The sequence below is a fragment of the Martes martes genome, assembly GCF_963455335.1.
Source record: "Martes martes genome assembly, chromosome: 7".
In the NCBI taxonomy this organism is placed as follows: Eukaryota; Metazoa; Chordata; class Mammalia; order Carnivora; family Mustelidae; genus Martes; species Martes martes.
This window is the reverse complement of record NC_137894.1, coordinates 99,315,284-99,459,462: the sequence shown is the minus strand read 5'-3', so window position 1 is coordinate 99,459,462 and position 144,179 is coordinate 99,315,284. Positions and strand designations below refer to the sequence as shown.

At 39.4% G+C, this 144,179-nt stretch overlaps 1 protein-coding gene and 1 pseudogene across 4 annotated transcripts; one reads left to right on the top strand and one right to left on the bottom strand.

The window, feature by feature from the left end:
* Window positions 1-12,786: 12,786 nt before the first annotated feature.
* Window positions 12,787-13,061, bottom strand: LOC308346512 (large ribosomal subunit protein eL43-like; annotated as a pseudogene). The gene has a single exon. The product of its transcript is annotated as a large ribosomal subunit protein eL43-like (transcript).
* Window positions 13,062-48,530: 35,469 nt separating this feature from the next.
* Window positions 48,531-141,624, top strand: FERMT2 (FERM domain containing kindlin 2). Of its 3 annotated transcripts, XM_080807328.1 has the most exons (18): window positions 48,531-48,961; window positions 49,376-49,541; window positions 83,960-84,193; window positions 113,495-113,629; window positions 119,773-119,805; window positions 120,138-120,363; window positions 120,703-120,805; window positions 122,265-122,372; window positions 125,691-125,825; window positions 126,520-126,569; window positions 127,765-127,889; window positions 134,584-134,690; window positions 134,826-135,047; window positions 137,034-137,057; window positions 137,579-137,599; window positions 138,409-138,533; window positions 138,842-138,983; window positions 140,359-141,624. In XM_080807328.1, exons 2-18 carry the CDS (start codon window positions 49,385-49,387, stop codon window positions 140,530-140,532), a joined length of 2,121 nt encoding a protein of 706 aa, XP_080663454.1. In that variant the 5' UTR covers window positions 48,531-48,961; window positions 49,376-49,384; the 3' UTR covers window positions 140,533-141,624. The 3 variants fall into 3 exon arrangements, with proteins under 3 accessions (XP_080663454.1, XP_080663455.1, XP_080663456.1); XM_080807329.1 differs by lacking the exon at window positions 137,034-137,057; XM_080807330.1 differs by lacking the exons at window positions 119,773-119,805; window positions 137,034-137,057; window positions 137,579-137,599.
* Window positions 141,625-144,179: the final 2,555 nt, after the last annotated feature.

The following is a 144,179-nucleotide window of genomic DNA, read 5'->3' as shown; positions in this document are numbered from 1 at the left end:
TCATACCTGAGATAGTTAATTCAGAATAATCAACATTATTCTCAGGGATACTCTGATGATAGAAGCAGCCTTAGATTTATTATGAAGCTACCAGGAAGGACAGGGCTTGAGACTTTCTACTCATTTGAAGATATTAGAAACCAGAAGGCAGAGCAAGAACAGGATATTATATAATAGGATACCTTTGGAATATTTCAGTACCTTTATTTTTTATTTTATTTATTTTTTTATTTCAGCACATTTAGATCTTGTATTTTTTTATAATGAAAAAGGTGAGTCATCTGGAGTCTCAGAACAATAGTTTAGAAACACTGTTGGAATAAAAAATATCTGTACCCTATGAAACGGGGCCCCCAAAAGGAAAGTGTTAGTCTGATTGGAGCCTGGGAAATGGTCCCTACAAGGCTCATTCTACCAGTGATAGAAATGAGTGTCCAAACAACACTCACTCCTCATCCTTGTTCCATCTGAACACTCGCAGCCCTCACTTTCTCTTGTCTTTGTGATATACACACAGAGCTCAATATTGGTGTGGGGGACATTGTTTTATTTCTAAGGTCATTTTGCATCTGCCTTTGTATCATTACACTTTTATAAAATTATCTCAGTAGTCACATAATTTGAAAGAATCCTAGAACATCCTCCCTATGGCTTTTCTAAGTTAAATTTCTCTAGCTCCTCATACAAAGACTCATCAACTTCCTGGTCACTCTTCCACTGTACATATTTTAATCTGTCCCCATCAGCCTTAGAAAACACTTTGAACAGAAAAATAGACTCTAGTTGTAGTGAACCAGAGCAGAAGATTGAATAAGATGTCCTCTGACCATCTTTGTCCTGCCCGTTGTAGCCCTATGGCAGTCATGCCATTTTATTGACACCCATTGCATCATCGTTCAATATGTCTCTTTCACATGAATTGCCAAGAACCCAGGTCTTCTTAGTTGATTTTTGGATCCTGAACTCAGATATGTTGTATTTGACAAGGTTCTTGATTATAAATAACAGAAAACAACTATGGTTCCTTAAGCAGAAGTGGAATGTATTTTGATTATCGTGGCTCCTAGAATCAAAGAAAGGTAGAAATGAATCAGATAGGCCAAGGGAGGCAAGGCCCAGATGAATTTTCACCACAGGAGCAGGCTTCTCAGGACACGCCAGTTGCTAGTAGGGTATTCACTGCCCAAGACTGGCCTCACCACCACTGGACACCTACCATCCCTGTGCTGCATTCTGCAGGCATTAGACATGTCATCCTTCCAAACTACCCCCACCTTTCCCCCGCAGAACCACCCTGAAGCACACCTAATTGACCTGAGCCTTGTCATTACCCTTTAGTATATAAAGTCCCAGGTGACAGCATTTGATTAACTGTCTTAGATCTTGTCCTTGCTTATGCTCCCAGGGGGATGGCTGCCCTTTTAGTTTCCATGGTGGAAGAGAGGGATGCTTCCTTATCATTATCTTAGGATTCCTCCCAAATAGGAAAAAAGCTTTTAGATGCTGGGCAACCCAAATTATAAATATCTATTATGCATAAATTTTCATTTCATTAATTTGGGTCCATCCTTTGCAAATAATAACTTTCAAGGAATGATTCTGTCATCTAGTTAGTTTTCATTTCCAAGCTGCTGCTGCTTCTACAGACTTTGTAAGCTAGTTTTTTGTATTTCTCCAGATTCAAAGGCTTGCGCAGGATAGCATCAGAAGGAAGTATTGTGGTTTGAAGACCACACATTGATCTCGAGGAAATGGTTGTCTAACCAGCTGTAGTCCTCCCACTTGCCTAATCATCCAGTACATACTCCTCCATCCTGCCACTTTTTTTTTTTAATATTTTACTTATTTATTTGACAAAAACACAGGGAACACAAGCAAGGGGAGTGGGACAGGGAGAACAGGCTTCCAGTAGAGCAGGGATCCCGATGCGGGGCTTGATCCCAAGACCCCAGGATCATGACCCGAGCCAAAGGCAGACACTTAATGAACGAGCCACCCAGGCACCCCCATGCTGGCACTTACATAACGGTTATTTTAAAAGGTTTTATCAGATGCCTTGCTCAAATCTAAACATACTAGATCTCTACCAGCACCCTTATCTACCAATCTATTAAACCTATCAGTTTTGTTAGTTAATGTGTTCTGTCCAGCAGCCACCAGAGGTATGGAGGCAAGAAGGTCAGATGACAAGGTTTTAAAGCATAAAGTTTCCATTCTTCATGTCCCAAAGGTAATAGGCATTAAAGAGTAAACTACTGAATTTTAACTTAACAGTAGTATTTTTTTCTAGTTATGTTTTTTCTTTTTCTTTTACTAATCTCAATGACCAAATATGATTAAAGAAGAAATCAGCTTTCCTATCTCATTGGAAATTATTGTGTTTGGGGCACCTGGGTGGCTCAGAGGGTTAAGCCTCTCCCTTCAGCTCAGGTCATGGTCTCAGGGTTCTGGGATCGAGCCCCACGTCAGGCTCTCTAGTCAGCGGGGAGCCTGCTTCCCTTTCTCTCTCTGCCTGCCTCTCTGCCTACTTGTGATCTCTCTCTCTGTCAAATAAATAAATAAAATCTTCATTTAAAAAAAAAAAGATCGTGTTTAAAGGGGACTCTATTATCAAAGCAGGAAGTAAGCTCCAGGGCACTTTCCTCCCACATGGCTTAAAGGGCTATTCTTATAATATTTCTGTAAACTTGAAATTATTTAATATAGAAATTATTAGCATTAAAAAAAAACCACAGAGGCTATTAGAAAATCCAGGTTAAAAAATGATAACCCAATGCCCAATGAATGAAATGAACACATAGTTTTTTAAAAGAGTAAAACAAATATTTACCTATGATAATCAAACAGGGAGGGGGCTTCACCAAATGCCATGAATTTCCATAACTAATTGTCAAGTAAGGCTCTTGAGCCATCCACATTACTAATAATTTAATCCCAGTTTAAATGACTAATCCAGGTTATTAAATAAAACTAAAGGTATTCCTCCCACCACCCCCCAAGAACAGGGTACAAACTCCAACAGGGTGAAAGAGAACTGATACAGGCTATTTAACAAAATTTTGGAAAAGCAGAGCACAAACCTTCTAAGACTACATATTGTCTAGTTGATGCATATCTCCTCCATCCCCTGCCATCACCTCAAGTCACAGAAAAGTGTGAAGACCCAAAATTTACAGCCCTCAGATTGTGGTATAGAGAGGAAAACAAACTGGTTTTGGATATTTCTAGAGTAGAAAGAATCCTGACTCAAAGCAAATAGAAAGTAGAAAATCTAGATAGAATGTGAGCAGAATGAAAAAAAAAATAGAACTATTTCACAAATATACTTGCTTTTTAACAATTCAAAGGAAAAAACAAACAAAATAACAAACGTAATAGATAACAGGAGGTTCCAAATTAGAAAAACCCTAGAAATAAGGGAATTGCCTGCAAAAGCTTTAAACCACAAAACATTTTAAGAACATGAATTATATAGAACATGAGTTTAAATACCCTGTGATAAAAGAAGAAAAAGTATAAAGAGCTGAAAAAAAAATGACAAAACAACATAATTACAAAACTAGTGAATAAAGTAAAAACAGCAAGGAACAGAGTTAGAACAGCTAAAACTTGAATTACAACGTAGAGCAAAAGTTAGAAAAAAAAAGTTAGATATAACCACAGTAAACACAGGTTTAAAAAAAAGGAACTAAGATTAAAGTTAGTAGAAAGGAGGTAGATAGTGGGGACTGGATAAAAGTGATCTCGTGTCATGAAAAGTGGTGTCCTGAAGTATTAAACCCATCAAATTAAAACTACTCAAGAGAAGGTCCCTGAAATAAAAGCAGATCTGCTGAATTAAAGAACACATTGCATGTCAGAGAACTTCCACAAGGACTGCTCAACCCTGAGGCCCATCTTGCCTATATACTGAAGTTCAAAAGTAAAGAAAGAGTTCTTCATGCCTTCAGACCGATGATATCAAATTATCTGCAGGGGACGTAGTGACCTCAAAATTCAGTGGCAAAAGGCAGGAACAATGACAAAACGTAACCCAAGAATATCTTAAGGAGTTATCACTCAAGGAGATAGACTTTCCAAAACATGAAAAGGAAAGGAAACCCAACACCCATGAGCCTCTCTCAAAAAGAAAAATAAAGAATCATAATGATAGGCTGGCCGTTAAGACAAGAATTTAAGGGGTAAAAAGGGGACAGAGAAGCCATATAAGAGGCTCTGGGTGAACACCAAATCCGTTTAAATATAGACCAGTACAAACCAGTGGACTGTCATAACAATGCTGTCACAAACATGTCAGTATAAAAATACCATAAAAGTCAGAGGAAGGGGATGCAGGGACGGGGGTGAGAACATTATCTTCGCCTTTTACAGAAGAGGTCAATGTCCAAAAAATGCAACGTTCAAAACAGTTCAACCTACAGTAGAGCTTTTTGAGGTTAATATTTCTCAAAGGAAGAAAACTTTATTGAAAATTTAGCAATTCTTTCTGGGCGCCTGGGTGGCTCAGTGGGTTAAGCCTCTGCCTTCAGCTCAGGTCATGATCGAGCCCCACATCGGGCTCTCTGCTCAGCAGACAGCCTGCTTCCCCTTCTCTCTGCCTGCCTCTCTGCCTACTTGTGATGTCTGTCTCTCTGTCTCTCTCTCTCTCTGTCAAATAAATAAAATCTTTTTTAAAAATTAAGCAATTCTTTCATTTGACTTCAGTTTGGTTTAGTGTTAAATCCAAGTGGTTTCCTTCATTGAAAGCCAAGTAGAACTAAATTGAGTATCATTATTTTTTGACAGCAAAGGAAGTATAATGTGATGGTGCATACCTGGGCAGTTAGGACGATATAGTGAAGATTAAATGTCTCCCCCTTAAAAAATGTACATTTATTTCATTATGTTCATAACTACCAAGCCAGTGGTTTCAATTCATGCTTTACATGGATATGGCCAAAATTCATCAAACTGTGTACTTAAAATGGGTGTATTTTGTTGTAAATAAATGTACCTCAATAAAGTTGATACACTTATAAAGATTATTTAAAATTATGCCCCATTAAAGTCCACGTAGAGAAGCAGGGAAGAAATAAAGATGAAAAAAAAAAGTGGAAAAAAATTTTTTTAATTTTTTTTGAAGAAATGAAGGTGGAGGTGAATGGGCAGGGTTTTTCCCTTCCCCAACTCCTACCCATCTCTGTTAAATTAACCTGGGCAGGTTGGCACTTTTTTTCGTTTTCTTTTTTTTTTTCTTTTTCTTTTTCTTTCTCTTTATTTTATTTTATTTTCCTTCTTTCCTTCCTTTCTTTTTTCTTTCTTTCTTTACATAAAGTCTCCAGCATAGAGTTCCAAAGTTTAAGAAAGAGAAAAAGAACACTACCATTTTAAAAATAGATGTCAGTTTGATGAGGGAACAGAAGGCAAGCTGAGGACAAAGCAGAAGCTGACACCCCACAATGCCTCCCTCTATGGGATATATGTGTGTGACATTTCTCATGCACTCCTGGCTGCCCTAAGGCTAAGGAGAGGAACAACAAATAGTTAAACTTACAGAGATCACAATCCTGCAAGACAAGAGTCTTCCTCAGTTTACAAATGTCTTCCTGATCTACAAGAACAAAGCATTTCTATCAATAACCTAGCTTCCAGAAAGAAATGTAGATGCAATTAAATGTCTTATAACCCGCAGCCCATTAACGGACACTTGAAGTGGGCGGAATATAATGTTCCTCCAGGATGCTCCCGACTATTTTCATGTTAATACCTTACTAGAGGGGTAAACCTTAACTTGACCATGACAAGGCCTCAGGTATCTTGTAGGTCCTCTTTAGCTTATAAAAGTTCTTTTGGAAACCTCCCTTTTTCCTTACCTCCCCCAACCCCATAGTATATAATCAGCCACCCCTTACCACCCTGGGACAGCAGCTCTTTCTGCCCTGGGGTCCTGTCCCAGGACTTTAATAAATCACCATTTTGCACTGAAGATGTCTCAGGAATTCTTTCTTGGCCGTCCACTCCGGACTCCGCCCCACCAAACCTCACCCATATTCCAAAACCACATCAAATTGACCTGACCATAAATTGTATACAGCTCTATAGGAGGTGGGGAGGGGAATAAACTAACAAAATAATCCCAGTGAATTAAAGGTAACCTAGTGTTTGAAACAAAGAACAGTTCTGGATGAGACTCATGTTATCTGCTTTCTAGAGTGGCTTCAACCCCGTCCTTCCCAGACAGATAGAGATGGTCACCAGATGGCAGGTAGTGCTTCTGGATGTGTGAATGGGCCTCGCTGGGGCGTGGACCAGCCCCTGAGTCGGCCTCCCCCGCTCTCCCAGTCCCGCTCAAGTTACCAGCAGGCCCAAACAGCTGGCTGCGGTCCTGCCGGCACAAAACCTCTCCAGTTTTCCTAACAATCTCCCCCTCTTTCCTGCAATGTTTTGGCAGCTGCGGGGGCCCCCTTTTCTCCTCCCTTTCAACTTGCCTAATGCTTGGAGCCACAGGGGAGACCCAAACCCTGCAGAACATCCCGGAATGCAAAGCATTTGCAATGAGTCACAGCTGCCGAGGTGCCAGCAAGGGTTGTTCCAGACTTGGAGAGCGGGGTGGGGGGATGGTCAGTCGAAGCAGCTGCACTTGTGTAAAAGGCTGGACCCGGGAAAGAGGAGCGGCAGCACCGGCTGGATTGAGAAAAGACGACAACGAGGGAAAGGGTGCGTGGGGACGGTTCCTCCGCAGCTCCCCCACCTGCTTTATGTGGAGTCACCAGCTCTTCTAAGCCACATTCTCATTGTCCAGACATTTCCACAGGTGGGGGAAGCCTTCTGGAATAGAAAGGACTGCGAGTTAGTTTTTGGAAGATGATCCCCGACCGTCTTCTAACCAACAGTCATAAAAAGCTGAGCCCACTGAGCTTTGCAATACACTATTTAAAGAAATGCAGTGGGCGTTCTCTCCTTTTTGCCAACAGAGGGGGCATTCACTGGCTCCCGTGGACGGAAAGGACTACTCCCTTTTAAATTCTGGACAGAGCACTTGGGTGTCAAAACATTACCTCTTTTAAACTATTTTATTAATAACTGTGAATAGAGGATACATTCATAATATTTATTCAAAATATTTTTAAAGAAATTAAGAACTACATGTCTCTCACTTTGCCCCACCCTGGCCACCTACTTCCCTACTGTGTATTTTTCCAGAAGTGTTCTTTGCATGTACCAACATGTCTGATCTATGTAAATTTCTGTGCAAATAGCATACATTACACAATGTTTCATTCTTTGTTTTTAACAACCTTGGAAACAGTTTCTTATCAGTACAAATAGAACTCCCTTGTTTATTTGTTCATTTAACTATACCCTAAATATTTAGCAGTACCCTGTTAACAAACACCAGTTATTCTCAATCTTTGCCCATACAAACTGTGCTCCAGTGAATATCTTTGAATATATGTGCAGGTCTATATACAGGTCAAATTTCTAAAGCCAGGATTGCTATGTTATGTTTTGACATTTTATTATTGGTTTTTTAAGATTTTATTTTTAACTAATCTCTACACCCGATGTGGGGCTCGAACTTACAACTCCAGCATTGAGAGTCACTCCACCTACTGGGCCATAATACATAATACAGGTCCCCTGTATTATGACATTTTGATATTTTGTCAAGTTGTCCTTCATAGAGATTATACCAGTTTATATTCACATGCATGAGTGTTTCTGCTTCCCTTATTCCTCAGCACAGGATTTTCCAACTTTCTTACCTTTGCCACTTGATAGGTTCAAATACGGCATCTTATCATTATCAAATATGGTTTCTTACTACAAGTGAGGCTGAGAATCTTTATGCATGTTTGAGATGCACTGGTATTTTCTGTTCTGTGGGCTATGTTCTCTGCCCATTCTCTATTGTACTGTTGGTTCTGATTCACTGAACTCTATGTATTAAGGAAAATAGCTCTTTGTCAATATACGTATAGAGAAAATTATTTTCCAGTTCATTTTTCTTCTCCCCATATGTACAATGTTTATTTCATACAGAACTCTTCTTAGTTTTCTGCTAAGTTACCTTTTCACTCCTGGCATCTAGAAAGCTTAGCATTTGATAGTATTTCCCCTGAAATTATGATAATTTCCCCCCATATTTTCTATATAAAATGTATTATTTTGCCCTTAGCCTGTAAATTTGTGATCTAGCAGAATTTTTTGTAGAGGTGGGATCTAGGCTTCATCTGTATCTTTCTCCAGATGGCTATCCAGTTGTTCCAACACTATCTACTGAAAAATCCAATCACACCCTCACTACACTGAAATGCTACCTTTATAAAAAACCTGAATTTTCAAGTTAATTTGTATAGTAATTTATTGCTGCATAACAAATCACCCTAAATTTAGTGACAAAAAATAATACCCCTTTATTACCCTGTAGTTTCTGTGGATCAGGAATCCAGGCCCACGTTAGATGGGTCCTCTGTGTTAGGGCCTTTCACAAACCCACAAAGGGTCAGCTGGGGGCCGAGGTCTCACCTGAGGCTTGGTTGGAGAAGGACATGCTGCCAAGCTCGCATGGCTATTGGCAGGATTCAGTTCCTTGTAGGTTGTCAGACTGGGGGCCTGGCTTCTTGCTTGTATCTGCTGGAGGCCACTCTGATTTCCTTGCCTCTCCTCTCCATATGACAGCTCACTTCAACAAAGCCAGCAAAGAGAGAGTCAATAGAGTCTGCTGGCAAGATGGAAGGTACCATCTTATCTAGTCTTATCTAATGTACAGAAGTGACATTCTGCCATCTATGTCACATTCTATTGGTTAGAATCAAGTCACATATCCCACTCACACTCAAAGGAAGGGAATTACACAGGGGAGTGAGTACTAGGATAGGGCTATTCGCTGGGGGCCATCCTAGAGTCTGTCTGCCCTCTGGCCCCAGTGATTTATGTCTCTCTCACAAGCAAAATGCACCCACCTGTTCTCAAGTTCTCCAAAAGTCTCATCCCCTTACAGCATCACTTGGAAGTCTGGAATCTCATCATCTAAACCAGGCCAGGCGTAGTCAAGGCACCTCCTGGGCAGATCATTAAACCCAGCTCCTGAGGTACTATTCCTCCCCGTCTGTAGACCTGTGAAACTAGTGAGACCTGTCACTTGCCCATGCACCTAACAGACAGTGGTGGGACTGGCAAAGGATAAAGGCTAGAAACACTCCCATTCAAAAAGGAAGAAAATGGGAGGTATAAAAGAGTCATTGTCCATAGCAATTCACAGGTTTAGGTCTGTTCAAAATTTCCATATCATACATATATTGGTATACACACACACACACACACACACACACACACACACTGTGCTTACTAAGTTCCAAGGACTTTTCTATGTGCTTTATATATAAACCTATTTAGCCCTACAACAGCCCTAGGAGGGTAGGTACTATTATTATCCTAGTTTTACGTAAGAGCAAAATGAAGTACAGAGAGGTTAAACAAGTTTCCAAGGTCCTAGTGCCAATAAGTGACAGAGCCAGACATGGGGCAAGTATTCCTGGAACAACAATTTGTAGGAGGCTTGGGTGAAGGAGGAACTAAACTGGTGCTCTCAGCTGGCAAACATTCTTCCTGGTTCCTTATAACACAAAATTGTGTGTGTGCGCGTGTATGAGATGATTTAGCCCTTTCTACTCCCCAGTCAGCAGCGATCAACAAATGTGGAGCTATTCACAATTCATAGGTATTTTTTCCCTACCTTCCCTACTTCACTGACAGCCTCCTGTAAATATGGCAAGAGTATGTGTTTCTTCATTTAACTCCACCTCTCCTGCTGCTTCTCAGTGCCAGCCTAAGCATCCTGTTCCCATCGTTTCTTTCTTCTTTTTCTCTTTCTCCTTCTTCTCCTCCTCCTCCTCCTCCTCCTCCTCCTCCTCTTCCTTCTTCTTCTAAGATTTATTAAGTTTAGAAAGAGAGAGCACATGGGGGAGGGGCAGAGGGAGAGAGAGAGAATCTCAAGCAGACTCTGCACTGACCGATGAACCCCATGCTGGGCTTGATCTCACAACCTGAGTTCATAACCTGAGGCAAAACCAAGAATCAGATGCACAACTGACTGAGTGACCCAGGTGTGCCCTGTTCCCATGATTCCTTACAAGGGAGTGTTGAACTCCCCCTCATGGCATACCATTTGGGGGGTTTGTCTGAGATTCCCCCTGCAGGCATCCCTTCTGGTGTGTTCACCAGCTATCATTGATCCACACTACATCCAGCCACCCTTCCTCTTTACTGTAGATTAGGCCTTGAAGTTGTCGCTTTGGGTTGCCCACTCCACATCCATTCCCCTTCCCCTCCTTCCTAACATAATCCCAACTTCCTTGAGGTATCCAATATCTCGAAAGTCTGGAATCTCAACATCTAAACCAGGCCAGGTGTGGTCAAGGCACCTCCTGTACAGCTCATTAAATCCAGCTCCCGAGGCACTATTCCTCCCCATCTGTAGACCTGTGAAACTAGTGAGACCAGGGGATTCGGGGGAAAACGACTCTATCCCCTCTGTTCTTGCTCAAGGAATGTGCTCTGATTAACCTAAACCTGTTCCAGTAATTCATCCTCCCTGCTTTGGCAAAATTAGAGTTTGGTTCGGGAACCAAGGTTTGAGCCAAACAGCACACGGCAATCCCTTTGGTGACAGCTACTGAACCAATGGGGGGCATATGAACTAAGTTGGTCCATCAAGATTTTTACCTGCTCTCTCCTCTAGTGGATATGAACAAAATAATGTAGCCAAAATCGCTGTGGGGAGCCGTATTAGAAACACTAGAGGAACAAGGCTTCTGATGAATCATATGGGCAACAGTGATGAGAGGCAGAAAAAATCTGGGTGATTGATGGTATTGTTGAGCCTGCCATATCTTTGGAGTTCCTATTATATGAATTAGCCCACTTCCTTATTTTTAAAGCCAGTCTGAGTCAAACTTCTTGTTGCTTGCAATCAAAAGCTTCCTAATTCATACAGAATTAAAGATGGTGCCTAGTTTGGTGGAAGTTATCTCATGTCTTTTTATTTTTTGGGTAATTTCTACATTGAGTCGATAACAATCACTTATTTTTGAGGATGTTCAAAACTGACTGGTAGTGCTAATTACTTTTATGAGCTCTAATAGTTCGGATAGTTAAAATAGGATTTTTAAACTATCCAAAAATATGATTAGCTTCAAAACACAGAACAGCAGCATTGTCCAGGGAAAGCTCAGCCTGCTAATAATTGTTATGCTCAAGGAAGCAGGGGGCATCCCAGAACATCACATTTGTACCACGTCCTGCCGCATTTGTCTCTTCCTCATCAGCCAGCACTGGGGGTTGTGGGATGCTTGAAGCAGGGTCTTGGTTCTCCTTGTCCAACAACTTAATATATGTGCCCTTGCAACTTGTGAGTGCCAGACATTAAACATAGCAGTATTCATTTCCAAACCTCAGAGTAATTCCAAAGGCCCTTAGGATGCATTAAGTATAAAAAGTGAAATCAGAATGGTACCCTAAATAAATAAATGGGGATCTGGATGGAGTAAAGACTTTCCTAAATTTTCAAAACCCATTGTTAATGAGGGAGAGCAGAGGGAAAGGTTACATCAAGGTTGTTTTTTTTTTCCCCCTTAAATTACTCATCGTATTATATGTGCTTAATGTGTTGTGTGTTGGGGGTCCTTATTATTTTTCTCCCAGGGAAAAGGAAAGAGTTTTTGCACTTGAGGCCCAGCATGGAGGGTTGATTCAAGTAAGTCCAAAGGAGGATTGGTTAGAGACCGATCTTGGAACTAAGCATTTCCCTAAGCCTGGGTAGCTGGGAAGGGGTGTGTTGACAGGTTTTCTGGAGGTGACAAAGATGGAATCCCATTTGCACAGTCTCAGGGGAGAGCTTGGTAAGGGCTCTCCTTCATTCCAGGGAGTGAACTTCCCTGTCAGCAGAGTGCACCACTCTGAAAGCTACTGAGTTGGCCCAGACAAAACTGTCTGGACAGGTGACATGGGAGACACTGCACTCCATGGTGGCAGCAGGGGCAGAAAGGGCAACCTCAGTAGGTCAGGCAAATGTTTTCATCTCATTGTGCTTTTGCATTGGGAATAGTCCTTTCCCACACACGGGTCACAATGATTTACATATTTTCTATTAACTTCATGATAGTTTTGAAAATAGATCTTTAACCTGTTTGGAACCAACATCTGTTTATGCAGTCGGTAGGGATTCAGTTTTATTTTTCTCAATATAGAGAGCCAGTTCTCCCATCTGGCAAACATCCTTTCCCACAGTTTTCCCATCGAGCTGCGTCCTTTCCCACATTGACATGTGGGGACCAAGCTCTACTCTAAACACAGCTCTGTCTCTGAGCCATCTATTATTCTGTTCCATTATCCATTTTGTCTGTTCTTGAAGGAGTTTCATGTTTGAATGATCATGGCTTAGGAGTATGCCTTAAATATCACCTCTATGACTTTCTTTTTCAAAGGAAACTTAGCTAAATCATGGACCTGTTTTTCCAAATAAATTTTAGAAGTTTTCAGTATTTCTCAAAAAACAAAAACAAAAATGTGCCAACTTGATAAGATTGACATAATAGGGTAATTTGCGGGGGGAGGGGTTTTGGTGTTTTGTTTTGTTTTTTTAAACTAGAAGGATTTTTAATTTTCAAGTCTTTTGAGAAAGCAAAATTAATACATCACAAATTGGAAGATCTAATTAATAAATTTAACAACAAGCCAAAGTAATTTTGTTACATAAATTAACCCATTTATTATAGGCTAGCAATGTTTCCAATGGTGGAGCTTCTACTGGTCTTTCCACTCCTTCAGTCTTCTGGTGGCAGACTTTTCTGTGATATCATCTGTCAGACGGCAGGTCCAGGTGTCACGGGCGACGGTTTTCATGCGGGAACCACAATACCTGATCCCTGCAGCTCATTTTTTCATCTTGGTTTTGCCACAGAAGGAGCAAGTGTACTTGGAGTGCTGGCTTACTTCAGTCTTCTTCACCATTTTCCTGAGGCACCATAACAGGTCTCATATTTACCCATAATTCCAACCTTCTTGGTGTGTTTAGCCATGTCTGCCCCAAATTCGATGTGAGCCCAGAGAGGAAGAGCCTCAGCGTGCAAGCCTAATAATCTGGAGAGAATCTTCATTTTCATAGTATTAAGCTATTCAGTTCATGAGCCAGGAGTACCTCCCCATTTATTCAGATCTTTTATGTCCTTCTTTTAAAACAAAAGATTTTATTTTTAAGTAATCTCAACACCCAATGTGGGGCTCAAACTCACAACCGTGAGATCAAGAGTCACACTCTCCACTGTCTGAGCCAGCGAGGCACCCCCTTTTATGTCCTTTAACACAGTTTAAAATTTTTCCTTATAGAGCTCAAAGTATAGTCTTTAATTCTTAGAGTCTCTTGTAGTTTTTGTTGCTAGTGTGAAAGATAGCCTATTCTTCTATTACATATTTTCTTGTCGCTTATTGCTAGTGTAAACAAATACTATTGATTTTTATCTCATCAATTATTTATACCTCACTGGGAACCAGTTGCGTAGATTCTTCCCTTGGAGGAGATTTTAATAGATAGAAAGGGGAAGAGGAAAAAGAACATGAAGAAACAGGTGAGGACAAGAGACTCTCTAAGAAGCCCAAAGGCCAGAGAAGAGAGCTGCCAGGTGCTTTGGAAACCAATTTTATATCTTCATCTTTTCCCCTGAAGCTTCATGGAATTATCCTAATTCTCATATACAGGCCCGCCTCTTTAGAAATGTGCCATTCTTTCCTCTGTACGGGGCTCCCACATCAGAGCCTACTGGAGCCCAGTCAGCCCTCAGCACCATCACCACCCCTCACTAACGCAGGCAGTCTCCTGGGACAGCAGCCCCCCCACCGGTCTCCCACATTCCGCACTCTCCAAACATCTGTCCCATCAGGTCCATCCTTTATCACGTCACCCCTCTACTCAAAAGTCTGTAGTCTGCATGGAGCACTGGGTGTGGTGCATAAACAATGAATTTTGTTACACTGAAAAGAAATTAATAAAAATAAAAATAAATTAAAAAACAAAACAAAAAGTCTGTAGTCTGGATCCTCCCCTCCTTCAGATTAGCAGCCAGAGTCGTTCCTGCTGCTCAGGGGACTCTCTGTGATCTGGTCCCCCGTTTGCTCTCTGACCTCGTTACCTACCGTGCCCACTCCTGCTGGCTTTGTTTCACCACCTTAGGTTCCCTGCTGTTTCTCCAACTTGGCAGGCAAGTGGCAGCCTCGGGGCCCAAATAATTATACATTGCTTCATAAAATACACTTGACAGCTCTCAATTACAAAGCTTTATTATTTCTCGTGGTTTTGAGGGTAGAAAGCTGGGAGTGGCTTAGCTGGGTGGTTCCGATTGCCGTCTGGGAGAAGAGAAGCTTGTAGCTGTGGCTGCGGTCTCATCTGAAGACTCAGCTAGGGGACGGTCCCCTTCTCAGCTCGCTCACAGGGCTGTTGGCAGGCCACAGATCCTCATGGATTTTTGGACTGAGGACCTCAGTTCCTTCCTGGATGCTGGCCAGACACTGGCCAGTTCCTCAGCTCCTTCCCACATGGGCTTCTCTATAGAGCACAAAGCGTCTCTCCTGGCAGCTGGCTTCCCCAGGGAGAGTGATATGAGAGAAAATGGGCACCCAGAATAGAAGCTGCAATCTCTTTAAAACCTAATTGCAGAAGTAACATGCCATCAGTTCTTCCATATTCTATTTATTTCAAATTTAGCCCACACCCAAGGGCACAGGAGTTAAGTTCCACTTCTTAAAGTGGACATTCATGTCCATATTCATGGACATCGTTTTTTAAAGATTTTACTTATTCAAGAAAGAGAGCGCATGCACAGAGAAAGAGGGGAAAGCAGATTCCCTGCTGAGCAGAAAGCCTGATGCGGGACCCAATCCCAGGACCCTGAGATCATGACCTGAGCCGAAGGCAGATGTGTAACCGAATGAGCCATCCAGGTGCCCCCATGGTCATACAATTTTTATAATGATCACAAGACCTTTGCACTTGTTCCCTCTGCCAGGGATCCCTGCATGGCTGGCTCCTTCTCTCATTCAAGTCTCTGCTCATCAGAGAGGCTTCTCATGAACTTCTTCTCTGAAAGGGCATCATTCTCTATCCCTTTGTGTTTTTTTCCCCTAGTGCTTATCGTCTGACATACTAGATTGTATTTGTTTATAATTTGTCTTCCCACTAGAATATTGGCTTGGTAAAGGTAGAAACTTTGTTTTACTTACAATTAAATCCCCAATACTCTAGAATTATGACTGGCATATAACAAGCACTCAATAAATACTTGTAGGGAAAGAGGAGAGAGAGGGGGGAGAGAAACCCCAAATATGGGTTCACATCTTTAGTGTCTTCCAGATGGAAGTGTTTCCAGATGGAAACCTGTTTCATGTCTCGAGTATATTTCACCTGGCCTAGCCCCTTGGATATCTGCAGGAATCCCAGGTACCAGATGGCACCTGTGTCTGGCCTTTTATTTTTTAAGATTTTTAAAAATTTATTTGTCAGAGAGAGAGAAAAAACACAAGCAGGGGGAGCAGCAGAGGCAGAGGGAAAAGTGGAACTCAGGTTCTACTGAGCATGGAGCCTGATGTGAGACTCAGTCCCAGGACCGTAGGATCATGACCTGAGCCAAAGGCAGACGTTTAACTGACTGAGCCACCCAGGTGTCCCAGCATCTGTGTCTTTTCTACATATGAGGATTTATAGAGGGTTGAATTGTGTTCCCAAAAAAGATAGGTTCAAGTCCTAATCTCCAGTACCCATGAAAGTGACCTTATTTGAAAATAAGTGACCTTATTTGAAAATCTCAGGGCATCTAGGTGGCTCAGTCATTTGGGCGTCTGACTCTTGATTTCCACTCAAGTCATAATCTCAGGGTTGGAGATCAAGCCCCGAGTCAGGCTCTACACTGGGCGTTCAGCCTGCTTGAGATTCTCTCTCTCCCTCTGCCCCCCCCTTTAAAAAAAAAGGATTATCTCCATGACTTACATAAAAAGTAATGACTTAGATAAATTTTCATAATCTTACATGACAAATAAAAGCCCTTTTAATTCATTTTGTTAATTGCAAATGTAATATTTCAAAAACAACTTTTTTTTCTTTTTTGTTTTTAAGATTTTATTTATTTGAGAGAGAGAGAGTGAGAGAGAGAAAGCACAAGATGGGGGGAGGGTCAGAGGAAGAAGCAGACTCCGCCTGAGCAGACAGCCCAACACTCTCAATCCCGGGACTCCAGAGCCAAAAGCAGATACTTAACTGACTGAGCCACGGGAGCACCCCAACAACTTTCTTGTATATGCTTAGAATTCTGTCTCAACTCAAGATATTCAGGAAATGGTCTCACTTGAAGGGCCCTAGGATGGGGGAACAAAGTAGGAGGAGGATATTTTTAAGTATATACCCCTTTGTGCTACTTGACATTTTATCTTGTGTCATTATTTTCTTGAAAACACACACACATACATTGCCATTGTTTTCTCGAACATACACATACACTTAAGAAAAAAATAGCATGGCATTCCATTTTTTAAAAAAAAAATTTATTTTTTTATTTGACAGAGAGAGAGAGCACAAACAGAGGGAGAAGCAGACAAAGGGAGAGGGAGAAGCAGTCTCCCTGCAGATCAGGGAGCCCAATGTGGGGCCTGATCCCAGGACACCGAGACCATGACCAGAGCCGAAGGTAGACACCCAACTGACCGAGCCACCCAGGTGCCCAGCATGGCATTCCTACTGCTTCGGTAAACTGTGATGTAGTTTCCACAGAAAGATGCATCTTTCTGTGGAAAGAAAAAAGCATCTTTTAGCCAATAATAACTTAATCAAAATCAAACATCTATGAAGCTGTTAACTGAAACTTGTTAGGAGGTAGATCTTATATTAAATGTTTTTATCAAAAAAAGAGAGGCAAACTGAGGGTTGCTGGGGGGTGGGAGGTAGGGAGAGGGTGGTGGGTTATGGACATTGGGGAAGGTATGTGCTATGATGAGTGCTGTGAAGTGTGTAAACCTGGCGATTCACAGACCTGTACCCCTGGGGCAAATAACACATTATATGTTAATAAAAATAATTAAAAGAGAGAGAGAGAGAGGGAGCAAACTTTTAGAGGCGATGGACATTTTCATGGGTGTATGCTTAACCTTCAAATTCACCGAGATGTATACATTAATTATGCACAGCTTTTTCTGTATGTCAATCATACCTCAATTACAAATATTTTCAGAAAAGAACAACAGGATTACTAATAACAGTTTGGCAAACAGTTGTGAGATTTGGGGGCTTGAAATCTATTTGCAAATGAGATTTGTCTCCCTCTACCTGTTTAATTTTTTTTTTTTACAACTTTGGATTGTTAGGGTAGGGTATGTTTGCATCTTCTAAAATAAGTAAATACATATTTTTTTAAAAGACAGTGACCCCTGAACGCTGGTCATTTTTGTTTTTGTTTTTCCAGATAGAAAGGTAAGACAGGCATATGTGTTAATGTTAACTTTAAGGATAACAATTATTATATCCATCAATAAGAAAGTATTTTGGGGTGGGAAGCAAAGAAAAAAAGTATTTTCAGAGGCCTAAAAGAAAACTATACTCGCTGATATTCATTTATTCTCTCTCTCTCTCTCTTTTTTAAAGATTTGTTTATTTATGTGACAGAGAGAGATCACAAGTAGGCAGAGAGAGGGGGAAACAGGCTCCCTGCTGAGCAGAGAGCCTGATGTGGGGCTCAATCCCAGGACCCTGAGATCATGACCTCAGCCAAAGGCAGAGGTTTAACCCACTGAGCCACCCAGGCGCCCCTCATTTATTCTCTCTTTCATTCCAATGTTTTGCCTGCTTGTGCCCCAGGATGCACTCAAGGCTGAGGATAAAAGCAACAAGGCAGGCAATCTACTCTCAAGACAGTGACAGATTGTAACTGAGGATGTATAATTCGCCGTGATGGACACAAAAAATAGCACACAGTAGCCCACAAGAGAGGAGTGGATTGCCATGCAGGGGAACACTGGGGAGCTTCAAGAAGACAGCTTAAAAGTCCTGTAGATGATCAATTTTGTTAAGGGATCCATGACGGACTATAATAACATGACTATAACACCAGCCTGTTAAACAGAATCGTTCTTCCCTCTTACATGATCAGCTTCTGTGATTCTTGGTAGCATATGTTCCCAATGTGCTCTTAGCAACTTTCAAAAACCTGATTGGGCTCATTCACCAATGTTGAAAGAGGATGACGCCATCCAAAAAAGGGTATAAATTGGAAGCAGAGAGGTTTTCCTGTAAGGAAAGTAAAATAAAGGAGCTATAAATTCTGAAATTAAAATGTGACATTCTTGGGACACCTGGGTGGCTCAGTCAGTTAAGCATCTGGTTTCAGCTCCGATCATGATCTCAGGGTAGTGGGATCAAGCCCCACATCAGGCTCCCTGCTCAGTGGGGAGTCTGCTTCTCCCTCTCCCTCTGCAGCTCCCCCTGCTTGTGTGCTCTCTCTCTGTGTCAAATAAATAAATAAAATCTTTTTTTAAAGTGTGACATTCCTGGCTAATTCAGGTCTTTAGTGATTTAGTTCATGCAATGCACTACCCTTTGCAAAATTTCACGTTAAGAGCTGGGCAAATACTTTATAAATCTTATTTGGAGTAGTATGGTTCTATCAAAAGGTTAACCTGTTAGTACAAACCAATTTTTGCTAAAAGGCATTATTTCCGTGCTATGGCCGAGGTGCTGGCTGCTTCTTACCTCTCTCTTCTTAGCTCTCCTCTTCTTGGGCACGTGGCTGTCCATGTGCCCCAGCCCTCCTTGCAGAGAGGAGCAGCCATGTAACTGAGTCCCAGCTGAAGTCTTGTGTGCCACTGCCAGGCCTGGCCCATCAAAACCCCACATGCTTGACCCATCTTGCCCTTTGCTCCTTGCAGCTGGCTGGAAGGCAGATGACCCCCAAGGCAAGCTTGGAAGCCACCAGTTAAAGACAGTGGAGCCTCTGTCAGCTCCAGTGCCAGAGGAGGCACCCCACGACCAGTGGGGAGTCCTGAGCACTGTTACGTGAGCAAGGAATAAGCGGTAATAAGGTATTTGAGCCGTCATACATTTTTAGAACAGTTAGCCTTTCTTAACTCATAGCTAAATTCTTCTCTTTTACTTTTTTGAGGAGGAAGGAGACACACCAAAAAAGGATAAGTGGAGGGAAATCTAATTATAATGTTTGTGCTGGGCCTCTGTCATTTGCCCCTTTAGACTCAGCCTCTATCCTTCTGTATCCTGCTTTTAGCCCATGAAGTCTGACCTACACTGTGGGCCTCTCAGGCCTCTGAGTGTGTGGTGATGATAGGGAGGGAGGAGGGGGAGGTCAGGGTATTTTCTGTGCTGACTCACTCCCTGTGAGGTCCTCACAGGAGTTCATGGCTCCTCTTAATCTGGCCGCTTTACAGGAGGGTCTCAGTCCTTCTGGATTAAAAGAGCAGTTTCCTGGGGTGCCTGGGTGGCTCAGTGGGTTAAAGCCTCTGCCTTTGGCTCAGGTCATGATTCCAGGGTCCTGGGATCGAGTCCTGCATCGGGCTCTCTGCTCGGCAGGGAGCCTGCTTCCTCCTCCTCCTCTCTCTCTCTCTGCCTGCCTCTCTGCCTGCTTGTGATCTCTGTCAAATAAATAAATAAATAAATCTTAAAAAAAAAAAAAAAAAAAAAAAGCCGTTCCCTGCCCTTGCCCCTGCGCCTTTGTCTCAGCCTGGGTGCCCTGACAGAATACCACAAACTGGGTGCTTACACTGCAGAAGTTTCTTTCTCACGGTGCTAGAGGCTGGGAAGTCCGAGATCAGGGTGCCAGCGTGGTCAGGTTCCTGGGAAAGCCCTCTTCCCGGCTTGCAGATGGCTGCCTTCCTGCTGTGTCCTTAGAGAGAGGGAAAGAGGGAGAGAGAGAATGAGGGCCAGAATGTTCTTTGGTTCCTTCTCATAAGCGCACTGATCTCATCATGACAACCCCGGCATGACCTTATCTAAACCCAATTACCTCCCACGTCCTCCTAATACCATCACATTAGGGATTAGACCTTCAATACATGAATTTGGGGGTGGGGGGATGCAGACAGTCTATCACAGACCCAGGCACATGTTGGCAGCCAGGCCTTTACTGAGACTCACGTTACTCCAGCATTCTTCGCAATGACTCCAAGCCCCCAACTTGGGGCCCCCACCTTGTCCATCTGTAAATAAACCCTCTTAGAATCATCTCACTTAGAGTGGTCCATCTGTTCGCTGTTAACACTCTGATTGAGACAATCTTGCTTCGTCTTCACTCTCAAAAGTAATAGTAACAAATACTGTACATATTGCCCAAAACAAGTAAGCAGTTGTGTATTTTAGGGCAATCAGTAACAATCCCAAGCAAGAATTCCCATGCAGATTATAGCATCTCTCTCCTCAGTGGTACCTTGAACTTCGTGGCATCTCCAGATTCACCTCTGTCCACAACCCAAAACTAAAAAGGAAATCTCCTTAAACTTAAGGTCAAAATTTGAGTCCTTAGCCTGGCATTCAAGGGCTATCGTAATCTTGTCTCTCTCTTCTGTCTGGCTTCATCATTGTCATTTCCTTCCCCATTCTCCTTCCCCAACCTACAAGCTGGGAGAAAGGTGACTCTGACCCTGTACATCACAAGCCCTCTCTCTGGATCGCCTCCCTTCTTCCTTCTCATTTAACTCCTGGAAGTCTTTCACCTTTGTCCTCTTTCCCTGACATCCACACCCAAATCCTACCCCACCTACCCATGCACATACACACCTTCCTGGCCTGGAGTGGGCACTCCTCTACGCCCCCATCACATTCTGCCTACCTGCCTACATCACACCACTTTCCTGCCTGCCCCCTGACTGCTGGATTGTGATTCTCTTAAGGACCAGAATTGACAATTATTAACGTCTGTATCCCCACAGTACTTCCTTAACATATGTTTGTTGAATGCAAAAGCCTCCAATAGTTTTAGGCTTTTGTTAAAAACTTGCACGTGAACTGAAATTCCTGTAGGGACCTGGATAAAGCTGGAATGAGGATCAGGGCTTGTCACTCTTCTGTTCCCATCACTCCTCTACAAGAGCTGGAGACTTGGAAAAAGAATCTTGTTTCCCTTCCAGGGTCTCAACAACCCCACCTCCCTAAGAAATAAAGAGATCATTTTATCACCCCTGACTTTTACATATTCAGCTCAGCACACATTCCCAATGTATAGGACCTGAAGTACTGAAGTTTTGCTTTTAGACATACTGAATTTTTTAAATTCAGTTTTCCAAATAGGTGATACATTGTCATGGGTCAAAACCAAAATGCATAAAAAGTTACACAGTGAAATGTCTCCCTCCACCATAGCCCACATCTCCATGAACCCAGTTCATACACTCCATGTCTGTTCCTTTCTTAACATAGACTTGGTTCCAGAGTTGTTTAGTGTACCTGCAAGCAAATTACAAATATACATTTTTATATTTTGCCCTTCTTTTCTAAAGCATAACATATTTCTTTGAACAGTTTTGTTTTTTTACTTACCACGTTTTGGAAACCTTTCCTTACATGTTCAGTCCTTGCCTCCTCTTTCTTTTGTAAATCTGCATGTGCATGTATCATAGTATCTTTAACCAAACCTTAACTGATAGACTTTTAAGTTGCTTCTAAGCTTTTTTGCAAACAGTGCTTGAAATGATGTGCATTTAATCTTGATATGATGCCATATGATTTAATGTATAATTCTTTTAACATTTTGACTTTATACTTCCCTTCAAAAAATGTTTAATCTGTGGGCCAGCTAATATATGACATTTGCTAAAGGATAAACTAAGGTTAGACCAGAGATCAATGACCTGAAAAAGTTATTTAACTTTATGAGTTCACTTCTGGGCATTTATCCATAAGAATGTTGGACGATATAGCAGAGTATGAGCTCATTTCAATAGAGCAGGCAGGGTATGTGTAAGCTATGTAGGTTTTGCCAAGGTCGTTTGGACAAAGCAGCATTCAGGGTTCCCCTTGGGGAAAAGCTCAATCATTTTGGTACTTTTGATTATCAATAATACTTCAATATGATTCAGTAAGCTAATGCATTGTATTCAGCAGAGGTTTACAAAAATGGGGAAGGACTCAGCCTCCAGAGCACCAAAGGCCTCTGGAAGGAGGCATAAGGCATTGGTGTCAAGACCCTGCTCGTTCCAGAGGCTAAGAGGTCAGTTGAGGGTTTCCTGACTGCTCCCCAGTACAGAACAGAATTCTGTGTGGGATTCTCTAGGGTAACCCTGCACGTACCTGCTGCTATAGAAGCTGGTGCTCCATTTGGTCAAAGGGAGATTGCCTCCAGCTGCCCTTCTTGAACCCGGTTGTCAAGGTTGCCTAATGAGGAGAACCCTGAGGCATCCCAGGTGCTACACGGGCTGGAGGGTGGTGGTGGGTTGGGAAGGGCCAACAGAACCAGACTAGAACCTGCCAAAGGCTGGTAGGAGCTGATTTCCTCCGGGGGTGGGAGCATGATGGGTGGAGTCTTATAAAGCTGCTCAGCCTAAATAATGTCTGGGATTAAGACCAAACCTGTAAGACCAGATCTATCTCCCTTCAGGAAGGTTGGACCTCTAGGCCCTCTGAAGCAGAACCAACTGGGACTCCACAAGACCACACCAACCTCCACCAGGCCGCCTTTGTAGGGCCTAGCGATCTAACTCCCTTAGAGGAACAAACCGCTCTATCTCCTTTATCTCTACATGTATATTTTATCCTTTCCAGTTGGAAGATCTGATTTAAGAACATAAACCCTAAGAAAAAGACAGAGATAAAATTACAGGCCTAAATTAGAAGGAACTGGTGCTGAAGAATATAGGTTTACAGCCTTGTTCTGGAGAGTTTTCACAAACCCGGGCTTTGTTTTGAACTTTAGCCTTCATAACCCTTTCTGAGTTTCTGGTAATGGAATCCTACCTATTTTGCAGATTTCTGGAACTCTCTCGAGCGCTCTCCACCTCTTCCCAACTCACCAGTCACCTGTTTGGAACCCCCAACGCGGATGAACTACTCTGTTATATTTCTGATATTCATTAGGTAGAAATTTTAGATGATATTACTATTTCCGTGTGTGTTTGTTTATTTCCTGCCACAAGTTTCCAATGAGCAGTTACCAAGCAGGCCCAGTTCCAGTCACTTGGGGATGCATCAGTGAGTAAAACTAGCAAAATCTTGTCTCTACACTGAAGGACAGAATGGTAGATGAAGAGTTTATGTGATCAACAGTTGAAGAGGGCCGATTTATTTTTTTTTAAGATTTTATTTATTTATTTGACAGACAGATCACAAGTAGGCAGAGAAGCAGGCAGAGGGAGGGAGGGGGAGGCAGGCTCCCCACTGAGTGGAAAGCCTGACGCGGGGCTCAATCCCAGGACTCTTAGACCATGACCCGAGCCGAAGGCAGGTACTTAACCAACTGAGCCACCCAGGTGCCCCCAAAATGGTCAATTTAATACATTTATTTCCAGTGCTGCTTGGGTTCAAATATGGTCCTGAGAGAAAGATGAGCTCTTCTGTGGACTGTTTTCCCCTTTTCTTCTTTCTTCTTCAATTTTCTCAGACATTTCCCTGACCTTCCCCCAACACACACAGACACATACACATATACTTGTTTTATCCTATGTTTAATGTAAATACGGTAATAACTCTTCAAATCTTGCTTCCACAGTTTTCTTGCATTGTCTGAATGTCTTGCTTTTGTTTGGGAGGGTTATATCTACTCCAGAGTAAGGCCCAGGCGGGCAGAGATCTCACACACATGCACTTGTGTTTGTAAACCTCCTGACTAAAACCACATGCAATTTGGTCCTTAATTAAAAATCTCTATTATGACAATATTTGTATGTTTCAGTTATCTATTGCTGTATAACAAACCACCCCCAAATTTAGCAGCTTTAAACAGCAGCCGTTTTATTTGCTCATGATTCTGTGGTTCAGGAATTGGGGCTGGGCTTAGCTGGGTGGTCCTTCTGTTTCAGATGACAGTGCCTGGGCTGCATTCAGCTCGAGTTTGACCGGGGCTGGATTGTTCAAGATGTCTTCAGGTGTCTCTCCTCCAGGCTCTATCCAGCAATGATGGGACGTCTTATGTGGCTTCCAAGATGGAGACACAGACTTGGAAATTATGCATCACTTCTGTCACATTTTTTTGGTCAAAACAGGTCCCGGAACCAGCACAGATTAAAGAGGAGAGGAAATAGGGGTACATGGATGGTTCAGTTAGTTGAACATCCAACTCTTGATTTCAGCTTAGGTCATGATCTCAGGGCTGTGAGATCAAGCCTGCATGGGGCTCCATGCTCAGTGGAGAGTCGGCTTGATTCTTTCCTTCTCCTTCTGTCCCTCCCAGATCATGCTCTTTCTCTCTCTCTCTCTCTCTAAAATAATAAATAAATTCTTTACCCCAAAAAAGAGGTGAGGAAACATACTCTACTTCCCCCCAAATATGAGAGGAGTGGCAAGATCACAATGCAAAAGAGCATGTAGGATGGGAGATACCACTGCAGTGTCCTTGGAAACATGAGCTACCACACACTATAGAGCTTCTGTGTTAGCTGGTAATCCACTATACGTCTCAGTTCCGGGCAGTAGTAATGAATCTGCTTCTAGTTTTCTTTCTCCCTGTATGTCTGTCTGCTTTTTATTAATCAGCACTTTAGCTTGAATGGATGTTTTGAATTATAATCCTGAGTTCCATGTGTATCAGTCAGTATGTTCGGTTCCAAGGCACAAGAAGCACTTCTGGCTCACTTAAGCAGAAAGGGGATTTTCACTGGCGTATCAGGTTGTTTACAGAAGAGAGAAAGGTTGGAGAACTAGATACAGAACAGGGATAAAACCTAAGGAAGGCTGGCAGGAAGGTATAACCATAGTGGCCCCACAAGGACACTCTGCTTGGAGCACTAGTGCTAACACTGCACACATTAGGCTGTGGGGCTGCCAATGCCACTGGGACTGGGCGTGCGGCTTTCATTTTTTCCCTTACAGTTCCAAGTCCTGCACAGGAAAAATGCGTTGTCCAATTCTACTTACTCCATCTTTTTTTTTTTTTTTTAAGATTTTATTTCTTTATTTGAGAGAGAGAGAGTATGAGAGGGAGAGAGGGTCAGAGGGAGAAGCAGACTCCCTGCCAAGCAGGGAGCCCGATGCTAGACTCAATCCCAGGACTCCAGGATCGGGACCCGAGCCAAAGTCAGTCGCTTAACCAACTGAGCCACCCAGGCGCCCCAGCTTGCTCCATCCTTGACCAGGAGGTGGGGAAGAGGGGCCCCTTCCACTTTACAGATTGGGGCTAAGAGTATTCTGCCTCCTGCCTAGACTTACTTGTTGGAATGTCCCCCACAAATACAAAGAGCTATCCAGTACTGAACATCCAGCCATTGCTAAAAGTATGAAATTGTCCTGATCTGGCCCCTCCTACCTCTCTGACCTCAGCTTCTATTCATTCCACTGTAGCTTCAGTGGAAAACACAAACTAAGTTTGCTTCTGCCTCAGGGCATTGTATATGAAATTTCCCATGTGAAATGCTTGTCCCCAAATACCGGCATGACTCTCTCTCACACTTTAAGTCTTCCAATAGTGATTTTATCTAAAATTGTAACTCCTCACCCCCACACTTCCTATTCTATGGGGCAAGAATTTTAGCCTGTTTTGTTCAATGTTGCATCCCCAGCACCTAGAACAATGCCTAGAAAATAGTAAGTGTTCAATAACTATGTCTTCAATAAATGAATGTAGAGCCAGTATCTACATGAGTCCTTTGAAATCCCTTTGAAACACATTTGTTATATGGTTGACAAGGATTCTTCTCAGAGTTTAATCCTCGTACCAGCATATCTGCCTGCATATGGTTTCTTCATTTTAAGCTGTTATGTAAAACAAATGAAATTTTTTGATAGGTTAAAAAATTGCTTAATTTATTGTTCCCTCTCCTTCAACCAGACTTATCCCTGTGCCTAGAAGGAAACTAGGTGAATCAGACAGGATCATTTGTTGTAAAACCATACCTTATGCTTGATTCTCTTCTCACCATTTCTAAATTGATATTTTGCTGATTTATTGTACTACTTTTCAGGATATTGCTGCTAGCTTAATAATTTTCAAGGCCATCCCTCTCATCCTTCATTCAGAAAGACATGAGGTTGGACTTTTTCCAGTTTTCAGGAATGTATTCGTCCTTGGAAGCTGCCACGAGCAAAGCAGCATGGCAGTGACCTTAACTGATCCATGATCTGTCCCAGGAGGCAAAACATCAGCCCCTGTAGATTTGAACACACTGAGAGCATTCAGATAGTTATGAGAGAGTCAAAAAAGTTTACTGAGAATCCACTGAATGCAAAGTTTGTACTGGATATTCCCTTTCTGTGGTTCGGTGATCTTCATTCTCATGAGTCAGTGTGACATCATGGAGGTGCTAATCCAGCTCTGCCATTTGCAGAGCTTGGGCCAAAAGGAGGCAGAACGGAGAGGATCCAGCAAGCTTTACCGAGTGTATCATGCCATCACATTTGTGTTCCTGCCAGAGGGCCAGTTTCTGTGGCCTGTTTCAGATAATAACATATTTCCCATATTTCCCTGATATCATATTTCAGATGACAACATATTTCCCATAATAACTGCTAAAATGATCTCTCACTTACACCCTCATCCAGTCATCCATCCACTCATTCATGGACAAGTTACTCACTAAGTCCCTACTCGGTACCAGGCATTGTGGTTCTAACAGTGAACGAAACAAGGTTCCAGCTTTCAGGAAGCGTATGACTAATTGTACCACCTAGTTTTATAATTCTTGCTTTAATGGCCACAGATATATACAGAAGGGAAGGTTGATGGCTGACACTTTTACCATCCCCCATAAAGAGCAAAAATCCTTGGGTCAAAAAAAGAGCAAAAGGAAGAAAGCGGCTTGAGGCCCAGTTCTTATTCATATTCCCAACAAGCATCATCCTGACATATTGAGAAGAGGTAAATGATGACATTCCACCCGCCCACTCACTCCAGACCTCTGTCACACCCTAACACTGCCTCCTTGTTACATGTCTTCACCTAAGGATGTCATCCTGCTGTACTGGGGTCTATGCAGTGGGCAGGTGCTCAAGGGCTCTAAGAATTGTAGCATTGGGGGCAAGATTATCCCAGAAAATTCAAACTTTTACATGTATAACAGAAAATATTTATAAGCCATTTTCTCTCTCCATTCCCATCTTGTTCATTTGGTATAGCCCATTGGGTTTCCAGCCTTGGAGCGTGCTTGTTTTCTACCCATTATTTGGCCCTGAGAAGCCCTGCCTATGAGCCTCAGGCTTTCACCCCTGGGTATTTTGGCAGAGTTGGTGTTCAGTGAATATTGTGCACACAGAATGTGAGAGGCAAGGTATTTTCCAGCATACATAGTGAGCGAAAGTTAAAGCAACCTCTGAGAATCTGGATAAAAAGGGATAAATATCAGGATAAATCATGCATAGCCATGTGTTGTAGAGCCTCAGTGAAGGCTCCGAACTGCACAGAACTGAAGATCTACACAAACATTTCAATGTTTGAAATGTCCAAACATTCTCTTTCGACTCTTCCTTGACTCCACACTCTCCTGCTTTCCTTCCCAACTCTATGGCTGCCTTCTCAGTCTGTTTTGTAGGTTCCTACCCCTCCGTCTAACCTCTATTTGTTGGAGGTCATGGCTCAGTGTTGGGCAACCTTCTCTTCTCCATCCAAGCTACACTTTCTCCCTAGGTGATCTCACCACACACTGTCTTTAATTGCTACATATAATTTTAACTCAATTACTACATATGTATTAATTACTACATATGTAGGAGGAAAGGCAGGAGGGAGGGAAAGAGGAAGACAGGAAGAGTCCATTTAATTACTGCATATATATATTTAAGTACTACATAGCGAAAGTGAGAGATGGGTAGAGGAGAGAGAGGAGAAGGAAGAGAGATGGTGTATAAATATAGCACAGTGACTCATGATTGCATAGTCGCAGCCCCACTCTCTCCTCTGGACTCCAAATCCACATATTCAACGCCTTCTTAGCATCTCTCCTTGGATGTGTCAAAGGCACCATAGACTCAACTTGTCAAAACTGATTTCATATTCTCTCTCTTAAAATCTGATTGTCCTTTGCCCTGATATCTTGCAATGGCATTTCCCATTCGCCCTGATATCTTGGGATGGCATTTCCCATTCACTCATGTGGTTATACAAGCTGAAAATCCAGGCGTTATTTTGACACTTCATCTCTTTTATTGCCCATATCCAGTCCAGCACCAAGTTTTGACAAGTTTGCCTCCTAAATTTCATTCAGATCTGTCCTCTTCTTTTCTATTCTCATCATTCCAATCCTTGCAGAGAGCAAAAATCCTCTGGATTTGACTCCTGCTGACCAACCCTTTTTGTCTCTTACAATCCATTTTCCACAGAGCAGCCAAAGAGATCCTTCGGAATGCAAGGTTCTCAGATGGCTCTCAAAGGGTTCCACTGCTCTGAGGATACACGTGTCCCTGCCGACTTAAATCAGCCCTCATTTGACCTATATTCCCCTTCATTCTCTCTAACCAGTTCCCTAACCTTCTTTTCAGTTCTCTTCTCTGTATGTCTCCCCTACCATAGGGCCTTTGTCCTTTAACCTGGGAATCCTGACCCCATCCTGGAGTTTACTTCGATTCATGCTTCAGATCTTGACTCTTTTCTTTTTTCTTTTTTTTCTTTTCTTAAAAGATTTTATTTATTTATTTGACAGAGAGAGACAGTGAGAGAGGGAACACAAGCAGGGAGAGTGGGAGAGGGAGAAGCAGGCTTCCCACTGAGCAGGGAGCCCGATGCAGGGCTCAATCCCAGAACCCTGGGATCGTGACCTGAGCCAAAGGCAGATGCTTCAGGAATGAGCCACCAGGCATCCTGCAGAGCTTGACTGTCTCTTCCCCATCGCTTACCCCAAAAATATTTGTTAAATGATATTGGAGCTCGAAGAGAGGTACTCATAAGTGAGACTTCTTTTTTCCTTGCCTGGGTTGAGAGCCAGCTGAGAGACAAGATATGGAGGGAACAATCAGATGGAGATCAAAATATCAGTTTTATGATCAATAGAGTGGTTGAAAAATGTGGTTTAGGTGTGCAGCAACATTGGTATCCCCAACACAAAATCCCAAATCAGGCAGTCTCACTCCCCTAGTCTTTGCTGTACACACATGCCCATGGGAAAGCCCCTCTCAGAACTTACCTCCTACGGGAAGAACAGAATATGAACCCAAGAGAAGAGGGGAAGAAGGAGGGCAGACTATGCCCCACCACCACCCTCAAGAACCTTTCCCAAATTTGCCATCCACATAAGCCTCCTCCACAGGTCAGAATGAAGAGTGTGGGAAGAGGCCAAGTGTGCTGGGAAGATCCTTCCCATAGAAATCAGAGTGGGGAATCAGAAGCAACATGTCCCTACCAGATCAATAACTGGCTGGACATATGACTGAATGAATGAGTGAACATACATTGACTACATATCTAATTAGTGGTAGGCACAGTGCTAAGTACTGGAGATATAGAAAGAAGTAAATCTATCTAACATTAATCAAACATATACCATATGCATAGCTCTCTTTTAAGTACCTTGACTGTATCCATTTATTTAATTAATATTAAACACATTAGTATTTAATTTTATGTAATATAATTTATCTCATTCTAATATAACTTAACATACTTATTGTGTTATGTTTTGTAATTATAGAATATATATTAAATATAAAAATAATTTAACATGTGTTAATATTTGCAGTGTATTAATACATTTAATCCCCATAGCAACTCTCAGAGGTAGAAACTATTATTCTCCCTACCCTCATCTTTCTGCACCACAGGGTGAGGCCTGACCAGTGTGATGATGAGTTTTGAAGGCAACATGCACACCTGCCTCAGCCACTTCTCTCTTCTTATGCCTCTACGTGCCCACAGAAAGGATATATTCTCAATTGCTCTGCCTTGTGTGGTAAACTTACAGTTTCATGGACCTCATTTGCTTTCTTACTCAAAAACATCGCAACAGATTAGGGGTGCCTCACTGGCTTAGTTGGGATAGTATGTGACTCTTGGTCTGGGGGTCGTGAGGTCAAGCATCACCACACGGGATGTAGAGGCTGCTTAAATAAAACTTTAAAAAATTCCAACAGATCAGTCAAAATTTCAGATTATGCCCACATTAGAGCCAGTCCTCGTTAGTATAGTGGTGAGTATCCCCGCCTGTCAGATTATGCCCACATTGAATAAAAATCTCATAGATCATTAGTTGAACATGATTCTACAAGGTTAGGCCATTAATAAAAAATCAGCTCTGTCCTCTGCATTATTTAGATCTTTAGTTAAACAAGCGTTATATCTGGTTTCGATAATTATACTTTGAAAACAATGCAGTGAATGCACTTAGGGTTCTAAGAAAAGTGATAAAGATGATCATCAAAATCAACAGATAATAAATTACTGCAATGGAAGTTTAAATTAATTCAGGTTGTTAACTTGTAGAAGAAAAGGCTAAGGAATTCTTTGATTATGCCTTACAAGTAAGTGAAGTATTTCAGTAAGTGGGCTGGCCTCTCTGGCCATAAGAAAAAATAAACAGATGTGGTTGGTTTTAGAAATTTTAATTTTTAAAACTACAGAAAATTGCAACCAATACAACAAAACTGTATTTCTTCCACCCCAAACTAGCAACCGTTACCATTTTGTCTTATTTTGTTTCCAGCCTTAAAAAAAGAGTCATAGAGTACATGGTAGAAATTAGAACAGTATTAAAGAGTTTATAGTAAAATAAAAGTAAGCTTCCCATCCCCAGACACCTGATCTCTCCCAGAGGCAACCTTACAAAGATGTTCTGTGTACATATAATCATACACATGTTATTCTCTTTTTTTTTTCACAAATGGAAGCACATGATGTACAACATTCTGTGTCGTTTTTTTTTTAAAGATTATATTTATTTATTTGACAGAAAAAGAGAGAGTGACAGAGAGAATATAAGCAGGAAGCAGACTTTCCACTGAGCAGGGAGCCCGATGCAGGGCTTGATCCCAGAACCCTGGGATCACAACCTGAGCCGAAGGCAGATGCTTCAGGACTGAGCCTCCCAGGCACCCATGTGTTTTACTTTTTTCAATTATCTTCGAGACGGTTGAAACAGGAGAGTTTAAATCTAACATTAGAAACTACTTGTTTGCAGTCATGTGGATAAAATTCTGGAATGAGTCACTAAAACTGATCTAGTTTTCAGCTCTCCTAAGCGACCTCTATCATCAAACAGTTTGAGGTTCCTAGGAAGACGACTGAAATGGGAAAATAGTATGCAGGAATTTTATTAGGTAGTGCTCTTGGGATCAATACCTATAGAAGGGAATAGGAAGAGATAAATATAAAGCAGAAATGGGCAGAGAGAAAGTTGCGGCTGCTATGCGGTCTCAACAACATGAACCCCTAGGGAGCTAAAGCTGGAAGGGCCCTTCGGAGTTTACCTGGATAGGAAGGAGTCCAGGCCTTCCTGCCTCCACATTAATCAATCATGGGATGCAGATGGCCCTGGGGAGGTGTGACCTTGGGCTACACAGTCTCTTCAACCAAAATAATTTCCAGAGAAGAACAATGGCTAAAAGCTATATGCCAGTGGCACTTCAAAAGTACTGGGGAGTAAGTTCTTCATCCCTGAAGGGGATCTAGACAAAGAATTGCAGTATCTGGGGCACCTGGGTGGCTCAGTGGGTTAAAGCCTCTGCCTTCGGCTCAGGTCGTGATCCCAGGGTCCTGGGATCGAGCCCTGCATCAGGCTCTCTGCTCAGCAGGGAGCCTGCTTCTCTCTCTCTCTCTGCCTGTCTCTCTGCCTACTTGTGATCTGTGTCTGTTAAATAAATAAATACAATCTTTAAAAAAAAGAAAAAAAGAATTGCGGTATCTGTGGGAGGATGAGAAAGGGAAAAAGAGCAAATTTACAAATGCTAACAGGTAGTGAGTCTAAGCAAAGGATGTATGGGTGTTCACAGAATTGTTCTTGGATTTTCCTATGGCACTGGTGACACAGTAAGAAATTGTGCCTGGAACCCAAATGTCAGAACTAGATGTTGTGGGGCACCTAGGTGGCTTAGTGGGTTGAGCCTCTGTCTTCGGCTCAGGTCATGATCTCAGGGTCCTGGGATCGAGTCCCGCATCAGGCTCTCTGCTCAGCAGGGAGCCTGCTTCCCTCTCTCTCTCTGCTTGCCTCCCTGCCTACTTGTGATCTCTGTCTGTCGAATAGATAAATAAAATTAAAAAAAAACCCACAAAACCAAACTAGATGTCGTGACTTGTTAAAGACAGAATTTGTAACTATCTAAGGTCATTATGCCAGAGTTTCGGGGTAACCCTATTAGGGGGTACAAAAAACTCAGTGAGCCTCCACTAAAGTTTTCCCCCAACTTGTTGGACGTCATTCTGGACAGGAAGAATTTTCCATCGACCCAAACATGTCTTCCAAAGGATAGTGGGGAGATTTGAGAAGCCATGTTGTTAGTGTTTAATGGAGACAGAGTTTCAATTTGGCAAGATGAAAAAGTTCTAAAGATAGAGGGTGGTGAGGGTTGGACAACAATGGGAATGTTATTAATGCTACTAAACTGTACTTAAAAATAGCTAAAATGGTAAGTTTTGTGTTACATATATTTTACCATAAAAGAGTCATTATTAAAAAAAAATTCAGTCCAAAAAAAAAAAAAAAAAACCCAGAATGAGACCACAGGTAGAAAATAAGTTCAAACAGACAATAAAAGGATAGAAAAAATATACATGGTCAGAAAAACAACAAAAATAAATGGTTTCGGGGAAGCCTGGGTGGCTCAGTCCGTTAAGCCACTGCCTTCGGCTCAGATCGTGAGCCCAGGGTCCTGGGATTGAGTCCCATGTCAGGCTCCCTGCTCAGCAGGGGGCCTGCTTCTCTCTCTCCACCTCTGCCTGCCACTCTGCCTGCTTGTGCTCTCTCTCTCTGACAAATAAATAAATAAAATCTTTTAAAAATAAATAAATAAATAACTAGTTTGGGGTATTAATTTCTTTGAAGGAACTAAAGATTGACTACTGGGAAATTACTGGTATACTAATACCATATTTGAAAATTTTAACTTGTCACAGAGAGGAAATATCTCCAAGAGAAAAAGATGAAAATTTAAAATTTGGGTTGATTACTGGAAACACTCCCTGTCTGAGAGATAAATATTAAATTATGGAATGGTCTCCTCAGGGAAATTGTGAAAGTCATCATCCAAAATATTAAAAATTAAATCAGATAAAACATTAGGCAAGCCTAATGTAGGAAATGATTCTGGTCTGGTTTTGGGGAGACAGATTGGAAGGCTTATTGGGGCTTTTCTATTATTTATTTTAAAGATTCTGCCAAAAAGCATACCCATATGCTCAGTTTCCGGCAGAAGCTAGAAATTGTTGTTCAGCGTTCCTAAAGAAACAAGTGTTTGATTAGAAGTTGGAGGAAAGATTTGAGTGCCATTTCAAGTGTATTAAACTAGAGACCCAGACGGCCCATCTCCTACACCACCAAGCATACTCAGCTGGCTTGACCACATGAAAAGAAAGAGCCAAATGCAAAACAGACTTCTCCTTCCTTAAAAGCTGAGCAAGCACTGCATAGTCCTACGAGGAGGGAGGAGGTCTCTGGCTGGATTGAGGAATGTAGCTTGTGTGGAAGGTCTAGGTGAGGTGTCATTTCTTTGCCCCAGATAGTAGAGGCCTGAGTCTCTGAAAGCCATGAGGAATGAAAGAGAGAAAGGTGTGAAGCCTGCCCCAGGTGTGATACAGCTACTACCAAAAAAAAAAAAAAAAAAGTGTATATAAGTGCAAACTTTAACGTACAGTAAACTTACCTGCTAACAAAACAGTCCAAATGAATAATCTGGACTCTAAATTACAAAACAAACTCCTCTCTTGAAGCATGAAGGCAACAGAGATTGGGTAAAGACTTCAGGTGTGGTGAGAAGGGGCACGTGTCCTCATCACCAATTTTTCACAGACCAAACGAAATTATTTATGAGGGCTGATTCAATCTCAGAGATGCAAAAATTATTTAATATGTGTTCATATGTTCACCTCCTTTAGAAGTGAGAAGTCCGATGGAAGCCTGCAGGGAAAAGCCTTTATAGACTTTGAGGATGGATGGCAAGGAATTTTGTGATTTGAAAATTAAAAATCCTACTTAAAAAGGAGTCTTTTCTACAATTAGAATAGAATGACAAATGTTTTGGTTAGAAAGGAAATATTTTAAAAGATAAATCCAGACAAAAGTAATAGAAAATAGTATTATGTAGAGAATACCATCATCCTAAACAAGAAATGAAAAAAAAAAAAATAGAACCTTATGAAGGGAAAGAGGAGAAACCTACAAGAAGTATAAAAGAAAAATACGTTGATATGTAGATGACAGAAAACCTGAGACTTTCTCAGATAGCCCTTTAGCAAGTTATGCATGAAAGGATACTTACTATCCATTTGTTGTCATTCATTCAAAAACATTTACTGTGTGTCTATTTTTGTGCCAGGCACTGATGATTCTCTGGGGAAATGCTGTGATGCAAAAGAGAAGCATGAAAAAGAGCAGGTAACAGAGTGAGCTGATCCAGCCTGGATCATTGGAAAGCTTCCTCCACATGGGGTATTCTCACTGTATGACTTAGTCGGGGTCTCCCCATAAGCAGATCTGAAGATAAGGATTTGGGCACAAGCGACCTATTGAAGAGTTGGTTCCAGAAAGCTCTATGGATGAGCAAGGAGGTGAGACAAGGAAAGAAAGGAAGGAAGATCATTAATGCACGAGGTAGCACTGTGGGTAACTGGAGCTTGGTCCTACTGGGGACTTTCTGAGAGACTTTGTGGAATGTCCCTTAGAATGTCTTACTAAGGGTATGGGGCTAGGCCTTTTATCCAGCACCTCCCATCCCTCCATAGTTAAGGGTCACTCCAGGGGTGTTAAATTCCCAGCACTTGAGCCTCCCCTCAGGCAGAGAGAAAAAGGACGTTTATATAAACACTGTAAGGTAGGGGTTCCCAAATCTTCAGAATCACCTGGAGGAACCAGATTGCAGGACCCCATCCCAGAGTTTCTGATTCCATAGGTCTGAAGTGGGGTTGGAGAATGCATTTCTAACAGATTCCCCGGTGATGCTGATGCTGTTGGTTCAGGGACGACCCTTTGAAGACCACTGCTCTACGCCAGCTCTGGGCCAGAGCATCAATAGTATCTGTGACATACTAATATCTAAAGGATAATAGTCATTAAGGAGACAAAGGGTCAGAGGGAAACTGAGCTGTCTGGGTAGAGGAAACCCTCTATAAAGACCTGAGGCTAGAGGGAGTCTGCGTGGTTAGAGGAACTGCAAGGTAGTGGGGCATGAGACAGAGAGAGAGAGAGAGAGAGAGAGAGAGAGAGAGAGAGATTAAAGCAAGTGCACAGGGATGAGATCAGTCAGGACCCTGGAGGCATGGTAAGGATTTAGGATCTGTTTCCTAAGAGAAAGGCAAAGGTATTGAATAGTTTTACACAGGACAGTGACCTGATCAGATTGCATTGTTTAAATGTTCATTCCTGGTGTGCCTGGGTGGCTCAGTGGGTTAAGCCTCTGCCTTCGGCTCAGGGTCCTGGGATCAAGCCCCACATCAGGCTCTCTGCTCAGCAGGGAGCCTGCTTCCCCCTCTCTCTCTGCCTGCCTCTCTGCCTGCTTGTGATCTCTATCTCTCAAGTAAATAAATCTTTAAAAATGTATATATATACATGTTCATTCCTGCTACAGCACTGAGAACATTGGGAGGGGCCAAGACAGGTATGGAGACCCCCCATAGGTTTCTATTGCAAAGCCAGATAGGAGACCATAGTGGCCTGCACTAAAGTGGTAGCAGTGGAGACGGAGAGAAGTAGATAGGTCTCATCAACATGTCAGAGAAAGAATCAACAGGACTTGATGATGGATTAAGAAGAGGAAAGAGGTGAAGAATGTATCACGGATGACTCCTAAGTATCTGGTCTGTGCAGTTGGGTTGAGAACCACCTTACGGGGAAAGACCCAGGGTTCATTTATGTGCACGTTGAGTCTGAGGCTCATGGGGGACACCTAAGTGGAGACCTGCAGTGAGCAATTAGGTATACAGCCCCAGAGACCATGGAACTGCTTAAAAGCACAAAGTTGACTAAAAGTCAAAATGGCTGCATTAATGCTTCAGTGAAGCTTGATTTTAAAGTAAGCTTCTTAGGCGCGCCTGGGTGGCTCAGTGGGTTAAAGCCTCTGCCTTCGGCTCAGGTCACAATCTCAAGATCCTGGGATCCAGCCCCACATCGGACTGTCTGCTCTGTGGGGAGCCTGCTTCCTCCTCTCTCTCCCTGCCTGCCTCTCTGCCTGCTTGTGATCTCTGTCTGTCAAATAAGTAAATAAACTCCTTAAATAAATAAATAAATAAATATAGTACCCTTCTTCCTCTCTTTCATAAACCTTTCCTCTTCTCTTCTTAGCCTTTTGTTTCAGGAACCCAGTCCCACCCTGAAGACGGGACAAAGAAGGCCAGCAGCAAGCAGCTAATTCCTGTCAAAACCAGCTAGATCCTATATTTCCCTATTAAACACCACCACACCTCCCCAGTCCCTGCCTCTGAGGCAGGCTTGCAGGTTTTTTGGAAGGTCATAACCTGCTGCGGCCTCCTTTGCCAGGCAAAGCAATGCAGCTATTGTTCCTCTTTATCCCAAACTGTCTTCATGTGATATTTTGCGCCAAAGCACGGAGGCCAGTCTTTGACAACCCAGAGAGCTCTGGGTTGGTGATTTAAATTTGGGAGTTCTTAACATGTAGCTGGTATTCAAGCCATGGGGCTGAGTGAGCCCCCTAAAAAGAGATCTTTGAATGAGAGCAAAAGGAGTCTCAAACAGAACCTCAACGACTCCAACAAATCATGGTTATGATGAGGAACTTGAGCCAGTAAAAGGATCTGAGAAGAAGCAAAGGGAGACCAGGAAAATATGGCATGAGAGGAGACAAGGGAGGGTCCCAAAGATGAAAGGGTTAAGAACTGTCAAGAAATCAAATCAGGTGAGGGCTTTTAATGTATGTATGTAGGTATGTATGTATGTATGTATGTATTTTTAAGGTGAGGGTTTAAAATGCATTTCAACTTTAGGGAGATGGAGGTAATTCATGAGCCCAACATGAGCCACTTTAGTGGAACAGGAGGCAGAAACAAGGATGAAATTTGTTCCATAGTAAGAGAGTGATATGGAAATGGAGACAGTGAGCATAAAGACAATGCTTAAAATACTTTTGAGAAGTTTTGATATCCACAAAGGGGAAGACAGCAACTAAGATGACAGTGAAGTCCGGGTGTACTTCATGACCTGTCCTCCATCCAGTCTTTCAAATGTTGGGGAAGACTGGAGCATATTTAAATGCTGATAGGAAGTTTCTGGGTCGATAGTCCCTGGATATGGATAATTGAGAATTTATGAATTGAGAGTAGGAGGAACTGGAATGCAGGGCACAGGTGGATTAACCTCTGATAAGAACATGGGTGTCTCTTCTGCCTAATGGCAGCAAAGGAGGAGAGAGCACCCTGTGCAGACACAGGCAGGATTAAAGGTTCAGTAACATAAGTCAAGGGGTTTCTATCCAGATGGCTTCAATGTTCGATGGAAATAGGGGATGAAGTCATGGGAGAGGGAGGAGTGAGTCTAGTTTGGAATGGGCTAACATTGACTATTCAAGGGCAGTGGAGGAGACTGGAGAATGATTTGGGGGGGAGGGCGGTCAGTGGGAGAGGTGGGGTGTGGTGGGAGGCTGAGAATCCCAAGCAGGCTCCACACCCAGTGCAGAGTCTGAGGTGGGAGCTTGATCTCATGACCCTGAGATCACAACCTGAGCCAAAACCAAGAGTTGGTCGCTTAACGAACTGAGACACCCAAGTGCCCCTGATTTTTTTTTTTTTTTTTAAATAATGGAAGGGAAGAACAACCTCATGGCTTGAATTCAAACTGATTTTCTCAAGTGGGCTGTTTTTGTATGAAGATGAGGACAGTACCTGTAAACATTGATATACTTTACAGCTCAGAGATCAGAGACACCATGCTACTCAATATGCATGCGTCCCTGAGAAACACACCAATATTTATATGTGATGTTTATACTTTTGGTTCTAATGATCTTCTAGAGTTTAAGTTTCTTGGAGGCATGGATCTGGGATGTGCATCTGGGATCATCCGGCATGCTACATTTTATTCTTTCATTTCACAATTGTTGAGCACTTGCCATATGACAGGCACTGGGCTGGGTGCTGGGGGATATGACTCTGAATAAGGCAGATGAGGGCAGGTTGCCACAAGGACCTCCATTCCCGTGGACTACAACACTAATGGTGCCCCGGGAGCTAGTCAGCACAATGCAATTGGAAGTTCCCTCCCTTCGAGGAGCTTACATTCTAATGGCAGAGGGGAAGACTGGGTGGGATGGAGACAAGCAAAAAAACACATGAGATAATTTCAGGTTTTGGATAAGGTTCATGAAAGGAAAAAAAAAAGCAGATGAGAATATAGAAAGTAACTTGGAGGTGGGGACAAAGATTACTATAAACCGTGTGGCCTTTTTGAAGAGATGATGTTGGGGCTGAGGAAGACCCAGGCTTGGGAAGAGCCAGGGCAAGGACTGGTTGCAGGGGGAAAGGCAAGTGCTAAGGCAGAAGAGGGAGGAGGCCTCTAGGACCCGAGATAGGGAGCAGGAGCTCAGCGAGGTAGGTTCACCCAGATCCTGGGCTGCCTCTTGAGCCCTGTAATGAGTTTGGGTTTTATCCTAGGCTTGACCGGAAACCCTTGATGTTTCTAAAAGAAGAGTAAATGTTGTGATTTGCACATTTAAAGGATAACTCTAGCTACTGTGTAGGAAATGAACTGGATGGAGAGAGAGCAGAGAGGCCACTTAGGAGGCTACTGAATAAATAATCCAAGTGAGAAGACAGTGGCTAAGACTAAGGTGGTGATGGTGGAGATGCAGAGAAGTGGATCAATGCTGGATAGATTTCAGAGACAGACTTGGCATTAAATTAGTCACTGGTGGAGGTGTTAAATTAGTCACGGGGTGGGGGCTGATAAAGCTGAAACCTCGTTTTTTGGGGGGAGTTTTTTTAGGCTGAGCTAATAGATGGATTGTGGTATTATTTTCTGAAATGGAAAATACTGGAGGAGGAATAGATATTGGGGTAGAGCCAGTCTCACATGGCACACGCTAGTTGGAAATGCCTGTTACACATGGATCCTCAACTCTGGAGCCCCAAGGACAGGTATGGGCTGGATATTTGGGAATCATCATCGTAGAGGCAGTATTTTATGTCTAGAGGTAGGAGGAGATCAGCTAGAGAGAGAATGCATATTGAGAAGATTAGAGTGCCCAGACAGGGTTCACACCTGCTGTGCTGAATTTAGACATGGACTGAGGGGAAGGAGCCAGAAAGGGAGACTGAAAAAGAAAAAGAGAGGTAGAGGAAAAACCAGAATGTGGCAACTTCCAAACTCCAAGCGGAGGGAGCATTTAGAAAGACAGCACCATGTGTTTTGCAACACAGAGGTCATTAGTGACGGCAAGAACAGTTTCAGGGGAATGGTGGAAACAGAACAGTTTATCTTTTAATAGGTGCAGGGATGGGCCTCCTGGGTGGCTCAGTCATTAAGCCATTGACTCTGGTCATGATCCCAGGCTCCTGGGATCCAGTCCTGCATTGGGCTCCCCACTCAGCGGGAAGCCTGCTTTTCCCTCTCCCACTCCCCCTGCTTGTGTTCCCTCTCTCGCTGTGTCTTTCTCTGTCAAACAAATAAAATCTTAAAAAAAAAAAAAAAAAAGGTGCAGGGACGCTGTTTCCATTTACTCCCTAAAGTTCTTCATGAATTATTTGTTGAATGCAGGTCAAAGGAGAGACAAGATTTGCAGTGACACCTCCCAGGCACCAGATGGTGATGTTCAGCTGCAGTCAATTCTCTGTCACCTGAGCACCTTCTCAGGAGCAAGTAGATAAAAGGTACTTTTGTCCTTCTCGGTTGGACTGGGTTGGCCCTAGGGCAACTGGAATTGTAGGTGACTTTCTGGTTTGGCTCTTTTAGTGGAACTGCAACTCCTGTTCTGGGAAGAAGAGAAGGTTTATGCATGCAAAGAGGACATTGTGACACAAAGCACAAAGAGAGTAGGGATCATTTCCCAGAATGGGGGTTGGGAGTCAGTAGTTTACCTGCCACTAAAAATTGGGGAAGAACCAGCTAGATGCTAAACAACACTGAAAATCAGGGAGGAGACTAGCGTGCTCCTAAACAGGGAAACACTCGACCAAGCCAGAGTTTCTGGTGTGTTGTTGGAACTGACTGCATGAAGGCAGCACTGGGGAAATGGCCTCTTGGCCTGTGGCCTTGGAGTCATCTGTGAGTGGTGGCTATACTGTCCAGGCCAGTGGACCCCAGCAGTACCTCTGGGCTGGGCCCGTTGGCATCTCTGCTGTCACCACTGGTTCTCCCTTACGGGCCTTGGAATCTGCCCTAGTTGTACCGAAATAATCTCTTAATCACATCCTTCCTTTCTTACATCCGGGCCCCAATCGGACCTCCTGGGAGGGTGTCCGCTGACCGGTACAATAACCCAGCCAGCCCCACCCTCTTGTTGGCTAATAGTAACAGTATTTATTGAAATATGTTTATGCCGTGTGCTTCCACTTGTGTAAGATGGTTAAAGTCTTCCAATAACCCAATCCTATCCTTGCAAACTGGTGGATATTTCTTCTGTCGTGGTAAGGGCTGTCCCCATTGCCCCTGAATCTGTGGAATTACCCCCAAAGCTCAGAGGCACCTTGATGTTAGGTTTAAGCACACTATTTCCCCCTTATATTTTCCATAGTCTTCCTGTATGCTCCCGTTTCCTTTGTTTTGAAAAAGCGTCTTTGCTCCTGTGGCACTTCCATGTTACCATTCTAGTTCTTGCTTTCCTTTCACTGACACACGTCCCTTTCTCTTCTTCAACTCCTTGAAACCTGTCTCCGCCAGCTATAATATTGTCCCTGCAAGGTGAGCAATGATTTTTGCCAGTCTTTGTATTCTTCAATCACTCTCTTCTCTTGGACTCCTCTGCATCATTTGATACTGATGACCACCTTTCTTCCTTCCTTCTCTCTTTCTCTTTCCCTCTCTCTCTTGCTCTTTTTTTTCCTTCCTCCCCCCCCTTTTTAAAAATTTTATTTATTTATTTGACAGACAGAGATCACAAGTAGGCAGAGAGGCAGGCAGAGAAAGAGAGAGGAGGAGGAAGCAGGCTCCCCACTGAGCAGAGAGCTGGATGTGGGGCTCGATCCCAGGACCCTGAGATCATGACCTGAGCTGAAGGCAGAGGCTTTAACCCACTGAGCCACCCAGGCACCCCCTTCCTTCCCTTTTTTGGCTTGCCTGACACTGGACTAACCTGATCTTTTTTTCACCTCTGATCCTTTCCTCTGTTGCCTTAGAGGACTCTTCTTCCTGTGTCTGCCCTTAGGGAGCAATTAGTTACCCCTGGGTCAGGCTCCTTTGGGGAGCTATCTCTTCAGGCTTGCCTCTATGTTAATGATTTCTCTCTGTGATCTGATCCTCTCACAAGATAGGCAGCCTTATTTATCTAATTACCCTCTAAATGTTTCTACTGGGATATAGGGCTCTCACCCCAAGTTGAATATTTCTTTTTTAAAACGTCTGTCTTCCCTTTGGTCCCTAATCAACTCCTCCCTACTTCCGTTTCCCAGTTCAGTAACTCCACTGTTCTTCCTGCCTGGTCACCCAAACATAAAGACTTCGAAGCATGTATGACCTTCTTTTTTCAAACCTAGGTTTTGTTTGACCATCAGGTAACTCACATTAAATAAGGATAATCCAAAACTCAGGGTTGCTGTGAGGAACATTTAAAGTGTGGTGCACAGCACTTAGAACATCAAAAATGCTCAAAACTTTTGACAATAACTCTTTTGAAATTTCCTCCCTCTCCCAACCCCTGTTACTTACCTTATCAGCCCTCCAACCCTCAATCCCTATTACTTTTCTTACATCAAAGTTACAAGCAGATTCCAAACCAGCCTTCTGTGTTCTAGTCCCTAGCTCTTCCAATCCATCATGCATATTTTTCCTGGGTGAATCTCACTTGAATGTTGCTCTCATGATAATTGCCACCATGTACCAACTTTTTATTTATTTATTTTTTAAGATTTTATTTATTTATTTGACAGACAGATCACAGGTAGGCAGAGAGGCAGGCAGAGAGAGAAGGGAGGAAGCAGGCTCCCTGCTGAGCAGAGAGTCGGATGCGTGGCTCTATCCCAGGACGCTGGGATCATGACCCGAGCCAAAGGCAGAGGCTTTAACCCACTGAGCCACCCAGGCGCCCCTGTACCAACTTTTTAATGGCTCACCATTTTGTCTCAGAATCTAAACTTCTATCCTACCTACTCTGGCCTCACACACCACCCACTCCTCCCCAGAGCATCTCCTGGGCATTTCTTCCTTTCTTTTCCATGGTGGTGAGCATGCCACACTCACTTCTGCCTTGTGGTTTCACATACTACTCCTCTTGACAGGCCAAACTCCATCCTTCAGATCCAGTTAGAGTTAACTTCTTCGTAAAGAAGTTCCATGACTTCCCTGATGACCTTCTTTCAGAGGTTAGGTTATCATAATCCTCATAGTGGGTTTGTATTTCCTGATGTAGATGTCAGAGTGACAGTTTTTCTCCTTCTTATTTTAATGAATCATTTCTTTAATTACTTGTACACAAATATTAATGCTAGCCAAAAGATGGAAACAACCCAACTTTTGTTCATTTGTCCCTTGAAAAACACTTGGGATGTTTCCATCTTTAGGCTAGCATTAAAATTTGTGTACAAGTATTTGTGTGGATATATGTTTTGAATTATCCTGGTATATATCTAAGAGTACAATTGTTGGGTTATGTGGTAGCTCTCTAATGTTCTCAGGAATTGCCAAATTGTTTTTAAAAACAGCTGACCTATTTTGCATTCCCACCAGCAATGAAGGAGGGCTACAATTTCTCTACATCCTAGTCAACACTTGTTATTGTCTCTTTTTTATCATGTCATTCTAGTGGATATGAAGTGTTATCTCATTGTGGTCTTGATTTGCATTTTCTTTTCTTTTTTTTTTTTTAAAGATTTTATTTATTTATTTGACAGACAGATCACAAGTAGGCAGAGAGGCAGGCAGAGAGAGAGGAGGAAGCAGGCTCCCTGCTGAGCAGAGAGCCCAATGTGGAACTCGATCCCAGGACCTTGGGATCATGACCTGAGCCGAAAGCAGAGGCTTTAACCCACTGAGCCACCCAGGTTCCCTTGATTTGCATTTTCTTGATGCCTAATGATGTTGAGCATTTTAACATATGCTGATTGACTGTATATCTTCTTTGGAGAATGGCCTACTCAGATTATTTGTTCATTTTAATTAAGTTATTTATCTTGTTGATTTATAATAGCTATATATGATATATATATATATATAAAATATATATAGAATAGCTATATATTCTAGATATAAGTCCCTTAAAAGATATACAATTTACAAATATTTTTTTCCATTCTGTGGGTTATTTTTTTCACATTTTTCTTTTCTTTTTTTTTTTTTAAAGATTTTATTTATTTATTTGACAGAGATCACAAGTAGGCAGAGAGGCAGGCAGAGAGAGAGGAGGAAGGAGGCTCCCTGCTTAATCCCAGGACCCTGGGATCATGACCTGAGCCAAAGGCAGAGGCCTAGGCTTTAACCCACTGAGCCACCCCGGCACCCCTTTTTCACATTTTTCATTCTGTCTTTTGAAATTTAGGTATTTTTTTATTTTTATAAAATCCAATTTAGTTTTTCTTTTGTTGCTTTTGCTTTGATGTCCTATCTAAGAAGCTATTGCCTAATCCAAGGTCACAAAGTGTACTCCTATGTTTTCCTCTGAGAATTTTATAGTTTAGATCTTAAATCTAGGTCTGTGATCTGTTTTGAGTTAATTTTTGTGTACAGTGTAGGGTAGGGGCCTAGTTTATTCTTTATGAATGTGGATATCCTTTATGATGTTTTAAATATAAGCCTCTTACATTAGATAGATGTTCCTTTAAGACCTTGTGACGTGTTGCACATTTACATGTCTCTCAGTGCCCTGCACTGTACTGAGCACACAATTAGCTACCTTGTTTGTGTGAGCCTATGTGTGAACACTTCATATTTTTGTCAAGGACAGAATATCTCACAAGATGACATGATGTTCAAAGTTAAACCAAAGAAAAAAAGTTTTTTTTTTTTTTTTTTTTTTAAAGATTTTATTTATTTATTTGACAGAGAGAGATCACAAGTAGGCAGAGAGGCAGGCAGAGAGAGAGGAGGAAGCAGGCTCCCTGCTGAGCAGAGAGCCCGATGCGGGGCTCGATCCCAGGACCCTGAGATCATGACCCGAGCCGAAGGCAGTGGCTTAACCCACTGAGCCACCCAGGCGCCCCAGAAAAAAAGTTTTTAAAGTATCCCCCAGCATGGTTTCCTGCGAAAAATTTTCTATGCTCCAGAGCAGTAAATATGAACAGCATATTTCTTTCCCCGTGAAGTAAATTTCATTGCTCTCCCAGAGTCCTCCTTTAGGTCTGTGTTGAAACATCCCCACCCCCAGCAAATCTTCCCTGTTTCTAGGTTTGCCAGTCCTTTTCTTGCTGTTTGCATTGACTACCACTTCTACTCAAAAAAAAAAAAAAAAAAAAAGGCCCGAAGGGACCAGCTGCACCCATCTTAATCTAATTATTACCCCTTGATTTCTACCTCCTTAGTAGCTTTACCAGTATGTTCCATTTTTGGCAATCCCTGGGACAAAGAATTCTGCTCACCTGGTATTTGACAGGAGTAATTGATTACATTTCATCTTGCTGGCCTCAGATGTTGGCCTTAAGTGCAATTTTAACCCCCTCTACACATTCACATTCACACAAACCTTCTCTTAGTTTTCCTATCACCCAGCATCTCTTTCTTCTGAACCCAGTGGGTATATTCTGTATTCGTCTTTTAGAAACATAAAAGCGCAGTTTAGGTAGGCTCAGAGAAACAGCTGAAGTCAACCTGTGGATTAGCCAGCCCAAGGGCTGCATTTGACGGCAGATCTGTGAGGTATCATTTGGTCTAAATCGAAGACCAGTGCTTGGTACCTTATTTGGATATTGCTGCTTTCAGTGCTCGGGCTGTTCTTCCAAACACTGGAGTTCTCGGCTACTTTTCAGCATGATGTCAGTACCACAAGTATTGCATTGTCTCCGAGGTTCTAGTGGAGGATTTCAGATAAGATTTCACATCTGAATACACTGGAAAACATTAGGTAGAAGTAAACATTTAAGAAATGCACTTGAAAGCCTCACTTGATAAACTGGAAAAAAAAAATCCCAGTTTCAGCAATTGGAGTCTGACTCCTTTCATCTTCACAACAAGCACCAGCTTGAAATACTCAAAAAGAGGGCCCGAAGGGACCAGCTGCGCCCATCCTAATCTAATTATTCCTCCAATGGTACTTAACGGAGGGTCACTGCCTTCCGGTGCTCTATACTGCGCAAACATAAACTGCTGATTTTCTAAAGATAGGAAAGGCTCATCACGCTAGAACTAAGCTATTTCAAATGTTGAGAAATGGAGCTGTTATTTACAATATTAACCATCCCCCTCTGTCACTAAATGTAGGGAACATTCACAAGAGTGTGCGGTAGTCAGAGCAGTAGGCACTGTGGTGGGAGGTTGTTCAGAAAGTACTCACCCGGAGGTGAGAAAAGAACGAAAATGTGGAAACTGAGTGTTAAAAGCGTTTCTGAGACATGACAGTTAGCTTCGACAAATTTGTCTGAAGGAAAGGGAATATTGAGAAAGGACATGGGTATTTTTGGTTCTATAGAGGAATATTTGAGAAGCAGGAGTTATTCGGAACTTACTGGAACACTTGCAAAGTTCATTAAGGTACAATGCTCATTCCTGGCTCCATTTTATTTTATTTAAAGAATTTTAATTTATTTATTTGACAGAGAGAGAGAGACAGCAAGAGAGGGAACACAAGCAGGCTTCCCACTGGGCAGGGAGCCGGACAAGGGGCTCAATCCCAGGACCCTGGGATCATAACCTAAATGGAAGGCAGATGCTTAACTGGCTGAGCCACCCAGGCGCCCCCTGGCTCAATTTTAAATCTCTGTCCTTCCCCTTCCTGCCTCCCCCTGCTCCTAATTTTGTGGCATTTTTAATGTATGCTATCTCATAGCCTATGCATCCTTAAACATTGCCACAAATCTTTTTGAGATAAGATGTGGAAATAACAAACACATAAAATTTAAAAGCCAGGATTTCCCTGGTAATGAGATTTCTCCCTGACCTACTGTTTGACGTTTATACTGATTCGGTATAGCATGTTTTCCTTTTTTTGTTTGTTTGTTAGTTTGTTTCAAGCTATTTGTAAATTTGTGGGCAATGCAAAGAATTCAAGTCCCTGCTCTCAAAGAACTCATGTTTTATTTGGGGGATTTAAGAAACACAAAAGGAAACCCTTGAAAATCCTGCCAAGAAGGCCAGTAGCTTCTCCATCAGCTCTGTCCATTTTTGTGAATGTAATGGTATGCATAGAGAAATGGAGATGCTGGATGAGATTTAAGGTGGTGACAGAAAAGTCCTAAATCCAAAGCTTTGGAGTTTGTACAGAAGAAGAGGGGCACCTGGGTGGCTCAGCATTGAGCATCTGCCTTCAGCTCAGGTCATGATGCCAGGGTCCCGGGATGGAGCCCCACATCTGGCTCCCTTCTCTGCAGGAAGCCTGCTTCTCCCTCTCACACTTCCCCTGCTTGTGTTCCCTCTCTTGCTATGTATCTCTCTGTCAAATAAATAAATAAAATCTTTAAAAATAAAATAAGAGAAAGAAAATGAAGAAAAAAAAATCTCCCATGATCTCAACGCAAAGACAGCTTCTTATCATTTTGGTGTATTTCCTTCCAGTCTTTTTTCTCTGAATATTTGAGGATAAGCTTGTCATGTTACAGCCACATGTACAGTTTTGAACAGCTTTTTACCCTAACAAGCAATTTCCTATTTTATTAAGACCGTTTTCATGTATATTTTCAGCACTATAATTTACACAAATATCCCTTCCTCTTTGGACATTCATACTGCTTCCAAGAGAACTATCTGGAACCTTCATGAGTAGAAGTAATTGGAGAGTGGAGAGATGACAGACTTGAGGCATCAGTTTCTCCATGATGACTAGCTGAAAATACTGTAGTGGTTTTCCCTTTTTTTTTTTTTTTTTTGCCAGACCTCTGGCATCTGAATTTCGCTGCTCTCCTTTCACTCTGTTATGGGTTCCACCCTTTCTTGGGGCCTCTAACCTCATTTCCCAAGTGCGTTGATGAACTAAGGGTTATTTGCCAAGTAGGTTCCTTTTCAAAGTAATTGACACAGTTTCAAAACCGGGGTCTTTTATGGGACCTGACACATCTTGGTCTTTCTGACCTAAACTTTTCGGGTCCTGCGTTTGCCAGCGAGGCAGGTTCCCTGGCTAGCTGTTTCTGAATTGAGTGCAACAGTAAATGGGTGAAGTGGAAGTCAAGTGGGAAGCAGGAGGACCATTTTCTATCACTAATCAGTCTCAACAGAGTTCTTTAGCTCTTCTCTGTACCTGCTGGCACCATTCCAGGGCTATTAAAATTCTTTCAAGGTGTGGCTGAGGGTGGGTAGAGGATGTTTAGCCATCTGAAAGCCTTAGTAGACTGTTAGTTCTAAGCTGCATATAAAAATACACAAATACTCAAAGAGCTGGAGCGGCTGGAAAAACAGTTTTTGAATAAAACTCATTCTACTACATTTCCTCCCCCCTCAAACAAGAGCATCGTAGGGCGTATTTGACTCGCTGCGGGTCGGAGCTTCCGAACGGGTTAAGAGCGCTAGCAAACTCTTGGGAGTCCAGTAGGAGTTGCTGGTTGTGCCGGACATTGCTTGCAAAGCAATTTTCGTGGTTCACCTCCCTCTGAGTTTTCTCATTCTTTTGTGGGATGTTCATGGAGCTGTCCCGGGCATTTATTTTCTAAAGTTTTTACGTCCCAAACCCCTCTCTCCAGCTCCCGGAGTGCGGCACCTCTTCCTGCCCCGAGACTTCTGGACTTGCTCCAGGCGTGGGGAGGGGGCGGGGGACTTTGTTCCCAGAAAACGACCTTGCCCTGGGAATTTCCTGTGACCATTTCTCACGGACAAGCCCCCTTCTCCCGCCGGAAGCACAGACACCCACCGCCGAGCGCTCCCGCAAAGTCGGAGACCCGAGCGCGGAACGCAGCGCCCCCGCGTGAGGCCGCCCGCCCTCCCCTTGCTCCCCCTCCTCAGGTCCCGCCGCCGAGAGCCCGGATGTTGGATTCAATCCCTACGCCCGGTCCTTCATTTCCATAAAAGGGCAGTGGCTCGGCGGGGCTGAGATTGCTGCGCCGCGGGCGCCCCCCGCCTCCCCCGCACAGCTCCCACCCCCGCCGCGCGCACCGCCCCGCCCCCAGCCCGGGAGTGCGCGCGGCCCCCAGCCCGCAGCGCGGCCGCGGGGGACAGTGAGGGACGTGGGTGAGGCGGCCGGACCCGTTCCGGGCGGCTCGGCGGGGCAGAGGAGGAGGGAGCCGGCGCGCCCTCCCAGTGCCGGACTCCGACTGAGGGGGCGGGGAGAGAGGGGTGGAGCGCTGGGAGAGAGGCGAGGGGCCGCGACGACAGGACTCCATTAAGTCGCTCCAGCCGGGAGGCAGCGCTTCGCCGGCTGAGGAGGGGGACCGACGCCGCCGCCCCCGTGCCTGTTGCAGCGCGAACCCCCGGCCGGGAGCGCGAGGAGCCTGCGGTGAGGGGCCGGGATCCGGGCCGGGACCTGAGAGGGAGCGCGGGCGGGGAGGAGGAATGTGAAGCCCGCGGGGCGGCGTCTCTTTGGGCCGGGGTGCGGTCTGCAGGCCGGCAGGTGAAGCCCGCCGCGGTCCGCTAGGCGAGGGCCGCTAGGCTGGGGCCGCGCGGGGCGGACGGGCGGCGCCGTGTCCGCCGAGGGCTGCGGCGGGCGGGAGTGCTGGGCTGCCGCCGGGAAGGGCGCGGGGGCGCAGAATCCCGCCAGCGGTCTCGCCCCACCGCTGCTCTCCCGAGTTCGTGCGGAAACCCTCGGGTCTTCCACCTTCTCCCGCTCCGCGGCGGACTCTGCGAGTTCGGTGGGATTTGCCTTCCTTTGGGGGAGTGACGCTTACGAGAGCCATTTCCTCCGTGCTCGCAGGAAGGAGCCATGGCTCTGGACGGGATAAGGATGCCAGATGGCTGCTACGCGGATGGGACGTGGGAACTGAGTGTTCATGTGACGGACCTGAACCGCGATGTCACCCTAAGAGTGACCGGGGAGGTGCACATTGGAGGGGTGATGCTCAAGTTGGTGGAAAAACTTGGTGAGTGGCATCCCAGCCGCGTCTCGATAGATAAACGACCTCCAGACCGAGGCGGCGGGCGGGTGGTGGGGGGTGGTTACGGATGGGGGAGGGGAGGCTTTTGGAAATCTTGCTTGGCATCCCGCAAATACTTTTCAAAATTGTAAGAGCTTTCAGTATTTAAGCAGAAAGACTTTTTTCACATTTGTATCTTTTTTGCGATGTTACTGTTTGAAATTTTCTTAATGTGGTGATTCCAGCACAGTGTTAATTAATTAATAAACTTAATTGTGTAGTGACTGGCGAGAACGCCTTCAGCGACTTCACGTTAGAAGAAATGAGAAAAGTGCGCGTTTATGTGGAAAGGGAAAAATTACAGGGCTTGTGGTTATCAGATACTTCAGTGTACCTGAATGTTGGTGACATCTGGTATTGAGGGTGATGCAAAGAATTTTTAAAGTATAAATTGCACTGGAAAATGTGCAACTTGCGGCGCCAGTATGCAGGTCCTATGGCTGTACTACTACGTGATGGAGCGTATTAAAATGTTCCAGTCATCCTCTGTTAACGAGGGGTGGGGCAGTGTTTGACTATCTGTAGTCTGTGCTTTAAATACGCTATTTCGAGTGTTCAGTTGTATAATATTAAGCTCATGAAAGAATGTTGTGCTAAAAAAAAAAGGCATAATTAAATCGAGATTCATAGTATTTGCTTGGGTACAAATATTACTGCATTGATTTAAAACTGACTCAATTTTAAATAATAGGGTATCCAACAGTATGGACTGTAAGAAAATTCTGCAGTACGTATTTTGGTTCTGATACATTAAATAATTTGCAGTTTTAAGAATCAACTAAAATGATTATATAGATAATTTTATCCCAAGTGAAATGCTCGGGGCTCTGTCTTTCTGAGCTTAACATACCTTTTTTATGTCATGCAGTTCTGGTAAGGTGATGGGTGGCACTACCTTTTTTTTCTTTTTTTTGGTCTTTTTGAAATAACAGCATTCATTCTTGAAACTACTGTGGAAAAATAGAAAAGTGTTTATCAGGAAACGTATTCCTTAACCATGGGATTGCTGTATACCTGCCATGTAAATCTCTGGAACTAGAGTTCCAGTGGCATTTGCGAAATAAGGCAGAATTCATTTAGGTAGATCTTTGTATCTCTACAGGAAGTTTAATTATTGAAGGACCAAAAAGAAGCTCCTTACAAGGTAGACTCTTCTTTGGTCTGTGCATTGTTTGCCTCTCTGAGACTTGGCCCAGGAAAGCAAGCCCCCCTGAGTAGTCCTTTGAAAATGAGATTTTGCGTATTGTTAATCCAGTTAATTGTTGGTTAACATTGTTCTTACCTGATTTGACTACATCAGTCACTGCAAAATACCCGTGAATCTTTTTTATCCAGCATTAGTGTGGGCTTAAGGAAGAAAATAACATAAAATTTTTAATGTTTCCTTTGTTTTCAGAGGAAACAAGCATTTGCATCAGAAGTTGCTTATATATGCTGAATGGACCTTATTAATACTGGTTTCAATAAGAGATACTTCTTACTGTGAGAAAGGAGCTGTTGAAGGTGATTGAGACAACTTAACAGTTCTTGAAAGCCAGTCTTTATCTGATGAATAAGTAATGACTTCTATATTTATATTGCATTGATTAGAACTGTTTATTACAGAATCACAGGCATAAATAGAAATATAGAGAATAAACTATTTGCAGACAGAACTGATGTTAATTTTAAGTGACTATAACCTGAGTCTTTTAATGTTGATACATTTTAAATTTTTTCTGCAATAAGAAAGAAGCCCACAAGCCCTGTACGTGGAAACCTTGCATTTTTCTTGAACTGAACCAGTACTGATCTCTTATGTTTTGACTTCCAAATAGAAAGTGCTTTTCATCATTATTCTGATTTATCTGGTACAAGGAGAGCTAAATGATTTTTTGCTTCTGATTTTAGGATTAGGTACTTTGAATGGTAAGCTGTTTTCTTACCTATTGGTAAGTGAAAAGAGGAGAAATTCAGTAGGGCAGCATTTAAAGTTTACAAACCTGGGAAGGCAAATTAGAAAGGAATTTTATAATTTTTTTTTTCTTAAAGATTTTATTTGACACAGGTCACAAGTAGGCAGAAAGGCAGGCAGAGGGAGAGGGGGACTCAATCCCAGGACCCTAAGATCATGACCAAAGCCGAAGGCAGAGGCTTAACCCACTGAGCTACCCAGGCACCCCAGGAACTTTATAATTCTTGAGAGTAGCCTAAAACTGCAGTGGCCTGCCTTTTGAAACACTGAGCTGTGTCACTGAAGGTATTAAAGGGTGGACTGGGTGGCTGGCTGCTTGTCAGCAACTACAGTAGATCGGAATAGCTTGCAGGATCTAGAGGATTGGAGGTGTCCATGGCAGAAGGTCTTGTGTCTTGGGATTGCAGAGCAGGGATGGACAATTGGCAGAACCTGGCAGCTATGGCCTTGGAACAATTATGGTAACTGTGGAACAGAAGGTATCACAGGTTTCTTCTTGTTCTGATGAGAATCTGTATGAAAACCAAAAGCACTGAGTTCTAAGGCCTTCTTCCTATGTAATCAGTGATAATGATTATTTCCTGAGGATTGATAGATTCTATGGTGACTCCTCCTTTCAAGACTGTATTAAAATTTTGTATGTGGGGCACTTAGTTGTCTCAGTCAGAAGAGTGTGTGACTCTTGATCTCAGTGTCTTCAGTTTAGAGTTCCACACTGGGTGTAGAGATTATTTAAGTAAATATTTAAAAAATAAAATTTTGTAAGTATGTGCATATATGGGATTTTCTGAGAAGAGGCTTTCTAGCTTTCATTGGATTCTCAAAAAAGCCTGTGATTTAAAAAAAAAAAAAAAAAAAGGTTATGACACAGCCTGTGGGTTTGACCCTTGAATGTCACCCTTACTGTGAGCGTATAGCGGTCAGATCAGACTTAGGCACTTGAATTAAGCAAGCTAAAAAAGTAAATAATGCTTCCTTAGTATGTGTCAGCAACATTATTATACTTAGTTAGAATTTTATAAAGAATTTTTGCACTTCAGTTAAGGTCATTAAATAATTCTTTGATTCATGACTTTGAGTCAAAGATCTGAAAGGCCTCCTTTAAACCTTAGTGTAAAATTCATATGTCATTCTGCACTAACCTTTTAAAAGAAATTAAAGAGTGTATGCTATGAAGAAGTGGGCCTTAAGGGAATTATATCCTGATGTCACAGAAAACTTTTTGCATCTGTGAGTTAGTTTAGGCTGATATTAGACATTATCTCAAGATTGGTTCCCTCAATGTTTATACCTCATTCTAAAAATGAAAAGTTGTTGTTTTCACCTTTTTTATTTTTAAAAATTCAAGTTGAAAGCTTGAAATCAAACTTGAAAGATTTATTGTAGTTTTTGTTAAAAATAATTTCCAAACCTGTATAGTGTTTTTTGTTTAGTGCTTTTTTATTTCAAAGTAAAGAGTTAATATATAAAACATCAGGGATAAAGATTATAAAAATAAGGGGCACCTGGGTGGCTCAGTGGGTTAAGCCTCTGCCTTCTGCTAAGGTCATGATCTCAGGCTCCTGAGATCAGCCTTGCATCAGGCTCTGCTTAGCAGAGAGTCTGCTTCCCCCTTCTCTCTCTGCGCCTGCCCTCTGCCTACTTGTGATCTCTATCAAATAAATAAATAAAATCTTTAACAAAAATTATAAAAATAAGACATGAGAGAATAAAATTATAAACTTAAGTGTATTCAAAAACTTTTTAAGGAAGAGGCCCAATTTTATGGGATTCCCTTATGTTCTGGAGATCACTAATATTCAGAACTAAGTATTGAGGATTCTAAATGCCAAGAAGATGCTTTGTTTCACTGCATTTTGTGCTTTATAATGTCTTTTCTGAAGTTTTTCTTTTTTCTTTTCTGAACTGTGTACAATTAAATATTCCCTTTCTGTAGAAATTCATATTAGTTAGAGGATAAGGAATTTATTGTTACATGGTACTCACTGGAGTCTCCAGCCAGTAGCTCTCTATAAGCTTGGAGGGAGGAATAGACTGATTTCTGAGTTTCTTTTCACCTCTGTCTATGAGCAGGAAGAACATAGAAGTCGGGTTAGATCAGGTTAAATAATAATCCAGAGGAAAAAGTACAAATTGGGGGATTCAGGAGTAACTAAAAAGAAAGGTATGGAGTTGACCGAGAAAGTTTAGGGAATGTTTCTGAATGTAGCTTTTATAAAGATATCCTCCTGGCATTGAAGTGTGTTATGTTCTTGCTACAACTAATGAAATGGAGTACATTTATGTTGGAATTGCATGTTCAGATGCAGTTAGGTTGTGAGGTTGGCACACATGACAAAAAAAGTAAATTTTAATTAAAATAACCCCCTAAAATCCCTTAAAGTGTTTATGAATTAAAATATACATTCATTCCATCTCCCAGGAGTGCAAAATAGCTAGTTTTTCCTTCAGAAACTTTAAAAACCAGTTTCTTTAGTTGAGGACCACATGAAGAGGTTGGCTTGTGTTAGGGGATTTGTTGCACAAAAATACTTTAAATACTAGGAATGAAGCTTGGCAAGATGAACACAGAGAAAAGCATGTGTAACTGGACAGCTCCCTTCTACTGGTGCTTAGTGCTCCTTGGGGAAGTCATGTTTATTTAGTGAAATGGTGTCTGTGCTATTGAAATCCTGTTTTTTTCCCCTGAAGTCTTATGGTTTAATTCATGGAAATATCTACATGGTGCACATTCACAGCACTTACTTTGAAATATATCAAGATTATAAAAATAATTTTTTTAAATCTTTTGGAGTGGGATGGGAGAAAAATTCAGTGGTAAGATCATATAAAAATGGGTTGGGGCGCCTGGGTGGCTAACTCATTAAGCGCTTGCCTTTAGCTCAGGTCATGATCCCCAGGGTCCTGGGATTGAGCCCCGCTTTGGGCTCCCTGCTCAGTGGAAAGCCTGCGTCTGTCTCCCTTTCCCACTCCCCCTGTTTGTGTTCCCTCTCTTGCTGTGTCTCTCTTTGTCAAATAAAAAAATCTTTTAAAAAAGTGGGTTGAATTTAGTTAAGTATATACTCTCTGATAGGAGATTTAGTCTAAAATTCTGTTAATGATCCGTAAGAACTGGACATTGGATTTTATCTGCTCTTCGCAAATATTAAGCTTCTTAAAAATAGGGGACAGTAGGGATGTCTGGGTGGCTCAGTGGGTTATGGGTTAAGCGTCTGCCTTCAGCTCAGGTCTTGATCCCGGGGTCCTGGATAGAGCCCCACATTGGGCTCCTCATCTGTGGGGAGCCTGCTTCTCCCTTTCCCCCTGCCTGCTGCTAACCCTGCTTGTGTGTGCATGCACATGTGCGCTCTTGCTCTTTCTCTCTCTCTCTCTCAAATAAATAAAGAACAGTATGTAAATTTTGCTAAAATTCTCATAGTACTAAAAAAGTATGAGCTGTTCCTTGGATATATTAATGTATGGCTTGCTGTCATGTTTTGTACCCTGTTTTTTTTTTTTTTAAATCAACAAATAACTGATTGCAACTAGTGTTAAATAAGTTAGGCACTAAAAAATAATATAGTCACTAAAAAGAATATCTTTTAAAATTCAGTTTCTTGGGGTACCTGGGTAGCTTGTTGTTAAGCATCTGCCTTTGGCTCAGGTCATGATCCCAGTGTCCTAGAATCAAGCCCTGTGTAGGGCTCCCTGTTCAGCGGGAAGCCTGCTTCTCCCTCTCCCACTCTCCCAGTTTGTGTTCCCTCTCTCATAGTGTGTCTCTCTGTCAAATAAATAAATCTTAAAAAAAAAAAATAAAAAGTAGGGGTGCTTGGGTCGCTCAGTGGGTTAAGCCTCTGCCTTCAGCTCAGGTCATGATCTCAGGATCCTGGGATCCAGCCCTGCATTGGGCTCTCTGCTCAGCAGGGAGCCTGTTTCCCCTTCTCTCTCTGCCTGCTGTTCTACTTGTGATCTGTCTGTCTGTCTGTCTCTCTCTGTTAAATAAATAAATAAAATCTTAAATAAAAAAATAAAATTCAATTTCTTTTCTTTTCCTTTTTTTTTTTTTTTAAAGATTTCTTTCTTTATTCATTTGACAGAGAGCACAAGCAAGGGGAGTGGCAGGCAGAGAGAGAAGGAGAGGCAGACTCCCCGATGAGCAGGGAGCCCAATGTGGGGCTTGATCCCAGGACCCTGGGATCAGGACCTGAGCCAAAGGCAGATGCTTAACTGACTGAGCCACCTAGATGCCCCCCCACCACTTTTTTTGGTTTTATTTATTTGTTAGAGCATGCGTGCACACATAAGCTTGGGGTGGGGGGGGGGCAGTGGGCAGAAAGAGAAGCAAGCTCCCCACTGAGCAAGGAGCCTGAAGTGGGACTCCCATCCCAGGACCCTGGGTTCATGACCTGAGCTGAAGGTAGACGCTTAATGGACTGAGCCACCCAGGTGTCCCTTTTATTCAGTTGCTTAAAAAAAGATCTCTTCGGAGATGTCTAATAGCTATTGAAGAAAAATGAAAGAAAATTAATGTTTTTTATCTTCAGCTCTATTTTTTGAAATTTCAGTCTTACAAATTCAGTAATAAAAGTAACCATGAGGGGTGCCTGGGTGGCTCAGTCAGTTAAGTGTCTGCCTTCAGTGCAGATCATGATCCCAGGGTCTTCCAGTCAAGCCCCACATCAGGCTTTCTGCTCAACAGGGAGCCTGCTTCTCCCACTGCCCCTCCCCCTGCTCACGCTTTTTCTCTCTCTCTCAAATAAATAAAATCTTAAAAAAAAAAAGTAACTGTGAGCACTGTATAATTTTCACCTAGGTCACCATTTAGCATTTTGCCATTGATTTCTCTGTACACACATAAATTTTTTTTTTTAAAAGATTTTATTTATTTATTTGACAGAGAGAGATCACAAGTAGGCAGAGAGGCAGGCAGAGAGAGAGAGAGGGAAGCAGGCTCCCCTCAAAGCAGAGAGACGGACACGGGACTTGATCCCAGGACCCTGAGATCATGACCTGAGCCGAAGGCAGCGGCTTAACCCACTGAGCCACCCAGGCACCCCTGCACATAAATTTTTTTGAACCACTTTCAGTAAGTTGCAGACATCATAACCCTTCATCCCTGAATACTTAAAATAGGTATTACCTAAGAATGAGGACTTTCTCTTACATATTATATTACAGTTACCAAATTCAGGAAATCATTGATTCAATTGTATTGTGTAATATGCATCTGTGTTCAAATTTGCCACTTGTTCAAGTAACGGCCTTTGATTTTTTTCCATCCAGGATTCCATTCCACATTTAGTTGTCACTAAATTGCTCTTTACTCAGTCTCCTTTAATATACATAAGGGATACCAAGTATTGCTACTATTTTTAAACATTGTTAGGTATAGCTTTCCCATAATGTTGTCTTCAGGCTAGTAGTAGATGCTGACGGGTACACAGAATAATACGAAACAGCATCCTGGCCCTAACACTTAACTGGTTTGTATGATCTTTGGACAACTAATCTAACCTTCTGAATGGGTTTTGGCATTTACAAAGTGGAAATTAAAAACAACACACTTTCTCATAGGTCTTGGTGAGAATTAAAAGAGATAATATGTGTAAAAATATATTTATAAACTATTAGTGCTATAAAAATGAGAGTGGCTGTTTTCTCAGTGGCATTGAGAGTCCCTATGTATACTGAACTGGGAGGAAATAAAAGAACTGCTTTTAAAAGGAATTAAAATGTTATCTCAACTATTTAATAGGTTCCAGCTTTGAAACAAATGTACTCAGAAGGAGTTTAGTTTGGGACTGCTTTGTGTTCTCACCCACTAAACAACAAGAAAAATAGCTATCATTTCAGCTTTCTCCCTTCCAAACACACACCTACCTCTTTAACATAATAAAAGCTATTTAACTGCTGTATTCACAGGATTTCTGAAGTTGAATGGACCAATAAGAGGATGATTTAAAGAGATTTGAAAAATTTATAACCATGAAGGCTTCAGTAGTAAATTAATTCTTTTTATGAGTGGTTTGTTTTTTCATTTATAACAAAGGAATGATATAAAATTGTTTTTTTGGCACATGAAAACATTGAGCTCATGTAGGAACTAGGGAGAGTGGTTTCAGAAAAAAGTTAATGTATACAGTATTTTTATTTAAATAATTATTTTACTGAAATAAAAATTAATGTTAATGACATGATATGTTACAAAATGGTATATATGCCTAGTGTGAGTTAAATGAATATTCTAAAGGAAAATTTAAAAAATTTTTAATAGAGATGGGATGTTCTACACTTGGATTTGTGGTTACAAATTCATATCCATTTTAATTCATTGCAACAAATTATTTGTGTAATTGTATTTTTGACTAGTTCTTTTCTTAATACCTAGCTTACTAAGATACAATTTATGTACATTAACATTCATCCTTCTTGGTGTAATGTGCTGAGGTTTTGTTTTTTTTTTTAAGATTTTATATATTCATTTGAGAGACAGAAGGTGGGGGTGGGGAGCAGAGGGAGAAGCAGACTCCCTGCTGAGCAGGGAGCCAGATGCAGGACTTGATCCCCAGACTCCAGGATTATAACTGGAGCTGAAGGCACTTGCCCAACCAACTGAGCCATCCAGGCACCCATAAGGTGCTGAGTTTTAACAAATGTATACTATCGTGTTAAACTACCATAATTAAAGGGCGTCTGGGTGGCTCAGTTGTTAAAGCATCCGCTTTTGGCTCAGGTCATAGAGCCCCTCATCAGGCTTTCTGCTCAGTGGATAGTCTGCTTCTCCCTCTCCCTCTGCTGTTCCCCCTGCTTGTGCGCTCTCTCGCTCTGTCAAATAAATAAAATGTTAAAAAAAAATACTACCATAATTAAGATACAGAACTTATCCAGCACCTGGAGAAGTTTGCTTGTGTTCCTTTATAATCAGCCTGTCCCCTTAACCCCAGCTCTTGAAAAACATTGATAGTTAGAGGAAGGACATTCTAGTAAAGACTAAGTGTAACCATAGAGCCTGTAGCTTTGAGTCTGGTGTCTTTCACTTAGCATAATATATTTAGAAAAACAATTTTTTAGCATAATACACTTAGATTTATCTATGTATCATGAATATAAAAGTAGTTTTTTCTATTGCTGTGTTGTCATTGTATGAATTGTACCAGTTTATCCATTCACCAGTTGAAGGGCATTTGTGGTGTTTCCAGCTTAGAGAGATTATGAGTAGGGCTGCTGTAAATATTTTCATTTCTCTTGGATAACAACTGAGGAGTTGGGATTCCTGGACAGTATTCTAGGTATATGCTTATATTTATAAGAAGCTGTCAACTTTTCCAAAGTGGCCACATTATTTTGCATGCCTGTCAGTGTTGTATGAGAATTGGGGAGAAAAAAAAAAAAAAAGTTTGAGAGTCCAGTTGTTCTAGGTCCTTCCCCAACATTGGTATTGTCAGGTCATCTTTATATTTTTGTTCAATTTTAGTCGGTCTAATAAGTACGTAGGGGTATTTCATTTTGATTTTAATTCACATTTTCTTAATGATTAATGATGGGGAGCTTTTCACATGTGTGTATGACATGTGTATATCATTTTAGTGAAATGTCTTCATAGATTTTGCCTGGTTTTTTTTTCTTTCTTTCCCACCCCTACCTCTTTTACCTGTTTTTTGTTTTGTTTTGTTTCATTTTGTCTTTTTAAAATCTGTGTTGTTTTCTTACTGAGTTTTGGGTTTTTTTTTTTTTTTAAGATTTTATTTATTTATTTGACAGAGAGAGAGATCACAAGTAGGCAGAGGTAGGCAGAGAGAGAGGGGGAAGCGGGCTCTCTGCTCATGCGGGGCTCAATCCCAGGACCCTGGGATCATGACCTGAGCTGAAGGCAGAGGCTTATTAACCCACTGAGCCACCCAGGCACCTGAGTTTTGGGTATTCTTTATATAGGTTTTAGATATAAGTCTTTTATCGGATACATGTTTTGCAGAACTTCCTTCTAGTCTATGGCTTGTTATTTCATTTTCTTAACACAGTATATTTCAAAGAGCAGAAGTTCTTAATTTTGATGAAGCCCATTTTACCAGTTTTTTTCTTCTGGATTGCCCTTTTTAATAAGAAACTTGCCTAATCTGAGATGTCCAATGAAAACCAATTTGTTATTAATCTTCTAAAAAACAGATTTTTAGAACTTCAGTCATAAATATTGACTATAATGAAGCATCTTTGAATAATAAAAGAAAAATTTCAGGGTTTATTTTATTTATTTATTTTTTAAAAGATTTTATTTATTTGAGAGAGAGAGACAGAGATAGCAAGACAGAGTGTTGAGCAAGAAGAGGAAGAAACAGGCTCCTCGCTGAGCAGGGAGCCTGATGGAGGATTCCATCCCAGGACCCCAGGATCATGATCTGAGCCAAAGGCAGACACTTAATGTACTGAGCCACCCAGGTGCCGCAAGTTTTGAGGTTTAATGTTACAGGAATGTTACAGAAAGAATTAGGTCTGGGTTCTAATCCTGCCCTATTAACCAATTTACAGTTTCAGGCAGGGTGTTGAATTCTGTGGCTGTGAGAGAATGCTCTTGTTGGGGAGAATGACTGGCATGGGGGACAGCCTATTGGTGTGACAGCCCTGACTTTATTCTAGTTGTACAGCCTTGTGCTGGGTGACCTACCTGGTCTGTGCCTCTGGTTGCTTGGCTATGAATTAGGGATAATAATAGTAACTTTATCATAGCATTATTAAAGAATTAAGTTAGTTAATAAATATGAAGTGTTTCAGAATAGCCTTTGTAAATGTACTGATGATGATTATAGTCTGGACTATTTTAGTGGTGGGTAATTTTTTCCTTTTACTGAACTAGAGAAGTAAGGCTATCTTATAAAAGATTGAGAAAGTATCTTTTATAAAGACAGGCCAAATAGTACTAACTTATTCACTACAATATTAGGAATGTATTTTGACTTTATTGTGCTACCTTGTATCACTATAGTAATATTATAAAGAAGTTATGACAAGAATGTATTAGAAGCAGTAGATTTTATGCTCTAATATATACAAAATTATAGATAAACTATGCTGCAGCGAAGGTATTTCCAGTAAATTTAATTTCTGGTTTAGGCAGATGCCTTCTTTAAAAGGTAAATTTTGTTAGTGTTTAAGAACTTAGTCTAAGACATGCTACTTACTGTTATGTTGTGACCTTGGTAGTTCTTTAACTTCTGATTATTTAGTGTCACTTAGCCTTAGTTTACTTATCTGTTTCTTGGAGTTAATTATAAAAACTAAGATGTTAAGAGGATTAACAGAATCCCTGGTAATTAGTAGAATGGTTAGGAAGAGCTCAATAAAATGTTATCTTCAGTTATACTTCAAATACTATGTAAACCTGAATAAAATGTAAACTCGAATTGTAGATTGAAGCAGTCTAATTTATTTTCGTTGTAGACTGAAGCAGTCTATCTAACTTGTTTTCATTGTATTTATGTAGTATTTAACCAGAAACCCCTTCTTATTTTCTTGCTTTTGTAAATTTTGTTGAATGGTTCTAAGCTCTCTGAATACATTACCTGAAGCCAGACTGCCTGGGTTTGAATACCGACTTTACTCCCTGTAAGCTTTGTGACCTTGTGCCAAATTATTTAACACTGCTGTGGCTTGGTTTCCTTACAAGTAAAATGGGGGTAATAATATATTTACCTTAAGGGTTTGAGGGTTAAATGAATGTATATGTGTAAAGTACTTAGAACAGTTCTTACTAATTATAGCACTTACTAGTTGTTATAATGTTATTTTATTGAGGATCCTAATGGACCTCTGGAATATCTCGCTACTAAATATCTTACCTCATGGATTTGAGGAATAAATAAAATGCCTTAACTCAGACTAGGAAAGAAACACTTTAGAGTGAGATGGGACATTTGTGTGTAAACATTCCTGTATAAAAATAGTTACGTATACTCACACTGTATTTTTGGTAGGTTATAGAGGTATATAGCAGGACACTTCTATGGGGATAGAAAAGGTAGATGGACTGGATCTCATCAAGAGCAGCAGCAGCAAATGTTTATGGAGGGCCAAGCATTATATTAGGTAATGGGGCATAGTCCCTGCTTAAAATGTGAGCAGCTTTCTAGTACCAAAATGAAAACAGAAGATTGCTTTGAGTTAATGATCTAGTTGTGAAGTGCCAAAGAAAAGTATAGGAAGATGATGGAGATTTAGAAGAAAGAGCAGTGACTGGTCTTATTTGAAGAGGGCCAGGGTGAAAAGTTAGGAAGAAAGACATTCCAGATTGCAACTGCACTGTTTATGGTGCTTTGGATAATAGCTTGGAGAAGTAAAAGATAAGATTGTAGAGAGGAAGGGTGAAAGTTCAGTAAGTGAGGAGATGGGATTCTATTATTCCTTCACTCACCCACTTAATATTTTTATTTTTTTAATTTATTTATTTATTTATTTATTTTTTTTTAAGATTTTATTTATCTACTCGACAGACAGAGATCACAAGTAGGCAGACAGAGAGAGAGGAGGAAGCAGGCCCCCCGCCGAGCAGAGAGCCCGATGCAGGGCTCGATCCCAGGACCCCGAGATCATGACCCGAGCCGAAGGCAGAGGCCTTAACCCACTGAGCCACCCAGGCGCCCCCCCCCCACCTTAGTATTTTTAAATGAGAATGCGCTGAATGCTAGACAGTGTACTATGAATGGGAGAGACAGGGAGTGAACAAAATTCATTCCTTATTCTCATCTTATAGTCATAGGGACAAGACAGTCTTTAAATATGTAATTGCTATAATGTCATGAGTATCTTAATTGAAATAGTTACAGAAGTATCTACTGGGGAATGAGAACTGGTATGTAGGGAAGGATTTTTGGAGGAAATTACTTTTAACTTGAGAGTTCAAGGTGGAGTGGTAATTAGCCAAACGTAGGCAGAGGATGTTAGCTTAGGGCATGGGTGGAAGAACAACAGGTTGGGAGAAATTGAGAAGCCCCAGCTTGAGAGGTAGAGCGAGGGAGGGTGGCCATTCGAGGAACTGAAAGAAGTCTAATGAAGAGCAGTCCTAGGGAATCAGTGGCTTGATAGGCTTAAGAAATGAGCTTAAGTAGTGCTTAAAATGCTTTATAAACCAGGTTTAAAAGATTTAGCATTACATATACTAAGAGCTATCAGATACCAATAAAAGATTTAAACAGGGAGTGACATCAGATTTTTACAAATTTGAAGCTCATCAAGTATATATAAGTCAGTAACATAAGGTATAAGCAATAATAAGCCTCTTGGATTCCAAGAAATATTTATTTCAGTAATTTGCATTTCTGTCCTGTATTAAGATATGTAAGTACTTTCTGAGATAAATTTACCATGCCAAAACCAATACAGTATTCTCACTACATTACTTCTTTTTTGAATTATAGAATAGTTACTGCTTTGATCACCTTTTTTTTTTTTTTTTTTAAAGATTTATTTCAGTGAGAGAAAGCAAGAACTTGTGCATGGGATGGGGCAGGGAGGAGTAGAGGAAGAGGGAGAGAGAATCTGAAGCAGACTCCCCCACTGACTGTGAAGCCCAACATGGGGTTCAATCTCATGACCCTGAGATTAGACCTGAGCTGAAAGCAAGAGTCAGAAGCTTAACTGACTGCTTCACCCACGTGCCCTGATCACCTTTAAAAGACAAATCCAGTTAGTACTTCTGTGAGTCAAATACTAATTGGTGAATTCAACCCTGATGTTACTTTTTGGTATTTCATGGACTTCCCAGTCCAATCTCCTAGGAACTAAGCCAAGTTGAATCAAATTAGTATTATGCCTCCTGGATTGGATAGAAAGTTGTCCACCCTCTGGAAATGAATAATTGGCATACCTTCTGTGTGTGGGGATTCTGTAATCGAATGCATGGTTTATGTGATCTGATAAAGCTTATCAACTACTTTGGGTTAGTCTATTTTGTAGTATCAAATAACAAATTGAAATTGACAGATATTATTATTTTGGTCTTGTGAATAACTTCATAAGGGGATTTGTAAGTTAATTGATTTTTTTTCTTTAAGATTTAATTATTTTTTTAGAGAGAGCATGCACAAGCAGGGGGCTGGCAGAAAGTGAGGGAGAGAGAGAAACTCAGGCAGAGTTCCCACTGAGCATGGATCCATCTCGGGCTTGATCTCACTACCCTGAGATCATGACCTGAGCTGAAATCAAAATTGGATGCTCAACCAGCTGAGCGCCCCAATTTTGTTTTGTTTTGATGAACGAATTCCTAAATTTTCAATAATTAGCTATATCAAAGATATACTAATTTGTCACTTTTTATCAGTTTAGGTTTTAAATGTTTTCTATAAACGGTCAATCCATCTGCTGAAGCCTTAATGTAAGAGTAGTTTTTTACGTTAAAAATCGAATGGGGTACTTCAATTGAAATACATGGCAATTTGAATGATGTATAAACTTTGAAGCAGCTTACAGCATCTCCTAACAGATTAAAAATATTTTTTAAGGGTTTATTTATTTTTAAGATTTTATTTATTTATTTGACAGAGATCACAAGTAGGCAGAGGGCAGGCAGAGGAGAAGCAGACTCCCTAGTGAGCAGAGAGCCCGATGCGGGACTCGATCCCAGGACCCTGAGACCATGACCTGAGCTGAAGGCAGAGGCTTAACCCTCTGAGCCTTCCAGGTGCCCCAAGGGTTTATTTTTTAATTTTTTAAAGATTTTATTTATTTGAGAGAAAAAGAACAGAGAGAGAGGGGGAAGCAGACTCCCTGTTGAGCAGAGAGCCCAATGCAGGGCTTGAGATCATGACCTGAGCCAAAGGCAGATGCTCAACTGACTGAGCCACCCAGGTGTCCCCAGATTAAAAACATTTTAAAAAGAATATGACCTACCAGATAGATTTTTGGAAACCATCAATGCTTTGCACACTTTCAGTATACACATTTCAGTTAGCACAGTTTAGTTAAGTAGCATCAGTCATCCAACAATAGGATTTATATTTTAGTTACCACCATACTTGATGAATAATTGCATGAAGTGAAAACTCATTTTTCAGTCCCTAGTTCATTATGTAAATTACAGATGTGCATCATGACTAGTGACCAGTCATGTCACTTATTTCAGAATCTGTCCATGATTTGTCACTTGTGTATTTGTTAGACAGTTCATACATAGACAAGCAAAGTGTAGCTGTGTTGCCTCTGTCTCCCGCTGATAAACTCATGAGCTATTTAAAAAAACAACAGATCATTAAAAGAGGAAATTGCCAACAAAGATAAATGTGCAGCAAAGAAACAAAAAATGGTAATATCAGATACAAAATTTGAATCAAACGTAGATGGGGAGTTACAGAAGAAATAACTCACTATGGCTGTTGTCATTGGAGAGACTAGGTATGCAACCAAAAGGATTTAGTAAAGGCAGATTTATTGACATAAGTGAGGAAAATGGTGTGACAAAAAGGATGAAGATGTCTCACAGAAAGTGATACCAGGGGGCGCCTGGGTGGTTCAGTGGGTTGAGCCTCAGCCTTAGGCTCAGGTCGTGATCTCAGGGTCCTGGGATTGAGCCCTGAGTCGGACCCTCTGCTCAGCGGGGAGCCTGCTTCCCCCTCTCTCTCTGCCTGCCTCTCTGTCTACCTGTGATCGATCTCTCTCTCTCTCTCTCTCTCTCTCTGTCAAATAAATAAATAAATAAAATGTTAAAAAAATAAAGAAGTGGTACCAGAAAAAAGAAATTGTGAAGAAACTCTCAGGGATATTTTATGGCACCGAAAGTGCAAAGGATAAAATGGGAGTCAGCCCAAACTTAGGAGTACAACTTGTCAAGGCATAAGTAAGCACTATTTAAACTACTCTTGATTAAACTTTTTTTTTTTTTTTTTAAGCTTAAGGGACTGAGCCACCCAGGGGTCCCACCAAATTTACATTTTTGCAAAAATGCCAAGTAGTCTAGGAAGGAGATGTTGAGGACGTGAAGTAAGGCAGTGTAAAAGGAGAGGAAATGACAAATTCAGCAGCTGCTTAAAAGGTAAATTACAAGAAAAATTGAAGAGGAAGAAACAGAATAGGACTTGAGATACATTCAACTTCAAAGATTTAAAGGGTAAGCCAATATAATTTTTATGTACATGATCTTAGTGTAGTCTTCCCTTAATTTGTTGGATGGGGTGGGATGGGATGAGGGACAGTTTCTGAGTTATGAAATATTTGGTGCTTCAAATAGCCAGTGGGTTGTTGTTTTATTTTCCATTTTATTGATTACCAAAAGAATATGTTCACTAAGTCAGTGTTGGGACTTTCTTTAAGCAGTCTTTTTCTGGTTTTCATAGCTGTGGAAAATCAGGAATATTCTTCTGTCTAGTATGTATGATGCCTATATTATAGAAATTTTGCGTAAGTCTTAGTTGATGTAGTGATATTTGTAGAATGCACTGCTCAGAATTCTGTTGTTAAAGGGTAGTTCTGGTAGTGGGGAGGGTCATCCTTCCAAAATAAGGTTAAGAATGATTTAGACTCTTGAGTCTTAAGGAAGAGAGGAAATGACTTGGAGGGTATTCCAATTATTTTTAGATGATAGACTTCATTTTATAGTAATATAAATCTAAAATATGAAACAAAAAGTTGTTAAATTATTTTTTGAGGGGTGCCTGGGTGACTCAGTTAAGTGTCCACTCTTCAGCTCAGGTCATGATCTCGGGGTTGTAAGATTGTGCCCCAAGTTGGGCTCCATGCCGGATGTGGAGCCTGCTTAAGATTCTCTCTCTCCTCCCTCTATCTGTCCCCATCCCCCCCCAACCACTCGTGTTCATTATCTCTTAAGGAAATGAAAAAAATTATTTTTCTATATTGTTTCTTTGCAGTTTATATGTTAGTGTTTTTCACTTGTTTTAAGCTCATCTTAATTTTCCTTATTAGTATATGCATTCTTGAAATACTTATATAGCTGCTAACAGTAACTGTTTTGAATTTTATAGGACTATCTCAAAGATAATTGCTGGTTTGGTTCCAGACCACTGCAATAAAGCAAATATTTCAGTAAAGCAATTCAAATGAATTTTTTTGTTTCCCAGTACATACAAAGTTATGTTTACATTATACTGAAGCTAAGTGTGCAATAATAGCATTATGTCTAAAAAAATATATACATACCTTAATTTAAAAATACTTTTATTTCTAAAAATGCTGACCACCATCTGAGCTTTCAGGAAGTCATAATCTTTTTTGCTGGGGGAGGGTCTCCCCTTGATGTTGATGGCTGCTGACTGATCAGGGTGATGATTGCTGAAGGTTGGGGTGGTTGTGGCCACATTTAATTTCTTAAAATAAGACAATGAAGTTTGCCTCATTGATTGACCCTTCCTTTCATGAACGATTTCTCTGTAGCATGCGAATACTATTTGATAGCATTTTATTCATAGTAGAACTTCTTTCAAAATTGGAGTCTGTCCTCTCAAACGCTCCTGCTGCTTTATCAACTGAGCTTATGTCATGTTCTAAATACCTTGTTGTCATTTCGTCTTCACAGCATCTTCAGGAGTAAATTTCACATCAGAAAAAAAACCACTTTCTTTACTCCTGCATAAGAAACAGCTGCTCCTCTGTTCAGGTTTTATCCTAAGGTTACTCAGTCCCATCTTCATGCTCCACTTTAATTCTACTTCTCTTGCTGTTTCCACTACATCTTCAGTTACTTTCTCCACTGAAGTCTTGAACTCCTCAAAGTCATCTGTGAGGGTTAGATTTCACTTTTTCCAAACTCCGTGTTTATACTTTGACCTCTTTCCATGAATCAGGAATGTTCTTTTTTTTTTTTTTTTTTTAAAGATTTTATTTATTTGACAGACAGAGATCACAAGTAGGCAGAGAGGCAGGCAGAGAGAGGGGGGTGAAGCAGGCTCCCCGCTGAGCAGAGAGCCCGATGTGGGGCTCGATCTCAGGACCCTGGGATCATGACCTGAGCCGAAGGCAGAGGCTTTAACCCACTGAGCCACCCAGGCGCCCCATGAATCAGGAATGTTCTTAATGGCATCCAGAATGGTGAATCCTCTCTTGAAGATTTTCAGTTAACCTTGCCCACATCCATCAGAAGAATCACTGTCCTTGGTAACATTAGCCCTATGAGATGTATTTGTTAAATAATAAGACTTGAGAGATAAAATTACTCCTCCCTTGATTCATGAACTACAGAGTGGATATGTTATTAACAGGCTTGAAAACAACATTAATCTCATTGTACTTCTCTATCAGAGCTCTTGGGTGACCAGGTATATTTTCAGTGAGCAGTAATATTTTGAAAGGAATCTCTCTTTCTGAACAGTAGGTCTCAATAGTGGGCTTAAAATATTCATTAAACCATATTGTAAATGGATGTGCTGTCGTCCAGGCTTTTTTGTTCCATTTATAGAGCACAGGCAGAGTGGAGTTAGGGTAATTCTTGAGAGCCCTGGGGATTTTTGGAGTAGGCTGTGAGCATTGGCTTCCACTAAAAGTCACCAGCTACATTATGTAGCCCCTAACAAGAAAGTCTGTCTGTCCTTTGAAGCTTTGAAGCTAGGCATTGACTTGTCTCTAGCTATGGAAGTTTTAGAAGGCATCCTCTAATATAAGGCTGTTTTGTCTATGTTGAAAATTTGTTTAGTGTAGCCACCTTAATTAGTGATCTTGCCTAGACCTTCTTGGTAATTTGCTACAACTTCTACATCAGCATTTGCTGCTTCACTTTGTACTTTCATGTTCTAGAGATGGCTTCTTTCCTTAAACCTCTTGAACCAACCTCTGCTAGCCTCAAACTTTTCTGCTGCTTCCTCACCTCTTTCAGCCTTAGAATAGAAGAGTTAGGGCCTTACTCTGAATTAGGCTTTGGCTTAAAGGAATGTTGCAGTTGGTTTGGTCTTATATCTGGACCACTAGAACTTTTTTCATATCAGTAATAAACTTGTTTCACTTTCTCTTCATTCATTCCTGTGTTCACTGGAGTAGCACTTTTCTTTCAAGAACTTTTCCTCTGCGTTACAAGTTGGCTGTGTGTGCAAGGGGCCTAGTTTTCAGCCCGTCTCAGCTTTCAACACTAGGTTTTTGATTTAAACTGGGAGATGTGCAACTCCTTCTTTCACTTGGATATTTAGAGGCCATAACAGTGTTGTTAATTGGCCTAATTTCAATATTTTGTCTCAGGGTATAGGGAGGCCTGAGGAGAAGGAAGGAGATAGGGGAATGGCCAGCCAGTAGAGCAGTCAGAACACACACCAGCCACCTTTATCAATTAAGTTTGCCATCATATGGGCATGGTTGTGGTACCCCCAAATAATTATACATTAGTAACATAGGAGGTCACTGATCACAGATCACTGTAACAAATATAATGAGAAATTTTGAAATATTGCAGAAATTTACTGAAATGTGACACAGAGACGTAAACTGGGCAAATGCTATTGGAAAAATGACGCAGATAGAACTTGCTTGACACAAGGTTACCATAAAACTTAAATCTGTAAAAAAAAAAAAAAAAAATGCAGTGTCTGCAAAGAGCACCAAAGCAAAGTACAGTAAAATGAGGTATGCTTGTAATTGCTATCATTAAATCAGTTAAAGACATGCATAGTTTAAATATTCCTTCATTCATGTTTGGTGTTTGGAGAGTGATCTGATGAGAGAGACATGTAGTTTTGGCTGGTTCTAGGCAGGGTCTCTTAAGATGAGCTCCTCCCTCACTTGAATTATGGTTTCCATGGTGTAGTTCATAAATTTCTGGTATAATTTATCTTTCTTAGTATACATCTTGAATTGATTAGCTTAGTGATGAACTGGTAAATGTGTGGTAGGAGATGGAGTCCATTTTATATTAATAAATTGATATTCCAGTATACGGGTAATATTGGAACAAAGAAATGGAATCGTTTGAATGACTGTTTCAACATAGGTCTTGGAGACCCAAATGAAATAGCAGTCTCTCTGGTGACAAGGTTTCTCTGTGCTTGCCAGGCAGGGTTTATTTTGGGCAGAGCTGGATGAGAATATAAATAGAGTCTGTGAACCCATTTTTTTGTGCTTATTTTCAACTTATTCAGTTGACAGATACCTGTGCGAACTGAATTCTGATCTCATCTCTGCCACTGAGGAACTGTGGGGGCTCGACCAAGTCACTAGCCCCACTGGACCTGGATTCCTTATCTAGAGGAAGAATTTAGATTGGGTTGATTTCTAAGTATATTTTCAGGTCCCAGTTCACACAAGCTTCATAGCATCCTTCTATGGTGGGATGTGCACAGACTAAGCAAGTTGCACTAAGATCTGGTGAAGTCAGACTCAGTGGAAAGTTTGTTGAAACTCTCACCAGAATATTAGTCTCTGCTGCAGCCCTTTGCCTTTGAGATTTCTTGAAATTGGGGCATCTGGCTACCTCAAACGATGGAGCTTGCAACTCTTAATCTCAGGGTTGTGAGTTGAATGACGCCTCACCTTGGGCATAGAGCCTTTAAAAACAACAACAAAGATTTTTGAAATCTACCACATAATAGTGCTCTTACCAGTGCAGGTCACTTAGCTTTGAGGTAGGAAAGGCAGATGCTAAGGGAGGGAAGGGAGGAAATAAAATCCTCATGTGAAAGCATATCTCACTTCTCATTGCTCCCTCTGGCAAGACCTGGTATTTCCACTCTGGGTTTTTTTTTTTTTTTTTAATTTTTAAAAATATTTTTATTTATTTGAGAGAGAGAGAGCATGAGAGAGAGAGCTAGATCACAAGAAGGGGGAGGAGTAAAGGGAGAAGCAGACTCCCTACTGAGCAGGGACTCTGCTGTGGGGTTCCATCCCAGGATTCTGGGATCATGACCTGAGCCAAAGGCAGATGCTTAATCTATTGAGCCACCCAGGTGCCCCAAATCTTAGTGCTTTTGTTGCTCTCTGTTTAATTTTCAAGCTAGGAGTTTCTAGCTTTCCATTTCACCTACAGCTGTCTTCTCTCATCTGTAGTCAGTATCATTAAGACCTGTGATTCCTAGACATATTCCTTGTATTTGGCTCCTTCTCTTCAGCTTCTGCCTTAGGTCAGGTCCTTCTTCCAGAATGTTGCAGTAAATTTCTTGCTATCAGGCACTTCCTTTTCCTGATTTATTCTCCATAATCCCATCATAATTACCTTCATTAAAAAATCTGATTTAAAGACTCCTTTGTCTATAGGATAGTTTCTCTGAGCACATGTTGGAAATCCCATATCTCTTAAGAATCAGGTAAAAATCTTTAAAAGAAAAAAGGGGAGGGGCGCCTGGGTGGCTCAGTGGGTTAAGCCTCTGCCTTTAGCTCAGGTCATGATCTCAGGGTCCTGGGATCGAGCCCCACATCGGGCTCTCTGCTCGGCGGGGAGCCTGCTTCCCTCTCTCTTTGCCTGCCTCTCTGCCTACTTGTGATCTCTCTCTGTCCAATAAATAAATAAAATCTTTTTTAAAAAATCAGATAAAATACCACCTCTTCAGAGCCTAATTCCTCTTTTACATTAAAATTGGTTGGTTCTGATCAGACAACAAAAAGAAATAAAAGGCATCCGAATTGGCGAAGAAGTCAAACCCTTATTCTTTGCAGATGATATGATACTTTATGTGGAAAATCCAAAAGCCTCCATTCCAAAACTGCTAGAACTTGTACAAGAATTCAGTAAAGTGGCAGGATATAAAAACAGTGCACAGAAATCAGTTGCATTTCTATACACCAACAAGAAGAATCTGTACTCAGGAAACTATACAATACTCATGAAAGAAAATGAGGAAGACACAAAGAAATGGAAAAACGGGAGCCTGGGTGGCTCAGTGGGTTAAAGCCTCTGCCTTCGGCTCAGGTCATGATCCCAGGGTCCTGGGATCGAGCCCCACGTCCGGCTTTCTGCTCAGCAGGGAGCCTTCTTCCTTTCCTCTCTCTCTGACTGCCTCTCTGCCTACTTGTGATCTCTGTGAAATAAATAAATAAAATCTTTAAAAAAAAAAATGGAAAAACGTTCCATGCTCATGGATTGGAAGGAAAATATTGTTAAAATGTCTACGCTACCTGGAGCGATCTACACATTTAATACAATCCCCATCAAAATACCATGAACTTTTTTCACAGAAGTGGAACAGATAATCCTAAAATTTATATGGAACCAGAAAAGACCCTGAATAGCCAGAGAACAACAGAGCTGATAGCATCACAATTCCAGATTTCAAGCTCTATTACAAAGCTGTAGTCATCAAGACAGTATGGTACTGGCACAAAAACAGACACATAGATCTGTGGAACAGGATAGAGAGCCCAGAAATGGATCCTCAATTCTGTGGTCAACTAATCTTTGACAAAGCAGGAAAGAATGTCCAATGGAAAAAAGAGTCTTTTCAACAAATAGTGTTGAGAAAATTGGACAGCCACATGCAGAAGAATGAAGCTGGACCATTTCCTTACACCATGCACAAAAGTAGACTCAAAATGGATGAAAGACCTCAATGTGAGACAGAAATCCATCAAAACCCTTCAGAACACAGGTGGCAAACCTCTTCAACCTCAGCCACAGCAACTTCTTCCTAAAAACATCGCCAAAGGCAAGGGAAACAAGGGTAAAAATGAACTACTGGGACTTTATCAAGATAAAAAGCTTTTGCACAGCAAAGGAAACAGTCAACAAAACCAAAAGACAACTGACAGAATGGGAGAAGGTATTCGCAAATGACTTATCAGACAGAGGGCTACTATCCAATATCTATAAAGAACTTATCAAACACAACACCCAAAGAACAAAGAATCCAAGAAATGGGCAGAAGACGTGAACAGACATTTCTGCAAAGAAGACATCCAGATAGCCAACAGACACATGAAAAAGTGCTCCGTATCACTTGGCATCGGGGAAATACAAATCAAAACCACAATGAGATACCACGTCACACCAGTCAGTATGACTAAAACTAACAAGTCAGGAAATGAGACTTTGGCAAGAATGTGGAGAAAGGGGACGTTCCTCTTGCATTGTTGGTGGGAATGCAAGCCAGGCAGCCACTCTGGAAAACAGTATGGAGGTTCCTCAAAAAGTTGAAAATAGAGCTACCCTACAACCCAGCAATTGCACTACTGGGTGTTTACCCCAAAGATATAAATGTAGTGATCTGAAGGGGCACCTGCACCCCAATGTTTATAGCAGCAGTGTTGACAACAGCCAAACTGTGGAAAGAGCCTAGATGACCATCGCAGATAAATGGATAAAGAAGATGTGATACACACACACACACACACACAGGAATATTAGGCAGCTATCAAAAATGAAATCCTGTCATTTGCAAAGGACGTGGATGGAACTAGAGGCGTTACACTAAGCGAAGTAAGTCAATCAAAGATAATTATATAATCTCACTGATTTGTGAAATTTGAGAACCAAGGCAGTAGATCATGGGAGAAGAGAGGAAACAATGAAATGGGACAAAACCAGAGAGGGGAAACAAACCATAAAAGACTCTTGATCTCAAGAGACAAACTGAGGGTTCCTGGAGTGGAGGGGGATGGGAAGGCTGGGGTGGCTGGGTGATGGACATTGGGGAGGGTATGTGCTATGGTGAGGGCTGTGAATTGTGTAAGACTGATGATGCACAGATCTGTACCCCCAAAACAGTTAATACATTATATGTTAATTAAAAGTTGGTTGCTTCTCTGGCATTTTTTTTAAAATATATTTTTAGTTCATTTTACTTGTTTGTGTCCCTTACTAGGGCTCTTAAGTGTCTCTCAAATGGGAGTTCTTACTAATTTTATATTCCCATGGCCTAGCTTAGTGTGGCAAATGTTAGGTACTTGGAAAATGTCTGTTAATTCATATATTCATTGTGCACCTGAGGAGTAACAATGTTTGTCCATTTTGCTTCCTCTTTCCGTTTTTGAGGTTCTGAGTTACTAAAGAGTCCAGAACAAGAAGGCACACCTGAAATCAAGGGAGGGGATCCTCAGCATTCTCCCTCTGAAATTAAAAGTTTGGGAGGAAGGAAACCTAAAGGGATAAGAGTAAGAAGTTCTTCAGGACAAAAGAATATGATTGAATAGTGAAATTAAGATCTGATGTCCTTAAACTTCAATATATATTAGAAATAACATCATAGAGATAATTTTTAAACTTATTTTAGCATTAGTTTTACTTGTAGACCCTATCTTTATGTATTAGTGGCAATGACATCTCCTTAGAAACCTTAGAAGAGGGATGCCTGGGTGGCTCAGTTGGTTGGGCGGCTGCCTTCAGCTCAGGTCATGATCCCAGCGTCCTGGCATCGAGTCCCGCATCGGGCTCCTTGCTCAGCGGGGAGCCTGCTTCTCCCTCTGACTCTGCCTGCCACTCTGTCTCCCTGTGCTCTCTCGCTCTTTCTCTCTCTGACAAATAAATGAATAAAATCTTTAAAAAAAAACAAAAAAACCTTAGAAGAGATGTGTATTTGTTTTAGCAGTTGGAGAGGAAAGCAGAAACTAAAGCTCTTCTACTGTCAGTAGCTTAGTAAATGTAAGAAACCTTGGCTTGAGACAGCAGATTACAGCTGGGGAAGAGGAAGGAGGCAGGTTAATTCCTGGAGTTGTGGAAAGAAGACTGGGAGAAGCCCAGTTCTGTAAGTTAGATGGAAGCCCTTGTCTCCCTGACAACTTACCAGCAGTGTTCTTTCTTCTCTCTCTAACCCAGACTCTACAGGTGCCACTGCTAGCAGTTTTCCTTCTTTCTCAAATTGAAACATTGACCATATATTTTCCAAAAAATCTTGTGATATATGTTTAGTGTAGTATAATACTGTTAATAATATGCTTTGGGTTATTTTAGATTTGGGCAACAATCTGATTTGGAACCTACCTATTATTTATACTATTTCTTTGTGGCAAATCTGAATTCTAAGACCTAAAAATGAATTTTTGGAATATAATCATTTCATATTATAGGGTTTGTCTTAGACAAAGTAATTCGTCCTTTTTAGAAGATGTGAGCAGGAAGAGGAAATCAATTCAGTTTGATTTCCCCACATCTAGGGAAATCTCTGTTGTGCTTCTGGTTAGTATAGAAGCATGTTTTAATTCTGAAGTTGAAGACAAAGTGGGTTTTTTTTTAAACCTATATCTAAATTAATCCTTGTCTGGGATAATATTTTCTTGGGGTAGTAGTGAAGGATCTTTAAATTTTTCAATATGAGGATTTATTCATTTATCAGTTACTGTGTACAGGCACTGTGCTAGCAATATAATGGTGATTGAAATAGAACTTGTGTTTGTTTTAGAGAGTGTAGTCCAGTAGGGAAGAAAGACACTTACCCCACCCATGAACAACAATGAATGCAAATTTTGAGCAATACCACAGTGTACTGAAATAGAGAATAATGAAGGGACACAGGACATTGGAAGGCTTATCTTAGGGTGATTGAGAAGGCTTCCCTGGGAGCATGAAATTTAAACTAAAATTTGAGAAAGAGGGAACTCCACATTCAGAGTGGAATAGCATGTTCAAAGCCACTAAGGCAGGAAAGAGCTTACTTACATATATTAGTTCCTGGAATAAAGAGAAGGAAAAAGTATGGTTGAAGCAGAGGAAGAGTCGTGTAAGATAAATTCAGAGGAGTGGATGGGCCATAGTGTGTGGGGTTTTGTAGACTATGATAAGGCATTTGGATTTTATTTTGAGTGCATTTGGAAGCTGTTAAAGTATTTTCATCAGGGAAATGACAAGAGTCAATGTTGAGTAGATCACCTTGGGATGTTGTGTGTAAAGTGCTGAACGGAATCAGTAGACTTATCAGGGGGGCTATTGCAGTAATCAGTGGAAGAGGTGCTGGTGACCTGAACAATATGGGTTCATGCCAGTGGAAATTGGAGATTTTTGGAAGTTAAATAGAAAGGGTTGCTGATAGATGTGGGGAATGGTGGGAAGAGAAGAATCCATTACTTCTAGATTCTGGTTTGGCCAACTGTAATAGTAATAGTAATATGTTTAGTAATTTAGTAATAGTAATTTAGTAATTACTTATTTAGTAATAGTAGAGATAGAAAATTGGGTTAAGTTTTGGATGTATTAAGTTTAAGATGTCTGTGAGATATCCAGATGGAGATGTGGGATAGGCAGTAGGATATATAAGCAGGTGCTCTAAGCAGAAGGTTGGGCTGAAGATAAAGCTTAGAAATGTGAGTGTATAGATGCCATTTAAAGCCATGGAAATGGATGCGATCCCTAGGGAGTCAATGTAAGAAGTGTGTGGTTCCTAGAAGGTGAGAAGGGTAGCACAGCATAGTTAACAGGATTGGTTTGAGATAAATAGACAGTTATTTTATCATAACTCAAAGGCAGGAGACCCATACAGGTAGAATAAATACAAGAAGGTTTATAAATTTGGTTGGCATGTAGGTGAAATAGTTCCAATCTGATAGCCTCTGTATTTTCTGAAGTAGAATCTGTCATTGTCTACTTAGAAAGAGGGAGGATAGTCAGCAATTTGAGGATGGCTATGAAGTTTGAAATACAGTGGTGTACTAAAGAAACATAGGCTTGCCCAGTGGTATCTCAGACCATGTTGGTCATAAAATTTATAGTGCAGGCATACTTCAGAGATACTTTGAATTTAGTTCCCAACTGCCATAAAATGAACGTCCCAGTAAAATACATCAAATGAAATTTTGGTTTTGTAGTGCATATAAACATTACATTTACACTGTAGTCCTAGGTGTGCAATAGCATTGTCTAAAAAACAATACACATACCTTAATTAAAAAAAATTTTTTTAAAGATTTTATTTATTTGACAGAGCGAGCACAAGCAAGGGGAGCAACAGAGAGAGAAGCAGGCTCCCCACTGAGCAGGGAGCCTGATGTCGGGGCTCAATCATGACCTGAGCCAAAGGCAGATGCTAACGACTGAGCCACCGAGGCACCCCTTTAAAAATATTTTATTGCTAAAAAATGCTAACTATTATCTGAGCTTTTTAGCAAATCATGAGTGATCACAGAGCACCATAAAAAATAATAATAAAGTTCGAAATATTGCAAGAATTACCAAAATGTGACAGAAATATGACGTGAGCAAATGCCATTGGAAAATGGCACCAGCACACTTTCTCAAAGCTGGGTTGCTACAAACCCTTCAATTTGTAAACAAAAAAACCCCACAGTATCTGCGAAGTACAATAAAAGGAGGTGTGCCTGGGGCACCTGGGTGACTCAGTGGGTTAAAGCCTCTGCCTTCGGCTCAGGTCGTGATCCCAGGGTCCTGGGATTGAGACCCACATTGGGCTCTCTGCTCAGCAGGGAGCCTGCTTCTCCCTCTCTCTCTGCCTGCCTCTCTGCCTACTTGTGATCTCTGTCAAACAAATAAAATATTTTTTTAAAAAAAAGGTATGTCTGTAATTGTTTCACTCTGGTTGTGAAATGAATGAGGGAAAATCCTCTTTTAAATTTGGTAGATAGGTGACTAGGTGGTAAAAGTAAACGGTGTGATGGGGGCGTCTTATTTGGAAGGTCTTATTTTGGAGCTCAAGGGGACACTGTCTTAGGATATCTGGTCTGGTCAGTTTGCATGGCTTGCTCACAGTGGTGTCAGAACTAGTTGCTTAGTAGCTTTGTTAATAGCTTACTAGGACTGAAGTTTTTTGCTGTCATTAAAGAGAGGGTAAATTCTTGACATGTAATAGTTATATACTACCTAATTTGGGGTTTTAAGAGGAATCTAAAAGGAAACAGAGGAAACACAACAGAAAAATCTGTTTACAGAAATAAGGCATGTGCCCAGAAGGCATTTGTGTACTTATAATTTAAAATAAAATGTTGGAGCACGTGGGTGGCTCAGTTGGTTAAGCGACTGCCTTTAGCTCAGGTCCTGATCTGGGGTCTAGCCCCACAGCGGGCTCCTTGTTCAGAGGGGAGCCTGCTTCTCCCTCTCTCTGCCTGCTACTCCGCCTGCTTGTGCTCTCTACCTCTCTCTGTCAAATAAATAAAATTTAAAAATAAAATAAAATTTTGAATTATCAAAGAATATCTAATATAAACTTTGCTTTTGGTTTATGGAAGTTATGAGAATGCTAAACAAATTCTGTATTTCCTTCCTGCATGACTATTATTTCTTAAATATGCAAACAGAAATCTAAGCCACTTTAAAGTAACATTTTGTTTCCTGTTTATTTCAAATTGTTATTAATAAGTTACTTATTTTTGAAATGTGGGTACTTAAGTTAATTCAGTTAACTATTTGTCTTTTTTTTTTTTTTTTTTTTTTTTTTTTTACTTTTTAAGCAATTAAGATTGTTTAAAAATGGAAGTAAAGGGGCACCTGGGTGGCTCAGTGGGTTAAAGCCTCTGCCTTCGGCTCAGGTCATGATCCCAGGGTCCTGGGATCGAGCCCCACATCGGGCTCTCTGCTCCACGGAGAGCCTGCTTTCTCCTCTCTGCCTGCTTGTGATCTCTATTTGTTAAATAAATAAAATCTTTAAAAAAAAATGGAAGTAAATAACTGCATTTTAGAATTGCATATCAAAATGATCAAGAAGGAAAAGATTAAATAGGGTGTTAATAGTATATCTCCTTTCTCTGTGCTCATATTTTCTAGAGTCTAAGGTAGCTGTCCTTGCATAAAGAGGGACATGGTATTTTCCTTAGCAGGAAGCTTTTTGAAATATTTGATTCTTTTGTGACTGATGGAGCGGGTGAATGCTCCAAAAGCCATTTGGTAGAATAAGCAATGTTTGTGTACTCAGCCTCCCAATAATGAAAGCCCTAAGCCTTCTGTTCCTTAAAATACACACGTGGGGTCTTTGAGGATAAATACTCTACCACTTCTTGAATTTGAAGAGCATTCTATTATAGTCAAGTGAAAATATTTTTATTGATAATGTTTTAGCCACTTGAAATGTTAATGATACGAATTTGAGTGTCTGTCAGGTAGTAGTAGTTTTATTTGGAACAGAGCACAACATAATTGGGTATATTAAATATGGGAGGAACACAGGAATAATTCTTTCCAGAATTCTGGCAGATTTTTAAAAATTAATTTTAAAAGTTAATTTATAAATTCTAACATAATTAACATACAGTGTTATATTAGTTTCAAGTGTACAAAATAGTGATTCAACAATTCTACACATTACTCAGTGTTGGCAAAATATTTTGAGAAATTTACACATATTACTGAAATTTATTATAACTTTTGGGTATATGAAACCATAATCTAAATAATTCTTGACTTCTAAAAAGTTACTAAAAAGGCTAAATTTATGAGAAAGAAAACCATGTCTTTATAATAGTACATTTTCCCCCTTAGGTTTCCTTTCTGAGAAGGTTTGTGTTTATGGTATGTTGCTTCTTAAAAATCTGGATACAAGATTTTAATGTCACAGTATACCAGATACAAGAAGGTGGTTACACTGTACCTGGAGCACAACTGAAATCCTGACGTTGGACAAACTATCAGAACATGTTGAGCATGATCTACCCCTTGAATGGTTATATGATATTGATGGAACAAGTCCCCTTTATGGTGTTGCTTGCTAATAAGTTCCACCATAGCAAGTGGCAGGGTGATTATTGTTGTTGTTATTATTATTGTTATTATTTTGAGAGAGTGGGGAGGCAGGTAGAGAGAGAATCTTAAGCAGTCTTAACCAGGTTCCATAGCCAGTGAAGAGCCTGACATCTGGTTCAGTCTCATGACCCTGAAATCCTGACCTGAAATGAAATCGAGTCAAGTCTTTTCATTGACCAAGCCACCCAGGCACTCCAGGCCGGTTATTCTTATGAGTGAGAGTATGTGTGTGTTGCATTCAGTTGTCCAGTGCTACGTTTGGAACACCAAGACTACCATTCTGAAAAATCAGAAATGTTTGTTTACTAGAACATGGTGTAGGGCTCAGATTTTGATGTGGAAGGGAGTTAAATATGTGGAAAATTTGTTCCAAAGCTTTTTGATTATGCAAATGTAGGGAATTTCAGTAACTGTTTATAAATCCTCTTAGGATTTATAAAGAAAATAAACCATTATTTTAAAAGAAATACACAAAGAAAAATAAACCATTGTTTTACAAATAAGTAGCATTTTCATTTGCTTTTCATTTATTCATAATTATTTTATAGATGGCCATTTTACTTTTATTTATTTATTTATTTTTAGAGATTTTATTTATTTATTTGACAGAGAGACACAGCGAGAGAGGGAACACAAACAGGGGGAGTGGAAGAGGGAGAAGCAGGCTCCTCGCTGAGCAGAGAGCCCGATGTGGGGCTCGATCCCAGGACCCTGGGGTCATGACCTGAGCCGAAGGCAGAAGCTTAACAACTGAGCCACCCAGGTGCCCTGACCATTTTACTTTTAAAAAATCAAAGTTTTTTATGCCTCTATTCAGTCTTTAATGGGAGGAATATGTAAATATATATGTTGATATCTGAAATCTACTCTTGTGCATGATGTTTATACCAGTTACAGTTGCACTGTAGAGACAAGCTGCCCTGTAGTGTACTAGATAACTTAAGTACCAAGAGTTATTACATTAAGATATACTGCTTTACACATATACACACAAAATTCGTTAAGCATTTTTGATGTACAGTTGGTTCTTGTGCTTGCCTTGGTGAGTGATTCTCAAGTGATACACCATCATTTTTCTTAGGATTTTGATCACTGTTTAAAATAAGTATTTGCTGCATCTAAATAGAACAACTATATTCTTATGATATCCTGGGTGAAGCCAGTTGTGGGTCTTCATGTGTAAGTATTGGTTTCAAAGTAGCACCAAAGGAAGATTTCCTAGAAACCAAGAAAACATTGTTTTGCATATTTAAGAGAGTTCAGTCAAGTCTCTAAAAAGTTTTGAAGTGAAACTGTGATACAATGACTCTGCTGAAGAGCAAATTAAAGAGTAATTACTGTAAATGTGTTTTGAGCTTTATAGAATCATTCCAGTCACTGTTTAATTGATATTGTAGGGACACCTGGGTGGCTCAGTTGGTTAAACATCTGACTTGATCTCAGCTGGGGTTTTGATTTCAGGGTCATGAGTTTAGGCTGGGCAGGGAGCCTACTTTAAAAAAAATGATACTGTAGGGTCCCTGGGTGGCTCATTTGGTTAAGTGTCCCAATTCTTGGTTACTGCTCAGGTTTCTAGGAAAAGGCCCTGCACGGGGCTGCACTCCCCTGTTTATTCTTGCTGGATACAGGTGTGTTGCTCCTTTATTGTGAGAAAGTGAAGTGGAATTGATGGGGAGGGTCAGATTTTTAAAGAGGAAAATCAGGTGAGGTGCTTGTTTCTGAGGTTAGAATTTGAAGTCTAATTGATGTGAAGTTGAGATTGTCATTTGTCAGGGGCCCACAAAGTTTTCATGTAAACGTCCTGATACAAATATCTGGGGCTTTGTGAGTTTCCTCTGCCTGTGAGTGAAGGGTGGTCAACTACATGCATGACATCCAGAAAGTAGTAGGAATTTAATGGCCTTGGGGACAACCTTTAACCAAGGAAGTGGATAGCTTCTCTTTCCTTAGGTGGGCCAAGTGTTAGGCATGTTCCACATAATTAGTCTAGAGGGTCTTCAGCAGGACTGAACTCCAGTTATAAACAGCAGTCAGTGAACCTTTAATAAACTTTTTTCTCCGTCCATCTCACTGTCTCTAATCCCCTCAAGTATGCTTCCCCTCAAAGTTCTCATTTCAGGTTTACCCTTGGAGGAATTCAAATGATAGTCGGTTGTTGACAGACTTTTGGTGGTGGTAGTAGTAGTGGTAGTATACAGCTTCCCTTCTCCCTCTACTGGAGAGATATGGCTTCCTTAGTGATTGACCCTGGCACCAGAGTACAGGAGAGTGAATGGACTGAGGAATGGGGAAGAAAGTATTGTATGCCTACCTACCATTAATTCATTTCAGCTCAGCCTTACTCAAATTGGTTCATTCTTTGCAGGTGATCTTTTTCTGTCTTGGGTTTTCTGTTCATGAAGAAAAAAGTAAATCACCTACTGACTTGTGTGACCATTTACCTCAGAATAAATGAAAAGGTCCCAACTTTGGTTTTCTGTGAGCAAGATTAGGTTTTCTGTGTTTAAAAGTTAAGTGACATTTTCTGTGCTGGAAAATAACTTAAGATTCAGGGTACTATATACATTGTGTCACATAATAAAGTGAGTAGTTATAAAATAGTAGTTATATGTATTTCTACAGCCAAACTTCAAATAACATGATTGACTGGGTTATCCCAAAACAAATAATAAAATTTCAAAATGGCAGTGTAATCACAAGTAACTACAGTTCTCCCATTAAAGTACTTACTGATTAGGAATGTCTGGGTGGCTCAGTCATTAAGCATTTGGCTCAGGTCATGATCCCAGGGTCCTGGGATCGAGTCAGGCATCAGACTCCTTGGTCAGCAGGGAGCCTGCTTCTCCCTCTGCCTGCAGCTCCCTCTGCTTGTGCTCTGTCTCTGTCTCTCTAAAATAAATAAAATATAAAAAGAAAAAAAATACTTACTGATTAAATTTCTTTTAACGTCTGGGGAATTGAAAGTGTTTCTCCACTTGTGCTGTGTTTCTTCTACAATGAGAAGTTCAATCATAAGATGTAAGTTTCGGGTGCCTGGGTGGCTCAGTTGGTTAAGCAACTGCCTTCGGCTCAGGTCATAATCCTGGAGTCCCGGGATCGAGTCCCACATCAGGCTCCCAGCTCCATGGGGAGTCTGTTTCTCCCGATGACCTCTCTCCTCTCATGCTCTCTCTCTCATTCTCTCTCTCTCTCTCTCAAATAAATAAGTAAAATCTTTAAAAAAATAAAATAAAATAAATGTTCTAGTAAGATGTAAGTTTCACCATTAGAGAGGGGTTTCCAGGCACATAATCAGCGCAAAAATTTTACTTTTTACTATATGAGGCTTTCAGGTATACAAGTTGTGTTTTAAAAAAATTTCATATTAGCATATGCTTTTGAGCTCATGTTCTAAAAGTTGACCAGTGCTTTTAAAATCTGAATTAAAATTAGCTTTTTATCAGAATCATGATAATTGGTTTTTTTATTTGTAAGAATGCTATTCTCCAGGTTTGTTTGTTTTTCCCTTTCCCTGGAAGGCTTTGGCCAATCTTTTGTTTTAATGATTTATTTATTTATTTTAGAGAGTATGTTCAGAGGAAAGTGGGGGGGAGAGACAGAGACAGAATCCTCCAGCGGGACTCAGAGCTGAGTTCAGAGTCCCACTCCGGGCTCAATCCCAGTACCCTGAGATCATGACCTGAGCTGAAACCAAGAGTCGTCACTCAACCAGTTGAGCCACCTGGGTGCCCTGTTTTGTTTTTGTTTGTTTGTTTGTTTAAGATTTTATTTATTAGAGAGACCCCAAGAGAGGGAACAGAAGCACAGGGAATGGGAGAGTGGGAAGCAGGCTTTCTGCAGAGCAGGGAGCCCGGTGTGGGGCTCTGGGACCCTGTATCCCAGACCCTGATCCCAGGACCCTGGGATCATGACCTGAGCCCAAGGCAGACACTTAATGACTGAGCCACCCAGGTGCCCCGCCCTGCCTATTCTTTTTTTGAAATATCATATCCCCCTTTCTTGGTTCTTAGTTTAATGCATACTTATCTAAAAAGTCTTCACTTTTATTGCTACTTTAAAAAAATAGCTGAAGTTGGGTTTTATTTTGCAAGTTTATGTTATGATCTGCTTTAATGAGGTAAGCCAGATCTTGTGTTTATTCTTTTATTTGGTTTCATTTAATTTAATTGCATAAGGCTGTTGAATAGTTTAACAGATAATAACATTTTCTTTTACACTTGTATCAGAATATGTTGGGGAAAAAGTTGGGTCAATGTAACTTGTAAGTTACTTCTGTGGAAATGTATTTGGGACAGCTTATATATTTGGGATGTAGTGTTTTGTTTTTTGTTTTTTTCTCTTACTTGTGGACATTTTTCTCCATACTCTTCACCTAGGATATTGGTTTTTGTTCACTTGGATTCCCCATCTTAGTCTTCACTACTCCTTGTATACCTCAGCACACATCTGCAGCCTTATAAACAAACCTCAGCCTTCTCACCGGCTTTATCAGAATATTGTCCTTTCCTTAAGGCTGGGCTTAGAACCCACTGACTCCACTTCATTAATTTTTCCGAGTCTAGTTCCCAGGGTTCCCTTTGTTTTCTGAGTGACTACGGTGTATTCTCTCTTCATCCTTGTGCCCTATATTGTACCTGATGATTAGTTACACTGTGTACTCTGCCTCAGCTACGTTATGTATGGCTTTCAAGGGCACAGTGTTTTCTCAGCTCTTTAGGATTTCTTTTTTATCTATCACATAACAGACACTTCGTATTTAATTAGTTGCTTATATTAAATACGCAATTTAGCTTTCTTCTTATAATTTCTCTCTAGGTAATCTTAGTGATTTTTTAAGTGTTTTGTTTATTGCTTGTTTTTTAATAGATGTAAAAAATGGTCTAAGTGTTTTGTTTATTGCTTGTTTTTTAATAGATGTAAAAAAGGATTGGTCTGACCATGCTCTCTGGTGGGAAAAGAAGAGAACTTGGCTTCTTAAAACACATTGGACCTTGGATAAGTATGGCATTCAGGCAGATGCTAAGCTTCAGTTCACCCCCCAGCACAAACTGCTCCGCCTGCAGCTTCCCAACATGAAGTATGTGAAGGTGAAAGTGAATTTCTCTGATAGAGTCTTCAAAGCTGTTTCTGACATCTGTAAGACTTTTAGTAAGTATCAAATTCTTCATGAAAGTATTAGAGGTGTGATGTATATATGACTAATGATTAACAGCTTATTTCAAAGAGTAGGTTGGGTGAGCTATGTTGTATGTATATGTCAGTTTTTCACTTTATTCTTGAAAGTTTTTTATTACTTTAAGATAAAGAAATATTGAGGTAAGATGGAACAGGATTCTTTCCTTACTAGAAGTGTATCAGGTAATGTATTATGTAATACTTCATTCTGATGACTTAATTTTATTTCTTGGGAAGGAAAAGAAAAAAGGCATCATTTTCAGGATGTAGGTTTTGCAATGTTTCCTTCACATAAATCATTATTTGATTTTGGTGATTCAGGCACATAGTGTCACTTCCTTCACTGAAGGCCTAACATAGCTCCTAAGGAAATGACCATGAGTGTTATCTTCCTTAAGCAACTTGAAGTTCAACTACAACTTGAACACTCTTGTAGTGATTCTATTTATGCTTTCTGAAATGAAATGTGGACTACTTTTGGCTGACCCAGTTATGTCATATGACAGGAAGTATTCAACTATCAGAGAAAATGAACTATTGCCATTATCACTAGTACATAATTCTTTTATACCATAGATTTAGGGGAGATGTAGAACATTACTGTTTTGATCTAATGACTGAAATTATAGTGTTTTTATGCTTAATGGGATTTTTAGGAAAAAATAAAGATACAGAAAAGTATAAGGAATTATATGAAAATTACCTAATTCCTGTTAGCTTAGAATTAATAACTGACATTTTGCAAAACTTTTTTAAAGTCACAATAATAAAGTTCTTGAGTCACATTCTTATAATTTCCCTTCACAAAGCAACCACTGTCATAAGTCAGTGTGTATCCTTCTAGTACTTTTAAAAATACATCAGCACACACATAAGTACATGCATTTCTTCATATTTATGTTTTTATATATCCATAAACCATACACTGCCATAACTCTTTGGGTACTTTACTTTTTGCAGTTTGTATTTGTATGCAGGAGTTTCTCAAGTGGTTATACAATAGTCCCCTACTTCTCTGTGAGGGATATGTTCCAAGACCCCTGGTAGATGGCTGAAACCACAGTTAGCACACCTATATCTACTGGTTTTTTTTTCTTATACATACATATCTATGATAAAGTTTAATTTATAAATCAGGTATAGTAAGAGAGTAACAATAATAAAATAGATCAATTATAATAATACACTATGATAAAAGTCATGTGAATGTGGTCTGTTCCTCAAAATATCCTATTATACTGACTCAGGCTTCTTTATCTTGTAATGATGTGAGATGATAAAATGCCTACGGGATGAGATGAAGTGAGGTGAAGGACATAGGCACTGCGACACAGCATTAGGCTGGATGGTACATCAGAAGAAGGATCATCTGCTTCTAGATCACAATTAACTGAAACTATGGAAAATGAAATAATGGATAAGGGGGGACTGCTGTACCAATTTACATTACAGCCAGCAACATATGAAAACCCATTGTCCCAAATCATCACTAACATTTGAATATTGTCAGTTTTTAGTGTTTACTTTTTTGAGTGAAAAAATATAGTATTTCATTTTAGTTCATAAAGGTTAAGTATATTTCTGTATCTCTATTAGTCATTTAAGGTTCTTTTTTTTTTTTTTTACTTACCCATTTATATCATTTATCTATTTCTTTAGTTCATAAACTTTATAAACAATTGAACAGAAAGTACAGAGATTCCCATTAACAGTCTGTGGGTTTGGACAAAGACATGACATGTATCCATCATTATAGTATCATACAGAGCAGTTTCACTGCCCTAAAAATCTGCTCTTCCCTCTCCCCTACCTCCTGGGAATCACTGATCTCTTTATTGTCTCTGTAGTTTTGGCTTTTCTAGAATATCATACAATTGGAGTCATACAGTATGTAGTCTCTTCCGATTGTTTCTTTCACATAGTAATATGCATTTAAGTTTCTTTCATGTCTTCTCATGGCTTGATAGCTCAGTTCACTTTAGCACTGAGTAATATCCCATTGTCTGGATGTACCACAGTTTGTTTATCCTACATAGCTACAGAACCTACATTTCTAGTTTTTTCCAAGTTTTGCAGTAACAAGTAAAGCTACTATAAACATCAGTGTGGAGGCTTTTGTATGGGCATTTGTTTTCAGTTCCTTAAGGTAAATACTAAGGAGTGTGGTTGTTGAACATAGGAAAAAAAATACGTTTACTTCTTTTTTTTTTTTTTTTTTAAGATTTTATTTATTTGATAGAGATCGCAAGTGGGCAGAGAGGCAGGCAGAGACAGAGGAGGAAGCAGGCTCGCCGCTGAGCAGAGAGCCCGATGGGGGCTTGATCCCAGGACCCTGGGATCCTGATCAGAGCCGAAGGCAGAGGCTTTAACCCACTGAGCCACCCAGGCGCCCCATGTTTAATTCTTTAAGAAACCACCAAACTGTCTTCCAAAATAGCCGTGCCATTTGGCATTCATACCGGCAGTGAATGAGAGTGAGTTCTTGCTCTGACTCCTCACCAGCATATGATGGTGTCATGTTCTGGATTGTGGCCATTCTAATAAATGTGCCATGACATTTCATTGTTACTTTAATTTGTATTTCTTGGATGACATAGGATGTGGAGCATCTTTTCATATGGTCATTTGCTATCTGTACATCTTTTTTATGGAGGTGTCTGTTAAGGTCTTCAGTCTATTTTTTTTTTTTTTTTTTCCAAGTAGGCTCTAATGCACAATGTGGAGCTCAGTGTGGGGACTTGAACTTATGACACTGAGATCAAGAGTCAGATGCTTAACCGACTGAGCCATCTAGGTGTTCCTTTTGGCCCATTTTGTTAAACAGGTTGTTTGTTTCCTTACTGTCGAATTTTTAGAGTTCTTAGTATAGTGTTTTGGAAAATAGTGCTGTATTAGATATTCCTTTAGCAAATGTTTTATTCCAGTGTCTGGTTTGTCTTTTCATTCTCTGACAATTTCTTTCAGAGAGCAGAAAATTTTAATTTTAATGAAGTCTAGATTATCAGTTACTTCTTTTGTGGATCACGTCTTTATTGTCATATCTAAAATGCCATCACTAAACCCAAGATCATCTGGATTTTTTTTTTCTGTGTTATCTGGGGGTTTTATCATTTTGTGTTTTACATTTAGGACTGTGATCCATTTTGAGTTAATTTTTGTAAAGCTTGTAAGGCCTGGGTCTAGATTCCTTTTTTTGCATGGGATGTGCAGTTGTTCTAGCATCATATATTGAAAAATTATCTTTTGTTATATTGCCTTTGCTCTTTTGTCAAAGATCACTTGATTGTACTTATATTGGTTTATTTCTGGGTACTACATTCTGTTCCATTGATCTATTTGGGTTTTTTTTTTGCCAGTAGCACCCTGTCTTGATTATGATAGCTTATAGTAAGTCTTGAGGTCATGTATCATCAGTCCTTCAACTTTGATTTTTTCCTTCAGTATGATTTGGCTATTCTGGGTCTTTTACCTTTCCATATAAACCTTAGAATCAGTTTGTTGGTATCCATAAAATAACTTGCTGGGATTTTGATTACATTTAATCTGTTGATTAAATTGAAGAACTGATATCTTAACAATATTGAATTTTCATATACTTGAATGTGGAACATCTCCATTTATTTTTTTATTTCTTTCATCACAGTTTTATAGTTTTCCTCATTTAGATCTTATACATATTTGTTAGATTTATATTTAAGTATTTCTTTTTTATGTGTTAATGGAAGTAGTATTGTGTTTTATATTTCAAATTCCACTTGCTCATTGCTGGAGTATTGGAAAGTAATATACTTTTATAAATTTACTATGTATCCTGCAACCTTCCTATAATTATTTGTTAGGGGAATTTTTGTTGATTCTTCTGAATTTTCTGTAGGAATGATGATTATATTTGTGAATGTAGACCATCTTCTTCCTTCCCAATCTATATACTTTTTTTTTTTCTTTTCTTGTCTTACTGCATTAGCTAGTAGAGTAAGATGTTGAATAGCCGTGGTAAGAGAGGACATCCTTGTGTTCTTGATCTTAGTGGGAAAGCTTCAAGTTTATCATTGTTAAGTATGTCCTTTGCTAAAGGGTTTTGTAGGGGTTTTTTGGCGGGGGGGGGGGAATTATAGGTATTTTTTATCAAGCTGAGAATGCTTGCTAGCTTAGTGAGTTCTTAATCATGAACTTGAAATTGGATTTTGTTATGCTTTTTTAATTTATATCGATGTGATCATGTGAGTTTTCTTTAGTTTTTTTTGTTTCGTCTTTTGATGAGATGGATTATGTTCATTTTTGGATCTTGAACAACCCTTGTATAGTTGGCATAAATCTCACTTGGTCACGGCGTGTGATTCTTTTTATGCACTGTTGAAGTCTATTTGCTAATACTTTGAAGATTTTGCATACATATTGGTCTGTGGTTTTTTTATAAAGCTTTTGATTTTGGTATTAGAGTAATGCTGGCCTCATGGAATGAATTAGGAAGTACTCCCTCCACTTTATCTTCCAAAAGAGATTTTAGAGAATTAATATAATTTCTTCCTTAAGTGTTTGTTAGATAGGAAAAAAGCTCTTGACATGGGTCCTGGCAGTGACTTTTGGTTATAACACACAAAAGCACAAGCAAATATAAATAAGTAGGATTGTATCAAACCAAAAAATTTCTGCACAGCAAAAGGAAGAGTCAACAGAATGAAAATCTCTGAATAAGAAAAACTTACGAGGGTGGTGGGGAAATGGACATTGGGGAGGGTATGTGCTATGATGAGTGCTGTGAAATGTGTAAACCTGGCGATTCACAGACCTTTACCCCTGGGGATAAAAATACATTATATGTTTATTAAAATTAAAAAAAAAAGAAAAACTTACAAATCCTGTAACTGAGAAGGGGTAAATATCTAAATTATAGAAAGACCTCATATAACTCAGTAGAAAAAGCAAAAAACAAAAATCCAATTAAAAATGGGTAAAGGACCTGAATAGACATTTTCCCAAAGAAGATATGCAAATAGTCAACAGATACATGAAAAAGTGTTCAATATCACTAATCATTAGAGAAATACAAACCAAAACCACAATGCAGTGTCACCTCATACCTGTTAGAATGGCTTTTGTCAAAAAGACAGATAAATACTGGCAAGGATATGGAGAAAAAGGAACCCAGCCACAATGGAAACAGTATGGAAATTCCTCAGAAAATTAAAAATTAGAACTACCATACAACCCAGCAATTCTACTTTTGGAATATAGCTGAAGGAAATGAAACCACTGTCGTGAAGAGATATCTGCATCCCCATGTTCATAGCAGCATTATTTGCAATGGCCAAAACAAGGAAACAGTGTAAGTATTCACTGACAGATGAGTGGATAAAAAAGTTGTGATACACAAACACAGTTATTATTCAGCCATAAAAAAGAAGGAAATCCTGCTATTTGTGACATCACTGATGGACCTTGAAGGCATTATGCTAAGTGAAGAAAAGTCCGAGAAAACTACTGTATAATCTTGGTTATATGTGGAACCCAAAACAAAAACAAAAAAGCTGAAAGAGAGATCATTTTTGTGGTTACCAGAGGCAGAAGGTGGGGAGTGTGGGGAATTGGATGAAAGTGGTCAAAGGTACACACTTGAGTTGTAAGATAAGTAAGTACTGGGGATGTGATGTATGACATGAAGACTATAGTTAATGCTGGTATGGTATATGGTATATGGTGTGTGTGTGTGTGTGTGTGTGTATATATATATATATATATATATATATGGTATATGGTATGGTATATGGTATATGGTATGGTATATTTGAAAGTTAAGAGTTCTAGTCACAAAGATTTTGTGTGTGTGTGTGTGTGTGTGTGTGTTTATATTAAAAGGTGGTTGTTAACTTACAGTGTACATAAGTCAAGTTACTATGCTATATACCTTAATTGTATAAAGGTATCTCATTATCTCAATAGAACCAGGAAGGTGTTTGGTATAATTCACCAGTAAACCAGTCTGGCCCTAGTGCTTTCTGTTTTGCAAGGTTATTAATTATTGATTCAATTTCTTTAATAGACACAGGTCTCTTCAGATTATTTATGTGAGCTTTGGCAGATTGACTTTCAAGTGTTTTATTTAGTAAAAATTATATTGGTTTTCTTTTAAAATTTAACTTAAGAAAATACTTTTATGTAATGATTAAGTGAGGTTTTTAGTTATACTTCCTTTTTTTTTTTTTTTTTTTAAAGAACCACTTTTGGCTAGGCATAAGTACTTTAAGCTCTTTGATGTAACATGTGTTTGGAGGTGTAGGCTCTACAAATGTAGAGCCTTATTAAGAAGAAATGAAAACTCTCCCAAAGTTTAACTGACAATTACGTAGAGGCACTATGCTGCCATTTCATATCATCAGTACATAAACAATTTGAGTCTTGACCAATACTAATTCGTTCATACTTTTTCCTTTCTGTTCTTACAAAGATCTCTCTTTGATAGGGATAGTAGTAGTGGATAGTAGTAGATAGCAGTAGTGGAACAGAACTCTAATTAACTCAAATTCAGTTGTGTTTAAAAACATTTTTTTAAAAATTTGTTTGAGTAATTTCATTTTGGTAGCCTAATTTGTACATAAAGATTCTAATGCAAAAGGCTTGTTTTAGGAGTAAAGATGCTTAGTTTTTCTATAATGATAAAGATGAAAAAGAAATGAAGAATCACTTAAAACTTCTAGCAGCATTTTCTAGTTTTAGCTATTCTAGTGGATGTAGAGTAGTAAGTGCTGGTGACTTTAATTTGTATTATGCTAAAGACTAGTGATGTTGAGGATCTTTTCACATGATTACCCATATGTCTTTTTTTGGTAAAGTATCTGTTTAAATCCTTTGCCTCCCCCCCCTTTTTTTTTAAAGATTTTATTTCTTTATTTGACAGAGGGAGAGATCACAAGTAGGCAGAGAGGCAGGCAGAGAGGGGGGGTGAAGCAGGCTCCCTCTTGAGCAGAGAGCCCTATGAGGGACTCGATCCCAGGACCCTGGGATCATGACCTGAGCCGAAGGCAGAGGCTTTAACCCCCTGAGCCACCCAGGCACCCCGCCTCCCTTTTAAAAGAAAAAAAATTATGTTGTTGTCATCTTACTGAATTGTAAGCACATTTTTAGATATTCTGGATATAGAAAACTTATTGGATTTATGTTTTGCAAATACTTTTTCACAGTGGTCTATTTTTTTTATTTTTAAGTTTTTTTGAAGAACATAAATTTTAATTTTGATGAAGAAAGACAAGTTTATGATCTCTCTTATGATTTTTATTCATAAACATAAAAATCGTTAACAAAATTTTAAATCGGGCCTAGTAATAAAAGATTAACACATCATTGTCAAGTGAGGCTTATCCCCAAACAGGAAACTTTCTGTGTGCATGTGGAAAGAATGTGTATTATCATTGGGTGGGGATGCTTTATAAATCACAGGCAAAGTTGGTTGAAAAGCAAAGGGATGTTGCAGTCTTCAGCTATAATTGTTGGTTTGTTCTTGCTCCTTTCATATCTGTCAGTTTTATCAAAGTATTATTAGTAGGGGTGCCTGGATGGCTTAGTGGGTTGAGCCTCTGCCTTCAGTGCAGGTCATGATCTCAGGGTCCTGGGATCAAGCCCCACATCGGGCTCTCTGCTCAGCGGGGAGCCTGCTTCTCCCCCCCCCCCCCGCATGCCTCTCTGCCTACTTGTGATCTCTGTCAAATAAATAAATAAAATATTTAAAAACAAAAACAAAAAACAAATGAAGAAAACTATTATTAGTATACGCACACATTTAAAATTGTTTTGTCCTCTTGATGAATTTTCTCTGTTAACACTGAAATGACCTTATTTCTTTTTTTTTTTTTTTTTTTTTTTTTTAAAGATTTTATTTCTTTACTTGACAGACATAGATCACAAGTAGGCAGAGAGGCAGGCAGAGAGAGAGAGGGGAGGAAGCAGGCTCCCCGCTGAGCAGAGAGCCCGATGCGGGGCTCGATCCCAGGACCCTGGGATCATGACCTGAGCCGAAGGCAGAGGCTTTAACCCACTGAGCCACCCAGGCGCCCCTGAAATGACCTTATTTCTGATAATATTAGCTTTGAAATATATCTTGTCTGTATTTAAAAAGTGCTGCAGCTATCTTGGTTGGCATTAGTAATTTTTATTATCCTGTTTCTTCAAATTTATGGCTTTAAATTAGGTTTCTTGTAAACAATGTATAGCTAGAACTTGCTTTTTTAATTTATCCTGACAATCCCTGCCCTTTTGTAAACTGTTTAGGCCATTTATATTTAATGTGATTATCACTATGGTTAAGTTTTAAGTCTACCATGTGTATTTGTTTTACTTACAGTTTTTTATTTTTAAATTTCTACATGTTCTATTTTTTTGTTTTGTTTTGATGGACAGGGGTTTGTTAAAGTTATATTTATTTCTACCCATGACTTAAGTAGATTTTACTGCTTTTTTTTTTTTTTGCCTTTTAATATTCTAGAGTTTATAGTACATGACTAACTTAATCACAGCGAATGCTCAAATAGTATAATATTACATGCACAAAGTATAATAATCTTTCAATAATAAGTTCTATATCCCCTTTCCTGTCCTTTTTGGTACTATCATGTATTTTACTTCCATATATTCTGAAAGTCACTGTATGTTGTTATTTTCCTGTGAAGCAATAATTGTCTTTTCAAAGTAGTAGAAAGTAAGGAAAAATTTTTTTTTAAGATTTTATTTGAGAGAGTGTGTGCATATGCAAGCAGCAGGGGAGGAGCAGAGAAAGAGGGAAAGAATCTCAGATAGACTCCATGCTGAGTGCAGAGCCTGACTTGAGGTTCAGTCTCATGACCTGAGCCAAAACCAAGAGTTGGATGCGTGCCCCAGAAAAATGGTCTTTTTAATTGCTCACACATTTACCATTTTTTAATGGTCTTTGAGGATACTTTTCATTTGGTATCCTTTTCTTCTATCTGAAAAACTTCATATAACCCAATTATAGTTCAGGTCTGCTGGTGGTACTTTTCACCTTTTGTCTACAGAAGTCTCGATTTTTGTTTTCATTTTTATAAGATACTGCAGCTGGGTAAAAAATCCTAAATTTCTTCCCCCTCCGGTAATTTTCACATGTCTCTCTGTTGTCTTCTGGTTCATGTAATTTCTGAGAAGTCTTTTATTATTATTTTATTTATTCTTCTGTGTGCTTTCTCTGTTAGTCTTTCAGAAATTTATTCTCTCTTTTTTTTTTTTTTAAGCAATTTAATTCTATGGTCCTGGCATAGTTTTCTTTAGGTTTATTCTATTCTAGGTTCATTGCATTTCTTAGATCTGTGGGTTTATGGTTTTCATCAAACTTGGATAATTTAATGTTTGTTTGTTTCTTTCTTTTTTCTTTTTTTTTTTTTTTAGTAGGCTCCATATCCAACTGGAGCCTGACATGGTGCTTGAACTCGCTGAGCTGAGATCAAGAGTTGGATGCTTAATGGACTTAGCTACCGGGGGTGCCCCAAACTTAGATAGTTTATCAGTTCTTCAAATAATCTTTAGTGTCCATTCCCACAACTCCCATCCTTTGCGGGACTCTAGTTTCATGTATGTTAGGGTGATTATTATTGTTTATTCCTTTTTTCCCCAGTCTTCATTCTCTGTATTTTCATTTTGGATAGTGCCCATTTTTATCTTCATGTTCACTGATAACCTTGCTAATCTGCTGTCAACCCCATCCAGTGTAGTTTTCATTTCATATGTATTTTTCATTACCAGAAGTTTGATTTTGGCCTTTAAAAAATCTAGAAATCTTTCATTTTTCTCATTATATTTCTGATAGCTATTTTAATATCTTTGATTACTGATTCTATCATCATAGATAGTTCTGTTACTTTATTTTTTCCCCTTAATGCTGGTAATGGGCTGTATTTTCTTGCCTCTTTTATATCTGGTAATGTTTGATCAAATGCCAGGCTTTATTAAATTTGTATATTTTGGTGGCTGGATATCTTTTCGTATCCCTTTTAAGTAGTGTTGGCTTGCTTTCTTTTTGGGGGGGTCAGTAGTTAAATTACTGGGGCGCTTGGGTGGCTCAGTGAATTAGGCCTCTGCCTTTGGCTCAGGTCATGATCTCAGGGTCCTAGGATCGAGCCCTGCATTGGGCTCTCTGCTCAGCTGGGAGCCTGCCTCCCCCTCTCTCTGCCTACTTGTGATTTCTCTCTCTGTCAAATAAATAAATAAAATCTTTTTTAAAAAAAAGTTAAATTACTTGGAATCATTTGGATCCTTTTGATACTTTTAACCTTCTTTAGGGTAGGTCCAAAGCCACCATTAGCTCTGGACCTCTTTTGAGGATTCTTTTCAATACCCTGTTTTTCAGGAGGCCTTTCCCCCATATAAATACACAGATCAGTATTCAGACAGACTTCAGTGGGTAACAGCAGCTCTTCAGTGTTCTCTCCATGGTTTTCCCTTTTCTTATTATTTGACTCACAAATTATATGCATCTTGGCCTCCTTCAATACCTGGCTCTGTGTGCCCCTTCCCTGCCCTGAATTACTGCTAAGGAGCGAGCTGGTGTACTGCAAGGACTCATCCTGGTTTTGTTTTGTGTTGTTTTGTTTTCTCTCTTCTGTCCTGTGCTTCTTGTTGTCTAATGTCTGAAAAGTGCTTTTTTCCCCCTCCTTACTGTTTAAATAAAGCAGGAGGGTAAATCAAGTTCCTGTTACTCCCATCTTACCTGAGACCCTTCATTCTTTATTTTCTTCTAGCATTATACCTTTCTAGAAAGCCATCATTTGCTCATTATATTTAATAATAATTTCTTCCCACAGAAATTTCAAGTTAAATATGTTCAGAACTGAGCTAATGCTATTCCTTCTGAAATCTCTGTTCTTCTCCACACTGACCCTCAGAAGTCTCCAGTGTAGGGGCGCCTGGGTGGCTCAGTGGGTTAAAGCCTCTGCCTTCGGCTCAGGTCACGATCCCAGGGTCCTGGGATCGAGCCCCGCATCGGGCTCTCTGCTCTGCGGGGAGCCTGCTTCCTCCTCTCTCTCTGCCTGCCTCTCTGCCTAGTTGTCATTTCTGTCTGTCAAATAAATAAAATATTAAAAAAAAAAAAAGTCTCCAGTGTAGTAAAAAGCACCACCATCCCAGATAAACATACCAGAAACTTGGGTGTCTTTCATCCTTAGCACCACTGTCTTTCTTACCTACTCATCTCATCTCATCACCTAGAAGTGTTATTTTGGCTCTTGGACAGATCTTGAATCTTTGCACATCCTTCTGTCTCTGCCATCCCCACTACTGTAATAGACCACACCACTATCATCTCTCCCCTAGACTGTTCAGCAGCTTCCTCTATTCATCTTGTCCCTTCCAATACATACTTCATACAGTAAGCAGCAAGATTTCGAATTTTTTTAAAATCAAAGCAGCAGATGCAGAGTTAAAGTTAAAAGGGCTTATGACAGGGGCACCTGGGTGGCTTAGTTGGTTGAGCATCTAACTTCTTTGGCTCAGGTCAAGATTTCGGGATCCCAGGATCAAGCCCTGCGGTGGGGTTGGGGAGGTCCATGCTCAGCGAGAGTCTGCTTGTCCCTCTCCCCTTCCTCCACCCCCACTTATGCATGCTCTCTTTCAAATAAAATCTTTTGTTTTTGTTTTTTTAAAAAGGTTTTATTTATTTACCTAACAGAGCACACGCAGGGGGAGCAGCAGAGGGAGAGAGAGAAGCAGGCTCCCTGCTGAACAGGGAGCACAATCTGGGGCTCAATCCCCGGTCTTAGATCATGACCACAGCCAAAGGCAGATGCTTAACTGAGCCACCCAGGTGTCCTTCAGATAAATAAAATCTTTTAAAAGGGGGGGTGGTGCCCGAGTGGCTCAGTTGGTTAAATGCCCACCTCTTGATTTTGGCTTAGATCATGATCTCGGGGTTGTGGAATCGAGCCCTGTGTCAGGCTCCATGTTCAGTGGGGAGTCTGTTTGAGATTCTCTCTCTCCTACCTCTGCCCCTCTCCTCCCACCTTGCTCTCGTGTACTCTCTTTATTAAATAAACAAATCTTTAAAAAGGGAGAGCAGCTTATGACATAGGGTGTGAGGGGAGTTAAATAGGTGATGGGCATCAAGGAGGGCACTTGTGACAAGCACTGGGTGTTGTATATAAGTGATGAATCACTAAATTCTACACCTGAAACTATTATACCTCATGTTAAGTAACTGAAATTTAAAACTTGAAAAAAAGAGGGGCTTAAAATATTAAAAAACCACTTTTCTGCCCTCTTTCTCCCCAGCTCTTAATCACATTAGTTCCATTTTCCACCCTTCTGTTTGACTTTTATTTCCATAATTCTAAATAAAGTACTGTTATTTCTTGATTTATTAGTTTTAGATATCTGCTCATTGCTTTTTACCCAAATGTTTCTTTTCCCTCTTCTTATAACTATTAAAATATTTGGCTAAATAATTATTGTTTACATTATTTCAACAAAGTAAATCTTTATACTTGGTGAACCAAAATTTATCCTTTATCATCTCATATGCCTATTTGTTTATTATTTACTTAGTTTTCAACCTATATCCAGTGCTGATTCTTCTGTATTCTCTGTAGTAATCTCCTCCCTGCCCCCTTTTTTTATTCCTAGACAGTCTGAAGCCCCTCCATCCTCCTGCTCCACTCTGAAGTGGATGCTTTCTAGGCTAAGCTGTATAGTCGTAGCTCCGGGATAGCCCTTCATTACTGTCCAAGCAAAATGTCTTCTCCTCTCTCCTATTTGATCCTTGCATTTTCCCAGTATTGATTTGCTCACTTATTTTGGTGGACTAGATCCTCCATCAGCATAGTAGGAAAAAGGTGAATGAGATATAAATTTTTGAGGTGTTACCATTTTGTCCTTTGATAGAATTGTTGGGTTGAAAATTATTTTTCCTCAAAATTGGGAAATCATTGTTACATAGCGTTTTTGCTTCCAGCATTGCCATTAATATTCCTGATAGTGTTTTGTTTTGTTTTTTCTTAAAGATTTTATTTATTTGACAAAGACATAGGGAACACAGCAGAGGGAGTGGGGGTGGGAGAAGCAGGCCTCTTGCTGAGCAGAGAGCCCTGTGTGGGGCTCAATCCCAGGACTCTGGTATCAGGACCCAAGCCAAAGGCAGAAGCTCAATGACTGAGCCACCCAGGCACCCCCTGATAGTGTTGTTAATTTTGTTTTCATCCTTTTATAGGCTGCTTTTTTCCTTTGGAAATTAGTTTCAGGATCTTTTCTTTTCCCTACCATGTTGAAATTTCATGGTGATATGCCCTAATTCTTCCCTTCTGTTTTCTCTGTTCTCTCCATAACTAGTAATTACTCAGACATTGTTGTTGGATTGGTCCTTTTACCTGACTTAATGTCTCCATTGAATTTTTTATTGTGGCTATCAAATTTAAATTTCCATTGTTCTATATTTTTATCTGGAGGTTTGTTAGCCAAGTATTGATGAATACATTTAAGATTTGTGGATTTTATATAAATTCAAACCTCAACCAAAAAGAAAAAAAGAAATTGAAGAAAAAGGACCCTTCTCTCTCTCTCTCTCTTTAATAGATAAATAAATTCTTTAAAAAGGGGATTGGAGGGGAGTGCCTAGGTGGCTCAGCCAGTTAGACATCTGCCTTTGGTTCAGGTCATGATCCCAGGGTCCTGGGATTGAGCCTCATGGTGGGCTCCCTGCTCAACAGAGAGCCTGCTTCTCCCTCTGCCCCTCCCCCTGCTCATTCTCTCTCTCCTTCTCAAATAAATAAATAAAATCTTAAAAAAAGAAAAAAAGACCCTCTCTCCCCATTGTTAATATCCAAGATCTTTTTTTTTTTATTATTATAGTCAATACAATCTTACATTAGTTTCAGGTGTACAACTTGGAGATCTAACAAGTTCATACATTATGTTGTGATCACCACAAGAGTAGCTACCATGGGGCGCCTGGGTGGCTCAGTGGGTTAAAGCCTCTGCCTTCGGCTCAGGTCATGATCCCAGGGTCCTGGGATTGAGCCCCGCATTGGGCTCTCTGCTCAGCGGGGAGCCTGCTTCCCTTCCTCTCTCTCTCTGCCTGCCTCTCAGCCTACCTTTGATCTCTTTCTGTCAAATAAACAAATAAAATCTTAAAAAAAAAAAAAGTAGCTACCATATGTTACCATACATGCTATTTCATTATCATTGATTATTTTCTACACTGCCTTTTATTCCCATGACTTAGTATTCATCCCATAACTGAAAGCCTGTATCTCCTACTCCTTTTCACCCGTTTTGTCCATCCCCCCCAAACCCCTCACCTCCAGCAACTATCAGTTCTTTGTATTTATAGATCTGATTCTGCCTTTTATTAATTCATTTTTTTTTAAGATTCCACATATGAGTGATATCATATAGTATTTGTCTTTCTCAGTCTCATTTCACTGAGCATAGTACCCTCTAGGTCCATCCATGTTGTTGCAAATAGAAGATTTCATCCTTTTTATGGCTGCATAACATTTGTATACATGTGCACCTGTGCACACTCCACATCTTCCTATCCATTCATCTATCACTGGAAACCGGTTGCTTCCATATCTTGGCTATTGTAAATAATGCTCCAAATAAACAGTGGTGTATGTATCTTTTTGAATTTCTGTTTTCATTTTCTTTCGGTAAGTACCCAGTAGTGGAATTACTGGATCATATGGTAGTTTGTTATTTTTTAAGGAAACTTCATACTGATTTCTATAGTGGGTGTACTGATTTACATTTTGACCAAAAGTACACGAGGGTTCCTTGTTCTCCACAGCCTTGCTAACGCTTATTACTTGTCTTTTTGATTTTAGCTGTTCTGACCAGGTGTTAGGTGGTATCTGTGATTTTGATTTTCATTTCCCTGAAGATTAGTGGTATTGAGCATCTTTCCATGTGTCTTTTGGCTATCTGAATTTTGGGAAAATATCTGTTAGGGTTCTCTGCCCATTTTTTAATTGGATTGTTTTTTGATGTTGAGTTGTATGAGTTCTTTATATATATTGGATATTAACCCCTTATTGGATATATCATTTGCAAATACCTTCTTCCATTCTGTAGGTGGCCTTTTGTTTTGTTGATGGTTTTCTTTGCTGTGCAATTGCTTTTTATTTTATTTTGTCTCCCTTGACTCAGGAGACATAGAAAAATGTTGCTATGGTCACTGTTAGAGAATGCCTGTGATCTCTTCTAGAGTTTTTTTGGTTTCAGGTCTTATGTTTAAGTCTTTAATCCATTTTGAGTTCATTTTTGTATACGGTGTTAGAAAGTAATCCAGTTTCATTATTTTTTTACATGTAGCTGTCCAGTTTTCCTGGCTCCATTTATTGAAGGGACTGTCTTTTCCATATACATTTATTTTATTTATTTTTTTTTTTGCTTCCATTGTCAGAATTAATTGACCATATAAGCATGAGTTTATTTCTGAGCTCTATTTGTTCCATTGATCAGTGCATCTATTTTTATGCCAATGCCTCTATTTTTATGCCATTTTCATGCTATCTTTATGTTTTGATTACTAGAGCTTTATAATAGTATATTTTGAACTCGGGAATTGTGATTCCTTTAGCTTTGTTTTCCTTTCTCAAGATTGCTTTGGCTATTCAGGGTCTTTTGTAGTTACATAAAAATTTTAGTATTATTTGTCCCATTTTTGTGGAAATGATGTTGGTATTTTGATAGAGATTGCATTGAATCTGTAGGTTGCTTTGGGTAGTATGGGCATTTTAGCAGTATAACTTCTAATCCATGAGCATGGAATATCTTTCCATTTGTTTGTGTCTTCGGTTTCTTTCATCTGTTTTATAGTACAGGTCTTTTTGCACATAAGTTTATTGCTAGGTATTTTATTCTTTTTGGTGCAATTATAAGCAGAGTTTTCTTAATAACTGTCCATTGTTTCTCTTTCTGCTACTTTGTTACTAGTATATAGAAATGCTACTGATTCTGGGTATTTTATATCCTGTAATTTTACTCTCTGCTTCTAGTAGTCATTAGGATTTTTTATGTATAATGTCATCTGCAAATAGTGACGGTTTAACTTTTTCTTTACCAATATGGATTCCTCTTATTTGTGATTGCTATTTCTAGTACTTGCAGTACTATGTTGAATAAAAGTGGTATCTTGTTCCTGATCTTAGAAGCAAAGTTCTCAGTTTTTTACCACTGAGTATACTGTTAGTTATGGGTTTTTCATAGTTGGCCTTTATTGTGTTGGGGTATGTTCTGTCTAAACCCACTTTTTAAAGAATCTTATCAGGAATGGATGTTGAATTTTATTAAATGCTTTTTCTGCATCAATTGAAATGATTATGTAACTTTCATCCTTCATTTTGTTGATAAGGTGTATCGTGTTGATTTGTGAATGTTGAACCATCCTTGCATCCCCAGAATAAATCCCACTTGATTGTGGTGAATGATCTTTTTAATATATTGTTGAAAGTGATTTGCTGAGATTTTCTTCAGGATTTTTGCATCCATTCATCAGAGATGTTAGCTTGTAGTTTTCTTCTTTTTGTTGTATCTTTTTCTGGTTTTGGTAGCTGGATAATGCTGGTCTCACGATACATGTTTGGAATACTTGGAGGAGAATTGGTGTTAACTCTAAATATAGAATTCACTCATGAATCCATCTGGTCCTGGACTTTGGTAAGTTTTTGATTACCTATTTAGTTATGAGTAGTCTGCTCAGATTTTCTATTTCTTCCTGATTCAGTTTTAGAAGATAATATTTTCCTAGAAATTTGTTTTTTTCTAGGTTCAGTTTGTTGGCATATCATTTTTTCATAGGATTCTCTTAAATCCTTTATTTCTGTGGGGTCAGTTTTTACTTCTCTTTCGTTTCTGATTTCCTTTATTTGGGTCCTTTCTCTTTTTTTTGTGATGAGTCTTTCTAAGTGTTTATCAGTTTGTTTATCTTTTCATAGAACCACCTCTTCATTTCATTTATTTTTGTTCTGTTTTGTTTTTTTTTAGTCTCTATGTCAATGATTTCTGCTCTAATTTTTATTATTTTCTTCTTTGTATTTACCTTGAGCTTCATTCTTTTTCTAGTTCCTTTATGTATAAGATTAGCTTGTTCATTTGACCTTTTTTGTTCCTTGATGTAGGCCTATATAATACTGCATATTTCCCTCTTAGAACCTTTTTTTTTTTTTTTTAAGATTTTATTTATTTGACAGAGAAAGAGAGGGAACACAAGTAGGGGAGAACTGGTGAGGGGAAAGCAAGGAGAAGCTCCCTGATCAGCAGGGAGCCTGATGATACAACAACATGGGGCTTGATCCTAGGACACTGGAATCATGACCTGAGTTGAAGGCAGACGCCCAACAACTGAGACACCCAGGTGCCCTAAGAACTGTTTTTGTTTTGTTTAATTTTTTGCCATTGATTTTTTTTTAAGATTTTTTATTTTATTTATTTATTTGACAGAGAGAGATCACAAGCAGGCAGAGAGGCAGGCAGAGAGAGAGAGAGGAGGGGAAGCAGGCTCCCTGCTGAGCAGAGCCCAATGCGGGGCTCGATTCCAGTACCCTGGGATCATGACCTGAGCCGAAGGCAGAGGCTTTAACCCACTGAGCCACCCAGGTGCCCCTGGATTTTTTTTTTTTTTCTTTTTTTTTAAGATTAAAAAAAAAAAAGTTTCTAAGTAATCTCCACACCCAGTGTGGTTCTTGAACTTACAACCCCAAGATCAAGAGTCATGTGCTCTACCAACTGAGCCAGGCATTCCTTAGAACTTTCCACTGTATCTCCAAAGATCTCTTTGTTAATCTCTAGTTATTCTTTATAACATCCTATTCATATGTCATAGATGTCATCATCTTACTTTCTGAGAATAATATTTAAGAAGGTTTTGTTTTGTTCTTCTGTTTCTTGCAGTATTGCTGGCTCCCCACGTTGTTTTTCTTTTTTGTGTTAAGAAACTGTGCGTTCATTCCATTGCTGCCATAGCAAATTTTACCATAAATTTAGCAGCTTAAAACAACACAAATTTGTTATGTCACTGTTCCTATAGTTTAAAAGTCTGGGCACAGTGTGGCGCAGATGGGTGTTCTAGTTAGTTTTATAAAGCTGAAAGTAAGGTGTCAGCAAGGCTGTATTCTTCCTGAAGGTTCTGAGAAAGAATTCTTCATGGTAGAATTTGGTTGCATGTGGCTGTAGGACCGGGTTTCTCCTAGCTTGTCTACTAGATGTCATTCTTAGCTTCTAGAGGCCTCCCAAATTCCTTCCTCCATCTTCAAAAACAGCAGTAGCAAGTCCAGTCCTTCCTACTCTTAACATCTGTCTAACCTCTCCTTCTGTCTCATCTTTCCAATACTGACCTCTCCTGTCTTCTGTTTGGCAGGCCTCATATGACTACATTGGAGAGACTACCCATGGAGAGAATCAGGGGTGATCTCCCTTAAATCAGATCACTAGTAGCCTTAATTCCATTTGCAAAGTCTCTTCACAGCAGTCCCTAGATTAGTGTATAATTGTATAATCAGGGACAGAAGTTTTAAGGTGTTACCTCTGGAACTGTAGCCCTACCACAGAGTCCTTTCTCAAATGTCTGTCAATCACTGACTGTCCGTTCATATATTTAATAATGGGGCATTACAAATACCAATAGGAAGTCCTACATTAAATGAGGTTAGCTTGTCACCCCTCTCTGGGGTATTTAGACATTAAGTGAGCTTTATCAAATATCTCTATCTAAAAGATTGTTCCCTAGGCCTGTTTAGATTCTCCTCTAAGAGATCCTAAAGGGCATGCGTCTAAGGGATGGGTTTAATCCAGTATGGGACAGGATTCGTTTTTGTTTTGTTTTGTTTTGTTTTGTCAGTTTTCAGTGCTTGGTCATGCTTGATGTGTGGCACTATGAGTCAGTGTGTTTCTCATTGGTATTTCCTTTTACAAACACCTTGATTTTATTTTTCTCCCTTTTGTTAAGTCATTTACTACTCTCCCAATCTGGCTTCTGTCTCCCAAAATTTTTCTGCCTTTTTTTATGTGATATTTTCTCCTATTCTTTTTTCTTTTATTTAGTATCATTTTTTGGAGAGGATTGAAAATAAATGCACAAGTTCAGTATACATGTTTAATAAGATTCTCTAGACAGAATTTATTTATTTATTTTAAAAAATATTTATTTGACAGAGAGAGAAATCATAAGCAGGCAGAGAGGCAGGCAGAGAGAGAGGAGGAGGAAGCAGGCTCCCTGCTGAGCAGAGAGCCCGATGTGGGGCTCCATCCTAGGACCCTGAGGTCATGACCTGAGCTGAAGGCAGAGGCTTATAACCCACTGAGCCACCCAGGCACCCCTAGACAGAATTTATTTTTAAACTAAAATCTAATTATCTTACCTGAAAAGCCTTCTCTGCTCCTCAGTTCCTCACTTCCTCACCCCCATAGTTTCTGATACATATTATTTAGCATTTATGTAGTCCATCTTTCACCAGATTTGTCTTCTACTTGATAAAACACTGATTTTGAACATTACACTTCATTGCTATGTGTTATAAAGAGGTCCTAGGTCATCATTTTGTGGAGTGACTGCTAAATGCTACTTTATATTTATTGAAGTATAAAATTTAGTATGAATGAAAGACAGCACTGCATTTTGGTAAATCCATTTAAAAATAGTTGTCCAGGTGTATTTTAGTTAAGTATAAATTTTAGTTACTTTTGCTCTTCACCAGGCCCACTTTTATATGTGATTCAGATTTCTAAATTCACCGTTTAATTCTTTCTTGATACAAAACACAGTAAGTAAATGAGTTCTAAATTCCTGTATGAATGAAATAATTAGTGTCTTATGTGGAGGTGTAGGTTTACTTTACTTTTTGGTTATAATAAAATGAAAACTTATTCACAGGCTTCATGTATAGTCAGTGGCTACCCTGTTCCAATGTATAACTGCCTATCATTTGAGAAATAAGATGTCATTCTTCCCCTCCCCCCACCCCCCTTACCCTTTCCTTAAGCTACTAGTTTTTGAGAAGAAGTTGGTATCAGAATTACCTATGAAGCTTTTTTTTTTTTTGAGATGTAATTGACATGTTAGTTTCAGGTACATAAAATAATGATTTTATATATGTATACATTATGAAATGATCACCACAGTAAATCTAGTTAATGTCCATCACTAGAGCTTTTATAAAAACAAGCTGCTGGAAGCCCTGAGTCAGAGTATATGGGGGTATGACGGAAGCATATATTTTTAGTAGTATTTTTAACTTCACAAGCAATTCTCCTGGACACACACACACACATAAGAACTTTTTTATATGCTTATGACTGACCCAAAAGCTAGTTACACTTAGCAATATTCATTCTTCTAATAACATTAATAGCTGGTTTGTGAGCTGGACAGGAAATGACCGAGGAACAAAAATCTCAAAAGGATGAATCATGTAGTATAGTGATTCTCAAGCAGAAGGGACATGCCAGAAACATTTGGGATGGATTTTCAAATTAAACATGCTTTCTTTCCCCTCTCCCACTAAACCTGCCTATGATGAACTGTGATAGAAGCATGTCCTATATCTCAGGCATGATTCATCATATGTCCTTTTATATGTCTTTAGATTTTTCGCCCTGTACCAGTACCTGATATAGTTTGAACAGAGGAGAGAGAGACTACTACTACCACCCTACCCAACACTTGATACTGAAGTAGTGATTATTCAGAAGCTTGGGATTGTGTAATGCCTTTTGGATCTCCCAACCTGGCAGTAATGGCATTTAAAGGCGAGGGTATACTGAGCATTGAAAGTTTAACTCATAAGTGATTAGGTCTTTTAAAATACACTTTTTTTTTTTTTTTAATTTATTTATTTGTTAGAGAGAGAGAGCGAGCAAGCACAGGCAGACAGAGTGGTAGGCAGAGGCAGAGGGAGAAGCAGGCTCCCCGCCGAGCAAGGAGCCCGATGTGGGACTCGATCTCAGGACGCTGAGATCATGACCTGAGCCGAAGGCAGCCGCTTAACCAACTGAGCCACCCAGGCGTCCCTGATTAGGTCTTTTAGAACGTTAAATCTTGTTTATTTTAAAAGTACACTGGGAAAGGGGTGCCTGGGTAGCTGAGTGGTTAAGCCTCTGCTTTCAGCTCAGGTCATGATCTCAGGGTCCTGGGATCAACCCCGCATTGGGCTCTGTTCAGCAGGGAGCCTGCTTCCCCCACCTCTCTCTGCCTGCCTCTCTGCCTACTTGTGATCTCTCTCTCTCTGTCAAATAAATAAATAAAATCTTAAAAGAAAAAAAAGTACACTGGGAAATAATGGTTCAGTTCTACTCATTAAATATGGGTCAAAAAATATACTTTGTTAATCTACATAAAGCAGTTAATCCTAATGAATTAAACTTCAAAAATTACATTTGAGGATAAGTTGATTAACTTCTTTTTACCTGGAATATACAAGAATGAAGAGAATCTTTGATTTAATTAGGGAACTTTAGTTAAAGAATATGCTACACTATTTTTAACTTTAAAAAGAAATCAAGGGGTGCCTGGATGTCTCAGTTGGTTAAGTGTCCAGCTCTTGATTTTGGCTCAGGTCATGATCTCAGGGTTCTGGGATTGAGCCCTACGTTGGGCTCTGCGCTTATCATGGAGTCTGCCTAGGATTTTCTCTTGGTCTCCCTCTGCCCCACCACTCCCCCTGCTTGTTTTCTCTCTCTCTCTCAGATAAATATATAAATCTTTTTTAAAGATTTTTTTAAAAAATCAGACATCCCTGGAAGCTTTTTAAGAAAGTGACAATTTAAGGAGCAAGAATTTATTTTTAACACGATTTCTGCTGCTTAAAATATACATACCTCAAATTTATTAATAATTAAAGAGCAGTTATATCACCTGTCCTCTCTTAACATGTCTCTTCAGGACAGTTTTTCTGGTAATTCCATTTTTGCATTTCAGAAAAATATTCCCCAGAAAATAGCCTGTAGAATACAGGACAAAACAAAAACCTGATTTGTACCAGAGTGTTCATAATAGTAGAATTCAAATAACCAACAGAAAAACAGAAAAAAACATACAGTTATTAAAAGGTTTTTTGGACTTATTTTTTAAATGTGGGATGAGGTGTACATAAAATAGGTTTTTAAAAGAAGACTGTATTCAAGAGAGAGATTCAAGAGAAAGAGAAAGAGCATGAGCAAGGGGAAAGGCAGAGGGAGAGGGAGAAGCAGACTGCCTGCTGAGTGGGGAGACAGGCACAGGGCTTCCATCCCAGGACCCTGGCATCATGACCTGAACCCAAGGGAGATGCTTAACCGACTGAGCCACCCAGGCGCCCCTAAGATACATTTTTTTAAAAAAAGAAACTCCAGTGTGGTTTGCAGTGATTGCTACCATGCACTCTGCATGAAAATTAACTCTGACTTGAAGAAACCCAATAGGAAAAGAAGAAGACGAAGAAGAAACCTAATAGAAAAATTAGTGAAGGAAATATGAATGTCTAAAAACTCTTGAGATGTGCATCACTAGTAAAGAAATGTAAATTAAAAAAAAAGAAAATAAACATACTGTATTTCAAGTAAGTAAGGTTTTAAAAAACACATGTGCCCAACTTGCTCCACTTTTGTCATAAAATTACTACAACCTTTGATCTAGTAATTCCACTCCAGTGAATTCTTGAAGAAATGAAATGTGGAAAAATATGTGCACGGATAGATGTTTGTAAAATCATTATTTATAACATGTTCAGTATTAGAAGAATGGTTAAATTATGCTACATTTACACAGAATTTTATTTATTTTTAAAAGATTTTATTTATGTATTTGACAGGCAGAGATCACAAGTAGGCAGAGAGGCAGGCAGAGGTAGAGGGGGAAGCCGGCTCCCTGCTGAGCAGAGACGGATGCAGGGCTCTATCCCAGGACCCTGAGATCATGACCTGAGCCAAAGGCAGAAGCTTAACCCACCCAGTGAGCCACTGAGCCACTTAGGTGCCCCCACAGTACATCTATTTGTACATCTGTTAATATAATCCCTTATTTACATAGCCGTATTCCATTTTTCAAGAATGAGTTTTAAATGACTTAACTATTTATACTTTTGTAATTTCCAAATTTCTACCATAATCACATACTTTTTTAATTAGAGAAAAACATTAATACCTAGTACTTAATGAAGTACTTATTATGTGCCAGGCCTTGTTTAGGGAACGGTACCCATATTAATCATTTAATTTTCACAACAACCTCCTGAGGTACTATTATTCTCATTTTACAGATGAGAAAACTCAGGCGCTGGCATGCAGAGTAGCTTGTCCAGACTCCCAGTTACTAAGTAGTGGAGCTGTGTGATCTGAATGCAGCTGGTTTGGCTGTGTGCTTCAGCCTCAGAACAGGTCTCAGCAGCTCTACAGCAGTCTGCTCCGTCCTGCTCTCAGGTCCCCTACAAACAAAAAGCTTCCTGCATTTGTAATACTAGATTGAATCTAGGGGAAACTGAGCTTCTGAAGACACAAACTGCCCCTTGTAAAACTCCATCTGATCCAGTAATTTTTAGCAATCTATAGCATTACAGATTATGCGGTGGTTTGTATTTTGTGGTCTATTCTACTTAAACCCTGACAGTGAGGGTAGTGCTGCCGAATAAAAATACAGACCTAGTCCTCCTTTCTGCTATATTTTTCATTTTTGGTTTTTCTTGGCTCTCCTCCTCTCTACACTAATTTTTTAAGTATTTTTAAAAAATATTTTATTTATTTGTTTATTTGACACAGAGAGAGAGAGAGAGAGAGATCACAAGTAGGCAAAGCAGGCAGAAGGAGAGAGAGAAGCAGGTTCTCTACTGAGCAGAGAGCCCAATGCGGGGCTCAGTCCCAGGATCCTGAGACCATGACCCGAGCCGAAGGCAGAGGCTTAACCCACTGGGCCACCCAGATGCCCCTACGCTATTTTTAAATCAAGCTAATTTTGGTATAATTGGTGTATAATAAACTGTACCCTTTTAAAGTGTACAATGTGATGAGTCTTCACAGATGTTTACATCTGTGACTCTGTACCACAGGATAGAGAATATTTCTATTAGCCCTCAAACTTTAGTCAGACAACCATTTATTTGCTCTGTCACTACAGATTTGTTATTTTCTGGAATTTTTGAACAGAATTATATAGTGTATACGCTTTTTTTTTCTTTATTATTTATTTTTTTATATGCTTTTCTAATTGGTGTCTTCCACTTAATATAATGATTTTGCGATACATTCACGTTATTGTATCAGTTTCTTTTTACTGATGACTTGTGTTCCATTATGATTAGTATTCTACTGATATGAAAATACCACATTTGGTTTATCAATTTGGGTTATTTCTAGTTTTGGCTTCTGTGAGTAAAGCTGTTTACTTATGTGCTGTTCATTTTCTTGAGTAAATTAAGTAGAAGTAGAATGGTGAGGTTGTATGTTTCACTTTATAAGAGACTGCCAAACTTTTCAAAAATTGTCTCATTTCCCATGTCCACTAGCTGGGTATGAGAGTTCCATTTCCTCCTCCACATCTTCACCAACATCAGCTATTATCAGTCTTACTAATGTTGGCTACTCTGATGGGTACGTAGTACTTTCTCATAGTTTTAACTTGCATTTCCCTGATGCTTACTTAACCAACTAAGCCAGGTGTCCCTGTTAGTTTTTTTTTTTTTTTAATAAAGGATAGTTTTTTTGTGGAGTGTGTTTTATGTAAAAAATCTTTGTCTACTTATATTTTCTTTTAGGTCTATGATCCATTTAGAATTAATTTTTGTATATTATGTTACGTAAGGGCTAATGTGTTTTTTAAAAATCTATGAATCTCTCATTTAGCACTGTTTATTGGTAAGATTTTCCTTTCCTCTTGAATTGCCATGGCACCTTTGTCCAGAATAATTGACCACCTATATTTGGGTCTGCTTCTAGGTCCTCTTCATATATATATATGTCTTATCATTTAGCTAACAATAGCACTTTTTTTTCTTTTTTTTTTTAAGATTTTATTTATTTATTTGACAGAGATCACAAGCAGGCAGAGAAGCAGGCTCCCCGCTGAGCATAGAGCCCGATGCGGGGCCCAATCCCAGGACCCTGAGATCATGACCTTAGCTGAAGGCAGAGGCTTTAACCCACTGAGCCACCCAGGCTCCCCAATAGCACTTTTTTCTTAAGATTTTATTTATTTATTTGACAGACTGAGATCACAAGTAGGCAGAGAGGCAGACAGAGTGGGGGGGGGGGGGACCAGGCTCCCTTCTGAGCAGAGAGCCCGACGTGGGGCTTGATCCCAGAACCCTGAGATCATGACCTGAGCCACTCAGGCGCCCCTAGTTGCACTGTCTCGATTGCTATAGCTATATACGTGATGTTGAGTAGTCTAAGTTCTCCAACTTTAGTCGTCTTTTAAAAAATTGCTTAGACTATTCTAGGTTTGTTTTCATTCCACATGAATTTTACAATCAGCTTGTCATCTTATATAAAAGAGCAAGTTGGAATTTTAACTTGGATTCTATTGAATCTTTAGCTCAATTTAGGGAAAACTGACTTCTTAACAATTCCTGCAATTCATGGACATGGTATGTAATATAAAATATGTTATATAGCTATTCATATAGGTCATTGTTAATTGTTTTTGTTACTTTTACTTAACATTTTTGCCTCTTACCAGATTCTTCATATGTAAATGATTAAGATAAACACAGAAACTTGTCATTTTATATAAGACAGAAGAGATTGAATCAATTAAAACTTGGAGATTTGATAATGTTATGAAAGTACTTACATTTACTTCATGTATCATGTGTAACTTACAACATACAGGATGAATGAGGGATACCCAATAATCTAAAGCTTTTTTAAAAAAATTGAGGTATAATTGACATATAATAATAGTATCAAGTGTACAACATAGTGAATCGATACTTAATATACATTGCAAAATGACCACCGCATTCATTCTGCTTACTGTCTGTCACCATACAGAATTTATACAGTATTATTGACTGTACTCCCCAGGCTGCATATCACATCCCTGTGGCTCATCTGTTTTACAACTGGGAACTTGTACTTTTTAAAAAAATTTTTTGTTAGGTTTTTGTCAGACACAGAGAGCATGTGCATGCGCACAAGTAGGGGGAGCCACAGGCAGAGGGAAAAGCAAGGAAGCCCTGAGTGGAGCTCCATCCCAGGTCCCTGGAATCATGACCTGAGCCAAAGGCAGATGCTTAACTGACTGAGCCACCCAGGCATGCGGAACTTGTACTTCTTGATCCCCCTCTAACCATTGCACCTGCCTCCTCACAACTCCCTTCTCTGCTAGCGAACACCAGTTTGTTCTCTGTATCTATGCCTCATTTTTTTTTTTTTAAACATTCCACAAATAAATAAAATTGTGGTACTTGTCTTTCTCTAACTCATTTCACTTAGCATGTATTCTCTGGGTCCATCCATGTTGCTGCAGATGGCAAGAATTCATTCTTTTTTGTGGCTGAATAATATTCCTGTGTGTGTGTGTGTGTGTGTGTGTGTGCATCTTCTTTATCCATTCATCTATCAGTGCACCCTGAGGTTGCTTCCATATCTTGGCTATTACAAATAATGCTTCAACAAACATAAACCTTTTTGGATTAGTGTTTTTGTTACCTTTGGATAGATGTCCAATAATGGAACTGCTAGATCATAATCTTAGTTCTAGCTTTAAGTTTTTGAGGGACCTCCATACTGTTTTCCATAGTGGATGCACCAGTTTACATTGCTAAACAGTGCACAAAATTTCCCTTTTCTGGGGTGCCCGGGTGGCTCAGTTGTTAAGCGTCTACCTTCGGCTCACGTCGTGATCCCAGGGTTCCAGGATCAAGCCCCACATCGGGCTCCCTGCTCAGCGGAAAGCCTGCTTCTCATTCTTCCTTTGCCTTCTCTAATTGTGCACTCGCACTCTATCTCTCTCTCTCTCTCTCTCTCTGAGGTTATTTAAACCTTTATTTAAAGGTTTAAATAAAACCTTTAAAAAAAAAAGATTTCCCTTTTCTCCATATTCTAACACTTACTATTTTTTTATAATAATCATTCTGACAGGTGTAAGATGATAATTTCATTGTGGTTTTGATTTGCATATCCCTGGTGATTAGTGATTTGGAACCATCTTCATGTGTTTGTTGGCCATCTGTGTGTCTTCTTTGGATAAATGTCTTCAGATCCTCTAATTGGATTGTTTGCTTTCCTGTTACTGAGTTCTATGAATTGTTTACTTATTTTGGATATTAACCTGTTACTGGTTATATGATTTGCACATATCTTCTATTCAGTGGGTTGCCTTTTGATTCTGTTGGTTTCCTTTGCTGTGTAGAAGCTTTTTAGTTTGATGTGGTCTCATTTGTTTATTTTGTTTCCCTTGTCATTGGAGTCAGATCCAAAAAAAAAAAATTTTTTTTTTTCTAAGACTGATGTCAAAGCTTACCACATGTTTTCTTCTAGGAGTTTTATGCTTTCAGGTCTTAGATTCAAGTCTTTAATCCATTTTGAGTCAGTTTTTGTATATGGTCCAGTTTCATTCTTTTGAATACAGCTGTCCAGTTTTCCCAGCATCATTTACTGAGGAGACCATCCTTTTCCCATTGTATATTCTTAGCTCCTTTGTCATAAATTGACCACATAGGTATATGTGAACTCTCAGGCTCTTTATTCTCTTCCATTGATTTATATGTGTTTTTATGCAAATACTGTACAGTTTTGATTACGAGAGCTTTGTAGTATAGTTTAAAATCAAGCAGTGTGTACCTTCAGCTTTGTACTTTATCAGGATTGTTTTGGCTGCCATGGTCTTCTTTGGTTCCATACAAATTTTAGAATTATTTGTTCTAGTTCTGTGAAAAATATCATTAGAATTATTAGAATTTCAATAGGAATTGCATTAAATTTGTAGATTGCTTTGGTTAATATGGTCATTTTACTAATATTGGTTCTTTCAAACCAGAAACATGGAATATCTTTCCATTTATTTCTGTCTTTATTTTTTTTTCCCATCAACTCCATATAGTTTTCAGCGTACAGTACAGGTCTTTTACTTCCTTGGTTAACTTTATTCTTAGAAGGGTGCCTTGGTAGCTCAGTGGAACATCTGGCTCTTGGTTTTGGCTTAGGTCATGATCTCAGGGTCATGAGATCCAACCCCACAATGGGCTCTGTGCTCATCGCAGAGTCTGCTTGTCCTTCTTCCTCCCCCTCTGCTCTTCCCCATGCTCATGCTCCCACACATGCATGCGTGCTCTCTCTCTCTCTCTTATAAATAAATAAGTCTTTTTAAAACAGTTTAAAAAAACCAGGGGCCCCTGGGTGGCTCAGTTGTTAAGCATCTACCTTTGGCTCAGGTCATGATTCTGGGGTCCTGGAATCGAGCCCCACATCAGGCTCCCTGCCTGGTGGAGAGCCTGCTTCTCCCTTTCCCACTCCCCCTGCTTTTGTTCCTTCTTTGGCTATCTCTCTCTGTCAAATAAATTTGAAAAATCTTAAAATAAATTAAAAATTAAAAAAAAACCACCAAATGTATTGCTGGGTATTTTACTTTTTTGATGTAGTTGTAAATGGGATTGGTTTTCTCAACTTCTGTTTTGCATAGTTTATTATGTATAAAAATATAACAGGTGGGTTTTGTTTTTTTCTTAAGATTTTATTTTTTTGAGAGAGAGCGAGAGAGAACATGAGTGGGGGATAGGGATCATGACCTGAGCCGAAGGCAGATGCTTAACTGACTGAGCCACCCATGTGCCCCAAAAAGAACACAACAGGTTTTTGTGTAGTGATTTGCATTACCTTGCAACTTCACTGAATTTTACTGGTTTATTAGTTCCAGTGGTTTTTGATGGGAGTAGTTAAGGTTTCTATATATCGTATCATGTCATCTGCAAATAGTGATGGTTTTCCTTCTTCCTTTCCAATTGGTATGTTTTTATTTCTTTTTCTTGCCTAGTTGCTGTGGCTAAGATATAAATCTAACTTTTTTATGGTTTTAGTTAAATAAATATATAAATGAGTTCTAATATTTTCTCTCTGTACCCTAGCAGATTGTTCTCTTTCTATTTCAAGGCTACTACATTCATTAGATGGTATTGGATACTTTGGGAGATTATTTGTAGAAGTGCCATACTTCAGTCTTTTACATGGCATTATTAACGTCTGGCAAAACAAACACATACATACATAGAAGGAAACTGTGAATTCTTACATTGGAATGGATTAATAGATGAATTTTCCAGATGTAAAGTGCTTAAATTTTCCATTATGCTACTAAAATAATCTTTCTTCTTATTTTAACAGATATCAGACACCCTGAAGAACTTTCTCTCTTGAAAAAACCCAGAGATCCAACTAAGAAAAAAAAGAAAAAGCTAGATGACCAGTCTGAAGATGAGGCACTTGAATTAGAGGGCCCTCTTATCACTCCTGGATCAGGTAAGACTTTGCAGAGGCATAGTGTGCTAACCATGGATGTGTCTATATGTTTGTGGTTTTTTGACAAATGGTATACATAGGTCCAGAGAGTGATCAACTTTAAAAAACTCTCTTTCAGCACTTTTTCCCCTCAGTCATCATGAAATCCCCACTAAGGTCTGTCATGTGCAAAGCATTGTGTCAGGTGTTAATAGCTGCATCAATAAAAAAGGAAGGCTGGTTCTCTGCTCAGGAAGAATCAGAAAGGGGCAATCAGTACCTTAACTGGGCTCAGTTTTTTGCATTGCAAAAATTGGACAGTTTTCTTAGTATTCAGTTCCTTTTTTCTGTATTCTGTGAAAACCACAATTACTTAGTTAAGACATGATTACTTATGTGGGTTACTTAAAATCTCTGTGCTTTGCATATACTGGTCCCTTTTCACCTTTTTCCTTTAAGGTTTTTTGTTTGTTTGTTTTAAAGATTTTTGTTTATTTATTTGACACAGAGAGAGAGATCACAAGTGGGCAGAGAGGCAGGCAGAGAGAGAGGGGGAAGCAGGCTCCCCGCTGAGCAGAGAGCCTGACGCGGGACTCGATCCCAGGACCCCGGGATCACGACCCGAGCCGAAGGCAGAGGCTCAACCCACTGAGCCACCCAGGCGCCCCTCCTTTAAGGTTTTGCCCCTTAAAGAAGCTTCCTTACATTTCCTTCCATTACCTTCCCAACCTGAATTAGGTATCCTTCTATCTTAAGTCACCAGACTTTTCTGTGTTACATTATATTGCATGTTCTTACCTAATAAATTGTGAGGTCCTGGCGTGATGAAACTGTCTCTCACATTTTTGTTAACCAGAACTTGACTTAACATGTGGCATCCAGCAGGAGCATAGGCAGTGTCTTTTGGGTAGCTAGATGACTAATTAAATGACATGGTTATTTTGTCCTGGGCATACACAGGGACTGGACGTTACAGTTTCCCATGTGTCTCAGCCACACATTTATAAATCCATTTCTTAGGAAATAGGTTCCTCAGTCAGTAAGTAAACTAATTTAACTAATTCAGTTTGTTCTTGGTTTTTTACATTCTGGGGTAATGATGATAATGGAAACAATTTAGTGCTTACTGTATACCCATTTTACACATTATACTCACAGAAATTCACTTTAGCATATTTTACTTGTGGAAATCACTTAATTCTCGCTACAGCCCATTGCAGATTATGTTATTATACTCATTTTAAGGTTGAAGAAATGGCACAGTAAGGTTAGGAACATCTAACGGCTCATAACTTGTAACTTTTATCCCCTTACTCATGTACTGATTGGACTTGGGAGATACCAAAAAATAAGACAATATTGGCTCACAAGAAGTTTTTAGGCTAATTAAAAAACAGGTACTTTATTTATAAAGTATATTTATACTATATAAATGCTAAATGAAAATTGTAGAAAGTAGTGTTCCAGGAATTTGGAAGATAAAACAATTTCAAACAGGGTATATTTATTTTATAGGTTGGGGAGTTGAGTTTGTGAATTAAGCATTCAAAAAGTTCCAATGTTTTATTGATAAACTCATCTTCTGATAAGTTGGATACTTTCCCTGTACTGACATTTTGTTTTTAATTTTGTGGTCTTTTAAACTGTATTAAAGTTTTACATTTTTATGTAGTCAAATCTGTTATTTATAGTTCTGGGCCTTCATCCTTGGTTAAGAAAATCTTCACAAATATTAGTAAGATTATTCTATATTTCCTTTTTACACTTTTATATAATTATTTCATATTTACATACTTTAACTCATTTGTTATTTTTAATTCACCTGTAATTTGTTTACTAAGTGTGGTATGAGGTGATATTGTGGTGGGAAATTTTCTGAAATATATTAAATACTTGAGCGCTCTTTTAAAAAAAGAACATATGAGACTATATAGTATCCAGGTTATCAGGCAGATTGTAAAGTTACATGAGGTTTTTAATATTTGTAGTAGGTGGCTCAAGATTGTAGTACTTGTTGAATTCTCTTTCTCCTCCTTAACAGTTTTTGTTATTGTTCCGTATAGTTGAGCGAGCTCCTATTTTGTTGCTAAGTATGTTACTTCATCGTACCTACTTTCTACTTCAAATATATTGTAAATTTGGCAACCAGGAATACAAGGTAGTTGGGATTGTCACTGAACTGAGACTTAGAAGGAATGTAAAATGTACACACCCTCCGTCCCCGCAGTGCTGCTGGAATTGGGAAATACGTACAAACATAACTGGTGGAAGGCATTTGCTGGAAGGCGTATTTGCAGCAGCAGTGAAGTCCACAAAATTCTAAACAAATGAATGCACACAAATCGGGAATGGCTTAAATAAGTTATGGTACCCAGGAGGTGGTGTGTATAGCTTCAGTCAGAATGGCTGATTTATAGCTTGGCTCTGAAATGTAATAGCTTTTGGCACTGGACAACTTACTTAGACCCCTCAGTTTGCTCCTCTAAAATGAGAATAATAGGATTGTTGGAAACACTAATTAAGTTACTACTGTGGAGTACCTAACAAAATAAGAATAGAAACAGTGAAGTATAGAATATACAAAGTAGAGGAAATTGAGAGGGCAGCAAAGTGATTGGGCAGCTGATTCTATTAAATGTTGTGTAATTTAGGGGAATACGTTTTAGAAACTTGATAAAGAAAATTGTCAGTTCTAACTGCATTTAATTCTGAATAGTAATTACAGTCCATCATACTCGGAACAGAATTTCAATATTCTGACATTCCTAGTAAAAGACTTGTTTGCTAGATCTTCGAAATAGACAATGAGAAGATTTTGCCCAGAAGATAATGTTTTTCTGTCCCTTATTTACATATGTACTCTCTATAGCAGGATTATTCTTTGCCCACCTGAGCTGGAGTAATGTTTTCAGCCCTTTTAATTACTACAGGGTGCCCAAGTAACCCTTTCACAAAATGCCTTTGTAATTTTAAAGTTCTAGCTTTTAAGGGTATCACTGACTATCACAGTGCCCTTTAAAGCTAAGAAAGGAGAACTGACAGCTATTTATTTATTTATTTAACATATAATGTATTATAGTTTCAGGGGTAAAGGTCTGTGATTCATCAGTCTTAACACACTCCACGGTGCTCACCATAGCACATACCCTCCCCAGTGTCCACCCCCCAGCCACCCCATCCCTCTCACCCACTCTCCACTCCAGCAACCCTCAGTTTGTCTCCTGAGATCAAGAGTCTCTTACAGTTTGTCTCCCTCTCTGGTTTCATCCCGTTTCATTTTTCCTTCCCTTCCCTTATGATCTTGTTTCTCAAATTCCTCATATCAGTGAGATCGTATGATAGTTGTCTTTCTCTAATTGACTTACTTTGCTTAACATAATACCCTCTAGTTCTATCCACGTCCTTGCAAATGGCAAAATTTCATTTTTTGATGGCTGCATAATATTCCATTGTATATGTATACCATATCTTCTTTATCCATTCATCTGTTGATGGCCATCTAGACTCTTTCCATAGTTTGGCTATTGTGGACACTGCTGCTATAAACATTGGGGTGCAAGTACCCCTTCAGATCACTACATTTGTATCTTTAGGGTAAATACCCACTAGTGCAATTACTGGGTTGTTGTAGGGTAGCTCTTTTCAACTTTCTGAGGAATCTCCATACTGTTTTCCAGAGTGGCTGCACCAGCTTACATTTCCACAAACAATGCAGGAAGGTTCCCCTTTCTCTGTTACCTTGTCAACATATGTTGTTTCTGACTTGTTAATTTCAGCCATTCTGACTGATGTGAGGTGGTATCTCATTGAGGTTTTTTTTTTTTTTAATGTATGCTACTTTTTATTTTAATTTTTATTTTTTTTAAGATTTTATTTATTTATTTGACAGATCACAAGTAGGCAGAGAGGGAGGCGGAGAGAGAGAGCGGGAAGCAGGCTCCCTGCAGAGCAGAGCTCTCTGCTCTGCAGGGAGCCTGATGTGGGCTTGATCCCAGGACCCTGAGATCATGACCTGAGCTGAAGGCAGAGGCTTAACCCACTGACCCACCCAGGCACCCCTCTCATTGAGGTTTTGATATGTATTTCCCTAATGCCGAGTGATAGTGAGCACTTTTTCATGTGTCTTTGGCTATGTGGATGTCATCTTTGCAGAAATGTCTGTTCATGTCTTCTGCCCATTTCTTGATTGGACTGTTTGTTCTTTGGGTGTTGAATTTGATACGTTCTCTATAGATTTTGGATAGTAGCCCTTTATCTGATCTGTCATTTGCTAATATCTCTTCCCATTCTGTCTTTTAGTTTTGTTTACTGTTTCTTTCCTTTGCTGCACAAAAGCTTTTTATCTTGATGAAGTCCCAATAGTTCATTTTTGCCCTTGCTTCCCTTGATTTGGCATTGTTGCTAGGAAGAGGTTGCTGCCTGTTTTCTTCTCAAGGATTTTGATGGATTTCTGTCTCACATTGAGGTCTTTTATCCATTTTGAGTCTATTTTTGTGCATGGTGTAAAGAAATGGTCCAGTTTCATTCTTCTGCATGTGGCTGTCCAGTTTTCCCAACACCATTTGTTGAAGAGACTTTTTTCTATTGGACATTCTTTCCTGCTTTGTCGAAGATTAGTTGACCACAGAGTTTTGACGGTCCATTTCTGGGCTCTCTATTCTGTTCCATTGATCTTTGTGTCTGTTTTTGTACCAGTACCATAATGTCTTGATGATTACAGCTTTGTAATAGAGCTTGAAGTCCGCAATTGTGATGCCACCAGCTTTGTTCTTTTTCAACATTCTTTTGGCTATTCAGGGTCTTTTCTGGTTCCATATAAATTTAGGATTATTTGTTCCATTTCTGTGAAAAAAGTTGATGGTATTTTGATAGGGATTGCATTAAGTGTGTAGATTGCTCTAAGATTTTCCATAGTATTTATTCTTCCAATCCATGAGCATGGAACATTTTCCCATTTCTTTGTGTCTTCCTCAATTTCTTTCATGAGTATTCTCTGAGTATAGATTCTTTACGTCTTTGGTTAGATTTATTCCTAGGTATCTTATGGTTTTGGGTGCAATTATAAATGGGATCAACTCCTTAATTTCCCTTTCTTTGAACTAACAGCTTTCTTTGTTGCTTATTTAACAACGTTTAGATACTGCATATTGCTTTAGTTACTAACATTGGAGGAATACATACTAAGAACATCAAATCAGATACCCTGTGGCTAGCAAGTTGTTTGTTTTTTTTTTTAACTTTGTGTTTTCTTCCTAGACTAGATCATGACAACTACAAAAATCTCTAGCATGATCACCACTTTTTTATAGGTTAATATTCTATCATTGCATTGAGTGAGGTGGTGGGGGAGGGGTTGTTAGAGTGAAAAGGAAATTCCTAAGCATATTCCTAAATTAGGTAAGGGAAACAGCCATTCTCTTTCCATCATCCGTTAACAGTGTGATGCCCATTTACGTATTTTCTTTTTAAAAATTATGACTGAAGACAAAATACAATGAACAGAATTAGGACTAATAGGGGAGGTGCTTTTACTTAACATTATTCTGAACTTCTAAGTCTTAATTTAAACCAATTTTTTGTAGTTTAAATGATGGGGGATGTATTTTCAGTTGAGTAATAAGTCAACAAGTGTTTATTTATGTGCCTCTATTATATGTCTAGCTCTATTGAACACTGGGGAATTGGAAGAGAAGATATCCCTCCCTTCAGGGGCTTAATTATAAGATATATCTTTGTTAGCAAAATTTTATCTACCCATTTGCTTTAATACTTTATTTGTAAATCTGTTGGAACCAGTTTAGCTATTCACTGAGAAAACATTAATGTAAAATTGTTCTCAATTTATGTGCATTTATTCAGTTACATTGAGCTGTCTTAAAACAGGGTATGGATTTCAAAGGGTGATAAATGTGGATGTGTCTTTCACTGGACATTTGACTAGAGCACAACTTTTTTCTTTTGAATTGAACAAAAAAACTTAGGTTATGGTTTCTAAGATTCTTTACTCTTAAATTCTCTTGAAATATTTACTTAGGTTTATGATGCACATTAGGAAAAGTCTTTTTTTTTCTTTTTCCATTTCCTTTTCCTTTTCATTCTTTTGTTTCTATCTTCTATTGTTACCTTTCTTTACCTTCTGAATTCCTTTCTCTCCTTTCCTATAGGCACTGATGTTCTTTACATTGGCCCTCTGAAAGGTGAGCCTTGCCACAATTAAAAACAAAAACTTGGTCTGTCTGCTTCAGCTATATCCTTAACTTATCTTCTAATTCCCTTGAACTGATTTTTCACCCCAGAATTTCTGCCAACTTATATTCTTTTGACCTTGTTATTATATGTTCTAATGTTATACAAATAGAGTTAAAGTTAATTTTACATGTTTTCAAGAGAGGTAAAATAATGTACTAAAGCTTTCCTTCCAGAATGAAGCTTTTGTTTCACAATTTGCTTTATATAGCATGTATTTTTGAAAACCAAGATTCTGTACTTTATTCATACTTACTACCCATTTTTTATATTATTTATTTAGGGAGTATATATTCAAGCCCAGGACTTTATAGTAAAACAATGACCCCCACTTACGATGCTCATGATGGAAGCCCCTTGTCACCAACTTCTGCTTGGTTTGGTGACAGTGCTTTGTCAGAAGGCAACCCTGGTATACTTGCTGTCAGTCAGCCAATCACATCACCGGAAATTTTGGCGAAAATGTTCAAGCCGCAGGCACTTCTTGACAAAGCGAAAATCAACCAAGGGTAAGTTTTAAAATAGAAATACATTGACGGGTACCTGGGTGTGGTTCAGTTGGTTAAGTGTCTGAGTTTTGAGTTTGGCTTGGGTCAGGATCTCTTGGGTTGTGGGATCAAGCCCCTTGTTGGACACCATGCTCAGTGCTGAGTCTGCTTGAGATGCTCTCCCCCTGGTCCTCTGCCCCTCCCCCGCTTGCATATGTGCTCTGTCTCTCAATAAATAAATACATCTTTTAAAAAGATAAAATATAGATACATTGAAGAATTTCTTTCCCCAACTAGAGGTAGAAATATTTTATGAATTTTTTTCTTGCCTTGTTCCACTGCTCTTGTTAATTTGTCCAGGTGGCTTGATTCCTCAAGATCTCTTATGGAACAAGATGTGAAGGAAAATGAGGCCCTCCTTCTCCGATTCAAGTATTACAGCTTTTTTGATTTGAATCCAAAGGTACCGAGGGTTTAGAGGGATCTCTTCTTTTTTTCCTTTTTGTTTTGTTCATTTGGATGTTGTTACCTGGAGTTGGTGGGATAAGGAATCATTTGTATATAGCAAGTCTGAATAATATTAAAAACCCAAGCTTTAGACAAAAGCATCTGTATTTGAAATAAGTCTATTGTGTTAATAGGTTGAAAGCATAATTAAACCATGTTCTTTTGTGTTAAAATAGTTGAATTTTTGGTTGATTTGTATTTTAAATGCACTAGCTTGGTACTATAGAATTGGTAAAGTTAGTTTTAGCAATTTTTTTACACCTCTCTTTAGCTGTGTTTCTGGTAAAAGAAGAGTTCTATGAAATAGTACCTTTTCGATGACTTTCACATTTCTAATTATAAATCAGAAGATGTGGCTTCAAAGAAAAATTCTTCTAAGTCTACGTTTCTTCCTATTTAATAGGCAAACATTGTTTTTATCAAATGACTGCATCATCTGTGCTTTTCTGAGAAGAGTTAAATTTGCTATGAAATAGAGTATATTCCCTAGAAAACACATGGCACAGAGATTTGGTTCTTTTGCTTCCTTATTTATCATCCTTGGGGGGTAAACCTCTCTTGACTGATTCTTACCCTTTTCATGTCTAGATTATAGTCTAGATTTTAATGTATATATTTAACATTTTTTATTATGTACTTAGGTTATTCTTTTTGTAACAGTAAAATGTGTAATTTAGAACTACGGAAAATAATCTTAATACCTTTCAGGCCATATCATGTCTCATTTTAGTGAAACCAGTACTGTTTTGGGAACGTAGTTATATTTGCTAGGGAATGGAGATGCTGTATGTTTTGTTAACAGTCTAAAATAGTATTGTTAAGACATTACTATTAATTTTTATTAATAACTAAATGGATAATTCAGTAACATATAAATCTTTACCGCAAGTACATATATGTGTGCTTTGTATTTCAGATTCTTAAATTAATTACTGTTTCCAAGGACCTAACTCTTCGTCTAAGTATGCTTTTCCATAGGGGGCAAGATGTTCTCTGAAATAATTAACTCTCTGTTCATAACATTTTAGTGTGACAGGTTGCAATAAGAAACTGAAAAGCAGTCACTTTTTCCTTATTTTAAGTGTCTTTCATGTTAGTTTCATTTTGGTACAAGCTCTGTAATATCTAATGATTATTTCTCTGTAAAATAACATACAGAATCTTTATTTCTAATACTGAATAATAATAATTTGGTTTTAACTGTCATTTTTAATGGAAAATTAGATGTGTGTATATATACATATACCTAACCCTGCAGGTATCTTTATTATTGAGTATTTGATACTGAATAAAAATGCCAGAAAAAAATGTATATTAGAACTTTGTCAGGCTTTGAAAGTGAATGTTCAGTTTTCAAACTTTATGTTATGTTAAAAGTAATGTATTACAAAAGGATTGTGTCTCTTTTGCTGCAGTATGATGCAATCAGAATCAATCAGCTTTATGAGCAGGCCAAATGGGCTATTCTCCTAGAAGAAATTGAGTGCACAGAAGAAGAAATGATGATGTTTGCAGCCTTGCAGGTAGTAAGAGTGTTGGTAAATGGGACTTTTCGAGGGAAAGGGTAGGGGATTATTTCTAAATAGTAAAGTAGCACTGTAATTCCAGTAGCATTTTGATAGTGTTTACTTTTTTGCTATGTAGAAATTGAATACACTTAGAAGACAAAATAAGTGCATGAATTAATTTTTTTTAATCTAAGAGTTTAGTGGTATATTTGATAGTTATTTTTCTGTATCCTATAGCAGAAAAATATCCTCCCATTCCCAGATATGTATTAGCTTAAAACTACCCAGTTTTCCCTTTGAAATAAGATCTTTATTGCAAATCAGATTTCTAAATGAAGCTTTTGATTGCATAATTTCCTAAGTAGCTGTGGATGATAATGTTTTTTAAATGGCTATAACAAAAATAATACATTTTAAAGGTGATAAAATTTTAAGTTTACTGAAACTAAACAAATTTTTAGAATAATCCTTAAGAAGTAGGTAGCTGATGTTTCCCTTAGATTAAACCAGTGTTATCCCAGAAGTGATTCTTGCATATCAGCTTTTCCAGAATTACAGTAGTGGTTATTAAAAGACTGTCATTTCATTATTGCTGTCCCCTTTAGTAAAATAACATAGGGTGGCACCCACAAGTCTGCATTCTTAGAGACACTGTGATGCATGCAGCTGACCACTACAATAGTCATTCTTGTTTAGTGAGACTTTAGTGAATGTTCTCAGATTATGGTAGAATTCTGGTTTTGCCTAAAGTCCTAACAAAATTGGTGTTAAGTACAGGAAGCAGAGTTGCCAGTTATGAAAGGCTTTCACTGTTGGGGCTTCTGGGTGGCTCAGTCGGTTAAGGGGCTGCCTTTGGCTCAGATCATGATCTCTAGGTCCTGGGATTGAGCCCCACTCCACCCCACTCCTGCTCTCTCTTCCCCTCCCTCTCAAATAAATAAAATGTTTAAAAAAAGAAAAGAGGAAAAAAAAGGTTTCACTGTAAAAATGATGTTATAAATATAGTACAGTAAATGTATTTTCCTTATGATTTTCCTAATGTTTTCTTTTCTCTAGCTTTATTATAAGAATGAATTTAACACATGTGGAATATATGTGTTAATTGACTGTTTATGTTTTCCTTAAACCACGTTATCCCAAAAGTGGTTCTTGCGTATCAGCTTTTTCAGAATTACAGTAGTACTTATTAAAAGCATCACAAAATGTCCACTTCATTACTGCTGTCCCCTCTAGTAAAATAACATAGGTTTCTAGTCAAGAGCAGGCTATTAGTAAAGTTTTAGGAGAGTCAGCGCCCCTAACCCCCATGTTGCCCAAGGGTCAAATATACACATAATTGTATTTTTACAGAAATGGATTATTTTGTAGCTTTCCCCCACCCAGTGTATTGTAGGTATTCCATTTTAGGGCAGTAGAAAATGCCTCAGAAACCATGTATTTTAATATGTGGAAACTGAATGTCCCAAAACATAACTTTACTGAACCATTTTAGAATCTAGATTTAATGAGAGAATTCTGAACTAAAAATCCCCTGAGTTCTTAGAAGCCTTCCCAGAGACTGACCCGAAGGCTCTAGAAATCCATCCAGTACCATAAGGTGGGGGCGTGGGGGTTTGAAAAGATGGCATGGAAATGCCTGGTATTTTTATCTCTGGCATAACCTACATTGAATTATTTTCTCCTTGGGGCTTCTGTTTGCTTGTGTGACATAAATCTACAGTAGTAAAAAGAAACAAATAATTAAAAGTTAAGAAGGTATGGATAAAAAAATAGAAAAGTTAAGAACACTGTTTTTAAAGCAGTTACGTCTAAGTCTGTATTGTAACATTTCATAGATATCACATGCACCTCTGAAAGCAGAGCTGGATTTTAAGACCAGTCCCATTCATAGCCAGGTTTTTCCTGGATAACTTCTAAGGACTTTGCATCACGATCATCTGAGTCACTTAATAAAAATGCAGACTCTGGGCTAGACCTCAGATGTGCTGAATCAAAATCTCTGGGGATGGACCTAAGAATCTGTATTTTTGACCAACTCTCTTCATGATTTTTTTTTTTAAGATTTTATTTATTTACTTGACAGATCACAAGCAGGCAGAGAGGCAGGCTCCCTGCTGAGCAGAGAGCCTGATGTGGGGCTCAATCCCAGGACCCTGAGATCATGACCTAAGCCAAAAGCAGAGGCTTTAACCCACTGAGCCACCCAGGCACCCCTCTCTTCATGATTCTTAAATGTTATTACTCTGACATGTGAGGCGACTAAGGGTCTCAGCCTACCTCATTCTCCATGATTTGTGAACATGGAAGTTTCTGTCACTTACTTTAACACAACTGAAGGTTTAACTAGAGACTATTCATTACCAATTCACTAAGTCTTAAAGTATAGAGGAATGCTGACAGTTGGCCCCAGATTAGTTGATTCATTGCTCCCCATGAATAGACACTATTCAGTCAATGAAAACTTCAGAAATTTGGAATGCTATTTAATGCTTTGAAAGGTAACTGATTAAGTGATTTAAAAGTTCTGCTTAACTTTGTGTGAAACCTCTGTAAGGTTTAGCATCAAACTCTAATTATTAGTATTTGTTCTAAGTGACTTTAAGTATATTTAAAATCATTATTCTATATGCAAAGATTTTTCTACCTACATGTAGGAGTGTTTATCACTACTCATCGTGTATACACACACATGTAAATATATGAGTGTATATATTCACATATAAATGTAATCAATCTTATTCTTATGTAACTGAGAATATAAATATCTTCCTCTGGTTATGTTTTCAGCATTGAATTGAGGTGGGGATGGGGCAGGTGGAGAGGGGAGCTTTAGCCTAACACTGAAAACTAATTTTCCTCTCCTGGGTAGAGGTAGTAATTAATATAAGGTAATCAGTGTTAATCCATTTTTACAAAAGACCTTATGCATATTCTGTTAATTCAGTCAGTATTCATTGCTTTTAGGACCTGTTCTAGACACAGGGAATGCTGCGCCGGGGCCAGGAGGGGACCAGTAAAAAGAGTCTCTGCTCGTGTGGAGCTTAGTGGAGGACATGTTAACTCTTAAGTTCTGGGGCTTCCCAAACTAAATTCAGTTTTGTATGTCCAAAGACCTACTTCTTTTGGATAAATATTTATTAGGATATTTAGGACACTGATTTCAGATGCCATTTATTTTCCTATCATTCTAGTTCTTTCCTATCATTTCTGGTTCATTCATCTTCTCAATTAGGTGATGGAAAGCTTTCAGTATTGATGTAGGTAGTAATCTCATTTTATAGGTTTACTAAAGTTAGAACAGTCATTTAAATAAAATATCATTTCTGTTTTCAGTATCACATCAATAAGCTGTCAATCATGACATCAGAGAATCATTTGAACAACAGTGACAAAGAAGTGGACGAAGTTGATGCTGCCCTTTCAGACCTGGAGATCACTTTGGAAGGGGGGAAAACATCAACAATTTTGGTAGGGTAAATCTATTTCCTACTAGTTTAGTTGGAAGTTCTCATAAGTATTGGGTGGATATGGAGAAATATATCATGCTTTAGAGAATACAGTTATTGACTTTTCAGAAACTTTTCAGGGAAAATTGTAAAATGAGTATTGTTCTAGTCTCCAGTGCTTCCAATACAGTAAAGTTAGAGCTTGTGATATGTGCCCATTCTCTTAGTAAGTAGTGGGAAAACATTTCTGCAGAGTGAAAGGTAGTTTCAAGTCATTGTAAAATTGATTTAGTGAGCTGCATATTTGAAATACTATAGAAAGAAAAGAAAAATAGATCTTGGGAAAAATTTTGAGTACTAAGTTTGGTTTTAAAGCTTAGGAATTAGTTATTACAGAAGAAACACCTCAGGGCTGTTAGGATTTTGCAGAATTTCCATAAGCAGATACAAACAGTTATAGCTGAATTAGAATCAATAATATGTTCTTAAAGGTTATATGAACTGCCATTTTGATCACATCTATTTTATTAGCTTTTTATGCCATTTGAAAGTGCTTTGTAATTTATGACCATATGATTATAACTTTAAAACCTTCATAATCTGTATTTTATGTAATTTTGCTTATTGAATAAGCTGATACTTGGTATTAGATACTAAACATTAGAGTTTCGAATTTCAAGAAAAATCAGGAAAAACTGATTTAATTCTTTCCCTAGGGTGACATCACTTCTATTCCTGAACTTGCTGACTATATTAAAGTTTTTAAGTAAGTACAAAATGGGGAGGGATTCCAAATATTAATGAATGATAAATATCAATTTTATAGTCTTGTTCACATTATTGAAATTTATTGTAAATTTAGGGAATGCATCTGTAAAAGCATTTACCAGTTAGAGAACACTAAATTATAAGAGAAAACAACGATCTTTACCAAATTAAAACTGCAATATTCATGAACTTGTTTTTTTCTGATAAACATTTTTCTTAAAGGGTAAAAACAAAGACTGTGTAGCCTAGATTGCATTGTGTAGATTGAGTTGTACAGTGGCATTTCAGGGGCTTTCATCCCCTCTGGGTGAATGAAAGCAGGACATAGTGAACTGTTATTGCCAGTGGTTATTTCCTTGTTCAGAGCCCCAGATTCTATTGCATTTTATTCATTTGTTCACGGGACATTTTATAATAAGGTTCTAGTGTATCTTATCTAGACTTTTATCAATCTAGGCATAATCCAGTTGAGAACTAGGCATTTAAGCAGAGAGGGCAAAGAGGAGAGGAGGTGACATGGAGTATAAGATGAAAAGCCATTATGGAATAAACCATATACCGTAGCTAAACCTAGAACAGCTCCTCATACAGGCCATTTCTGAGATAGGGGCAAGATTTCAGATGCAGCTCCCTACCACTTTCTCCTCCCATTACACACGTTTCCTTACCTGCTCTCCATTATGACTGCTCTGTTTTCTTTGTGTTTGGCATCAGGGTGGCAAGATGAAGCACCGTTCAGATACACCCGAGACAAAAAAGCACTTCCCGCACTTTAGTTATGCTAGGTGCACCTGCCTGTCCAGAGAGGCCCCAGAGGCAGCCCTACACACACCCAAGAACCTGCTGGTGATTATAGGACCTGGGAGCCTTCCCGTTGGTGACATTTACTTCACCTTTCTTGTCCTTTCCATGTGACCTGCTAGTGATAGAGATGGCTGACACTGATGACTGCCACTGGCCCTCCTGTCTTTGTCCTCTGCCCACTCATTCTTTGTGAGAGATTCCTGAGTAGGTTGATCACGAAGAGGCAAATCCAGTAATAGCAACGTTGAGTGTAACATGGTGGCCCCAGGGAACTGAGTTCAACATACGTACAACTTGGCCATAGACTTAATGATGTGAAACTTCGCTGCTGATACTATTGATAAAGTTATTTCAAAAGTTTTTTTCTCTTAATTCTGTTTGACACGTAGGCCAAAAAAGCTGACTCTAAAAGGCTACAAGCAATATTGGTGCACCTTTAAAGATACATCTATTTCTTGCTATAAGAGCAAAGAAGAATCCAGCGGCACACCAGCTCATCAGATGAACCTAAGAGGTAAGGAAAGCCTTGGAATTACTAGTGTTGATGGAGAAATTTCTCTTGGCTAATAGTCAATAAACTTCACTTTGCTGGGCAGGGAGTAGTTTTTCAGCAGATTCATTACTTCTTCAGTTACTATTTTCGGTCTAGATTCTTCACTTTTCTCTTGTATGTTGTTTTTGTCATAATTTTGAATATTAATTTCACATGACTATTTTGTTGTAATGTCTTTGTGGCGTCCTCATTTGAAGTGATACCACTTTTCTTCTCAGGTAAATTTATGGTTCTCTTTTCTCATCTTCAGCATTGGGACATTCAGGTTTTCTTCAATCTCACCCGTGTTGTAGTCCTCTCCTCTGTTTTTCCTGGCTTCTCCCTTCCTCATCAGCATCTTACTCTTTCTGACTTTCTGACCTTCCCTGATGACAAACTGGTCCCTCTCATGTTCCCCAGCCTCTTTTTTGGCTCAACAGTAGGGTAGCAGGCACCTGTGGGGTTTGGCTAAGTTCTTCCTCTCCCGCAATAACTCTTCCCTGCACATTATTGTTCAACATTCAGCTCTTAGTCTGGCCTCTGCGGTAGCCCCAGGATACCCCTCGGAGGCTCCTCCTAGCTGACAACCTGAATGTCATTGGTTTCCTCTTGTCTCTTCAAATCTAGAGCTGTCACTAGGGGCACATGTTATTGGACACATTTCCACTCCCTTATGGCAAACTTGCTTCCTGTGGCCTGGGCTGATCCTGGCTAGGGCCTCAGAGCTACTGGCTCTGGTCTTTTATTTTTTCCCCATTTCATTTGCCATTTGGGTGACTTCCTTGGTTCCTCACACTGCTCCTTCACCTCCTTTATCTGATTGATGCAGTGGTTCAGGCAGAGGGAGAATTTCCTGTCCAGGTTGGTCTGGTTCTTCTTTAGCTAAAGGACATCTTGCTGCTTCCTGCCACATTTTTTCTACAGGGTCTTGCAGAGTGTTGATGAGCCCTTCACTTGTGGGCATATTCACTAAAAGCACCTGGCTCACTTGCAGTGAGAAGTACACTCACTACACCCTTGGCACCAGCATGCTAGATGGAGGATGCAGTAGATTGGCATCTCACCGTTCACACTCTTTACAGCAAAGGCCAGAAACGAAAATACATTTTCTGGACTGATTTCCAGTGAGATTTTGATTCCAATCAGATAAACATTCATGTTGAGACTTGAATCCTGATTAAGTTAAGGGGCTGGAGAGACAGAATCGAGAAAGGAACAAGGCGCTTCTGGGCTCTGGAGCTGCAGGGGCAGCCTCTGGGTTTCCCAGCCTCTTGGTGGTAGCGAGGTAGCGAGGTAGCACTTCCTTTGGCAGGCCAGTCATGAGGGTGGTGTTCAGGGAGTTAATGCCTATCGGCCCAGCCCATTTCTCCTTTGGGTTACATTTTGCATGTACATTTATGATTATATGTAAAGCAATATGTCTTTCTAACTAAAAATATCCCTATTTGAACAAAAGTACCCTAAAAGGGGACCCCTGATTCATTCACAAAAATGATTCCCAAAATAATTTAATTTCTTGCTTAAAATACAGGGGTGCTTTCCTTGATCTATTTAATTTTCCTTTCTAATAGTACATTAGGATATTTTTAGTATATTTCAACAAAATGTCCAAATCTGTATTCTGCCCAGTAGTCCTCTGAATTGTTGTTTTAAAAAATGGGAAATCTCTCTCCTGGGTAGAAAATTGATATGCGCATGTGTTAGAATTCTGTAATTTTCCTAAAAATTTTAATTGGGCTCACTGCCTTTCTTTCATAAGACCCATGGGTTTAATTTTTGGAGCTCTCTCATTATTTGTTACTGTTAGAATCCATTGCAGCTTTGTTCTTGCTCCTCTTTTAAGTTGTCCAGGACCAGCCCAGGTTATCTACTCTTGATCTATAGACTAGATCTGTCTTCTGGGCCCTGTCTTTTCTGTCCCTATTACATCCTTAACCTTCTCTCTTGTGACTGAGAAGTCAAGTCCTGGTATGGAGAATGGCTTGTGATGTGCCGCCTCTTCCAGGTCCTCCCAAAAGAGCACTTTTGCTCTGCTATTAAATAAGCCCTATGATTTTAGAAAAATAGCTGTTGGACCTCAGTAACTTCCCCTAAGAAATGAGAGTGTTGGACTAGATTTCTCTAAGGCCTTTGGACATCTAAAATGCAAAGTTGTAAAAAATTGAGTTCAGCAAATACTGAGTGAATTCCTGTGCTGTGAACTGTGCTGGATACGAGAGACATGAGCAAGAACAGATGACAGTCCCACCCCTCAAGGGGTTTAGAGTACGTTGGGGGAGATAGAGAGTTACAATTTGGACAATAGTACTTTAAAAAGTAAGTAATAGGTCTAAGGAAGAGCAAAGCAGGTAAGGGTGCTTGATCTGTCAGTGTTCAGTGACTATAGAGAGAATTAGGATAGACTTCGTGAGGGAAATAATGCCAGAATTAGATCCAAGCTCTAACTCGAGGTCCATGGAAGGAAGGTGAGTCCAGGCAGAGACTGGTGTGGAGAAAATCCTGGAGAAAAGCATGAGCAAATGGGGTTTGTGCTGCTGGACTGTAGAGTTCAAGGGGGAGGATGAATACTTCTGTAGTGGGTGTTGAATCTGATTCTTACTAAGATAAGCGATATAGCAGAAGAAATTGGCAGGAATTAAGAGGATAAAAATATTAAGGAGATTGTTTTTTACACTGGCAGCACTGAAGTGCCACTAAGACTATTAACATGAAAATGACAGGATCCATCCTATTTATATTGGCTATGGTATAGAGGAGTAATTTAGATCACAGAAACTGTGATCCAGATAAAGGAGGTCGATATAGGTGGGGAAAAGGGTACCGATTCAGAGGGCTCTGAGGAAGCACAGTCAGCAGCCTGGGTGATTGACTTGGGAGAGGCTAATGGGGAGAGACTTATTTCTGGCTTGTGCAGTTGGGTGAATAGGGTTGAGAATGTAGAAGAGCTGAGTTTGGGGAGAAAGATGATGAGTTTAATTTTGGGTTATTTTAAAGGTGAGGTACCTGTGGGATTTCTGTGGAAGATACTCTGTGGGCCATTGGATCATGGGAGATCCGCACCGCTGATAATGATGGTAGCTGTTTTAGGATTAATGGTAAATGCAGCCTAAGAACAGTGTCTGTAATATGAAAAGGCTAAGAATAGAACCCTGCAGGACACCCATGTTTGAGGTACAGGGTAGATGAGAGGAAGAGGAGCTTGCAAGGGAAACAGCAAATGCTTATGAAGACCATGGATATGAGGTATGGTGGGAGCCAAAGTAAAAGTTGTTTCCAAAAAGACAATAGTCAACAGCGTCAGGTGCTACAGAAAAATGAAGAGTGTTAAGCCTCCATAGCATTTAGCCCCATTGGAGGTGTTTAGTGGCCTTGATGAAGAACAGATTCAGCAGATATCAGTGGCCTTTTGAGTATGGGAGCCAAAGTACAGTCACTGAGAAGTAAATAGGAAACAAAGATAGCTTTTTGATGAACCTTACTATGACAAGGAAGGAGGAAAGAGGGCAGTAATAGCAGAGAGAGTTATAAGGTGGAGGAGAAAGGCACTTTGTGGTTTAAGATGGGAGAAACTCAAGGAAGTTAAATGCTGATGGAAACATCACAATAGAAATAGGAAGAAAGAACTCTAGTATCCAGGAGAGGAAGATCTTTTTAATGGAGCAAGGCTCCTGGGATGGCAGAAAACTCAGCTAGCTCGCTTGGATAGAAGAGCCTTAAGAGGAGAGATCCCTCTCCCACTGTGTGGAAGTTGAGGGGAGCTAGCTTTATCAGTCATGGTAGCAGGAAGCTCTGTGACTCATGGCTGTTTTGGAAAAAAGAGATGAAGTTGTCCACTGAGAGTGGGTGGCATCGGAAGCCTGAGAAGATTTGAAATAAACGTTGTTGAGAATGTCTGAAAACACAAGAGGGACTGCAAGTGTTAAGGGCTCGGTTGAAGTTGGGAATCCGTGAATTTCTAGTGAGATCTATCTGCTTGGTTTTGTGATATATTTTTTTCTTCCCTCTCCTCCTCTTGAGTGCTCAGCAGCCTAATATAGGCAAGTAAAAGATAGATGATTGGATTGATCCCTGGTTAAGGTTTTGGTAAATGAGTATAGTGGAAAGACAGTGAATCTAGGGAATTGGAGGTTGATACCTGGTGAATGGTGTGCAGGCTGAACTCAGGAAAAGCAAGAGGTGAAAACATGTTGCTGATGGGGAGAAAGTTGTGGAGCTGCAGAAAGGGTCCCTCAGGTGGTTTGAAGAGAGGATTGAAGGTTGTGATTAGAATGGGCTGTTTGCATCGAACATTTCAAAGGAAGCGTAATTGGGTTACAGTGAAGTATGGCATATTGCCATTGAAGTAGGCAGCCCAGGTGGCATGGAGTGAATATGGCCTGAGATGTGGCTTCGTAAGTGCCTCTGCCACCTACACTAGCAGCTGAGTTACCCACTCACTTTGCCTCTCCGAGCTTTTTAGGGGTTTTTTGGTATTTTACTTTACTTTTTTTTTTTAAAGTTTATTTATTTAAACAATCTTCGCACCCAACATTGAGCTCAAACTCATGACCCTGAGATCAAGAGTCACACATTCCTCCAATTGAGTCAGCCAGGCGCCCCAGTATTTTATTTTTAAAAGAGGCCTAATTATTATGGGATTGTACACATTAAATCCATTTGAATGATTAATGAAGTCCGTAAAAGATCACATATCTTCAAACATCTCATTTTAACTTTGCAGATTAAATGCATTGCCATACAACTTCCTGATAGTTTTGTGACCCTTGCACAGAAAGAGTTAAATGCTGTAGCTAATTTTTTTAAAAAGATTTTATTTATTTATTTGACAGAGAGAGAGTACAGGCAGAGAAGGAGAAGCAGGCTCCCCACTGAGCAGGGAGCCTGATCCAGGACCCTGGACTCCATCCAGGACCCTGAGATCATGACCTAAGCCAAAGGCAGCTGCCTAACCAACTGAGCCACCCAAGCGCCCCTGTAGCTAATATTTTTTAAAGAAAGCAAAGGGGGAGAAAGTCTACCGAATTCATGATAGGAGTTGCTTCTAGAGAGAAGAGGACCTCCCATTTATCTAAAATGTTCTTTTTCTTTTAATACTTCAGTTTTAACATTTGTACTTATTATGTGGTGGATATACAGACATTTATTATCTTGTTCCTTATACTCTCTGTGCAGAGAGAAGTTGCTCCAGTACAAAGAGCAAGGCAACCACAGGCCCTAACAGTTTACAAGCCTACTTGATGATCTTAAGACATATTGAGGGTGACAATTGGAATACCCTTTAAAGAGCCTGACATGGTACATTATCTTATTTGTCCTTACAGCATTCCAATGAGGTAGAGTTTATGGTCAGGAAATTTTGGGGGGAGATGTTAAATAAATTGGCAATAATTATGAAGTGACAGAGAAAGGTGTGAAGCCTAAATCAGATGGCAGAGCTGCACTGCACTGCATTACTCTGGTTACTACTTGTTTATGATAGTTGTTCTCCTGCCATGTTCAGTCCAACTGTGTTCTCTGCTGTGAAGCTACGAGCTAATGCTTAACTGAGTTGATAACGTGGCTTTTTGTAGCCCATATCTATGTGTTGCTGAAAACTTACCAGTGGAGTGAAATTCTGAATACTAGTTATTTTCATACTGACTTCCACAGTATCTAAGTGTAGATTACCTTCTGTAGTAGATGTGCTCCTAAAATATTGCATGTAAAGTTAACTTGTGAATTGAGTCAAATCTATGAAGAAATTATAGTTTTAAAGAAACCATTTTTGTGCAGATGCTCACCCTCTGAATCGAAGTTATTGTTAAGTGTGAATATTTAAGTGTTTCAGCATTCTGGAATTTTGGAAAGAGGCATGTGCCTAGGAGCATTCATTTGGATCCTGAGAGCCTCTGTTTCTCTTCTCCCTGCCATTAGGTTTCTTCCTGCCATGGAGGGTAGGAGGGCCTTGAGGAGAATCCTGTATAGGCCTCCAGCTCAAATAGAAATCCCACAGACACAATGCCTTTTCTTTTTTTTTTTAAGGCATCATAAGTCATTCATTCTTGGGGTACCTGGCCAGTAGAGCATGTGACTGATGGGGTCATGAGTTCAAGCCCTATGTTGGGTGGAGACATTTCTTAAAAATTTAAAAAAAAAAAAGTCACCTATTCTTATCAAAACATGAATTACAGAAAGACACTTTAATACCCCTATACATCTAAAAACTTAAAAACCCCAGATAATTTAAGGTTCAAGGAACTGAATGATATTTAAAGAGTATCAGGGTACCTGCCCAGCTCAGTCAGTTGAGCATCCGACTCGGTTTCAGTTTGGGTCATGATCCTCAGGGTTGTGGTGTCAGGCTCTCTCTTTCTCTCTCTCTCTTAAATAAATAAATCTTTAAAAAAACCCCAAAACCCGCAATATCAAATTTGTGGGATGTGCTTTTGGGTAATACCCTTTTTAATAGGACCCTTTCCTTCTCTTTTCAATTAAGTTTTATGAAGGCCCCAAATTGTATTAGATGTGACTCTTTGCTGTGCCTCAAAGTTATTGGGCGGAAAAATTTCTTCCCAATTAATCGATTACAAAACACCAAAATTCAGCATGTTAACATAACATAAAATGAGGGCTGCCTGTATTGGCTTGGGATTTCTTAAAAGTAAATTTGACTGTTATAATATTTTTTTTATTCTAGGATGTGAAGTTACCCCAGATGTAAACATTTCAGGGCAGAAATTCAATATTAAACTCCTGATTCCAGTTGCAGAAGGCATGAATGAAATCTGGCTTCGTTGTGACAATGTAAGTTTTCCATTTAAAAATATAAACCTCAATTTTTCTTTGATTCCTTAGTGAGTAGACCAGCCATCCTTACATTTTATACTCATAGGACCCATCATGTGATACATTTCATATTTCAGTATTTTTTTTCAACAGGAAAAACAGTATGCACACTGGATGGCAGCCTGCAGATTAGCCTCCAAAGGCAAGACCATGGCAGACAGTTCATATAACTTAGAAGTTCAAAATATTCTTTCCTTTCTGAAGATGCAGCATTTAAACCCAGATCCTCAGTTAATACCAGAGCAGATCACAACGGATATAAATCCTGAATGTTTGGTATCCCCTCGCTATCTAAAAAAGTACAAGAACAAGCAGGTATTTGATTCATTTTACTTCATCTGTTTTCCCCTGGTTTTATGATTTTGTACATACTTTAAATTTAGTTTCCCCTCTTAAATAAAACTTTTAGTCATAATTTCTTATCTGGTGGTCAGAGTATAAAATAAGCTGCAGATAGCCTTTAGTCCATTTGAAAACTGGTCATTTAAAAAAATGTTTCTCATTTTAATAGGACAAATAATGAGGTGAAATAGTTGGGAGCATTTACTCACAACAACGTAAGGAAATCACCCTGTGAGTGAGGTGTTCTTTCAGGGAATTGAATATGTTGTGGATGCTTTGGGTTTCATTCCTTTTATAATTGTGGTATAAAGCACAGCCAGCATTTCCCAACAAAATCTCTAACAACTCTTCCTGCTGCTGAAATGGACTTTTCCAGCTTTGGAAATAAACTTTGTAAGGGTAGAAATAGTCTACAGTTCATTATTTTTTTCTTAACAGTAAAAAACCTAAATCAAAATTTGCATGATATGATGGAGTTTGGTAAATTTTCATTGACATTCACTGCTTTTGTTCACTCTGTTTAGAATTCCTTTCCTGGAAATTCATACCATAAAAGGATTGCTATTTAGGAAAATGGTTCTTCGGTACAACATGAAAGGTTCTTTGCAGGGGAATTTCACTTGGGATAGCCCCCAGTATTCGCTACACCAAACATCATGCCATAAAAGGCAAAGGCTTCAGTCTGAGGTGGGGGGTGAAGAAGACCTTCCAAATAAATATTTCATTTCTGTCTAGTTTCATTTTTATCTCTGTTAAAGAATAATTTTAAAACATTACTGAAAGGGCCCAGTGAAATACCCAGAATGCTTATTAATTCTTAACTTTAAATATAATGTTTATCATATGGGTCTGAAATCACTTAGCTAGAAATAGATGTTCAGAAGTTTTAATTGCCAAGTATTTGTCTTTAAGTTTCAGAGATTGTGTAAGCTCTACACCATTTCTCTACGTAGAAGCTGTTTATCCCACAGTCCTATGATGTGGGAGTAGTAAGGAATGGAGGAAATGCTGCCCTGGGGAGCTTTGTGGAATGTAGATTGTAAGTTAAAAAGGGAAAGTGAATCAAGTACTAATTTAATTTTTTTTAAATTCTTAGTTATTTCATTTAAAAATTGTTAAAGAAAAAAACTTGTTTCCAAAAGTGGATTCATTTGCCTTCAAAGGCAAGGAACAATTTCAATCCTTAGCAAGCTTATCATTTCACTTTCAGGTATCAGGAAAAAAAGATCTTAAAATGTAACTGAAGATTGCCAAATGGTTTAGTTGTCAGAGGTCCTGAGTTTTCTCAGAAGCCTTTCAAATGATAGTTTTCACTTCAAAAAAAGATGGTTTTCTATCCCTCATTTCTCAGCTAGATTGTCAAGTGAAAATTCTCTTGCGGACAGAAACAGTGAATATTTGACTGGCAGAATAACAGTATGTGTGTGGTCTGTGGTTAAGGATTCTTCCAGCCTTGTCTTCCATGTTGACATCTTATCAAAAGCATATTCTTTCTTAATCTTGCCTTCCCTGACTAGATTTATGAGTTGTTCCCAGGAGGTAGAGATCACAGATTGCCCTGACACCTAGGAAGTGCTGATAGGCAGAAGTGGTTGCTATTGTGTGTCAGGTGCTGTACTGGTCATTGGATGTAGTGCTTAGTAATTGTTAAACTATCTAATATAGTGGCATTCAGGAGTTCACTAGGAACAGCGGTGGGCCATGGGCTCTTTCATTCCTACCAGGGCCCATCAATACACATTTTGTTACGTTTAATCTACTTTAAATCACCAAAACCATGTATTATTTAAACTTATTACATATATCTTAACATGACTCTGACTCCCAAACTAGATTTTTACATTTTAGAGAAAAGAGTTGTTCTCTGCTTTATCCATGTGAATTCAAATTGAGATAGACCAATGTTTACAGCCTCCATTCCTAGTGTAGTGTATAGCATCTCTCCATTTTCCCTTCCAGGAAAAAGGATGCAAAAAACAGATGGTAATTGAGGGGTTTGCTTTTCTTGTGTAAAGAAAGAAACAGTATGGTCACTGCACTTATCTTATACATTCAACTTATTTCTGAAAAGTGGTGCATGGGTCATATTATTGGACTCGATCTCAAAACATTAAAGGTTTTTGAACATTAATTCTGATTTTGCTACTAAAATCATTAGGCCTACCCTAACCAGTAAGAACTGGTAAATGAGCAGGGAAACGTTATTTGCTCTTTGTTTTTCCCTACAAATTTCTATCATAATTTTAGTAACACTTAACAATCTAAAATAATGAAGTGTTTCTCAGTATTCTAAATGGAAAGTAATCGCTGCTTCCTTGTTTTCATTTTCATGCTTGCATTACTTTGCTTGGTTTCCACCTAAAGTAATTTTTTTTGCATGGTTTTTGGCTGGAATTTTGGTTTGCAGGTTACCGCAACTTTTTCTTTGCTTCATTGCCATTTTTTCTGATTGCCTTTTTTTTTCTTTCTGCTTCCTTTTTCTTTCTTCGCATTGCCATCTACAGCCAGGCTATATAAGAGATTTGGTAAGTTTTCCATATTAACCAAAAAAAGAAAAGAAAAATATTTAAAGCTTTAGATACAATCCCCTGTTACAGACTAATTTCCTTCCACACTTAGTGGGAGTAGTAATCCCAAAGGGAGTATAATTTAAAAGTTAACTTTTCTATGGTTCCTTTAGAAAAAAATTTTAAATTATTATGGTTGTTTCAAGTACTTTAAAGATGATAATAAATACTCCTGCTAGAAATTTATATTCCAGGTGCTCATTCTGATATTGTGTCTTGGTGCTAATTTTAAAACTCATGTATAGGATTAGAACATGCCCTTTTATAAAAAGCAGTGACATATATGTGTATACTTGGAATATATCTCAAGAGTGGCAGTTATGTGCTCCTAATAGTACTTGTTGTTTCTGGATATATGGAAACTGAAATTAAGAAGAAATATACCAAGGGTTATTTATTTATTTTTAAAAAGATTTTATTTATTTGACAGAGATCACAAGTAGACAGAGAGGCAGGCGGGGGTGGGGAGGAGCAGGCTCCCTGCTGAGCAGAGAGCCTGATGCGGGGCTCGATCCCAGGACCCTGGGATCATGACCTGAGCTGAAGGCAGAGGCTTAGCCCACTGAGCCACCCAGGCGCCCCTACCAAGGGTTATTTTGAAGAGTCATCATTTCACTAAAATACCCAAATGTAGCTGCAGAAATTTCCCAACTCTTACGATACATGATTGTGGGGTGGGGCACATAGTTTAATTTTTTACTTTTTGTCTTGATCCTCCTATAAAAGACTATTGTCTGATGGTAAAGGTGGTGTTTAATCATGTTTAGATAACAGCAAGAATCTTGGAGGCCCATCAGAATGTAGCTCAGATGAGTCTAATTGAAGCCAAGATGAGATTTATTCAAGCTTGGCAGTCCTTACCGGAATTTGGCATCACACACTTTATTGCAAGGTCAGTGGTTCTCCTAAATACCTGTGTATAAATATTAATCTGTGCTTTTTTACTTAATCTACTTCAATTAAACATTTAAAGTACCTGCTAAGATGCTTTAAGCAATTTTACAGTAACATGTAAAGAATATTTTAACGTATTTTCTGTACTCGTAATTTTTACATTAAAAATTTAAAATGATTTCTATTTTTACTTCTGTGAAAGTATCACTTTCATGAGTTAAAGAGCACGTCTTAAAACCAGAGCAACACGTCCTCCCATCCCCAACATGTTTTTTTTAAACATTTTTTATGTTTTTAATACTCTAGGTTCCAGGGAGGAAAAAAAGAAGAACTTATTGGAATTGCATACAACAGACTGATTCGGATGGATGCCAGCACAGGAGACGCAATTAAAACATGGCGTTTCAGTAACATGAAACAGTGGAACGTAAACTGGGAAATAAAAATGGTAAGCTCAAACAGTGTTACTTTGCATGTAGAACACTAATTTCTGTTAAGAATCAGTAAATTAAGAATAAAAAGGGAGATAAATTTCTTAGATTATTTGTACCATCACCTCTTACAGTATAAAACCTGGTTGGTTATTCATTTCCCACTTAAACTTTCCTATTTCATAACTAACCCAGTTATTGGAACTCTTAAGAACACAATCTGCTTAGAAGGTGGTTTTCTGGAACTGGTACATCCCTGTCAGTCACCATAGCAGCTACTGTTTATTGAATGCCTACTCTGTGCCCGTCATGATGGCTAGATGTTTTTATATTCGTACCCTGTTTCTAATCTCACCATATGGGTGCTTGGATTGTCCCTGCTTTACAAATGAGGACACTCAAATTTAGAGACCTGACAGCCATTATTACCATGACCACACACTTGGTAATGGAATCAGGATTCAAACTCAGATGCTCAGGGCTCTAAAATCTGGCACAGCTCCTACTATATATCATGCTGTCCCTAGCCTTGAACTACAGTGAATATCATTTAAAATGGACAGTCTTTTACTGATAAGCCATGTGTTTTAGGATCTTCAGGTTTGTTACTGCATCAAATCTCATATTTCTGAAATACAGTAGTGTCCCTCCTTATCTCTGGTTAACCACGGTCTAGAAGCAGAAGATGCATTCTCCTCCTAGAAGGTCCATAGTGGCCTAATGCTATGTCACAGTGCCTGCTGTGTCCTTTACCTTCATCCCATCAATGCTGGCATTTTATCATTTCCCATTATCACAAGGGTGAGTACAGTACAATAAGATATGTTGAGAGACCATATTCACATAACTTTGATTATAATGTACTGTTATAATTCTGTTGTTAATCTCTTACAGTATCTAATTGGTAAAGCTTATCATATGTATGTATGTAAAGGGAAAAAAGCACAGCACATATAGAGTTCAGTACTACCCATGGTTTCAGGCATCCACTGGGGTTCCAGAGATTTCCCATGGATAAGGGGCTGGGGGCTCCTGTATTCAAACACAATACCTAAAGGTTAAATGTCTTGAGCAAGTATTAAATGCAGGAGGTGGGTTTTCTCCCAAGCCTTGAAGAGAGACCTCACTAATTGAATCACCAGAGACATTGGGAACATAATGACTTAAACCCTTTGCATTCAGTCTTTTCAGAATGAAAAACTAAAAAGGAGTGGTAGAGGGGCTAATAAACTTACTCTTCTGGAATCGAAGGCACTATTTAGGATTTTTTTAAAAATTTGAGGATCAACAAGTACTTTGTGAGAGGGCAGACATTAATAGCACATTAGCTTCACTTGTACCCAACCATACAGAGTTTTCCTGGGACTGACAGCTCTTGGTCTTTGTTTCCAGGTCACGGTAGAGTTTGCAGATGAAGTACGATTGTCCTTCATTTGTACTGAAGTAGATTGCAAAGTGGTTCATGAATTCATCGGTGGCTACATATTTCTCTCAACACGTGCAAAAGACCAAAATGAGAGTTTAGATGAAGAGATGTTCTACAAACTCACCAGTGGTTGGGTGTGAATAGAGCTACTGTGTAATGAAACTCCATGGCCATAACAATATTTAACTTTGAAAGCTGTTGTTATATGCTGCTTAATAAAGTAAGCTTGAAATTTATCATTTTATCATGAAAACTTTTTTGCCTTACCAGACCAGTTAATAAGTGCACTAACAAGCACGACTATTAATCTGCTATCATGATACAATATGTGGACTTGAATATGGCACACATTCCTTAGGGCCAGGAATTGAAAACTAAAGTAGTGGACAAGTCAGGAATAAAACATCACTGATTTAATTTAAGCTAGCCAAACCGAGAAACTCAAGCCATATACTTTAAAGCTATCCAGGGCTTAAACTACATGAAGTCTATTTATCATGTTTAATGCACGTGTTTTAATGTATGTTTAATTTGATCTTGTGTTTTAAAAATACCAACTTCTGGTAGCCATTGATTCTTCATCCTCCAGGCCAAATAAATCAGGCCTACAAAAGATGCCTGATACTTAATAATGATGTCATTGTTCGACTTTGAAGGAAAATGCTATCAGTGCATTAGGCTTGGTTCATTTTTGTCCTTGAATAAGCATGTATGTATAATGTCTTGTGTTTTTATTTTTACACCCTATTGTATTACAACACCTGTAGTATTCACCAGCATATTCACATCTGCCTAAAATATGCAACTTTTGCATTACAATATGAAGTAAAGGTCTATGAAGTATGCATTTTGTGTAACTAATGTACAAACACAAATTTTATAAAATTGTACAGTTTTTTTAAAAAACTCACAACTAGCAGATGGCTTAGATGTAGCATCTTTGCATTAATTAAATGCTTTTAAAGTATAATGTGCAGTTTTCATACCTGCTAAATTAAGAATGACTTCGTTATAGTCATGATTTGCCACAGTGTCCTTAACTCTGATGCCTGGACTGGCCATGTTCTCGTCTGCTGCGCTGTTACAGTCCCCATTGGTGCTAGTCAGAAAATTCCTAGCTCACACAACCCAAAAGGGTGCCAGGAGGGGGTGGATTACCAGTATTGTCCAATAATCCATGGTTTAAAGACTGTATAAATGCATTTTATTTTAAATAAAAGCAAAATCTTTTATTTATGTTTCTTTTTGTACTTCTTGTCTTTACTGTTTACATAGAATTAACTGATGAACTTTGGCCTTTTGGATACGTTTTGCCCGTACCTTTTGTTGGGAGGACAGCTTACTGGTATTCCAGAGTATCACCAGATAGTGACAATCTCTGGGATCGATTTTTCCACCCTCCCCCTCACTTTTCATATTTAAATATTAGAAATACAAACAGAAATATGACATTGAACAGACATTACTGACTTGGACTGAATCGTTTGAAACTGCAAACTGACTCCTGGTCTAAAAAAACACAACTCACATGTATGAATTTACTCCCTGTTGTGAGTACTATTACATCCCCATTCTGTCGCAAAACTTCGGTCCTGGACTTTTTCTCCTTTAGCTCTGGCATTTAATCAGGCCAGGTGGTGTTGATTTTTCCCTCAGGCAAACTTTCGTCATTGCTGTCACTGACACCTGAATTCAGGTTCTTGTTCTGTGCCTGCCATGATGCCACAGCCTCTAAAAGCAAAGCAGATCACATTCTCCATGGCTTTTCTTTGTACTCTTAAGGTCGAGTCCTAACAAACCTCACTCCAAAATATAAGGGCTTCTTCCCACTAATAAATAAAAATTAATATATTCCCTTTCCTCACCTTAAATACAGGTTACCCACTTACACAGAGCCCAAAAACATATTTATGTTTAAGATTTTAGGTATTTGAGAGAGAGCATGAGTTGGGGAGGAGCAGAGGGAGAAGCAGACTCTGCTGAGCAGGGAGCCCAATGCAGGGTTCCATCCCAGGATCCCCAGATCATGAACTGAGCCAAAGGCAGACGCCTAACCAACTGATCCATCCAGGCACCTCAGCTCTAAAATATATTTAGATGAAGGCATACCCAAGTCCTGTAGAGTCTCATAGCCACTCTGCTGATTTCTTGGTGTTTTGCCCCACTTGCTGTACTGGCTATTTTGGTAATTAATTCAGCCCCAGCATACTACTGGCCTTATGTCAGCTCTGGTGACCCTGGTTGACTACAGCATAACAGCCAAAGTCCCCAGGCAGGAGCTAAAAGGTCTTCTATATTCTCCTTATCTCCCAAACTGGGCAGCCCACATTCTCCAGATGCGGTTTGCACTCACCTACCACCATGTCATTTTCTGCAGACTTTCTCCCAGTCTCCCACCTGTCCCAAATCCCATCTTTCTGGTGTTTTAGAAATTTTACAAAGAGCTCAAGGGTTCTTTCTTCCATGAACACTTCCAAATTTCCTCATAGCCCCCAAATTTCTATTCCAGTGAACAGCTACTAAATTTAGTCTTTTTGGAACTTAAGAACAATCATCCTTAACAGTTATTGCCTGTAATAATTTATTACTCCCTTGAGGACAAGATCTGAGCCTCATGGTTTCTACCTAGGATCAGTTAACACATATTTGTTCATTGAACATGGCTATTTTAGAAATCAAGGAATTAATTACAAATTAGAATTTTTACAATCAAAGCATAGTTCAATAGGGAGGAAACAGACATGGTTTTTGCACACCAGCTATGCATTGAGAGGTGTGCTGGGTGCTTTCATATATGTGACCGCTTCTAAAGATTCATATAATCCATCCTCATTTTTTAGACTCAGGCCAAGTGACCTGTTCAAAGTAACAAAGCTATAATTAATATATATTTATATCTATATCTATCTATCTATATAAAATTAAAAGCTATAAAATAGCCAAGGCAGAGCTCAAAAGTTGAACCCAGATTTCCTTCTCCCTACCCAGCAGTGTTAAAAACAAACCCTTCACAAATCTTGAGGAATCCCATTGGTAGTGGTCTCTCTACAGAGACAACATCAGTCCATGAAAAGGACTGGCCCGAGCCTCCAGAGACCCATTTTCAGGTTTCTGTTTTGTGACTCAGTTTCATGTGAACATGAAGGCATTGGGCACAGGAGATCAACCAACCTCTCTTCCAACTCGGTTTCTCATAAATCAGCAAGTTAGAGACCTGCTGATGTAGTTAATCAGTAATTTTAACTTGGTACAAATTATTTTTTACAAAACCTTGAACTTCAAAGGTCAGGGACCTAAAGACATGAACTTATTTTCTTTTTCAGCTTTACCAAGGTATAGCTGACAAAGGTAAGCTGACAAAGTAGGGCGCCTGGGTGGCATAGTCAGTTAAGTATCTAACCCTTGGTTTCGCCTCAGGTCGTAATCTCAGGGTTGTGAGATCAAGCCCTACGTCAGACTTCACACTCAGTGCAGTCTCCTTGAGATTCTCCTCCCTCTACCCCTCCTGCTTGTGGTCGCTCACTTTTTCTCAAGTAAATGATCTCAAAAGAAAAAGCATACATCATGGTTCTTTGATATATGTATATATTCTGAAAGGATTTCTACCATCTAGTTAACCCATCCAACCCCTAGAGACACAAACTTTATAGAAGAAAAGCCACTTGCAGTTCTTGACCCTCTGCTCTTACACAAGCCAAAAAACAAGTGTGGCAGATTATACTTTTTGCATTCTGTGTACCATAGTTTTTGTTCCTTTTTTATGTTAAAAGTCTTTGCAAATCAAAAC

Coding starts and splice junctions, on each gene's coding strand:
- FERMT2 (XM_080807328.1), top strand. CDS start 49,385: ATGGCTCTGGACGGGATAAGGATGCCAGATGGCTGCTACGCGGATGGG. Junction 120,806..122,264: donor TTTTTGATTTGAATCCAAAG/GTACCGAGGGTT, acceptor CTTTTGCTGCAG/TATGATGCAATCAGAATCAA. Junction 137,058..137,578: donor AAGGATGCAAAAAACAGATG/GTAATTGAGGGG, acceptor TGCCATCTACAG/CCAGGCTATATAAGAGATTT.